We start from the raw sequence: 114,442 nt of genomic DNA, 5'->3' as shown, positions 1-114,442 counted from the left end.
AGGAACAATACAAACATTACAGAGTTATGGACAGATTAGTAGGAAAATATCGATGGCTGCTGTAATACATGGTGGTATCTTCAAAGTATTTTCTCAGGAAGACAGAGATATGCAAGAAAGATCTAACAAGTAGTTACAGCCTAAGGGTTGTGAAAAATAGCATATTACCTCCTCACCAGTGAAAAAACCTGTATCTTTAAAGCATGTATTTTTCAGTAGGAGGAATACAGCCCCAATGGGTAAAAAAAAAAATATGTTCCAGTGGGGACAAAAAAAAATCTGAGGTATTGCAATGGTTTGTAGCTCTCCAGAGGATCAAAGTAGCTCAATAGAGGCCCAGTGTGTATTACTGTTTCAGGGGGTTGGGGATTGGGTGGCGCATTGAGCAAAAATATGCCTGAAGAGTCAGTATTTTGTTAGTCTTTAGGGGGAATAGTTAAAGCAAAAAGGACATAAGAAATATCAGAAAGAAAAAGAAAAGTCCAAAATATTAGCAGTTGTAGTCATAGTTAGATTGTGACAACAGAGAAACTTTTTGTTTCCTCTTATATTTTCTAAAATTTATACAATGAAAATGTATGCATTCATAATTAAGAAAAACAGTAGTTCAAATTTTATTTAAATTGAATAAATTAAATAATTGAAATAAGTGAGTTAATTGAAAGTTAGAGATCTTACTGAATGTAATAAAGAGAGAAATGGATGGAGTGTATAATGATGCTTCTCCATGCTGTAGGGATATTACTTTCACACTGAAAACCCCTTCAAGGACTGGCCTGGAGCGTTTGAAGAAGGCTTAAAAAGGCTGAAGGAAGGGGACCTGCCAGTCACCATCCTGTTCATGGAGGCAGCGATCCTTCAGGACCCTGGAGATGCAGAGGTACCATTTCCCCTTCACTTCCTCAGACTCAACATGGCTGCATGTGCTAGTGAGGGACAGGAAACCACAGGGCCCTGCTGGGGCCATTTTCATTGTGTAAATGTTCACAAAGGTATTGACATGGCTTAGTATAACACTTCATTGAAAGCAACAAATCAGTATCTATTTTCTAACCCGGTTTCTGATCTGTAGTATCTCCAGGACCCAAAGAGAAAGGCTTGGGACAGGAAGTAAAAATTTGAATTCATCAACCTAAAACTCAAAGCAGTTTCCAGGAAGCAGTGTGTACTTTTGTCTGGGTCTCAGGTCACACCACACAGTGCCGTTGATTTACTCACTTTATTGAGCACATACTGTGTCCCAAACAATTGTACCAGGTCCTGACTTAAGACACTGAAAAGCTGGAAAAATGTAACAGTTGAAAAGGCATCTTTATGGTCTATCTGGGGAGGCGAGGATCTAAAGCAATGCAGTGCAGTAAATACCACATCAGAGGATGTGTGGACAGGATGCTTGGTGAGCAGAGGGCAGGGATGCTAACCTCGCTTCCCTGTACACGTGTATCAAAGGCTGAGTTCTGATGGAGAAAGAATTAAAAACAATGGCAAAGTGGAGACGTTTTTAAGAAGCAATGCTGTGTGTTAGGCAGAAGGGCTTGAAACATTGAGTGAGGAGCAAAAAGGGGGAAAGAAGTATAGAGGGGAAGCAAAAGGAGGCCAGCAAGAGTTGAACTACACAGAAAACCATAGGAAACCACTGAAGAATTCTAGCGCTCTCTCTGTCTGTCTGTCTCTGTTTCTCTCTCTGTCTCCGTGTGTGTGTATGTGTGTGTTGAAAAGACAATACAGAATCACTAGTGATTAGCCTTCCAAGCCTTGTTATTGTAACTGTATAGGGCCTAACAATACAGACCCTGCTATCCCTGCCCTAGGACGGCTCGTTGAAGCCCTCTAAATTTCAGCTCCCTCTCTACATGATGAAGGTCACAGTGGCAACTCTATCAGTGGGTGCTGGAAGGATTAACTTATCTCACACTGATGAGGTGTTCAGATCGGTACCTGGCACATCAACGGTGAACTTTCATTTCTTATTATTGAATGTACTTAGTTGTGTGCAAAAAATGAGTAAACTGACTATGAGTTTTCTAAAGTTCCTAATGTCTTTTTTGGGTAAAGAGTTCCCAGTGAAGTGAGATTGAACTGAAAGCTGTAATTCTGAATGAAAATATTGTCATTTTTTAAAAATACATGAAGTAATTTCATCTTGCATTTATAAATTGTACATATTTTACAAGATATTTTCTGTACTACATATCATTCAACACAACAACACTGGGAAGTTAAAAAGAAAAGTATATCATTTTCCCGGGATTTGTAAATGAGAAAATTTAGGTCTTTAGTAACTGAACTGATCCCAGGGAAGGCTTTATGTAGACTCCAAGGTGAAGATAATGATATTGTAGATAACGAAAATGGCACCATGGCCAAAGGCTACAAAGAAGCTCTCAAGAAAAGACAGTTTTGCCAGGTGTGGCAGTGCATGCATATAATTCCAGCACTCAGGAGGCTGAGGCAGGAGGATCATTGTGAGTCTGAGGCCAGCCTGGGCTACAAAGTGAGCTCAAGGCCAGCCTGAACTGCGTAGCGAGACCTTGTCTAAAAAAAAAAAAAGAAAAGAAAAGACAGTTTGATTGATCTCTTCTTCAGAAGTATTCTAAGATTCATGAAAGGAGAAAACGAAGTGGAAGCTGTTCTATGTAAAGACTCACGAACACCCTGACATAGAAATAATCAGGATTTTGTATGGTACATCTCATCTTAAAACATTTTAATATAAACTAGACTATTTAGCTACATTTCTGGGTTATTTTCTACCCATTTTCCTCATAATTACATAATTTTACATATTCATCTTTTGACTTTAAGATACCTAATATCATAAAATCTCAGAAATTCAGAGATTTCCATAGCCCTCGGTTAAAAATACTGGAGACAGAGAAAATTATGTCCCAGATATCACAAGACAATTTGAAGAAAGGCATTTGATATTTTTCCCTTTTACGTGGTTGTTAGATCTGACTCAGGTTGCATTGCATAAGAGATCTGTTGCAGGTAAACCAACAGAAGCACGCACGTAATTAGTTGGTTTTCTTTGCAGGCCTGGCAGTTTCTTGGGATAACCCAGGCAGAGAATGAAAATGAACAAGCAGCCATTGTCGCCCTCCAGAGGTAGGTGGAACTAAGTGCAAAATACCGGGCTTGGTGCACTTTTGTCGGTGGATTTTCTGTGTTTCAGATTTATCTTCTGACCCTTGTTGAAGTACAGGGTAAAGAATTTGACCAGGATAAACATTGGGATGCCACATACAACCCACATTTAGCTCTGTAAAACAAGAACTTGTGATAAAGTCACGCTGCTAAATAACAATGTTTTGCTGTCTAGGGGGGTTATAGGTACTGAGCTTGCTCAGGAGGTACGAGCATTGTCAGTGCCTAGTGGCCCGTCAGACCTGCACAGCACTGAGCCCTATCCCACGCTGCTATAATACAATGTGCATCTTACAAGATCCGGGCATGATTCATATGCACTTGGAAGTGAGAGAAGCCCTTGGTAGAGGTCTGTGGAATAGAATGAGGGGGAGCAGTGGTGGCCGGTGTTTCCAGTAAGTCCATGTCAGTAGTGTGGAAGCACAGGAACTTACCTCTTCCTGTACAAAACATGGTACAGTCTTTCATCTCCGGAGGCACCAATTTAGTTCAAATCCAACTAGGTTGTTTGTTTTCTCTTTGAAATAAAAAAGAAATCCAACTAGGGGTGGGAGATAGAGTAATAAAGCATCATTAAATTATACTATCTCTTCTTCCTATTGGTTAATCATTAATACTTTATGTGCATGTATTTCCTGTTATTGTGAGCCCGTTTATTAAAATTATCCAAAACTGGCAGTCATCAGGATGAGTTTTAACTTTTTAGAAAGGTACTCTGGTCTCAGTTTTCATACAAAGAAATGGAGTGTTTTGCAGGAACTTGACATAAACAAATTTAACAATGCTTTTGCAACATTTAACTAATAAAGGCTTCAAATTTTCTAAAATACTGTTAGATGCTGGGTCAAAAAATATCTGAAATTATTTGTTTTACCTTCTTGCAGATGCTTAGAATTGCAGCCCAACAACTTGAAAGCTTTGATGGCTTTGGCTGTGAGTTATACAAACACTGGCCATCAGCAAGATGCCTGTGAAGCCCTGAAGAACTGGATTAGGCAAAACCCAAAATACAAATACCTTGTGAAGAGCAAGAAGAGCTCTCCAGGCCTCACTCGACGGATGTCAAAGACCCCAGTTGACAGGTATCCTTCTTACTAAACCATGGCTGGCAGTAAACACCCATACACACGAGCGGTCACCTTGAGGACAGTTCATCAGATCTCTGCCACCCCTCAGCCTCTCTTTTAGGACATCATTATCCTAGGAGAGCAGCACTGATTAGAAAGATTGATGCTGACATCAGGGCCATTGAATTTTCTATCAGTTTTCCATCAGTGTGACCAACTACTGTACCAGAGATAACTAACTTGTGAGGTTTCAGAGGCTGTATTCCACAGTCAACTGGCCCTGTTGCTTTGGGCCTGTGGTGAAGCAGCGCAGAATGGTGGGAGCAGGTGGCAAGGGAAGCTCCTCCCGTCATGGAAGCCAGAAGGCAAAAACAAAGACAGAAGAAGGGACCAGGATCCTCATATCCTCTTCAATGACACATCCCCCAGTAACCCAACTTCCACCAGGCTCCATCTCCCGAAGGTTCTACCACCTCCCAACGTACCAGAGACTAATGACCAAGTCTTTAGCATATGAATTTTTCTTTGGGGGTGGGGACACTTATCAAACTAAAGCAGCCATCCATGTGCTCACTTCAGCAGCACATATACTAAAGCAGCCATCCTGTGGACTCAGGATCTACAGTATGTGCACTCTGAGACATTTACGAAAGTGTCACACTTTAAAGCCAAGTATTTCAAACATCCAACTGTCCTAAAGCACAATAAGTGCCATGTTTTATACAATTTGAGAATTAGAAATGGGCACATAGAAGTCCTTTCTTCTAGAAATTTCGGCTTTGTGTTTTGTTTTGGTTTGTTTGTTTGTTTTGGTGGTACTGGTGATTGAATGCAAGACCTTGTGCATGCACTCTAACAAACACTGAGGCAAGCACTCTAACACTGAGGCAAGCACTCTAACACTGAGCTGCATCCCAGCCCTTTTATAGAGGGTAGGGGAACCAAGGCTGGCTGCAAATGTGCAATCCTCCTGCCTCAGCCTCCTTAGTAGCTGAATTACAAGCATGCACCACCACATCTGGCAGGAATTTGTTTTCTATCAGTGATAAATTCTGATTGAAATTCTTACTCACTAAGACCCTTGGAAAATTGGCTGTATTTTTAACATTGAGTATTAATAGTCACCTCATTAGAGTAAGATACTTTTAGCAAAGTTTTCCAGTTGGTAATGAAGGGAGACTTGAAATAGACAAGAGAGCTTTGGTTGTTCATCACGTATGCCCAGGCTATTTGGTTTATGCATCTTTTTTCTTTTGTAGCTCTGTCCTGGAAGGAGTGAAAGAATTATATCTGGAAGCTGCTCACCAAAACGGAGATATGATTGACCCAGACCTGCAGACAGGTCTGGGGGTACTGTTCCACCTGAGTGGAGAATTTAACAGAGCAATAGATGCTTTTAACGCTGCCTTAACTGTTCGGCCAGAGGTAAGAAAGCTCAGCCCAGCAAGAGGCCTTAATTTTCCCTGTAGTTTTCACAGGCTACACTCTATTCATGTCTTCCAGGCTTTATCACCCCCATACCCTCAGTGTTTAAAGTGATCGGTATTAATGATGTGCTACAGAGGCTGTCACACTGAGATACTACAGTATAACCATTAGCACACACAAGCACCAAATAGTAACTGCTCTTTGGTCAGCAAGTCATTTCACAAAATTGTCCTAAAGATTTTTGACCAGTTCACTTCAACATGGTCTCTGTCCATGAGCACTGGGTAAACTTCAGCTATCTTCCTTCTTCTGCAAAGAAAAATGGGAGCGTTGGCTCACTGTGGCTTCTTCTGGTTGTCAGAGGGCTCTGATTTTTGTCCTCAGGACTATTCATTATGGAACCGTCTCGGGGCGACCTTGGCAAATGGCGACCGCAGTGAGGAAGCCGTGGAGGCCTACACACGAGCACTGGAGATCCAGCCAGGCTTCATCCGGTCCCGATACAACCTGGGGATCAGCTGTATCAACCTGGGCGCCTACAGGTAAAAGCATCAACAGGCAGACTGGTAGCCGCGCTCAGGACTGAGGCTCAGCAGCCTGAAACAGCATTCCCGAATGACTAGATCCAACTTTGTAACCGTATTCCTCTTCCTGCCATTAAGGGGAAGTGGAACCTTGCGGCCCTGCAGCCTGCTTACGCAAGGACATATGCTTCCCTGGGTTTCGGTCTGACATCTGTAATCATCCAGGCATCTTGGGAAACATAGATTCCCATGTCCCTCAGCCCACATTCTCAGTCTGCCTCGGTTAGGATGAGGGATCTGGGTTTTTAATCCTCCAAGGGCAACAATTTATGAAGCATGAACTGTCCAACCTTTCCTTTTCCCCTGAAAGGAAAACAGGGCCTCAGGGGTATGGACAAGGGGAAATGGCAAAATGACTGCAGAAGGTCCCAGAACTGGCGCTTAGCAAAACCAAAGCAAGAGCCCAGGTTTCTAAACCTAATGTCCCAGTAAAAAGATTCTGGAAACAAAAGGAAAAAAAAAGTCCGTTATGCTTTGAAATGCTTTGCTCATTTTCTTCCAGGTCCATCATCATCATTCAGGTCTGTATCTTCTCTGTCTTTTCCAGTCCACAGGGATCACAAATGACCATTATTTCTTTTGGATAATGAATGTATGGGTGGATGTTTTCTTTAGTTTTCTGTTTGCCGAATGAAAAAGTATTACTTCCACAATTGGAAGAAGAGAACCAAATGTTGGTTTTAATCCCATAAAAGTGTGAACCGTGTCTCCTTTTCAGAAAAAGCCAAACTATTATAATTAGACAAGCCTGGGCTCAAAGGACAGCTCCATCCTTACTTAGAGCTTCAATTTCTCCACTTGTAAAAGCAGGAGCGGGCATGGGGAGAGGGAAATATAGCCATCTTGCAGGATCACTGCGCAAGGTAAAGCAGCTGCCTAGCCGGCAGCAGACAGCCACTGCCTCGTAAGCATTTATGATGATGATGATGGTTGCCATCATCAATACCCATATTGCTATTATTTATTTCGATAAATTTTCAGAGAATTATATAACTAGGTTGCACTCTTTTGACATCTGAAGAAATGCTATTTCCAAACTACATTTGTGCATTTTGCCACTGGCTAATACTGAAGGAGGCCTCAGAAAACAGTTGTTGCATTTATACTGAAAGGATCTTACAAAGAACAGGAGCCCCTGGATTTTACTGTGTCTTCCAAACAATTTTCCTCAGGTTAAAGCCAGGAAAAGCTGAGTGACTCCTGGGCAGCTGGTGTTTTATTTGATGGACACAGAAAGTGCTGCTGCAGAGACCCTCTCTGCATCATCTGTGAGGCCCCGAGCTGGCCCTGGCCACCTCGCTCCTAACCAGCTATCTGAAGCCCGGTGGTGTCCTTTTGTCCTTTTTATGCTAACTTCATTTCTAGCTCCACCTGACTTTCCCAACCTGATTTCCTGCTTACCCTTTACATTCGTATTTTTTGTCAGTATGTTGTGTGTATGCATTTATGAGATAGCTTAAATCCTTTTTTTGGAACAAGGGAAGATGTAGACACATACATATATACATATACATATAGCACATTCAGTTAAAGGCTTTTTATAAAGCTGTCAGGATGGGGTTTTTTCTTAATTGTAACTTCTTAGTACAGAAAATAATACTTGAGGGGGCAATTCAGCGGGACAGCTATTCACTGGAGACTATGTCAGGCAAACATTAGCATCTCTGTTGAGTTGTGAAATATAAATCCTCAAGCATAAAGTCTTCTGGATAGGAGCAAATCAATTCACAGTTGCCAGTTAAATTTGAATTTCAGATAAACAACAAGTAAATTTTTATTACAAGTAATTCCCAGATATTATATGGGATAAACGTATATTAAAATAGAATAATAAAACTATTCATTGTTCATCTGAAATGCAAATTTCACTGTGCGTCCTGTGTTTTTATTTGCTAAATATAAAACCCTGATCAATTAGCTACTCTGGAACATCTCCGATAAGCTTTGCACATCTTTTATTGTTGTGCCAACTATGGGAAATCTTAAAAAGCGATACATATTTTGTGGCTTTTCCTGAGTAACAAAGACCATCGAGAAAAGCATACACCTTAAATGAATTCTGAAAAGGAGTTTAACTTGGGTTGTGTGTATATGCCTAGGAAATAATCCTCAATAGAGATATGGCCCAGGAGAAGGCCAGGAGCTGAAAAAATACTTCCATCCTCACAAAACACCTCTCCCCCAAGAACTCCCAGGTGTCTGTGTGTGTAGCTGTAATGCTTGCTGTTTTTCATCCCACATTTTCTGTGGAATCAAAGGCAAGCCCTAGCCTAGTGCTGTATACAGTGGAAATAAGGAAAGGAGATTGTTGGTGTGAAATTTGGGTAGAGTTTAAAATGTCACACCTTTATCAATAGGAGCTCCAGAGTAAAGCTTAGTACCTTTTCAAAAGTAAGGACCCTTTTCAACGAAACAAGAAGCCCTCCCCTTTGGTAGTAATGCTTTTAGTATTCATATAATGAGGGAAAGCTACTAAAGTGAAGAATACTTTTAAATAAATGAGCTTTTCATTAAACATGATAATATGCACAAACTGTTTGCAATTATCTGCACATATATGTGTGAAACATTTAAAACCAATCATACAAACACATGTACAATATTCTGAGTCCCTCAGAAGGCCTCTGGGCTCACAAGTTGAAGAACAGGTCTGCACTATCTTCATGCAAAGACCTGGAGTGGCTTGCTGAGGTCAGTAAATCAGACTGTTCTGTGACTCTCCCAAGCAGCTGGTGAGTGAGAGGATTCTAAGGTTTACCTTTACCAGAGTTCTTACTAGCCTAGCATTACGAGTAGAATCCAGGAGACGTTTTCACTGGAGCTGCCACCCTGTGAGGAGGGCCAGGAAGTGGCTCTAAGGCAGACTTCCTATGCCCATCGGTCTTTAAGGCATCCTCTCCCAGAAGAGGTATGCTGAGGACACCCACTCCATTTTCTTACCTAGCTTGCCTCGTTCAGCATCACCATTTCCCCACTTCCTTTTATTTGCAGGCAGATCTAACAAAATAGATGAACACATGCCAGATCGTATGCACTGGAATTAGAAATCCAATCTTCCTTTCATGGTTACTTCTCAATGCGTAGTAACTACCTTCCAAGATTAAGTAAGTTCAAGTGTGGGCAAGTTTTTGAGAAGAATAAAGCAGGAGTAAATGAATGTGGCATTACTATTCCTAGTGAGGGTCAGCCTGTGAGACATATAATACAAGGTCAGGGTGACACTGCACTGCCGAAGAGGGCAGAGCCAGCAGGAGCAGCTGGCAACAGTGCAGATATGGACTGCAAGGCCTTCAGACATCATCTAACTCAGCAGTTCTCAAACCTCCTACTCTCATGTTTAGTGATTACTGAGAACCCCAGAAAGTTTTGTTCATGTGGATTTTATCTGTCAGTACTTACTGCTTTAGAAATAAAACTTAGAACACCCTAAAAGATTAATTCAAAACTAGTAAAACCCATTACATATTAACATAAATATCATTTAGCAAGAAAATAATTATTTCCTCAAACAAAACTATGTCTAGAGAGGAGTGACATTGCTTTACATTTTTGCAAATTTCTTTTATACCTTGCTCGCTAAAAGATAGACTTTCCTGTTAACTTCTGCATTCAATCTGTCAAGATATTTCACATCATATAATCTCTGGAAAACCCTACTTTATAGACATGAGAAAATGGAAGTGAAAACTCAAATAGTAACTCAGTTTTATTGTGAAAATGGTTTTGACCTCATTGAACTCCAAAGTTCCCTAAGACAACACTTTAAGAACGATTGATCTTAATGATAAGAGCTTTTACAAAAATTGATTCAAATGCCCCTCACAACAAAGTTTTAAAATGATTTCTGTTATCCCCATGACACACTCAGGGAAACTAAGCCTTTGGAGACCATAAGAAATTTGTTTCTGGCTCAGGGTACAAGTCCAGATATCTGATAGTAAATTCAACTCCTTCCTACCTAAATTCCATATCTCTACCACTAAGAGGAAATCGTAGACAGCTATGTTCCTGAGTAGGGCCATATTTTTCTTCTTAAAGGAATTATAGAAGTCATACCTGAAAGTAGACTAAGCATTCAAATCATTCCTAGAATAGGGAAAAATCAAATGCATCAGTGGGTTAGCAATGGATATGGTATTCCTCCTCTCCCATGTGGCATTCATAAAATATAATATTCTCTCTGATTTCATTCTATTTAATAATGATTGTTGACAAAAGAATAAGAGAATCAGAAAGTTGTTCATCTGGTCACCTAAAACACCGTGGAGCAGTGAAACAGGATTTCACACTGTAATAACTCACTCTGTCTCTTTTTAAAGTTTTCTATCTCTTAAATTTGTTGCATCTTAAAATGTGTGTTTTTCTCCCCTCTTAGAGAAGCGGTCAGCAATTTTCTCACTGCCCTCAGTCTGCAGAGAAAGAGCAGGAATCAACAGCAAGTTCCTCATCCTGCAATCTCGGGGAACATCTGGGCTGCCCTCAGAATCGCACTGTCACTGATGGACCAGCCGGAACTCTTCCAGGCAGCCAATCTTGGTGACCTGGATGTCCTCCTAAGAGCTTTCAACTTGGATCCTTGAAGGAAAAGAAAACAATAAAGAATAATAACCCCCCTTCTGTGTTATTGTACTGAGAAGCGAAAAACTGTTTTATTATGAATTTCCAAAAGGATAAACAAATATTGAAAAGGCCATGGTCACATAACCCAAGGGAATTAATTTCTACAAACAATGCCCAGTCTCTGTTCAGATCCAAAAGCACAAATAGAGTCAAGGTGAGGTTCAAAGGAAGAATTGAGAGATGCAAGACAAACCGAGATAAAGTAACTGCGTGTATTCCTCCTAAGTTGCCAGTGTATTGCAAAACATAGTCTTTGGGTTTTTTGTCCCCAGTTGCAGTTAGTGGCACCTCTGATGAATTTGTTTTTAGGACACATGAAGAAAGCACTGCTTCTGATCAGGGAATCCTGACCGCATCTCTTCTGTCCCCCGAAGTCCTCCCTTTTGCAAGACTGAACATAGTTTGGGCCGTCGGTGCATGCACATGTATTAACGCAACTAAAGACAGGCATTGCTTAACCTGTTCCTGTTTTAACTTTCTCTGTAGCCCTTGTTTCCAGAGAGGAAGCTTTGCTGGCAAAAGCAGTTTTTGCACTAGAAATTTTTGCTGTTCCCAAACAAAACTTTTCTGGGATTGTATATATGCACTTTAATATTTATGCCTTGCAGTTTTGTTGCTCCAATTTTTAACTTGGGGTAAAAGATTTGAGAACTCAGACTTGTTAGATTAATGGACCAAATAAAGAAATTCTTGACAATAGTTTTTCATAGTGTAGGGTTTTGAATGAGTGTTTTTCTTAAAGCAGACATGATGCAGGGCGTAAATATGTCAATCACAGATCTTATTCCCATGCTTTCTGGGACTGCATGAACATAGGAGGCAAAATTCCTTCTATTCATGCATTCTCTGCAGGGAGAAAGCCTGATGATACTGTGCTTTCTCTTGAGTTTGCTTACTTGTCATATTTCACTGGCTTTCTAACTGCCCTGCACAATAATGTTCCTTTTAAATTGTTACTATTTCAATGTGATTTCTTAAGAGTGATAGTTTTTCCTAAAAATGATGTGTTTCCTTAGTTCCATAATAATCTGCAGAGTTAACCTTCTTGTGGATAATAGAAGATCAACATTTTTTAACTGGAACTCACTAAGTGTCAGTGGATTCAAAAATGCATGCCCCTTTGGCTCTTATTTTAAACATTTAGCAGTAACAGGAATTTTCTATTGGCATTAGTGTTCTATTTAGCTTTCCACTTAGTTCTTCAGTATTTTGTGCATATTTGGGGCTTGGTGAGTATTTTGAAAGTACATTTTTCAAAGAATTAGAAAAAAATGTTTTCCAAAGTCTAACCAAAATATCATTTTACCCGGGTCTGTTTCTAGTACGTTGTCCTAGTCTTCACCTCATCCCTTTCCTTGCTGTAATACCTTCCCCTAAGGTAGTCTGGTCCCAATTTTTTGTTCATGCTCTTTGGTTAGTGATAATAGCTCATTCTACTCATGATTATAGTTACCAAAAGAGACAGAATTCGGATCCAAACAGTTTAATTGACTGGGGAATGCACTTCCACTGAGGGAGAAATGTGCACACAGCTGAGAGACAAGACTCCAGGTGCAGGTATGAACCCTCTCCTGTGTGACCTTGCAGTTCCTGAGCTGTGAGGAGTCCTCAAGCTAATTCGGAATCACAGATCTGAACCTTAGGTACATGACACCCTATTCCCGTTTGTAAAGATGAAGAGGTGCGGACACTGTGGTGAGCAATCAGGTTTTAGTATTCACTGTCAAAGCTCTTGCTGACAGGATGACAGCCCCAGCAGCAAGAGGCAGAGGCTTTAAGGCATTCATTTTTGTCAGGAGTAACAATCCAGTCCTGGCCTTCTTTTAGCCTGAGCTGCAATGTGAAGATCAGCAATATTTTCAAGAATGACATTGGTTAAAATTTTAGAAATCAGAAACAGCCTGGCAAGGAGTCTTGGGGCTAGCCTCCAGCCAGTGACCCCTGCTTTCTGGAATATTCCCAGTAGGCCAGCATCTATTCTGTGCCAGCTCATGATCTCTACATGCTCAATGACTGGCTAGTCGACTTGGGTCCATCAAAGTCCATTAAGATCCTCTGAACAAAGGACTGAAAGCAACTTTGCAGGTGTTTCGGTCATAATGGCCTTCTATACTCAGGTCCAGCTGAATTTGCAATGATAGTGAGATGCTGTGTTCTCACCTTGCGAGTGATGTTTGCAAGAGATCAGCAACAATTGAAAGTCTGAAACTAGTGGGGTAGTTTCAGAAAATGTGGGGTAGTTTGGTTTAATTTGATTGTTGCTCAAGAGTAGCAATTTTTGTGGCCCAAGTTTTATTTTGATATTGGAATTCAAAATAACCTCAAAGTCCACAGAGTTTGTTCTAGAGGAGAGCTGACAATTTTCCACTCCCACCACTATTCAGCAATTTATAGTGTTTCATGGGACTTTCTTCAAAATATCTACTACTGTCCATTGGAACTAGGATTTTAAGCCGGGTGTGGTGGCACACGCCTGTAATTTGAGCTACTCAGGATTCTGAGGCAGAGGGCTCAGATGTTTGAGGTAAACCTTAGTAACTTAGTGAGACTGTCTCAAAGTAAAATTTTTTAACGAGCTGAGAAGTAACTCAGTGGTAGGATGCCTGTTAGCAATTCTAAGCCCTAGGTTCAAACTCCAGTACCAAACAAAATTCTAGTAATAACTAAGATTTTTGTAGGCTATCATCTACCAAGAAGTCCCAAATTACTGCCCAAGAAGAGCTGCAATTTTCTAAGTGAAAATCATTAGTAAAAATTGAGCAAAAGTTTATAAATATAGAGCAGCACCAAAAATTAATAGCAAAATTTTAGAACATTCTTTACTGTACATACTTTTCTTAGTGTATTCACTTTTGTTTGAAATACATTTGAAACCTTCATGGCAGGAAATTGTCATTTAAATTACTCTTTCCACTTAATGGAACAGTGTCCTTGGTTCTCTTCTGAGACTATCCAGGAAGACTTTGAGTCTATCCCTTTTTTTTTTCTTGTCTCAATGAGTAACAGCCTACCAGTTCTCATAGGATGCTACTCATTTACTAGAATGGCTGGTCAAGTACACACAGGTGATCTTTAGGAACTGACATTGCCAGCAAATGTAATGAAAATGCACACAAAGCCACTGCTGAGTTTCAAAATATATTTGTAGTCAGTATCCTTATGCACTCCTGTACGTCAACAATGAGAGGAGACAGAGATGGCGAAGAGGGGTAGGAAGAGCAAAGGGTCTCTTGCTGGGCCAGGCTTAGTGATTCTTCATTCTCCTCACCTTCTCCCAAGATCACTACCCATGACTCCTAAAAGAAAGGCAGACCTTGTCTACCAGGAAACTTTAATAAGAGAACTATGAGGTGCAATTTCTTAGCTAATCTGGATTTCTACCAAAGTGGCAAATAAATGATACAGAATGGCATGTGAGTGATGGCTAAGGATGTCCAGGACAGGCACACTTTTAGTTAATGACACTTTCTTTTATATTAAGACACTTTTGATGTTGAATCTTGGGCCCAGGTCTAAATTCTCACAGAGATTAAACCTTGCTGGTATATTCTTGCCATACAAGCAAGATTTGAACACAGGCATACGTAGTCCCACTCAGGCATCCCAAGCTGCTTACCATGAACATTATCTGTGAGCTCCTCAGGAATACAGAGAAAGCAAGATGGTCGTTTTATATCTCTTCCTCATTTATCCTTGAATCGGTTCCACAAGGCTAAATTGTACTTTCAGTCCTTAGAGTAACAGTATTTTTATACTTTGAAAACTCCCAGAAGCATTCTAGAAACAGGGTGTTCTAAAGGCTTAATTCATGTCCTATTTTTTTGAACCCTCTTCTTTTAGAAATTATTACATAGCTACAACACATATTAGTTCAACTTTGTAGAACAATTTCAAATTCATTCCCTGTCTACATTTTACCACACTATTTCCCTCTCATCTCAGTATTTATAGAACTGGTTAAAATTAAACTGTTTTGAAATAAGAAGTAGATACAAATATATTTTTAAAGAGTGTTCATAGATGAACTCTGGAATAAAGTTTGTAAGCAGGTAATTTTTTAAAAGGAAAACATATAACCTCAGGTACAAAAATACTGCATGCGTTAGTACTTACAAATCTGCCTATTCAAATATTAACCAAAGCATGCAAGATAACTTTACTGAATGTAAACTTACACAGTGCATGATTGAGTCTCACAGGTTAGTTTATTTTTCCTTGCTTCTGAACAAGGGAGAATTTTCATGAACTCTGTGTTTCAGTTTTGCTACTTGCTGTTATTATCCTATCCTTGAGATTGTTTTCATGCTATCACACTGAATTTGACAGATGTTCACACTTCTGATTTGTGCAGTGTTGCAGACGGTGCCAAACTAAGCCTCTACAGACTCTAGGTATAGACATCTGAATGCTTCTCTTAAAAACCAACTGAGTCACAACAGATCCAGGCTGAAAGAGACCTGCATATCTGAATGCTACTGAACTAAGTCATGTTCATTATGTCAGCTCATAAAAATACGGGCTCTAAAAATCTCTATAATACATTTTATAAGTTTTCTAAAAGTCTAGGAATGACTTTTAAAAAGCTGGTTTCTACATAATGTCAGACACACAAAAGTCATCATAAGGCAAAGTGGACATGGGCCTTAATTTTCATAAATGTTACCTAGGGATGACATAATGTCACATGGGCTGTGTAGAATATCATAGCATTGCTCTGATACAACCTTGTTTGTATGGCTTCTGAGCTACTTGGGTCTCTGTCCCTTGAGAAACTAGATTTGATAAATATGTGTACTGACTGAAATTTAGGAGTGATGAGATTCTTTTATGGTCACTTGAAATCTACACTGAAATTGTTATAGTGATTTTTCTGTCACCCCTATTATATGAGACCAGAAATGGACAGAGCAAAGCTCAGTAAAACAGGGGGGTGTTATGTAGGTAATGGTTTCATTATCCACTTCATAGGCCCCTACCTATCACACACACACACACACACACACAATGTAAACTCAAATATCAGACTCACTCAACACTTAAAAGAATCTTGTGTGCAGCCATTAAACAGTTAAGTTGAGGAAAAAAATAGAAATATGAGCTTAACAACCTCTACTGCAGTGTTTTACTTTGCACACTTTCTGCTACCTGCAGCCTCTGCAGAAATACCAAAATAACACACTCTGTAAGCAAGTGCGCCAATCTATGGACAGCTTTCTCAGGAACTTCTCAAGAGAAAACTAACTTGCAGTGTTGCAGATTGATTCAGTGGGATGCTTTTAGAAAAACTGCAATGAAAACAACATGAAGATGAAAACAGAATAATGAAACCACCCTGCTCAACAGTCAAACGTGTGCAGTTTGCTTTTGGTGTTGGTTTTTCTTTGAATCTGTTGACGACAGACACAATATGACACAAAAAAGACTAAGGGATCTACACACTCTACAAGGTAATCTGAGCATCTGACATTTTCACTGAGGCCTGTAATATTCTTGCATGGATAGCATGACAGGATTGCACTCATAATGACTATGTTATCAGTAGTGAAAGGAAATACAACAAACCAAAACTTTTTAACGACTTCCTTTCGTTTCTCCCATACATCATCAGATCGAAACCCTTTTCAATGTTCATTTCTCAAATTCATTTACATCTGTTGACAATAACCTGATTAATTTAGTAAACTTTTTTACAAAAGGAACATTTATTAACTGTTTAGAAAAGACATTTCTATATATTTTGTATATCTATGAATATTGCATATCTAGTCTAACCTAAAAATTTTGTTTTAACACAAATTCTATGATGCTTCCTCATCATGCTCAATAATGTTTCAAATCTTGAGATTTCATTTTTAGGCTGAAATATGTAACACAGAAAAAAATTAAATGTTTTATTGAGTTTCTAAATATCAACTGAAATTAAGTGATCTATAGTAAATTAATGGCAAGGGGGGATTTAAAAGTTATTGGCATACTATATGATATTGTATCCATGATTTAGTGAAATAATATGTATCATAGCACAAGTCTGTTGGTTATTATGGCTTCATCTTAGTCTTTCCTTGCATTGCTTTTTGAAATAAAATTACTACTATAAAAATAACCTCTTATCATACTGGATGTGTTTAATTTACTCAGATGGCTTAAAATTTGCAAAGTACCAAGATTAAGGTAGTATTTTTATACTATTATTGGAAGCATGCCTTCCCTTTTACACATTATTGAACTGTATTTATATTTGTGCAGTTTTAAACTATGTTTTCAAATAAACTTTGTCTGTGGCTTCAAGGTCTTTTCAGGTATCTTTCAAAATGGGATTTGAGGATCTCAACGGCTTCAAATCAAATAGAATCCAATTTATACTACTGGTTAAAAGGTCCTTTTGCTGAATATCACTGTATATGATTTTGCATGAGTTATCTGGAAATCAGGAATGCACTTTTAGATACATAAAAGACTTTAAACCTTCCTTTGTGAATTTTCTAATACTAAAACATTATTTAACCTGAAACTGAAATTTGTCATCTTTTTAGAATAAAGCTATTAAAATATATTTCACTTCAGGGTCTTTCTTGGGGGGAAATCAGTCATTCAATAAATATGTGAGCATTGACTACTTGAGCAGGCGATATTCTAGGTGTGTGACACAGTGATAAATAAAATCAAACTTATGCTTGAAAAATACAGATTTCTGTGGGAAGAGACCAAGAGTCCCTTAAGAAGAATGTGCTATGATGCAAAACTGTAGAACAGGGCGAGTAAACAATTATGAGAAGGAGCAAGGGCTCCTTTATGAGTGATCAGAAAAGGTTTCTCTTAGGTGCCATTTGGGCTGAGATTTGACCGAGAGTCCAGGCAAATGGAGTTGGAGAAAACACGCCAGGCAGAGCGGAGAGCTACTGCAAGATGCTGAGGCAGAATGAGCTTGAGGGGTGGTGAAGAGGCTACACTGCAATGGCCGTGAGCAGGGCAACCTGGGCAGGTGTACGGCGGGTAGCGGAGGTACGGCGGGTGGGGGAGGTACGGGGCCTTCCCAGGGCAAGGTAACGGGCACAATCAGTCGCCTTCCAGCAGACAGCGTTCGGGCTGAGGTTTCTGCTTCCCAATGTTTAAGGCAGGTGAGCGACGGAGGGGAGCACTAGTCTGATGAGAACCGCTAGAGGGAGGAGCGACTGGAGCATCCCCGGCTTACTCTTTACCATTTCTTCTCTTGATCTCGGACAGCACTTAACCTCGGTGGCATTTCATTTTCCTCTGCACGTTTTTCCTTCCTGTTTCAGTGCTGTGCTATGTAGGTATAAACCCATCTATCTAGCAGTGGACTGGGGCCTTTCCTCAAGATAATTCAAACCCCAAAATAACTCAAACCTCATGTGTCTTTCCTCTATTTTTTAAATATGAATTATATTAATTTTCTGAAATTGCTGCATCTCACCATGTGTATATACAAAAGCAGCCCAAGGTTGGAAGGGTTCTTTATCATTTTTTTATAAGACTCCTTAAAGTAATAGACACTTTAAGTTCAAAAAAATGCTTACTTTTTAACTTATATTCCGTAGTAGGCAATGTTGCATGTTGCATGCTAATCTCCACGCCCCCCCATGCTGGAGATTGAATCCAGGACCTCACACGTTAAGCAAGTGCTCTACCACTGAGGTACACCCCCCAGCCAACCTGGTGATCATTAATGCACCAGAATGTTGAGAATTGATGGCTAATTTTAGTATTTTTCCTGTAGAACAAACCTTTGGGTAGGTGGATACCAGCCTTCTCAGCACAAGTTCTTATCATTTATACTTTGGGCTTCTCAAAGGAGAAACCACTGATATTTAAGTTTGTGTGTTGATTTATTTCACTTAACATTATGATCTCAAGGCACAAGTTCTCTGAAAGAGAAATAGAAAGAAAGCTACCATGAACTGAAACCTATCCTGTGCCAGATTCCTGGGCTAAATGTCTCTACTGTGCCATTTAACCCGAGTGGGTACCCACATCCCACTCTTTTGCTTTATAGTTAGTTTTACCTGGTCCATAGTTAACGTTACTGCTAATAATGAACGTAATAGGAACAACTGTTAAAGAAAAAGCATCTCCTACATTAAGAGCTCACTAAACAGCACATCTAATACTAAAAGCTGCCAAAACTGACCCAAGAAAAAGCAGGCTTGAGAGGAAATTGCCAAAATAACAAAAGCTAAAAAAAAAAAAAAAAAAAAAAAATGTTCTTGGCAAAATTTAGATTTGCAAAACTTGACCTAGTAAAGCTAGGTCCCATGAAAATTATGGCTGCAAAAGAAAATACACAACAGTAAAAGTTACAATACGGGAAAATCAACAAGGGCACCACATTGAAAAATCTGACTATCCTCATTTAATTTTGTGAACTGATACCTGTTAATTTCATTAAAATTGAAAGGAAACTATAAAAGCTTAAAAATAGTTCAGCTGAATAGCTATTTCACACCTTCTCCTCTCTTCAAATTTCCAACCTTTGCCATGCTCTTTCAGCTGACAATCTTGCTTCCTTTTTCACTGAGAAAACTACAGCAGGCAGGTGAGGCCTCCCAGATGACCAGCTGTCTTGGTCTCTGGCTTCCTCTCATTTCCATCCCCTGATGAAATCAGTTCCCCACTTTGGCACCAAAGACCGTCCGTTTGCCTGTTCAAGGACATCAGACCAGTAACCCTTTCATCTTGCCTCCACCGTCTGCAGCATTTTGTTAACTGACCTTTTTTTGGCAGCCAAAGACAGCTGTGGAGGGTTGCCTATGTCCACTACCTGCAACTCCTCTTCTCCCATTCTCTCTTCAACCCTGTCCTTTCATTCTTCCTCCAGAATTTTTCACGTGACCTCCAAGTTGACTAATCTCATGCTTAATTCTTAGTCCTCATCTTACTTAACCTATCAGTTGCTAGACAGCTGTCACTCTCCCTCCTCTTGACATCTCCTTTCCTGGTTTTCACCCCAGGTACCATTCTCTTGCTTTTCCTCCACCTCAGCATTTACTCCTCTTGGTCTCCTTTACTGAGTAGTTTCCTCCCTGGCTCCTTCTACTAAAGTGATCTGGGACTCAGTATCTCACCCTCTGCAATTTCCCATCTCCCTCTACTGGTGTTCGCACCCAGGCCTATTGCTTCAACTGTCATCTAAATGCCAACGCTTAAATTTCTATCTTGTCTTCCAAAATCCAGTGTTGTGTAACCATCTTCCTAGGCAAAGTCAACTAGGGAGGTCTGGCTGGCATTCAAACTCAACACATCCCAAATTAAATTCCCAGTTGCCTTTTTCCACCACCTGCATCCCAACCCCGCCAAGCCTTCCCTGTGTTCATTGATTGCAACAGCATTCAATTGCTCAGGACAAAAACTTCAGGGCCAGCCTCAGCGCCTCTCATTCACTCATACCCCGAGTCCCACGCACCTGGAGGACACGCTGCCCTCACCTGTGAATGTATCTACTGCTCCACTGCTCCACTGCTCCCACCCCACCTCAGCCATCATCCTCTTCCCTCACGTACCACAGTAACCGCGACTTCCTTCCTTGCCCTCCTGTCACCTGATTTAAACAAAGAACAGTTCTAAACTTCAATCAAAACCTTATAATGTTCTCCACGCACTCAACAGTCAAACCCTCCTAATGGCTTCCTAAGCCAGGTGAGCTGGTCCCTTTGGACCTCCTGTTGCACCACTCTCTCCCCCCACCCTTCTCTCGATCATGCTGCTCCCTTTGCTGCTTGTCTGACAAACCAGATATCCTGCCACTGTGGGGCTCTGAAACAGCCCGTCCTGTGCCAACCCCATTCTTTCCCAAACATCTACCCGGTGACACCATGTCCCTCAAGTCTTGGTTCAAACTGCACCTCCAAATGAGGCCTTTCCCAGGTACCTTTGTTATGGCTCCCAGCCCTTCCTCTGCGCTTCCTTTGCCCCTCAGCACTTAATCTCTTCTAACATGTTACATAATCTACTTGTTTTGTACGCTTTGTATCTGTCTCTCCCTGCTAGAAAATAAACCCAGCAGGGGCTGACTTTGTTAAGAGATACATTCTAAGAAAACAATGCATAGCACACAGTAGATGCTATTTATTGAATGGTAAACCATATAATGTAGACTAACAAGGCAACAGAATAATCTGCAGAAAAAAAGTTCCTAATGTTGGAAAAAGCTGGAATAGATTATTCCCATAATTTTCCTCCGGCCACCTTGATTTTAGCCCCTCAAGACTGGTTTTCAGACTTCTAACCTAATAAACGTATTGTTGAAGTCACTGTGTTTGTGTTAATTTGTCACATCCACAACAGGAAACTCCTACAGCTAGAAATGTGGTGTCCTGGAAACGCCGAGGTCTCTCAGTACAGTGGGTGTCGCTTCTTCATTCACTGACATTAAGGAGGCCACCACCCAATTGAGAACCAGAGAACCACAGAGGGGTCTCAGAATACTCCCCTGTGTGACCTGAAACTCAGCAGGGATAGCCTAAATCACACTCCTCCCACCACCTCTCTCCTTCACAGCGATAACAAGCAGCCATCCTTGAGTCCCCTGCAATGGGGACCAAGCAGCCACCCCAAGAAATCCTAAAATCAGATAAAAGCCCCTCATTGTGTCCGGGTATATTTGTTCCCCTGATGGATGAGAACTATCTGCGGCAGAGTCAGCTTATGTGCCTTTTCTCCAAAAGAGGGGTGTTATGGTTGATACATTGTGTCAATTGGGGAGTCTAGAGGTTTGACTAAGTGACTCAGCAGGGAGCCAGGGTGCTTACTTTGTATACATCCTGATCCTGTGCAAGAGGAGGGCAAGGAGGTTGTGAGTGCTGCACGCCCCCTGGGTGGGGGTAGCCCGCTTACAACATAAGGGAGGGAAAGAGGCTTGCTCGCTCTGCCATTTCCCCGTTGCTCTTGTTGCTTTGCTATCTTTCGCTGCCGTGAACGTTTGCCCTCTGACATGTGCCACTGTGCCTTGGAGCCAGCCGAGCATGGACTGAAACCTCCACAAACTGTGAGCTAAATAAACCTTTCTTTCCCTAATTTTGGGTGTTGGGTATTTTGTCTCAGCAATGAGAGAACAGTAACTAAGACAAGGGGAAAAAAAGAGCCATCATGGGACTTCCGATTGTGAGAATAGCTTTTAATTTAAAACAATCAAAGCAAGAAATCATCCATCTCTCTTTCCATCACAGGCAAATACTCTCTCAAAACATTTGAAAGAATTTAAACAACAACTGTGACTAGTGCAAAATAAAATAAATACAAACTCTTTCAGGAACCAACACCAAAACCGGCTGGGCAGGGGGCACAGGCCACAGGCTCAGCCTCTGCCAAGGCAGAGAACATGGGGAACAGCAAGATTTGCACAGCAGTTAACACACTCGGCTTTGAAGAGAGGAAACAGTACCTGGGGGAGGGGGGACCTCAAGAGAATGTTGCCCGCCACGAGGCCAACGTGCCCATCACCCTCGTGTGGCTAATGCACCTGGAAAATGCTAGAAAGTGAAGCACAAAGGCAGGGACTCCTAGGCAAAGCTGAAGCGAGGCAGTTTGGGCCCACTTGCTTTTGTTTGTTCATTGGGGAGATACATATAATATATATGACTTTAGGCAGAAAAATCTTCTGTTTTATGGGAGGTGTTCTGTGTCTCACAGGGCATCTGACTCCAGCAAAAATATCTGCGATGCTTCCATCTATTCGGATGCTTTGCAGAAATCATCTTCCCACATATGGAATTTCACTGCCTCTTACTGAAGCTAGCGCAGCCCTGTCTCATACAAGTACGACAATGGCCATGCATCTGATTTTAAATTTTTCAGTAGGACATTCAAAAGAGATTAAAAGTGTAAGATGTCTTTTAATATTTATGAAGTTATTATTCTATTTAGTCAGTATAGCCAACATACTCTTTGTAATCAATCGAAATTATTGATGAAATATGCATACCCTTTTTTTCCGATATGCATTTCCTGGTATGTATATTCAAGATCCGGTGTGCATTTTATGTGTACAGCACCCTCTGTCTGGAAAGGCCACATCCCAAGTGGTCATTGTGCAACACGTGGTTACTAATGATCACGCTGAGGTGTAGAGGTCTACAGAATCTAACACAAACTCTTTTAGGACAATTTGCGGAATAAGAAATCTCCATGACACTGTGTAGGCAATCGTACACACCAAGATTACACAGAATCCTTTTCTGTCACCTAGGATTTTTCTGTCTAAAGGGCAGAATCACATTTTCATCTAATCCCATCCTCCGGCCTGCGCCCACCCCCAGCAATCTCTCCGCACACCACTTGGACTGACGGTGAGATTTAGCAGCAGTGATGTCTCCATGGTGGCAGAGATATCCTTGCTGAGAGAGACAGGCTGTCAGCACTTACTAGGGGATCCCAGCTATCTGTGAGTAAGTCAGAATTTTCAAACAGTCAACAAATTTTACAGATTTAGCTGAAGCTTTCCAAGAAAGTATCTGAAGTGGATTTTTATCTATGACGGAAACAGCAGCAAACTACTTCATGGACTGGGAAATGGTAAGTTTGAAGAGTGGAGAAGTATGGCATGATGACTGAAGCAAAGATAAATGGAGCAGGGAATAAAAATGAGATGGGGACATGAAAAATGACAGTTCCTATGCTGAGGTGTATAAGCTGTAACAATCTAAAAACCTGGCATCTAAGCCTTAAAATGATCCCCATATTTCATATGTCTGATTCTAGTAGTAAACACAGGAAAATAAAAATAGAACAAGATGCTAGGGCAGGAAGGGACTTCTGAGCTCATCTGATCCATTCATTTTAAAGAAAAGAGCTCAGAGAGGTAAAGTAATTCAGCCCTACCGCACTTGAGGCAGAATCAGGCTACAAATCCGGGGGCTCTTGCTTGGGGCTGCAGGAACAGGGAATAAAAGCTGCAGAGAGCCCAAAATGAGCGGCAGGGAAATGGCAGGCACATTCTCTTGTAGGTTCAAGAGGCTATTCAACTCCAAAATACTGATGTCAGGGTCACTCAAACATGAGTTTTTCCAATCAGCTTTTCTATGTACTTGTTTTTCTTTTAAAAGAAAAATACAAATCTGAACCCAACAGGATTTTTGATTAGTTACTTGGGCATTTAGATCAATTGACAAAATTAAAACTTTCATACATTACATTTTCCAAAGACACATTCATTGGGGTTGTACACAAACGGATATCAAAAGGTATTTACAGGAAGAAAGTGCCACACAGACACCTACAGACAGTGAGGATTTCACAATTATACCACCACGGCTCACAGACGAGTCCTAACAGGCTGATTAGCTGACACAATGCACACATCATTCCAGTTCTCCATCACAAATAGTCTCATCGACACATGTGTGTAAAACCAAGCAATACATTTCACTTTTATTCCAGGGAAACCTGCTTTGTGTATACTAAGAGATACATATAAATACATCTTCACCCAAGAAACTCATTGCTTGCTCCAGTTTTCCTGTCTGTCTGAAATAAAGAGTAACATAAATACAAAACTTGGCCTTGTAGAAATAGCCCTTTGTTTTCTGAGGCAGAAAAAAGGCAGCCATAGTACTCTTTCTTACAATATGTTTAGGCATCAAAAGGGCTAAATTCCTTTTTTTCTACACAGGGAAATTAAATAGTGTATAGCCTTTAATCTTAAATGTGGATTTTACTTTATTGATTTTGCAAAGTTTTATTATAAAATCTTCTTTTTGTTCAAAATACACATGCTATCTTTGTTCAGATTTCAACACAAACACCCAATTATCCTCCCACCCACCCACGCCCCAAGAATAGGCCTTGGCTTTGCAACGTCACTGAAAACAAGCCGTTTTTGATGCATGTTTGGAATCAGTACTCTCCGATCGATACTCAGCCCTAAGAGGACTGGATTTGTAAGGCTGCTTAGCGTGGGGATTTCCATGGGAGCTGGGACTTGGACAACAGAGTAGGACTGTTCTGGGATTTAAGTCAACACTAGAAGGCGACACGAGTGGGCATAGCATAGTAGAGTTTCTGCACCATGAGCTCCCTCCTTCTGCCAATGTCACCTGTTCCCAGATTGAAGAAAACTTCAGATGAGAAAAGGCAGGGAGCAGACTCTACTGGGACCCACCCTGGCACCCACCTTCTGCTCTGTAAGGGCTCATGCTGTCAGACCTCGCCACGGCCTCAGAGCACGGCGGGAAAGAAAGGGCAGGTGTTATCACACCATTGTGCGGATGAGGGCATGAGGGACTTGCCCAAGGTCCACAGCCAGCGAGTGGCAGCACCCAGGTCTCCAGGCCACCGGCCTTGGGCTCTGCTCCTTGTCCCTCGCTTACATGGCATACGTGATTTCCTGTGAGACAGGGGCCATCACAACAGAATCCTGATGGTCCTGAACTTACTACATCCTAATTCTTTTCATTCAATCAGTTCTGCTCTACTTCCTCACAGTTTTTTGTTAGGCAGACAGCAATAAAGTCTTTTTCATTTGACTGAATTATCTGAAGCAGAAAGTCCAGGGACTGGAATCTGGTGTAAATGCTGCCATTCCACTTTGTATCACATCTGAAACTGATCTAATTCCACCTTACAACTCAAACACTGAAACAACCAAAAGGAAAAGGATGGCCTTTCAAGACACCCCATGAAGTTTCTTTGCATCAGAAACCCTTAAAGTGCCCAATTTATTTTTTTTGCAACAATTTTATTAATCAGGTTAAGAAGATAAAACTAAAGATAAAAGACCACGGTGTTGGTGATAGAAAATAAGCACCAAGGGCAAGTCAGGAGGTGATAAAACAAAAAAGGCAAGAGATGCAACTGGGTCCAGAAAAACATGGACACAGAGACTGGCGAAGAGCTCAGAGATGAGAAAATGAGAAACAAATGTGGGGCATTTAATGGGACTCCAGGGAGCTATCCCATGTCATAATACGAGGTTGCTGTTCTAACTAAACATAACCACCGAGTCTTTTAAGGATGGGCTGTTGAGAGAGTCCATCTACCTCTGGGAAAGTACAATACTACACTGCAGTGGGCATCTGGTGTTCGACCACCAAATGTCCAAACCCAGGTACATTTTTGACAGCACTTACACAGGACAACTCGGCCCTTTCCACTCCTTAAAATCCAAGTGGGGAACTAATTTTTTTAAAACTGTTCCTGAGTTATAGTTTTGTTAAAATACTTACTTGCCTTTTCCAGGTCTGCTTAATACCAACTATTTAGCCTTTAAAAACCAACCCATCACAGATTTTCTAGTGGACTATCAAGGTCACACACTCTCACTCACTCTCACACACATTCACACAGCTGTATTATGAATTTTGATATGATTTAAATTAAAAATAGCTTTCATTACAGATGTTCTATTATACATGAATAGGCCCGAAATTATTGTGCATAATGAAAAAAAAAACTATGCCACAAATAAAGCCCAGCTTGGCTGCTGATTTTCCATATGAAACAGAAGTGGGCTTTTGTTTACTGTAGTTGAGGCCACACTACTGGCCACATTGATTGAGTTCTCTGGAGGCCACTACTACTGACCCCCAAAGTACAACAGAGGGCTGGGGGGCATGTCTCCATTTTTGATATGCTGGTGGCAGATGCCACACCAGCAATACGGATAGCTTCATTTATATCACCCTCTCCTTGGACATTTATAAAACTATCTACAATAGAGTATCATCACCAATAGAAATTTCTTCCCAGTTCTTTTTCAGGTGTCCAATGATCGTGCTCTTTAAATAAACTATAAATACCCAATGTACTTCTTCATATCTGGCTGTCCCAACATTTTTCTTTTTCATTTTCATTTTTTTCTTTTTTTTTTTGGCAAATTAAAAAGGCATATGGCTTCTTCTTGCCAACTTGTATGTCTGAGGTTTAGCTTGGTATCCTGCGGTAAAAGTACATGTATCCCAGGTCTTTAGGAGGCCGTTCTGAGGCACAGACTTTGTGGTCGTTGTAGATCACCCATCTGAAAATAAGAGACAGAAGCATTTGATGGACTTACATCAGTTCCAGGATACACTGCAGAACTGCCTCATATGAAGCACAATACTTAAAATAACCAAAATGCTTTAAGATAACCAAACCCAAACTTGTTGTATAAAAAAGCACAGAATCCCTGTGGGGAATCACCATGCTTTGCCATTCTTGAGCTTAATCAAAAAGTAGTTACTAAAAATCTATCAGAGGGCTGGGGATTTAGCTCAGCGGCAAAAGCGCCTGCCTGGCAAGTGCAAGGTCGTGAGTTCGGTTCCCGGTACCGGAGAAAACCAAAAAAAAAAAAATCTATCAGAATCTTACACATGTTTTAACCCCTTCAGCCCATAACTCCCACAGATGGCCTCAGAAACCAAGTCAAAGAATTGTGTACAACAATATTTATTTCAGCGTTATGTATAAACCTAACTAAAAAAGAAAATCAGAAATAAACATTCATGCAGTCAACCAGTATATAACTATTAAAATTTCTTCAAAGAATGTCTGGTAAAGTGAGAAAATAATCCCAATGTAATATGATGGTATAATATGAATCATAGTATAATATGAAAAACGGATATAAAAATTGTGTATACTCTGTACATACTTTAAAATTCTAGGAAAGCTGCAAATATATATCGAATATGTGTATATAGAGAGATATATATACCTCTTCCAATGAAACCAATAAAACAAAGAAAAATATATCAAAATATAGACAATGGTTATCTTTAGACTTTCACTATACAAATTCTTCATTTTTTTGTATATGTTTTGCAAATTTTCTACCAGACATTTTATTGTTTTGTATAACTAAGCTACTTTTCATTTTTAAAGAACTGTTGTACTTTATAATAAAAATGCATTTTAAATACAAGTCCCCATGCTTAACAATTTTATTAATCAAGTTAAAAAGATAACACTAAAAGACACCAAACATGGAACCAAACATGAAACAGACCAGTCCTACGGTGAAAAGTGTGGGTGAGAGGCCAGCACCCCTACCACATGAGGCCATGGTTTAACACTGCACCAGTGTCCACAGGCCTAACCACTACCCTCCTCCAAGCGCACCTGCCCACAGGCCACAGGAAGGAGCTGTAGGAAGGATACTGCTGGGGAAGGTTCTAGAGAAAGTAGCCTTCCATTCTGTAACCATCTCATACCCGCCTTCACCACACATCTAAGAATTCTGCCAAGAAGCCAAGAAACCAACTGCAGGGCCATATTAAGCACTGAGCATGTAAGGTTGCCAGAAAGAAAAAGAAAAAATACTGGCTGTACAACTAAATTTAAATATCAGGTAAATAACAATTAACTTGTTAATATGTCTTATATAACATTGGGATAGGCCATTTTTGAAATATGTGTATACTAACAAATAATTCATTGTTTATCTAAAATTTAAATTAAAGCACCCTAGTTTTCTTGCTTTGTTGGCTAAATATGGTGATCCTATGGAGATTCCAAATAGGATACACATCTTTATGTTAGAAAGTCACCTTGATATGATGCCTGAAAGTGCCACTGAAACCAGCTCTGATACAATTCCTTACTAGCCAAGGCCAATCTATTCAGTCTCCTTGAACCTCAGTGTCTAGATGTATAAAATCGTTTTAAATGTAAATTCCTATAAGACCAACATGAGAACTAAATGAAATAACATACAAAACATCCAGTAGAGTATCTGGAACACAGTAATGGCTCAATAAAGCATACTATCATTTACCTTCTAAAAAAGACTCACCTTCCTTCTTTTTTGATATGGCATACATAATGGCCACTCATTGTAGATGTTCCCATGTGACTGATAAATGCAAACAGTTCATATGCTGTGAAAGAAGAAACATCTCGGTTACAAGGCAGCATTTCTAGAATCAAGAACACTTCTGATGAGATTATAATACCAATACCAATACAATCCAGCAACTGTTTAGGTTTGAAAGGCGAAGGCTATCTGTCTTACTATGTGGACAACACACACACACACACACACACCTCTGCATATTCTACCTGCAAACTCATCATAACAAAAACAGGACATAAACTATCAAATTAAAGTTGATATTAAATTCAAATCGGGAAAGGATTAAACATTCCACAGCCCAACCTGGTAGCAAACTCATAGGTCTAAAAAGGTTGTTCTGACTGCAACACTTTCAAACAACATGAGGGTAGACAAGTTGTCTCATCTCTCTGAGCCTGTTTCTTCACAGAAAAAATCCACTTTGCAGGGGTATATGAGACTTTTTAAAAATCCACTTTGCAGGGGTATATGAGACTTACATGAGCAATTCAGACTAAAATGTCATACAAATGTCAAGATTATGAGGACAGTGGCAAATAGCTGTTATCACTTACAGAAGAGGTAAATGTTTCACAAAAATTGTCTGATTTGTCACTTTAATAACCTATGTGGGACCAAACTTCAGGCTGCATGCTTTCTGAACAAAGAGATATATAACCTCCTAGAGAAGGAGGCTGATGTTTATCCTATAGCAAGTACCTCCTGCCAACAAGCAGGGTATGCTCACTGAATTAATTCCGTTCATGTGTTTTCTGCTAATCTTAGGCCCACACAATGTAAGGTAGCCTCCGTGGACTAGTACCAATCCACTCAGCAGACTGGTAGGACTCGGATGAGACAGTACAGAAGTTGTTTTACAATAATTTATGAGTAACATTCAGATCTGAATGCAATAAGTAAAAAGTCTGCACATTCATTTTTCTAGTCCTCAATTTTTATTAATTACACTCTCCAGGAAAAAGTATCGGTTTTGCAAAGGCCCTTTGTCTGACCCTGTCTCTTCCACTCTTTCTCTCTCTTGCTTTTCACTCACAGTTATTCACTCTCAGCTGTCAATCCCGGTCCTCATCTTACTCACACTGCAGCAGTGCCACACCAACTCTTCCTTCCTCAAACATGTGCCTCAGGGCAGGAGTCTCTCAGCTGTCCAGCTGCCTCAGCGGCTGTTCCGTACCTGTCTCCTTCGCTGGCACCTCCGGATCTCCTGGCTTTTGAATACTGTTGACTTGTAGTTTACACCTCAGACCGATTTTACCCTACGCTATCCAGGGCCTCTCTCTAGATGTTCTCACTTACTATCATGGCAGTAACGCGTACTGTGCTCATAATTTCATTTCCAGAATGTTCACTGCTCATATTATATAGAGATTTGTTTCCCGATGCCTTCCTGAACCCATTTATCAATTCTAAGTTCTTTAGTGGATTCCTTCAGATCTCCCGTATACAGATCAGGTCATCTGCAAACAGAGATAATACTACTCTTCCTTGGTAATGTGAGGGCCTTTTACTCCCTTCTCCGGTGTAACTGTATTGGTGAGGACCTCCTGGACAATGTTACATGGAAGCAGTGAGAGGGAACATCCTTGCCTTTTAGGAAGGAAGTCTTAATCTTTCATCTGAGTATCATATGAACTACAGGGTTTTTGCTTGTCTTGCAGGTACCGCTTATCAGGCCAAGGATGTTCCCTGCCATTCCTAGTTTATTCAGCAGTCTCCCCTCAGCACTGTCTGTCTCAGTCAATGACACTTACATTCTTTCATTCTGTCTTAATTCTCTCTCAAACTCTTTACATCTATCTAATCAATACATCCTATAAGTACTTCCTTTAAAAGATGTCCAGAAACCAATCACTTCTTACCATCTCCGCTTGTAACTCCTAACGCAAGTCACCATCATTTATTGACTTTACTGTTGCAAAAATGTCTTATCTGACTTCTTGTGTCCTCCCTTCTCCCTAGTGATGACTCTCAGTATGGTTTACAAGGTGGTCTTTTTTGCCAGGCATGGTGGCGCACGCCTGTAATCCCAGAACTCAGGAGGTTGAGGCAGGCAGATTATTGAGAGTTCAAGGACAGCCTGGGCTACAAAGTGAGCTCAAGGCCAGCTTGAACTGCATAGTGAGACCCTATCTCAAAAAGACAAAAAAAAAAAAAAAAGGTGGTCCTCCTAATGGAAGTCATATTACAGTCACTACTCTGCCAAAAATCCTTCCAGTGGTTTCCTACATCTCACAATAATATCTTACCCTTGTCTATGAAGTACCCTCATCCCTGCGTATGAAGAACTCTCATTCCTGCCTATGCAGTACCCACACCCTGCCTATGCAGGACCCCATCTCTTCTCATTCCTCCGGTTTCTCCACTCCAGCTACCCTGAACTCCTGGCTGCTCCGAGCACACCTAACACATTGTGGCCTTCAGGCCTTTACAGCTACCATTCCTTCTATCTAAAATTCTCTTTTTAGGTATCTTGTGACTCATGCCTCTCTTCAGTGAGGTCTCAGGTCAAATGCTACCTCACCAGAAAAGCCTCCCTGAGCCACCCCATTCTCACTCCGACTGCTCCCTGCCCCGTTATCCTGCTCTACTATCTCTATGGCAGGAAGTACCACCTAGTATGTCACATGCTTCCTTGTGCATTCATTTATCATCTGTCTCCTTTTACACCAGGATAGAATCTTTTTTTTTTTTTTTTTTTTTTTTGGTTTTTCTCCGGTACCAGGAACCGAACTCATGACCTTGCGCTTGCCAGCCAGGCGCTTTGCCACTGAGCTAAATCCCCAGCCCCCAGGATAGAATCTTAAAGGGTGTATAAATTGCTCCCCTCCACCCCAACCAGATCAAAATTACTAATTTCTTATACTGCTTAACACTTCTCTATATCACTTCACTATATCAAACACTTCTCTCTAAACTTAATGGTTCTCAGTCACTCACACTTTACTATAAATTAATGTACTCCATAGAGTGGCTTTCTCTTAACTTTCAATAGCATAAATAAATCAGAAGGTTTATTTGAAAGGAAGTTTACACGGCTTTCAAGGAAGCCACGGGCCCTTAACTTCCTTGGGAAGCCATACTTCCTGCCCCCTTGGTTCTCTTCTGGGCGGCATTCCTCAGAGAAGCCAGCAAGCAAGGAGTCCCACCTTTGAGAAAAGGAACTGTCTCTGCTCCCTAGCTGGAAAATCTCGGCTGCTGCTGAAGATGTCTGAGCAGTATGACTGAGGAGCCAGAGCAGGTTTAGAGTAATCACAGCCTAACTGCATGTTAATTATATTGCCAATCAGTAAGCTGTTTTTCTAAAGAAATTAAATACTCAGTAAGTGCAATATGGAAACAGAAATGATTTTGCAAATAACAGAAGCCCAGATAGGTCAGAGTGAAGCTTTGAACATTCCCACTCTTTTGAAAAGTTTTAAAATTTAACAGAAAGTTAGATGCTCGCTCTCAAAACTATGTAGTCCATGGCAGTAAACAGCCTTGCGAAAAATACACCTTCATCTCCACTTGAATACAAAAACTCATGTGAAATAGGAAGGTAAAGGAGAAAGCATACAGGCTTCTAATCAGATAGACCTAAATTCTGAACTGGTTCTACCACTACCAAATCACTTAACTTGTCACCATTTCCTCATCTGAATAGTTCCTGTCAGCAGGGAAAGAAAAGTGGGAGAGGAAGTGCCTGGCACATCATAGGTGCTCAATAAACGACAGCTAGTACTTCACCGTGTTCACAGTGTTAATGACCCTTTTAACCAATTTGTACATAGCATTTCAGTTTTGGAATGCCCATAACAATGGAATGGAATAAACATTTTTCTCTTCAAATTCTTATCCCTTGAATTTTTCTAGATAACATATATGAATTCTGTGCAAAAATTCAAAAAAAATGCAATCTTCTGCACAAAAAGGTTAAACTAACACTTAAATAGTCTCATGCAAAGACATTTCATCCTCCATCAGAAAGACGCACAATGTTGGTTGAATATTCCTTATCTAAAATGCTTGGGACCAGAAGTGTTTTGGATTTCAGGAGTGGTTTTTTTCTTCCAGACTTTGGAATAGGTGCATATACATATTGAAATATCTTTAGGATGGGACTTAAGTCAACCCGTAAAATTTATTTAAGTGTCATATACACCCTACAGTCATAGCTGGAATACAACGCATATGACATTTTCAGCATGTCTTCATTGCAACTGCAACCCATCACATGTGGAAATTTGCCCTTGTGGCATCTGGGTAATGCACAAAAAGTTTTGGATTTAAAGCTGAGAAATCTGGGACAAGCACCGTTCTACTGGATTTGACCTGAAGAGATACAACTGTATGGGGCCCTGGTAGACATCTTGCGGCCACTAGGGTCAACCTGAGAGTGGAACCAGCAGGCCCAGAGGAAGCTAGGTCGAGGAGTCCATTGGATGAAAGGGTTTGTGTCCTGAATCAAAGACGCCTGAATCCAGTCCAATTCCACCCACACTCCATCCCCGCCCCAGGCAACCTGCCTGCTTTTACAAGATGATACTTCTCTTTCGCTTAGACAACTTAGGCTCGGATCTCCCACTTAGGCAGAACTCTCAAAGCTGAACTTGCTTTTGTTTAGTTTGTTTTGGCTCCTCAAATAGTAATTATTACCCCCAAAACAATCAATCTAAACAGAACACACATATCCTCCAGTTTAACCTATAAATCTAACATAATTCCAATCAAACCCCTATGGAATGGCCTTGTTTTAGTTCAGTACCTGTAGAAAATTCAGCAGTAACAATTTTAAAAATACAATGGGAAAGAAGTTGATACATACATAACACAGAAAGTATAATTCTGAGACGTAAGTAAACCAGAAACACAAAGCATGTCACAGTTTTCCAGGGCAGAAATAGGTGTAGGAATGAATTAAAGGACAGGTAGAGCATGTTTCTGTATAGAAAAATTCAACACTGCAAAGCTGGGATGTATTCCCAAGTTAATCTACAATATATGAAACTCATACAAATCAATTTTTTAAAAAATACCTAAAAACCTCAATAAAAATGGCCCAAAGAAATGAGGAAGCCATGAACATAAGAAGAAAACAAACCGGGTAATAAAAAAAGAAAAAATATGCAAAGTGCTTGATCCCCACAACACTGCTAGGGAGGGCTGGGGGCAGGTGTCACCCATGTGGCCATCATGTGCCCAGTACTATGTTTCTGAGGGTCATGTGATAGTTAGCTGCATTAAAATTCTGCATTTCTCAGACACTTCACTTCCAGAGACTTATCCAAAAGCAATACTCACATGAAGGCCTAGCACTGTTCATTACAATGTAATTTTTAACAAAGGGAGAAAGTTAAAAACCGAACAAGGGTCTGCTACCTAAATAGTGATTAAAGCAGGTATCTGTTATAGTTCTATGAACTGAATTCATCCTTTAAAAAACTTGCTGGCAAGGCTGTGGGAAAAAAAGGAACCATTCTACATTGTTGGTTTGGAAGGTAAACTAGTGCAACTACTACGGAATTCAGTAGAGAGACTCCCCAAAAAAACTAAAGTTAGAAATTCCATGTGACTCAACTATTCCTTTCTAGGTATCTTCCCAAAACAGTTAAAGACATCATATTGAGTGATACATGCACACCCATGTTTAAGCAACACAAGTTGTAATAGCTAAATCTTGGAAGCAGCTGGTAAATCCATCAACAAATGAATGGATAAAGAAAATGTGGTGTTTATACACAATGGATTATTGCTCTGCCATACACAATAAACTGAAGTCATTTATAGGAAAATGGATGTACCTTCAGCCCATAATGTTAAGTGAAATAAATCAGACATATAAGCCTATTACATGGTTTCTCTTATATGAGAAGCCAAAAATATACATAAAGAGCAAAATAAAAGACAGGGAATAGGAAGTAGGGAGATAAATCTTTTTGAAATGGGAAGGTAATCAAGAGATGAAAAGAGGTGAGGGCAAAGGAATGAAAAACAAAAAAGAACTGAGACGTGGTATGCACACGTATCAGCTCCCCAAAGGGAATGCAATCATTGTGCAATGCAAACACGTACTAATAAAAAATAAAAATTGGGGAAAAAAATCATTGCGGTCAGTCAGGTGTGGTGGCATATGCCTATAATCCTAGCACTAGGGAGGCCATGGCAGGAGGATCACTGAGTTTGAAGCCAGTCTGAACTACATAGAAAAATGTTGCCTCAAAAAATAAAAAATAAAACAAAAAAAATCATTACTGTCACTTCAATATGGGAACACCTTCATTATTTGAAACTGTCCTGAAATAGTCCTTTATTTAAATACCTAAATGCATAAAATTAGATATATAAATTATGGTATACATATATAATGGAATATTTTAATATGTTTAATGATATTAATTTATGCATATATATTCCCATAATTGGGGAAATCTGGTGATGAAATAGAATGTCTTGAATGGAATGGTATACTTTTATAAATTTATGTATTTATAATCATTTTTATGTATCTGCATGGAAAGATCTGAAGAATATACACAAAACATTATTTCTGGGTAGTAGTATTGTAATTGTTCAGTTTCCTTTTTTTACATACATATATTTTCTCAAACTGCGAAAACAAACATCCTTTTCACTTAAGAAAAATAATATAGATGTTCATTTGTTACTTAAAAAAATGAAAAAGAAAGCAACGAGTGGCACGTGAGTTCAGGTGCCCGTGCAGCCAGGTGCAGGAAGTCACATTTTCCATTTCCTTTGATCCGTGCAACGTAACAGTGTTCCCCAAGTTCCTCCACACAGCTCCGACGGGTGGCAACAAAAACTCTCCCCAAGAGAGTTCCCACCACCTCCTGGCATTTATTTAATTCTGTATTCAACCAGTTATGTACTGATCACTTACCATAGGTCAGGCACAGTGCCAGAGAAGCCACTTTAAAAACATTTATTCTTTCATAAAGTCAAACTAAATATGTATTTGGCAAGTTAGTGTGGTCTCTGCTTTTTCCCCATAATTAAAACTTTCACCGACCACTGCCTTTATGTCCTGCATATCCTGCATATAGTTTCTCACAGCACATGTCACAGTGCTCCTTCCCCCGCCCTCGCCTCCGCCCCTGGAGATGGGCCCATGGTACCTCAAACGGTGCTTGGGGGCAGCACCGTGGCAGCCTACTGGACCAGGAGTCTCTGCAGATGGCCCTGAGGGACAGTAAGTAATGAGGGGATGATGTGGTTGTTGTTATTACTGACCATCCCCATCCAAGAGGGAGTGCTGAGTGCTGCCAAGCTCCACCAAAGAAGGGAACCCTCTGGAGCCAGATACCTTGGCATCGTTACAACAGCCCCATCCCGTGGTTTATTCCCTCTGTGAGGACTCATGGGCTCCAAAGTCCATTACGGAAAATCGATGAAACAGTGAGGACCAATGGACATGGAACACGTCATAAACCCTGCTCATAAATTATTAACTGGCCCATTACAGCTGCTAATGTTTCTGGGAACACAGTGATTTCTGAAAGTAATAGAAGACCTCTTAGATGAATAGGGAAATTTAGAGGACTACAGCCTATCATTTTCTTACCCAGTTAAGATTAAAACAGATGAAGAGGAAAGCTTCCATCCCCCTTTCTTTAGTTATAAATCTGTAAATACAAGTTATATCTCATAAGACCATTAATGTGTAGAACTTCACCTCTACGATTAGAGAAACAAATGTTGGTAATATAAATTTAATTAAAACCAATTGTTACTTATTCAGTACTTTCTATGCGTTAGACATCAAGAGTTTCATAAAATGGCCTCTACCCTCACAATCCTCCTCTGAATAGGAGGCACGGAAAGCTATATAAATAATTTTACTACAAGATCAACTTGATATTCAACACCTTACAGTGGCTGTGCACAGGCCCAGGCTCTGGAGGCAGACAGACTGCCTAGGAAGGAATTCTGGTTCTACCCATCACTACAGATGTGACCTTAAAGAGTTATACCCTTCTCTGTTTCTATTCCTTCACCTACAAAATAGGGATAACAAGGTATCCACCTCACAGGGCTATGAGAACTAAATATGCACAGATGGAAGCATTCTCAGTACTGGTATAATTATTACCAGTACATATGATAACCATGGGCTACTTATGACTGTAACAGGGATCTGGGAAATTAGACCAGAGAAGGGAATATGTGGCCAAGCTCTGAGGAACAGTGAGGGTTTCTGTATACACTGATGGGAGAGAAGGTTATTTCACAAACAGAGATTAATTTGAGCAAAGGCCTAAAGGTAGGTCACACAAAAGTTGGTGGCACTTGAGGACACTGGCACTACCAGGCATGTGAGCTGCAGGGACAGGAGGTGCAGAGGAAGTGACCCAGAGATGAGACGGGCTGGAATCCGACAGGAGGACATGGTGAATGCCACACTAAAGAGCTAGCCACCATCCTATAAGCAACAGCAATTCAAGAAGCAGAATATCAAAAGGGTTTGGGACACAGATTCTAGCATCTTGCCTCTGCACCTGGAGAGCTACGTGATGCTGGGCAAAGTACCTAACCTCTGTGCCTCTAGTTTTCTCTCCTATAAAATCAGTCGGGGTGATGACTAAATGAGTGTTCACTACAAAAAGGCAGAACTTTGCCCTGTGGCACCTTTTCCTGCCATCTTGAGGCAGCCCTTCCGAAAGCCACCAGCAGATAGCATTGGTACTAACACAGTCAAGGACAGGAGACTGCTTTTGTCCTGCTCAAAACCACCACCATGGCAACAAATGCTCTATTTTTGACAAAAGCTCACATGATCTACAAAGAAATTTTACCTCAAAGAGACAAAGTGAAAATGGTACTAAACTTACACACACACACACACACACACATACAACTATTACTACTAGTAGGTACTAATACCACTACCACTACTACTAGGTACTATTACTAGGTAGTAGATATGTTCTAGGTACCTAGATTTTATCAGATCACTGTGGCTTATGCAAAGTGACAATAGGCACCATTTATGAGAAGACAAATTCTGTGCTAACTTTTGAATGACAGCGAAGGTTCAGATACATAGTGATGAGGGAAAAGGCATGAACTGAACACACAGTCATGAATTCTGAGACAACTTCTAGGGCAGGAACTTACTTCCAGATCCATCCTTGACTCTAGGTCCTTCAGGCTTGGCCTCCGAAATAATGTTGGCATTGGCATTATTCTCCATCTCAATCACGAAGTCGCTGTCCTCTTCAAACTCAGGGTGGCTAAAGATCCAATCCAGTGCTCTTTCCAAGTTATGGTTCTAATAAAGTGAAACAAATTTATAATGCATGAGGTCCCCGGGCCTCACTATATCCTGACCATTTGAATTACACATCAAGCAGCTAGGAGAGGAGGGCTGAACTCATTAGTCCTAAGTGGCTCTGAGTAAGATGTTCTGACTGCACGGCATGCACACTGGCCTGGCACTCTGCAAGTCTCCCAACCAAGGTCTGTAATTGGATTCACCGGAAAACAGTTTGGACCAGCGGAGTAGCATTTCCAAAGCTATCAGTCTCAGCTCAGCACTTCTGCAGGCTGGTGCTGATAATGATGGGTACAGAGTGCCAAAGGGGCACTCATGTAAGTGCAGCCTCCTCTACAGCCAAGATAAATGGACAAACTACTTTCTCTAGCAACTTTATTTTCTGTAAGTAACTCTACAAGACATGGGGCACTAACAAGAGTATTGTGTTAGTGCCTCCTCTCCCCAAATGTTGGTAGAATGGCTGAACTGCACTAGAGACAAGACCAAGGGTTTAGTTAATGATTAATTGTTTAAAATGAACTCTCTACAGTTCGAATGAATTCACCATGAAAGATTTTTTTCCAGCCTCCCTTATTTGTGAGGTCACTGGGAGATTAAAAACTTTGTGTAAATACTGTCAGAAACTCCAATGAAACAGTCAGACAAGTAAAATAAGTGAGGTATAACAAAGTACCCTGTTGAGATATCGTAAGCACTTTAAAGGGAGACAGGTCATTCTAGCCACACCTCCATGAGCCACACGAGAGCCTCTGTGATCTTAACCACAGAGCCTAGCAGGCAACCTCGGGACAGGCAGGAAGGAACTGGTAGGAGATGTCCACTCAAAAGTGGGTTACAACATGGCAAAGAAAGGATTTAAAAAAGGAAAGCACCTTCTCTAATTATCAAACACATTTCCATACATAAACTCCTTTAGTTTCATGGTCCTTCCTCTCCTAATAATATCAGGATATTCCTAACAACCAGCAGGACCTTCTCTCTCTGCAGACAGCAACAGCAGCAGAGAATTCCGAGGAGCCATTTTCAGGCCTTCTATGAGGACTTTAAAGACACATTTCTCCAAGGTCTTCATATCCAAAAAGCATTATTTTACCCAAAGAAATTTCTTTTTTTTTTCAAGACAAAATGATAGAAATTTACAGTGGTTGCTACATTACATACTGTTATCTTCAACAAAATTGCTCAGTCCATTAGACATAAGAATGTAAGATTGATCAAAGACAGTAACAAATTAAAAAAAAATTTAAAAAAAACTGGAAATGATGCAGAGCTTCACCATACAAAATAGTAGGAGTTCAACAATAGTTCTTATACTGCATATTGTTTTTGGATCAGTCATTCTAATTACCAAAGTCAAGCGTGTGAAATTGGTCAAGAAAAAAGAAAATTTTAAGCATTGACTGTTCCTCTCAATAAACTACAGACATCAGCAATACACCTATTCCAGCTATCCTTATATAGACATATAGATTTTGCTTTCCATTTAAAAAAACCAACATAACAAAAACAAATACATAAACAAAACAGTATAGAGAGCAATAAAAATGATACAGAATTTCAAAACAAGGTAATAGGATATTAACAATGGTTGTTATACTACACAATGTCATCTTCAAAATGGTTACACATATAACCAGATACAGGCATGCAAGACTGATCAATTACACATTAACAGTTCCTGTCAATAAACCCACAGATATGAGTAGCACAATTATCCTAGCTATCCTGTGTATACATATACATATTTTTCCCCCCTTCTTTCTTTTTCCTCTCCCCTCCTTCATCCCAGTTGCTCCTTCCTATTTGAGCAGTTTCTTTTCCCTTTCACAATATCTATTGTACCTTTCAGATTTTATTTACTCTTTCAGGTTCTTATACTAGGGAGGAAATATGATGTTTACACATGTGAATCTGATTTATGACACTAATGAGTATGGTCTCAAAGAAATTTCTTACTAAACACATAATTTCACGTATTCCTCTTTGCTTTAGGCCACAGCATACTTGAGCTCAAATCTGTGAGACCCACTGTACTGGTTAATCTTAACTGTCAACTTGCTAGATTAAGAGACACCTGGAGAGGTGACTGTATTTGAAGGCTCTACTCCTGAGTACATTAACCCACTAATATTCCCAGCGCAATGCGCTGTGAGGACGCAGGGCCCCTCTGGAGGTGGGGATGGCCTTTGGAGGGTCTATCTCTCTCTCTGGCCCTTCCCCTTACTCTGCTTCCCAGCCACCAGCAAGTGAGCAGCTTTGTTCCACCACAGCCTTCTGCCAGGATGTTTCTGCTTTGGAGCCAGCAGATCATGGACCAAAATCTCCAAAAACATGAGCCAAAAATAAACCTCTCCTCATTTAAATAGCAAGTTTCAGGTAGTTTATTACAGTGATGGGAAAACTTACCAATACACCCACTAACAAACATTCACAATGATATGGCCTTTCCTGCAGTTGGGTCATCTTGTCCTAGTTTTATCATCTCATTATGCTTAAATTTGCTGTACGAGTCCTTCAAGCATTTAATTTAGCTTTATATACTATATGCAAATAAATCTTAATGGGCCAAGGTGAGGTACACAGTCCCACACACATGATTCAAAATGATCAAGGGTATTGAGAAGTTATACTTCTACTGAAAGAAATGCAGACCACCTCCAGTATGAGGAGAGTATTCACACGCACACGCGCGCACACACACACACACACACACACACACACACAATTTCTCATGCTCACCGTTGCTCGCAGTGCCTGCACAGCCTGATTTCTCTGGAATCCCATGGAAGTAATGATAGCTACAATCTCCTCTGGAGGCTGGTTATCCAATCCAGTAGCACCAAATACAGAGGCTCCAGCAGATGCTGCTCCTCCATAGCCAGGCATGGTCAATGGTTCAGCAAAGTCTGAGGAAAATAAGCATGCTCAAACCTTTTAATTGTTTTTTGGTTTTTTTGGCCTGGAAATGGACAACATTTGAGGGTTAAGACAGAAAAATGCCTACAACATGACAATAATCAAGACAATCTGGGGCTTGCATAAAAGAGATAAAAATCAACTGAATCAAACTGAAAGTTTAGCATAAGGCCATATATCTATGGTCAATTGATTTTCAACAAGACTGCTGAGTAAAGAAAGGATACTTTTTTCAACAAATGGTGCTGGAACAAGTAGCTGTCCACATCAAAATAATGAAGTCAGACCCCCCGATCCCTCACCATAAACAAAATTAACAAAATGGATCATGTACCTACATGTAGGTGCCAAAACTATAAACCATTTAGAAGAAAACACAGAAGCAAACCTTTGCGGCATTGGGCTAAGTGATGGCTTTGTAAAGGCAACACAAAAAGTGCAAGTCATTAAAAAGTACATTAGTCTTTATTAAAAATTTAAAGTGTATGCTTCAAAGGACACCATCAAGAAATTAAAAAGACAGCAGAATAAAAAATACATATAAATCATATATTTGATAAGATACATGAGCTAAAAATAAACCTCTCCTCATTTAAGTTGCAAGATTCAGGTAGTTTATTACAGTGATGGGAATGCTTACCAATACACCCACTAACAACATTCATGATGATATGAAGTTTCCTGCAGTTGGGTCACCTTGTCTCAGCCTTATCATATCATTATACTTAATAAAAGTGATATATTCTAGATACAAGAATATATCTAGATTATAAAAAGTATCCAAAAATATAAAAAGAACTCTTAGAACTGAACAATAAAATGACAAATAACTTCATTAAAGATAGGCAGGAGCTGGGGATTTAGCTCAGCCGCAAAAGCGCCTGCCTGGCAAGCGCAAGGTCGTGAGTTCGGTTCCCGGTACCGGAGAAAAACCCAAAAAACAAAAAAACAAAAAAACAAAAAAACATTAAAGATAGGCAAAGGATTTCTATTCTGAGGGTACAAGTTCCAGGAGCAGCAGAAATTACAATTATCCAGCTACAAACTGTCTTAGCCATTATTAAATAACATTATTAAATAACATTATCCAGTTACAAACTGTCTCAGCCATTATTAAATAACATTATTAAATAACAGTTGCCCAGTTTCTGATCCATTTTCAGCATTTCTCCAAGGATTCTTTGAAAAAATAACCATCAGGTATCACTGTCAGTCACATTGGAAACATTCTGCTTTGTTTTTTGCTGGTTCTACTTGGATTTTATTCAGAAAAAAATATACTTTAAATGACAGTTCTGGGATAGGCTGACTCTAGAAGATCTCTGGAAAGCAAAGTGACAAACAGTTCACTAAGAAATGCTTTGTCAAGGAAATAATATGAGCATGAGTCTGAATCCCTTCAGCTCAGACCACTTGATGACTTTTCTTGTGATGCCTATTTGTTGCCTCCAAGCTTGTTGGTAAAGATGGTACCAGTACTGCATTGGATTGTTCTGCCCAAGATTCACTCATATTGTATTCAGATCTTTCAACATTTCAACCATGGCTACAACTCACCATGGATTCATCTATTTCACCCACGCTGTGAAGAGTGGGCTGATCTATCATTTCATGAAAGTATTACTTCTGTTAAGCCTTTGGTGGAGATAAGGGTCAGGAACCTGCTTTACCATTCTTAAAATAACTTCAAAGTGATTATTTTATTTGGTTATTACAATGTGCTTTGTGTAAATAAGGCAGGAATGGGAAAAAGGTGAACCTGAGGCCCAGATGTTTAAGCAAAGCAGATCTGTAATTATGGATTCTGTAAGTTGAGTCACTCTTTAAAATAAAGAAAAGAAAAATTTAAGACAAAACTGTCATTCAATGTATTGGTACTGTAGTGATGCCTCAGATTACTGAAGAGATGTCACAGTAACAGAGGTGATTTCCTAAGTTCTCTATTGCAACTCATTTTAAACGTTATTGCATATCTCCATTATCATGGAAATTATAGAATATAGCTCAAATATATTGCAGATTTCTTACAAACTATTAGTTCCTTGATATTAACTCACTCAGGCAATTGTTGCTTTTGTCCACTGGTGATGTAAGATGTGAATACAAGCTCAGTGGAAGCCAAAAGATTTGATGACAGTGAAGTTGCCAAGATGAGCTCATCAGTCATTAGTTCCCCAAGTCTGTTTTTCATTGACCTATAACAGAACTAGTATAGCAGTTGTCCAGGAACTGTTGCTGACAGTCCTTGAATGACACAGGCTTGATGAAAATGATCTTCCAGTCTTAGGATGCTCAATACTGTATAATTCTAGAATTGCATGGACTAGTATTTATCCCACTCAGGGTCATCCTCTTAACATTGTGCTACAGTACATAACAGAGGATCAGGTAGATGTTCTCTGAGTGAGAATAACATGGAACAAATTATAGGATGCAGATATGTTTTCCTTAGAAGCAGTCCCTATGTTCACGAAAGTTTCTAGTGGGTATCACATCACACAACACTTACTATAATTTCTTCCTAGATTACAAATAATTATTGATCTAGGGTCAGTGAATTGTTGCTTCCTGAGTGTTATGGCTTGTATTAAGAAGTCTGTCCAAAACCTCAAGTGCTCATAGGTGGTGCTTTGCAGAGGTGACTGGATCTAGGGTGTGTGAATATGGATTAACGGTGTGTGATAACTAAATAGTCCATTGATTGGTGCAGCATTGTTCTGGGTATGGATAACGGGAAGGCCCACCCTGGGTGTGGGTAGCATTGTCCAATAGGTTTATAGTCTGGATGGGATAAAAGAGAAAAGAAGGCTCACTGCTGCTGCCTCCTGCCTACCCTGCCGTGGACTGTTTCTCCTCTGCCACACCTCTCTGCGACGCTGCCCTGCCTTGGAGCCAGCTATGGACTGAAACCGCTACAAACTGTGAGCTGAAATAAATCTCTCCTCCTTTAACTAGTGGTTGTTGGATATTCTGACACAGAGTTTCCCCAGGGTTCTCCTGTTATGCTTATGAGATTCCAGTCCCTTTCCTCAGCATACGTAACAGGTTCTTTTTATGTTCCACTTTCCTGCCCACTGGTGAATGTTATTTAAAATGACAGTATAGCGGATAGTTTTACCTGAATACTTATTTCATATTCACCCCCCCCAAGACCATTTATAGTTATTACACAACATGGATGTAAGATGTGAAACCCAGCACAGTATCATCCATGTAAGGAAAACGAAGGAGTTCTATTATGAAGGCCAGGCAATAATTTCCCAAGTTATTCATGTGTATTGACTGCGTTCAGTTTCTGCTAAACTTGAGCATAATTGGCCTTGAGTTCCTTTTTTAAAAAAAACTCATGGAAGAAAAGCAGGTTTATAGGGTCAGATTATATCTCCTACATGGATTGGATTCTGGACTGAAAATGGTATGTCCATGAGATTAAATGACCTCGTTTACAAAAAAAAAAATTAAATAAATAAATAAGTATTGTTTTAAAAACTGGGCAAAGAATGGAACTGGGGGTGTAGCTCCTTTACTTATCGTGCATAAGACCTGAGGTTCGACCCCTAGCACCACCAAAGAGCTGGAGGTCAAAAGACTGAATGGACAATTCCCCAGCAAAGACATATAAATACATGAAAAGATGTTCAACATCACTGGACTCTCCAAAAATGCAAATCAAACTCAGGTAACATTCCGCATCCACTGGAACAGGTATAATAAAAGAGATAATAACAAGGGTTAGTGAGGTTGTGGAGAAAATGGAACTCTTATTTATCATTGACAGTAATGTAAAATGGTATGGTCACTCTGTACAATAGTTTGGCAGTTCCTCAAAAACTTAAACATGAAGTTACCATATGACACAGCAATTCTACTCAAGTGAAATGAAAACATCTATCCACATAAAATATGCATGCAACTGTTTACAGCAGAATTATGAATAAAATCTCAAAGGTGGAAACAATCCAAATGCCCATTAACTGATGAGAGGATAAATAAAATGCAGTACGTCCATACCATGGAGTATTATTTGGTCATAAAAAGGAATGAAGTACTAGCATATGCTACAAAACACGAACCTTGAAGACATTATGTCAAGCCATAGAAAGTAGACACAAAAGGTTTCATGTTGTACTATTTATGTGAAATATCCAAAATAGACAAATTCACAGATCCAGAAAGTGACTACCAGGAGTTAGGAACAGGAGGAGAATAGGAAATGACTGCTCATGTATGCAGGATTTCTTTTAGGTAGACAACAACATTCTAAAATGGTAATGTTTGTATAATCACAAGTTTACGGGCCAGGGATATAGCTCAATGGCACAGCACCTGCCTGGCAAGCACAAGGTCCTGAGTTCGATTCCCAGTACCAAAAAAAAGTCATAAATTTACTAAAAACATTGGAATGCACATTGTAAGTGAGTGGACACAGGAATTATATCTTAACAAAGCAGACAGAAGCAGCTAACTGAAGGCCTCCATTTCGTCACCATCTCAACATCTTTCCAATGACCTTTCTGCCACTGAACTATATATACATTTTAGAACAGAGAGCTATGTCTCATTAAAGTTGTATTTGGAAGAGGAAAACGAAGAAGAAGAAAGACAGGTTGTGACTTCGTTCAACTACTGCAGAATATTATACACTGAGAAGTCATTTTTCTAGGGACACAGTCCCAGGGACAAGGAGAGACCACAGCTTAGTATTACTGAGGACCTACCAATCTCGAAAACCCTTCCATAGTCCCACGACCTACCAGGCTCTTCCATGTGGACGATGATCCAGTTGAAAGCCACCTCGGCCCCCATGTTGCCAGTGAAGTACACAGCCTTCCGACACGCTTCTAGAGGGAAGCCCATCTCGGCCAGCTGCATCACCGATGACTCATCAATGTCCGAGGCTGCAGGCACAAGAAGATACTCAGATGTGAAAAAGTAAACTCTGCATTTCCTCTGGTCCTAGTGGCCCTTCACCCCCTTGCCCACCTGTTACCCAAAGAAGCTGCTATTTTGGGGGGTGTTAGAGGGTGGTTTTACTTGTCTGAACCCACTTAAGTACTAAACTATTTGATGGGAGAAATAGCACCACTAGGTGAACATCAGTAGCCAAGTCAAGATTTCCATTCAGGCCTGGGTGGCTTTCACACTAATGGTCACGCTCCAGAGCTGCTCGGGCACTCAGGGCAAGTCTCATTACATCACACTCCTTACGCCACTCTCCTTACACTGGCTCACATTTGCTCCTTACCCAACTTGCAGACAAAGAATTGTTCCCACCCGGGAAGGGCTTCACATACACACAAACAGAACAGTGCCTCCGGACGACAGTGTAACAGACAGCGCTGTCACAGAAAAACACGTCAGACTAAAAACAACTGCATGACACCCAAACACATTTTAAAAGGTACATACGGTCTATCAGTTGGTTCATCAGACGATCTGAAAATTAAGGGAGAAGGGAGAAAATGAGACCAAGCCAATCCATGTCAATGAGTTGAACTGAAAGTAAAACCATAGATCCAAAGCATTCCCCAACTCCCTCAACCCTGAGGACCCCACATAGACCATCTCAGCCTGCACAACACAAGGTCTTTAAAACAGTGAGGGAAAAGAACAGGTTTTAGGCATTTAGAACTGATAAACCATAATGTTTAGATTGGCATCTTAACAAACTAAGTAATTTCTCTGGCTATATTTCTAACTCTGCATAATTACAACCAAGGATTCTGTTTTTGAACATTACAAAAAGGGGTACTAATAAAGCAGCTTGTGTGTCTCTGGTGCTTGTGCACCTCCTTTCTCTAACCCCCGTAAGGAGGTCACTTAGGTCCCTAACTCCTGCTCACAGGACCCAGAGGGTCTCATGCACAGTTCCTGTTTCTGGTCTGTCTCTGCACGTTAGCATCTGACCTCCGGCTGGAGAACAGTACAACAGACAGGCCATCGTTCTCACATCCCATCTGGCTCCTGTGGACTTCCTTACTCTTCTTTGGCACCAAATATCACCAATAACACTGGGCCACTGATGGGAAGCCTTCGGCACAGAGGCCCCGGAGTCCCCTCTCATTATTAGCTAATTTACCTGACAACTCATTAGGAAGACAAAAAGTAAACAGTTGAGCAAACAAAGCCAGAATGAAGCTGATTTCAATCGAATAACTACCTGAGCTAATAATTAAACCAAGGATTTCCTGACATTATTTTTAAACCTGCAAAGACGAAAGTTTTTTCATGAGCTTTTCCTGTTTAAAGTTATGTATTCTTAACAATGACCGACTTGAACAGTCACAGAGTAAACAAGAAACTCAAACCAGTCCCCTGCTGTGAAGCAATAACAAAACGGGGCGGCGGGGAGGGGATGGATGATCAAGCCTTTTAAAATCACCACGCCCTATTGAATTTCTTTTTTCTGGTTGTCCAAGAATAACACAGCCTACTGTTATTTAGTAGACCTAAACTAAAAGCTTACTGAAAAAAATACTCTTATTCTTCTCAGTAGGGGGGTAAACATTTTTCTTCATTTCCCATTTGAAGGAAGCAGAAACGGGAAGAAGCCAAAGCCAGAGGCCACATCATCTAAAAACTGTCCATTCCAACTATTCATGCCGGGTCTGTGCCTCTTACAACGTGAAGTCTAAGTTTACAGCTGCAGCCACACCTCAGAGCTGTGCGTCTATGCAGGGTCACAGCACAGGAATCCATCCAAGGAACCAGTAAGAGGCGGAGTAAAGTGACTGCTCTGTGCAGGAGGGTGGAAGGAGAGAACATCCTCCCGGCGGAGGGACACAGTACCTTTTGAGTCATCAGGAATGACTATGGGGGGGCTGATGTCCGGAAGTTCCTCCTCTCCCGGCTGTAACCCTCTGGCTCGGAGATGGTTGATATCAAGGAGATCTGGCATATCAATAGAAACATCTGCAAAATGAGAGAGATTATATGGACCAGACTCTCCATAAGCTTACAACCATTTTAAAACCAGCACTACAAACTCTACATGCGTGTATCGAAGCAGAGCTAAAGGAGGCTTTTCCGCATATACATCCCAGGACCAGGAGCGTCACTAGACTAACGAAAGATTAATGGAGAGTCTGGCGAAATACAGAGGGCGGCAGGATTTCACACCAAACAAGAACAAATCAGTTCAGCCTCAGGCCACAGACTGCAGCCCGTAGATCATTTGTGGCCCCGACACATTCTGCCTGATCTTTTTAAAGGTTAGCAATATGTTCCAAGTTTTAAATAAGTAGGTTTAATTTACAAATTCAGTTTCCAGCTTATTTCAAAAACCATAAAGCTGGAACACATTCTTCCCTGGGAACAGCTGTCTAGAGCTGATCTTCAACGTGCGGCCTGTAAGTCTGCAACAGTCTGGCACAGACCCTCTGCTCCCCGTCACCCTACAGTGCTGAGCATCATACTTGTGCTATTCTGAGGCTTAGGGCAGAGAAGTGTTTTTCGATGTATTTAACCAGAGTGGGACTATCCAAGCAAGATCAAGATGGCTATGTACTTCTCATACCCAGTTTACTTCTTACATATACTATGACCACTCTAAGGTGATAAATGAAGTTAAAAAAAATTCACTGGATTTCAAGTGTATTAGTCCTTGGAATACATTTTTAAAACCTACTGACTCAGTTATCCTTATGTTGACTCTCTCAAATTCAAATTTATCAGCCTAGCAGCATGTCAGAATTTAGTACCAGGCATATTCAGATAAGATAATAACTAAAAATAGATTCAGATGCTGGTGCAGGATATGTCTTTCGGACTATCAAAGAAAACCTGAAAAATATTGTCCCCCAAATCTTGTATAATGCCAGGTATATAAAATCATATTTTAAAACATCAAACCAAAGAACAAAGCTAAGCTTTAAAACATTTTCAATTTCAGGGGGTTAGCAAAACCAAACATAAGGTCTGACCAACAAAATTGATATAAATGTTCCTCAAGGGAAAGATTCAGGTTCAATAAAAAGTTTAGGTTGAGCTTTGGGACTCTTCTCAATTCAATAAGTCAATGAAATCTGATTCAAATTTTTGTTCTTTTATAGAAATCTCAAGGACAAAGAAAAATAAGAGAACTCTTTTTCAAAGCTGCTCAAAGCCATCAGAACAAGTCAGGTACTTCAAGATTCTCTCGGGGACCTGCAGAGTGCTTGGGGGGATCAGCATCCTGCCCTCAGGGCCCTCTGTCCCCAAGTCTATCACCGCAGCAAAGCGGGGCCTCCTGCAGCACCAGGACAGACCAGGACAACTTCCACAGCAAAGCCCTGTGTACCCAGAGCGCCAGGGTCTCCTGGGAGGTCTCTCCAGCTGATTCTACGTCCTTCTTACCCCTCCCCTTCAGTGAGTGCTCTGTGAACCGTAAGACTTGCCTTGTCTGGCTTTATTTTGTTTCCCTGAGGGTTCAAAAACAAAGACTGTGAGACTGACAGTCTGAAGTATTTTCTCAAGAAAATACTTCCGCTGCACTGAGGACAGCCCAGGAGCTCTGTGCTCAATCACAGTGGTGGAAAACACGGCCGGTTGTGTATTGTCTGAAAGGTGCGCCTTTAAAATTAGCAAGAAGCAAGCGCAGTGAAGCCAAAATCACATTCCTTTTTGACTGCTTAGTGCCACTGTTTTTATCTTAGTATGGGTAAAATCTGTATGATTTATGTGAATCTCCTTAGCTGCACCTGCCTGCCTCAGAGGCAGAGTTCATCTTCAACTACTTGCCACTCCAAGTGTGGTCTTTGGGCCAACATTCCCTCAGAGCCTGTCAGAGATAGAATCTCAGGGCCCGCCCCCGCAGACTGCCAAATCAGCATCTGCATTTTACCAAAATCCCAGGCCATTTGCATGCACAGTGCCACTGGGCAGGTGCCGTTTATTTGCCAATGTGGGATCGGGCTTTCGCTCTTAGAATTCAGTCATTCTTGGAGAGGAGGCTAAGCAGGTGGTAATGTGTACTGTCAGCGCTCACCATACACTCTGATTTGAAACAGAAAGGTGGGACTGACGGAGAGAATGAATGAAATGGAACTGTTTGTGGCAGAGCTACCCGGGCTCCTTCACAGTCAGGGCTTTCAAATGGTTAGCTTGATGTTTTAAGCAAAAACATGCAAAAGGTACCTACCAAATTTTTTGGGAACCCAGTCAAGACCAAAAGTGAACTTCTTTATCTGCACTACCAAGTATTCGGGGAATGAGGCAAAGCGAGATGTTCTGAGAAACACAAGGGGAGTATATCAATCAAACACGGCAAAAAGAATGGCGAATACAGTTCACAAAGTACAACAAGCGCTGTGGGAAGCCCACCTTGTAACCCTGAGGGTCAGCCCAAGAAGAGGGACACACGCAGTCGCACAAGCACGCACACACGCGTTCATTCCTACTCGCTTGTCCCGGCCGCTCCACAAGCAGAAAATGTTTTACTGTGGGAGAATGCTGTCCCTTCAGAGTGATTTGGGGCCAATTTCAAAACTACTACTTTTACTTTGCTGTGACATTTTATACTTCCATTTGCTTTGCTAAAATCCTTGTTGGAATTTAGAGTGTATATTTATAGATCTTTATAGGCAGCGTCCGTAAAACTCTGCAAGTGGCCCTGAAACACCACCTCCCTCCTCTCCCCTACCCAGAAGCACTCTGGCAGCACAGAGGTGGAAGAGGTACAGTTGGGTTTTTTTTTGGTTTTTTATTTTTGTTTTTTTTGGTACCAGAAACCGAACTCAGGACTTGTGCTTGCCAGGCAGGCACTTGTGCCGCTGAGCTAGATCCCTGGCCCAAGAAGTACAGTTTGACTTTGGTTGAGGCTGGCTACTGGAAATGCCAGGACCTTATGAAATACTAAATACACAGTCACATGATCTTCAGAGTAGCTATGTTATGGCAATCTCTGGTAAAATATCTAAATCTGATTCTTAAATTTTAAAGTTAATACATATGTACAATATCTTGAGTTTGATTCAAACCTTTAGGAAGGCCAAATACCAGGAGCTGGGTTTGACAATTTTACACAACAATTACTTCATTTGTAAATGAAATTTATACTTGTTCTGACCTAATTCATGACGTATTAATCATCTTAGTTTAACACTACTTCTATTTGACTATTAATGAGTGGTGGGTATACGTAAAGAAGAAAATGACCTGTAGACAGGTACTACACACACCTTTTATATGAAAGATTCTGGAACTCCCTCGGCCAAAGTCCACTTTTCAAATCTGAGCTACTGCCTTCTATTTGGAATGCAGAGGGCGGGAAATTCACAAAGCAAATGCAAATGCACTGCTGCCCCCTAGTGTAAAGGAGACGCTATAGCGGGCAAAGCATGGACAAAAAAGTAGAAACATGTGAATACACTCTTTTAATTCACTCAAATCTGGGTAAATCACTGACCTCCTGAGGCTCCGCTTTTACATCTAAAAATCGGACTTACTAATGACATCTACTTCCAGAGCTATACAATGTTCGTGAAATAATGTAAAACCTTTCGGCACACTAGAAAGAACGGCGTACACCTAAGGAATCAGAATGAATTCTGTCAACCCATGAGATTTTGGACACTGAATTGGTCTGTTATTCACCTGCATTACATCCCAGAAAAGCTAAATAACTTCTCTACAATGCAAATTCTCCATCCACAAGGATGGAAGAAGGGTCTAGGCAATAGCGTAAGGGAGCTTTGTCATCCTAAGAAATTATTATCCTGGCTCTCTCTCTCCAGAAATTTATGTTATCTCTAACTGGGTTTTCCAACCTTTGGGAAGTGGTAACTAGCATCACCCTTATTTAAATGTAGCCAAGTCCTCAATTTCACCATCTGGTATTATGAGACTTTCAACTAATGTAAAAACTACCTTTCTAACCTTCTCTTCTTAGTTAACTTAAAATCTGGAAATATATGTAACAGTGAAATCAACCAAAGTCATCAGGACACCAGTGAGTTGTAAAATGTGATGCAGGAGCCCAGGAGTCCTGCTGCTGGTCCGTGGTGGTCAGTATCCAGGGGAAGGTCCAGTACCAGGGGAGGGAGAGGGGACAAATGTGTGCTCGGAGCAAGGATGGACAGTAATTTACTCCATCATGCTGTGATGGGCAGCCACCAGCCAAAAAGCACGAGAAAGCAGACTCGATGGTTCCCACGCTGTGCTTCCCCTATTAGGTAAACATTCTTTATTCACCTCTGAAACCTCCATGGGGGCTTAAATTGAATCATACATGTAGTAACTGCTCAAAACATATATGTTCAAATTAATCTAGAAAGTGGTATTTTGCACTTATTAATAACAGTTTGGAAATATCGTTTGTTCATCAAATCCAGGCAAAATCAGAAATTATGTTCTGCAGGTTCTTTTATTCTTAAAATTCCTGGAGTTACAATTTTTCTTACAAAGCTATGCATTTTTAGGAAAGGCTATCAGACTGTAAATCATTCAACAAGGGATTCAGGCACATCCAACCCATGGCCCATAGGGTGCTCACCTCTGTTTGGAATGTTATAACAAAAAATTTTTTTTTAAAAAAGGAAATTTTGTTATTTATATATATTAACTATGTCACATATTTTACGTGCAACCTAAGTCAATTCTTTTTCACTCAATGTGGGCCAGGCAAGTCAAAAGGCTGGCTACCCCTAGATGGATAACCAATGTATTTCAAAAAGTTGTTATGGTAATTAAATGAATTAAGACATCTAGAGTGTCTAGAATAATCCCAACAACACTACTGTGTTTTCTATTGACAATCTATTAACATTGTTTAAAATATGACAATTGGGGGCTGAGGATTTAGCTCAGAGGTACAGTGCTTGCCTAGCAAGCACAAGGTCATGAGTTCGACTCCCGGTACCCGAAAAAATATATAAACAAAATAAAATAAAATATGACAATTGCTCACTAATTATAATTAAGGCAAAAATACCATGCAGACTTTATTAAGAAAAATAAAATACCACCCATCCCTTTCTCTGAAATTATTAAGACTGTCTCTGTATTGAAAACCTGGCCACCATAAACAAATATGAACAAAAAATATGGTTCTACACTTTCTACTAAATATGCTGAAAATATGATAATCCAGCACACTCAAATCATACACTCTCAAGAAAAACAAGAAGAAACCGAACGATAATAGTAGTAGCAATTGCATCCCGCAGTTACTCCGTGCCAGGCACTGTGTGAGGCACTTAACGTGGCTTAGTTCCTTTAATCTCCACCTCAACTGTAAAGAAAGCACTTCCTTTGTCCCCCACTTAGAGATAAGGAATGTGAGGTCACTTGGGCAAGGTCACGCGCCAGTAAGTTCTGGAATGGAAACTCAGAGGCCGCCGACCTAACCCACGGAGCATGTGCTCCGAACCCACGCCGTGCTCTTCTCCCCATGAACACTAAAAGGGAAGTGAAAATCTCTCCCTCTGAACCCTTTAGCTGGGAGCTTCTCAGGGCAGGCAGCAACCAGGTCTTGTCTAGTTCACTGCCTAGAATACACTAGGTGGGCTACCATTCGCTGAGTGAATGAATGTTCCAAACACTAATGTTCTTCCCAGATGCCATCTGTTCAGAATCATTTTAGGAAAAGATAATTAAATCTGGTCTGTAATTACCAATTTACATTGGTCTCTCTCATGAGAGCCAAGATTTTTAAGACATTGTTTGCCCTTTCCTGGCCTTTCAGGCTTCAGATCTAACAAAAAGAAAACTTCAAGATCCCAAATTATCAAATGTAGACTGAGTTATAGCCTACAATGCTGAAAATAAACAGTTTTTAGGAATCCACTGGGTTGTTTTTCCCCAAAACCAGTACATGGAAAATGATAAAGCAAAATAAAGAATAAGCAAGGCTACCACAGGATATAAGATAAGCGTAAGAAATGTGGGGGTCCTATATACCACAAAAATTAAGAGTTTAACCCTCAAACTCAATCAGAACTGAATGAATCCCAGATCTGTGACTTAGTGGCCAACTACTTCTCCTCTGATTCCTTCATCAGTAAAATGGGAGAATAATGGCACCACCTCACATTCTAAGAAGATTAAATGCAATACTTCATGGAAAATGCTTAAGGACTGCTTCATGACCTGGCAGTAAGTATAATAAACGATAGCTGTTTTACTTCACAAGGACTATTTTCTCAATTATTAACAATCATGGTACACGTCATACTAATGTTTTCATGTATATATAAAACGTATATGGAGCTGGGCATGGTGGTACCCACCTATAATCCCAGCACTCTGGGTGGCTGAGGAAGGAGGATTTCAAGTTCAAGCCAAGTCTGGGTAACTTAGCGAAACCCTGTCTCAAAATTTTAAAAAGGGGGCGAGAGGGTGGCTGGGCATGCAGCTCAGTGCTAAGGCCCTGGGTTCATGTTCAATCCCACCCCCAGTACCACAGAGGAGGAGGAGGAAGATGAAGAGGAGGAAGAGGAAGCATGTGGAAGGATATGTATGCATTCAGACAAAACAGGGAAATCGTGCTTAATATCGCCTTTAAAGACTGTAAATAGCAGAAGCTCCTCTTGCTCACGAATACTAGGTAGTTAGGTCAGCACTCAAGTGCTGTGTAGTGCTGCAGAGAAGTTCAGGGCAGCAAGCGCATCCCTCCATGACAGACAGAAGGACACTGGGCAGTGAATTTGTCCAGGACACAAGATAAGAGGGAAAGTGGACAGAAGAGAAGAATCAGGATTTCCCTGACCACTAGCCCACTGCTCAGGGAATCTGCCTGTGGAAAGCTAACTCTTCCCAGCCTCATTTTAAAGATGGGCCTTTCCCACATGTTGACCAGGCTCCGTCCTGGCAAGGCACATGCAGAGGTGGTTAGGCAGACCCGGAGAGGGTGCCGCACACAGGACTGTGACGCAGGCCACTGTTGTACAGAGCAGAGAGGGGTGGCCTGCGGTCAAGGAAAGGAGAACATTTCCACTCCCCACTAGGGGCTTTCTGGGCTCTCAGATCTTATGATCACTTCCCACCTCCCACAGGGAATCAGAATAAAATCACAAAGAGAAAACAACAATGTTTGAAGCAATATTGAACCCATTGTTAATGACTGAATAAATTATTCCCATCACTAAGAAGGTGGGTGGATTCTAACTGTTCAAAGGTCTCTCCTCTTGCAATGACATGTATCTCTCACATTCAGCCCACCAACTCACCAACTGTTACCTGCAAGGACACAAACACACACCCAGGCACACGCACAACACACACAACACACACAGACGCCCACACACCCCAGCTGGGCAGTCTGCCAGTAAAAACTTTCCCCAGGATGAACAACCAATCACTGAATGAATTCTACTCATCCTCCCTGAAATATGGTTTTTTAAATTACTCTTTCAAATATGGCTTTTTTAATGTTTAAACTAAACTGTTTCGTTCCCCATTTATAATATATGAACCCTCTAGTCCGAAACAAAACAGAATCCAGACGGACGAGCGCTGCAGAGAATAACCTGGCTTTGGCTTGAGTGCTGCTTGAGGTTATGGTGACAGCAGCAAGCAGCAGCCTCCTCCCTTCCTTCCCGTCTCCGCCAACTGAGAACTCAATCTTTGCCTCGTAGAAGCAGCGCCAAAGAAGATCTCAAAGTAATGCAGTCGCTAGAGCCAAACTCAGACCTCCTCTCCTTTTATGCCACCTTAAAGATTCTTTTTTCCAGTAAGGTGCGGCAGTGCAAAGTGTGCTGGCCCAGACTGCATCAAATCAGTTAGAGCACTAAGTAGGGGAGAAAAAAACACCAGCCTCATGATGTAAACACAAGGCATCTCCTAAATCCTCAGCGGCTCGTGGGAACAGGGCTCACATGGTTTTGCTTCCACTTTGAGATGTCCCAAAACTCCTGGTCTTCAAGGAGGAACACAATCAACGGTGTGCTGTACCACATCTTGGTTACACAGTTAAAAGATGCCACGGTGGAATCTGAATAGTAAAGCCTGCCATAAGTAGTTTTATTGTGTCTTCATGAACAATCATTCTTACCCATTGGGGATAGAAATGTTGGCTGCACCCTCCAAAATAAAATAAAATAAAATTTCCTAATAGAGGCTAAAACACAATTTGGCATTCTTAAAAGTGGGCTGGGGGGGGAGCATCTCCTCTCTAGCACATAAGATAAAAGTATAAGAGCTTGTCCCATTGGATGGGCCTCACAAAAGTGAAGTCTATGGCAAAGAGTGTGTGCAAATCATAATCCCACGCTACCACACATGAACAACCAAGCACAGGACACCCCAGCCCTCTCCACACCTTGCAAAGCCTCCCCACCCCGCTACCTCCACACACTCACTTCACACCCGCGGACTTTGCCTGTAGGGCGCTGCTCCAGAAATCGTCGACATTTTCTGGTTCCGAAAAGGCCTGAAGGCAGGCACTGAATGGTATCTTGGCGCGCACCAGTTCAGGGAGGGGTCTTCTGTTTGCTTCTGCCTCCCTTCTCGTTAGTTCATAGGCAATCAGTTCATCTGAGGAAAAAAGTACCTGAATGAGCCGGCACCTGCCAGTTGCTCTTATTTACCTGAAATAAAAAACACTCTCTTTGGACGATCTTCTCTGGAGGCTTCTGGCTGGGCCAGGGTGGCTCTCTCCTTCCCAGCCCCGATCTGGATGTGCCTGCAGAGATGCTGTTCTTGGGGTGATCTTTGGAGCCAAAACAATTTGCATGTGAAACCATGGCCAGGACCCTCCACTGTCTCCACCGTGTGACGCAGAAAGGGGTGTAAACTGTCAGCAGATCAAATCTTGCCAATGATCAGACATAACACACAAACACAAAAAAAACTAATAAAAACATTTGTTAATTTAATCTGTCCTAAAATAAAATGATAAATAGAAGTGGGGAAACAGCTAAAAATAAAAAGAACTACCGCTGAGCCCTTGGCAATGCCCAAAGCCAGTGTTACACATTTTCTGATTTAGTACCACCAGCTACGATCACCGGTCATGGGTTCCAAGTGCTGTGGGACTAAGATGATATATAGATATGAGGACTGCAGTTATCCACCATCTCACATCCCATAATATAGCCAACACTGCAAGACAGCTTCTTGTGGAGGCTACCAGCAGCTAAGGTATCAGAGGGGCCACTCTGTAAGGTCGTTCTACCCAATCCCTACTTAAATGATCAAATGTTAAGGAAAAAAGAAATGAATATGCCATGAACCTCCCAAGAGGGAGGAAACTAGCTGTAGTTAAATTTTTATATATATTTTGAATAACCTCTCCAGCCAATTATTTTTATTACCAAACAACAAACATACAGAAAAAATCACTCCTGATGTTATCAGTTTTTAAGCACTTCTATGCACTTAGGTATTTTTCCACAATGCCTCTCAACAGCTTTTAAAATTAATTCCCTAACCTACAGTTTACGATTTACTGATCTGAAGATGCTAATATTAGCTGTTCCTACCAAATTCCAGAGACTAAATTATAAATATCTTTTCTAAACAAAAAAGTCGCTATTCATAATAAAAAGTTAGAAAGCACAGAACTGTAAAAGTGGTCAGAATAAGAATGGATTCACTTTTGGCAAAACCTAACAATAAAGGCAAATAAATAATGCCAGGAAGCTATGAAGAGGGGATCTTACACTTATGTCTAATGATACGACTATGACAAAGGACCGTCAGAACTACAACCTTGCACAAAGGTCACTGCAATCTTGTGAAGAAAATACTTCCGTAAGGAGGACTGTCCAGCAAGTGTCTGTTCATCTTTGAATCAGTGCCAGTCCTGTTATTGATCCATGACACTTTTATGCCACCTAATCTTGAATGTTAATTTGACTGCATTAAAGAGACTCCTGGAGAGATAAATGGACAATGGGGGCGCTGTATTCATCATTGGATTATCCAAAGAATGTCATAATTGAATCTGCCCTTAGCAAGCAGGGCTCAGTTGGAGGTGGGTCACCAAGGTTGTACCTTTGGTTTATCCCCTGCTGGGTGCTCTTCATCTATGCTCTGCTTCATCATCACCATAAAATGAGCAGCTTCACTTTACCATGCCCTTCTATCATGACGTTCCCGCACTGGTGCCAGCAAAACAACATGGACTGAAACCTCTGGAACCATGAGTCAAATTAAACCTCTCCTCCTTTACACTGTAGGTATTGGGAATTTTGGAAAAATACCAATACCAATACAGAAAACTGGTACCAGGAATGAGGTTGTTCCTGTGACCTGACTATGTGGTTCAGACATCTTTGGAACTGGTTTGTGAGGGAAGTTTAGAAAGGCATGGGATGTGTGATAGAGATATCATAGGATGCTGCAAATAGAGTTTGATGGACAAATCTGGTAAGATCTCAGAAGACTAGAATACCTTTAGGAATCTGGACAGTAAAGGCAGGCTTATGAGGTTCCACATGGAAATGAGGATTCTATTGTGAACTGGACTAGAGGCCATGCATGTTACACTCTGGAAGAAAAAAACAAAACAAGAAACAAAAGAAGAAAAACTATGTTTCTCCCACGTCCCAAGACTTTGTGGGAGGCTGGAATAATTGATGTAGTAGAGGAATCTTCAAGGCAATCCAGTGTTCAGGTTGTGGCATAAGTGCTGCTGGCTGCTTTGAGCCAATGTACAGTGGGAATCAGGAGCAAAAGCAGGTCAGAAAGATTTGGGCAGGCGGGGAGTGGGGGAAAGGAAACATAAAGACGTGGCCAAAAGAGGTGGAGTTACCAAAGAGATTGGTTCCTTTAAAAAGAAACTGAACACTTGTACACAATCAAGAACAAAAACACTCTGAGGGCATCTCAGGAATCAGGAAGATACTACCCATTGCAGGCTCAAGGGTACAAAAGTATAAACCTTTCATTTGAGAAGAAAGCCCCTGGGCTCACTTCTCCAGAAGGATTTGACTTCTCAGGATTTATTTCATCACACTCAGTCATTCAAGCCCTCAGAAGCTACTGCCATTGAGGTTCAAGGGGCCTGGTTACAGCTCAAGCTGGCAGCAGATCTGGGCACCATTCACATGATTATGGTTCTACAGGCATGCAGAGTGCAGGAACGATGGGGTCATGCAGGTTTCTACCCAGATTTCAAATGGAGGCCTGTAGACCCAGGAAATTTAGGGCAGGGTCATCAGCATCCCTGCCAGGGGTCCCTGAGATGACAATGCATGAAGCTATGGGAGTAACGCGGAAGCTGAGCTGGAGACCTTAGGAAGTCGGAAGTGCCAGGGATGTGGAAACTCCACCAAGAAAAGTTGCAGACAATGAGCAAAGCCAGCCTGAGAGAGAGACTCTGTGGGCTGCAATTGGCAAGGCCATAGGATGAGGCTGCCCATGTCTTCTGTGACTTACATATTACCACTCTGTGCTCAGATGCTGGACATGAAACTACAGAACTTAATGTTTGCCTTGCTGGGTTTCAATCTTGCTTTCCTCCCTTTCCTCCCTTTGGGAATGGTAATGCTTAACCTGTACCATTGTATAATGGAGAAATATAATTTTCTTTTCTAAAATTTTACCAGGGTTCACTACCTTGAGTTTGCCTTCAGTCTCAGAGACTTTGGACTTGGACTTCTGAGTAGTGCTGCAACTGCGGAGACTTTAGGGAAAGGGTCATTGCATTTTAGTTGTACCCAGGATAGTTACAGCATGATAGGCAAAATAAGGACCTTGTCATTGTGTTTTTTTGAAAATGAAGTATGGCTGAAGGAGATGTAATTGGGTGTCAAGTTGATAAGGTGTGGAATTCGGCCAGTCAATCTCAGTTGGCAACTCGACTGGACTAAGAGATGAGAGAGGTGACTGAGTGATGGGAGAGCTATATTTATCACTGGGTCCACCCACTAATCTCATAGCTGAATGTGCTGTTTCGAGGTGGGGCCCACTTACAAGGGGGTCACGGATGGCTTCCTGTGGAGGGTATGTCTCTCACTGGCACTTTTCCTTGTGTTGTCCTTCCCAGCTTCCATGAAGTGAGTAGCTTCACTCTGCCATGCTCTTCCACCATGTCGTTTCTGCCATGGAACCAGTTGACCATGGACTGAAACCTCTGAAACCATCAGCCTAATTAAAGCTCTCTTCTTTAAGTCATTGGTGCTGGTTTTGTTCCAGCAATGGGAAAGTTGGCCAGTGAACACCTGTGATCAATCCTTGTGGCCATCAATTATTTATCAAAACAAGTAATTCTCGTTTTCCTTTAAAACTTCTCCTTGCAAAGCAGGAAGGAATATATATATATACACACACACAGAGAGAAGATAGCTAAGATAATTGTACTACTCGTTTCTATTAGTTTATTGAAAAGAACAGTTAGTTTATGTTGTTTGATCCATCTTACGTGCCTATATCTGGTAATCTGTGCAATTACTTAGAAGATAACAATATGCAATATAGCAACCATTGTTAATTTCCTATCATCTTGTTTTGAAATTCTATATAGTTTTTATTGTTCTTTTATTATCTTTAAAATTAAAAAAGGAAAAATAGAAGTATTTACAAATACAAAAAAACCTTCTCCTTGCTTTAACATCTTTGAATACTGTTATGATTTATTTCTAGATGCCCCCCCCAAAAAACCCTCGCGTGGTCACCAGTGGAGCTTTTGAAGGGTGACTGGATTAGGGAGGTCATAGCTGACTTGCTGTTGAGAGGGAGGGTCTGGCTGGAAAGGGTGGGTCACTGGGGACACTGCTTGGAAGGGTTTATCTCCTTTCCCAGCTTCTCCCTCGACTCTCTGTACTGCTCCACCTCCACGTCATGAACAGCTCTCTGCGATGCCCCGGGTCATCCTGCCTTGGAGGCAGCCAATTATGGACTGAAATGTGAGCCAAAGTAACACTCCTTCCTGAAAGTGAGGGTGTAAGGTATTTTGTTCTGCCAAGAAAAGTTTACAAACGCATATGTAGTTTACTTACAATGCCCTTTGCAAAGCTACTCTCAAATAAATTTATCAGTCTCCAGAGACTCTCTCTCTCTGATTTAGAGGAGACACATAAATCAGTAACCCTGAGGCAATTAACCTTAGGAAGTGAAACAAACCACAAACTCAGCCTCCTTATTTCTACCTTTATAATGGGTAAGAATTTGAAAACTGGTCAAAAGCAGTATAAGCTTATAGAAGATGGGAATAATTTCATCATAAAATCATCATAACCACGGCTTTCCAATTAGCATTATAAATCAAGTTCCCACCAGAGGAAAAGAAGATAGCCAAAGAAGCTCTGAACTTTACAAAAGTGACCAGTTTCCAAGAGATGAGCAATCCAGCATCTACTTTTTCCTTTTTCTTATTCTGAGATAACATATTAATTCTTAAAAATACCACTTGTCTGTCCCACCTGGGAAGGACTAGATCAAACAACAGACCGAGAAGGAACCGTTCCCTGAGAACCCAACATAGCTGCCTCATCTCTCTCGGGCTTCTTCTCCCTTCCAAGGTCCAGAGGCCCCTCTAGTGGGCTTCATTCCTACAGAGTGTCTTGCCACGACCTATCTCCCATGAGTGGCACCTTAAACACCTGGATGCTAGAGCTGAATTATTTCAAAAGACATCTGCTTGAATGTCTAACATCAAAAAATGCAGTTGTGATTATTTCCCTCCAACTTTATAGTGCAACTTATGAGCGATGCTGAAGAATCTTCTGCATGTATCATTATCAACAATTTCCGCCCAAACTACACTGACTCCAATCCAACTAGCTGGCCAAATTTATAAGCATTAAAGTAGGTTCTACCCATAAAACTTGCAAGGTAGTTAATTCTTCTCAGAAGTCGCATGGGGACTAAGGAAAAGATGAAAAGAGATGTACAAACCAGGTATTTTTTCATTTCAGCTAGGTCCACTCCTGATTCCACCCTTGATCTCCAATGAGGGGTTTCCCATAGGAAGACACACATGACTACTTTTCTGCTCTGGAACCATTACCTTTGTTGGTTGCTGCCTCCATGGCCACAGGTAACTGCATCAGGTAATCCACCCTCTCTGTGTAGCGCACTTTTCGGGTCTGGCAACACTGAATCCGTTCTTCCACCAAAAACCGGAAAACATCACTTGGGTTTTCGGAGCCGATGCGATTTCTCTGAAGGTTGGATTACATTTAGTTAACATAGGGATATTGTGTCATGAATAACAGCTAGCATAACATCAGCTACAAATGTAGTTTAAAGATCTGGCTTTACTAAACACTTCCTTTGGACATGACAGTTCACCAGAGCACTTCCATAGCAAAACACTGAAATCTATCTGAAGTCCAGAACTGGGGGTTTGGGTTAAATAATTGTGGTTCATCTGTGAAGCAATATTATGCCGCCATTAAAAATCACAGGGAAGGGGCTGGGGATTTAGCTCAGCGGCAAAAGCGCCTGCCTGGCAAGCGCAAGGTCGTGAGTTCGGTTCCCGGTACCGGAGAAAAACCAAAAACCAAAAAACAAAACAAACAAACAAAAAAAAAATCACAGGGAAGGGGCTGGGAATATAGCTCAGTGGAATCGCGCCTGCCTGGCAAGCATGAGGCCCCAAGTTCGATTCCCAGTACCACCAAAAAAAAAAAAAAAAAAGTCATGGGGAGAAGGACTGACATATATGGAGTTAGAAGAAAGAAGAGACAAGAGCCAAATGCAAGATAGAGGGGAAAAATAAAGGATTGTCGTGGGAAAATTAAGGCGTGGATGATATAACCATATAAATGCAGGTAAATTATATTCAAGTAAAAAAATCACCCTGTATTAGAAGATGCAATGATGTGGCAACATGCTCACAACAGATTAGGAGAAATCACTGTTTTAAAAACAACATACAGAAAAGTCACATATAGCCTGGGAAAGGACTGGAAGGGTCAAACACCACAATGTTAACCAGTAGTTTAAAGGAGTTGCTATTAACGGAGGGGGAGGGGCAAGGGGGCGTTGCCAGTGAGTTTCTCTTTTACTTTTTCCACAAAGAATACTCTTATAATGAAAGGGGGGTGGTGGTTAAAGGAGTAAAAAGGTTTTGCTGAGGAATTTTTGGTGAATTTTTAAAAATATAGTGTTTAATGTGATCCAACTTCATTGTGAGCCAAGTGTGATCATCTCCGAGGGGTGGCAGGAGGACATCATGTTCCCCATGGTGCTCTCACAGTGCTTTATCCATAGATCCAAAATCTTAGCCAGTGAGTTCACTGACAAGCATTCCTGCCATGTGCACAGATTAAAAGAAGTACAGGAGACCCACCAGCACCTAGAACCCAGGGCGTTAGAAGCCATACTATCAAGCGCACTGAGCAGAAAGAGTTGCTAGCAGCCCGGTGAGAGACCAGGGCCTGGAACGGGGGGCCTGTTGGGATCTGCTCAAGCCAGAGAGGAGGAGGTCGGTGCCGAGCACGCCTCACAGTGCTCTGAGCTTTTCCGAAGACTTACCTCTACAAGATTCACCAAATGCAAGAAAAATTCCTGGGCATCTTGCTGTCTGTTGGAGGAGAACTCCGGGTGGCTCTTGCTGACGAAGGCCTTAAACATGCGTGGAGAGATCCCATTCTGTTGAGGCTAAAGTATAAAGATAAAATAGACTTACTACACACTCATCTCAATAACAGCCCCAAGGGGCTAGCAGAGCAGACCTTACCATAAACCCCATTTCTCAGAGGAAACTACTGAAGCCAAAAATCAGGTAGCTCCTGACCAGGAAGGGCCAACATTCCCTGGAGGCTTATCATGTCCCAGGCACTACACCACGACCAGGATGGGACTCCTCCTGCGCACTCCAAGCTAAGTAGAGTCGGGGAGAAATACTCCACTTTCTAAAAAAAGGCACAAAACCCATCCTCTCAGAAACGCTACTCAGGAGCCAAACTGCCCTATCCCAGCCCATGTAAGGGCCCACGAGAGACAGGTTATGAAGGAGGAGCCGTGGGACGGAAGCTAAAGGAGAGGAGCACTCTGTAGCACCCACTCGAGCTTCCCTGAGGTAGAGGATAATACCCCTGGGAAAGGTGAGAATGCTCCCAAGACAGAGAAATAGCATGGCGTGGCCCAGGGAGCTGCCGCAGGGCTGCTCAAGCTCCCAATGTACAAGCAGCTGTGGGCAGCTTGCAGGGCTTTTGCCCCTCACCTGGAGAAGCAGGAAATGGGCTGTAGCTGCAAGGATGGCAGCGCCAAGAGCAGACGGCAGGGGCAACTCTGGCCAAACAGGTTGCTAAATTTCCCTCGGGGCCAAAGGGTAGCTCAGAATGCAGCCAGGTTCCCCTAAAAAGGAGTCCACACAAGCTGGCGGGCTGTCGCCAGACAAGGAAGCCCAGAACAAGACCCAGAGGGTCAGCAGGACAGGGCACCAGGGGAAGATCCTTGTCAGGTCACTGAGGTGGCAAGTGAGGTGGTGAGTCGAGGAGCATCTCTAAAGGGCCACAAATGGTTCCCCTCAAAAGACCAGCCATGACATGGCCTGCCACATGGCAGCCAAGGGGGAGCCAAACAATGCTACCTATGCGAAACAGCTCTGCCTACTTCTCCATGCTCCCCTCTTGACCTCAACTCTGGAGAAGTCAGGAGGAGCAAGAAGGAGGCAGAGAAGTGAAGCAACGACAAAAAAATACACACACACACACACACACACACACATATACACATAGATATAGAAAATATAGACACTAGCTCTTCTGCACTGTTGTTCTGACTCCAGAGCAGGTAAAAGGGAAACACTTTCAAATGTCTTTCATGTAAGGCAGACTTTTTAATGCCAGCAACCTACAGGAAATCTAGCAAATTTCCCTGAGAGGCATGGAAGCCGCAGGGTGGGAAGATTCTGCACCACTGTTGGTGATAAAGGTACACAGGTGAGCACCAGACATAGCCGTTTTCTAAGTGTCCTTCCCCACCCATGTTCAGCCCACCTGATAATGGTGATACCTGTTACCTCATTAATACAATAAACCTAGGAGACGGGCACCATGTTCATCTGCATTTAGGGCAATCAAGACAGGCAGAGAAGCAGCAGATCGGTCTTTCAAGTCTAAGTTGTCTTGATGGCCTCTGTCACGCTGCTAGCAAGGCAGAAGCAGAGGGGACTCCAGGTGCAGCTCAGACTCCAACTGCAGGCGGTTTGTAATAAAAGGAGAGAGCCGGGCCTGAGAGCCCATATTTGATCTCGGGGGAAACAAACCGAGAATGGACAAGCCGAAGAGGCAATTCCTGTCCTTCCTGCGCATGCTGCAGCTGCGGCTGCCGCCTGAGTACTTTCGATAAAACCTCCACTAGCTCCCTTGCAGGCTACCTCCCCCCTTCTGATATCCATATGAGCCACCATTAGGCTCACAGGACCACTGCTTTCTACTTTCTTGGATTTTTCAGCTTGCTCCTGACTCAGCTTCACAGCGTGGCTGTGGTGCTTTGCCGGTAGAGACTCGTCTCTTGCCTCTCTGAGTCATCATGGGGATCAGGTCAATGCCTATGGTCTGGAGTCCACCACAGGCTTGCAGAACTGCAGTCAGACACCACAGGCGGGTAGAAGGTTCCTTCATCTATCTCCTGGTGGCCAAGAACAGACCTACGCATAACATCTCTCCCACACACACCCTAAGCAAGTACTTCGCATTCTGATCCAAGGGCTCTTCCTGACTTGTGAAAGCATATCTGGCTTAGCCATTTAAATTTAGTAACCATGTACTTTATACATGGCGCTGCTGCCCTCCAGGAGTTTATACGTGTGTATGAGTAATGTATACCCATACCTACAATAAATGTTAGGGAACGCTACAGACAATCAAAACAGTGCTAGCAGCCCTTAGATAATGCTCCACAGTGGCATCCCTCAGGCACCTGAGGTTTTGGAATCTATCCATACCAGACCATGACACCCACACACACAGCTTTCTGTGTACTTCCAGGGCTACATGAAGCCCGATGCAGAGCTTATCTAATTAATTTTACTACTTGTATAGACACTGCCCAAAAACTAAAAGCTGAAACTTTCTTTACTAGCCATGCTGGGGTCTATCTACATGGTATCAGCTGACATCGCATGTAATAATGACACCTTGTTTCTGCATGATGGCTGACATGTATGCGTTCTTTCAACAGATATTTACTGAATTCTGTAAAGTGTCAGGTACTGTTCTAGATGCTTTGACAAACAGTAGGTTCCAGGCATAGGTTTTTTCAAAACTTTTATGTGTATTTGGCTTAAATCATCCAAATCCTTTAGGAGATGGTGATTACTATTATCTCTACTTGACAAAGGAAGCAAAGGCACAGGTGTATTAAGCGGTTGGTCCAGAGTTGTATAACTAGCAAAGTCTCTCTGCTCCCTCTCTTCAGGGTCCTGGTGTTGTTTGTGACACATGTCATCCTAGCTCTCATCACTGAGTCCATCCTACTAGTTGCTAAAAGGAGAAGACAGTATGGCTTAGACTCTGCATAAGCCTTCCTCAAACCCTAGAGCCAGCATTACAGGTCATTCCAGCCATTCTTTCTCCCTTCTCAACAGTACAGAAGCACCACTGGGCATAAATCTTTCCAACTTTTGCACTTTCTGTCCAAGCATTCGTATAGGAGTGCATTCACTTCCATCAGCACTGGTATTATTTCTTGCAAGCTGTGATTCAGGTTTGGTGTGGCTGCCAGTCCCTAACACATAAAAAACTCCAGCAAGTCAGTAAATTCTAAAGAGTTCGCTGCTGCTCTGCACCACTATGTGGCTGTACAATTGGGAGATGTTTCAATAGAGACCATGGAGACGAAGACCACAACCAGCACCATGTTTGGACCGTGGCCCAGACTCACTCATTCCCTCCCACACACTTCTTCCCTTTTGGGCCCGCTTCATTTCTCTGTCTTCCCTTAACTGACCTCTCTTAATCCTTTGTTCACCCATCAAGCTGGTGCTTGCACAAGGTTGATCACTTGGCAGTATTTGCAAGAGCTTCCTAACCAGAGAGCTGCCACCTCTTCCTCTGTGCTATGTTGCAGACCAGCGTGAGCTGAGCGTTTCAGCTCAAACTCAGGTACTCTATGCTTAATGCCCTGACCATCAGTTGGCTCCATTGTCCATACCACTGTATCGCTGGTTCCAGAGGAGGAGGTCTTCCTAATTCCCATGCTTAGTTATTATTATGTTCAATGAACACCTCGATGTTAGAAAGGCAGGCTCTGAAAAAGTTGAGCCTGAATCTAACAAAGCTTCCAGATCTAACTAGCTTATAAAAACACAAATAAGCAATACCTCCAAGAAGCAATCTTTAGAGCAATCTTAGGGCCAATGATCCAACTCCTTCAACAAATCAAGAGCTTGCAAAAAGAAAAGGAGAGGGACTTTAGAAAAGTACCTTTGATGCTGCAGGAAAAAAATCTGAATTTGGACGAGATATTAGATGATACTGAAGAATGGTTGCTCATATTGTTGGTATGCTTTTAACGCTTCAAATGGTTTTCAGCTAACTCGGTATGAACAAGCGTATACTTGCTTTTGACTCTTGCCCCTGGTCTACAGACATTGGTTAAGGACAGTGGCACTTATAGTAAGTGAAAAAAAGAAGATATTATAGTTACAGAGATACTAAATATTTCCAGATTAAAAGAAAGATGTTTATATTTTTGTTAAAACACTGCAGGAAAAGGAAGGGAGAAGAAGGGAAGAAAAGGGAGAAACTAAAAGTGAGAAGGGAAGGAGAGAATTTACTTTAGGGAGACTGATGGAACCAGTCTGGCAGAATGGCGATTATTGAAATTGCGCTGCAGGTACCTGGGAGTTCATTACACTTACTCTCTGCTTTTGTGTATGTATGCAAATTTCAGTAATTTTGTAAAGGTCAAGCTCAGAATAAGACATTTCCTTATAAGCCAAAATAAAAACCAAAAAGTTGATTTAAAGAAAGCACATTTCCTTCTTGATAGTGGGTCAGTGACATCACCTGAGTGTCCTTATGGCTCTAACCCACACGATGGAAGAGAGGCCAACAGGGACCAGGAGTCGTCAGATCCGCCATGGGCACCCCAAGCAAGAGTTCTAACCACTCACTTCAGAATAAGGAAGCCCGAAGCATCTTCAAAACAGCAACCACCTAGGGAACCTGTCATATTAATAGGATACTGTACTTACCTTCTCCATCAGCAATTGCAAAACAGATTAGCTAAAATTAGAGAGAGGGCTACGGGTTCAGAATCTCTCCCCAACGCTTACACAGCACTTTCTGTTTCACACAGTGCCCCAGGCAGACAGCCACAGTCCACTCATGTTCCCCTGAGTCTAGTACTTCAATTAATGAGCAAGTAGTAAGAGAGAGGCTTTCAGCACAGAGACACTTGGAAGACTCACAAGAAAGAAAGGATATATACATCTCAGTCTGTCCCTGAAACACCGATTATGCAGTCCCTGGATTTAAACTCTAAACCTTGGACCTGGGACCACTAGTTCCTATCCCAACTCCAAACCCCAAATCTCTCGAACTATTGTTCATATTCTAACCTAGGAAAACAGGTTAATGAAAACAAAGTGCTTATATTTAGAGCTATAAAGTTTTATCACCCCACATAGGACACTGGTTACCTTATATTAGTAAGTTGAGGCCAGCAATTATGTGCCAAGGATTATTCAGATGGCAAATCAAATAAACTATCTACAAACACAGTTTATTCAGAGTACAGCAATTATCTAACACATGCTGTCCTCAGAAAGAAACAACTTACTGAGTATTCAAGTTCAAAATGTTGGAAAACACTGCCTTAATATGGTTACAGAAATCAGGAATACTTTTTTTCTTCTTCTTTTGGTGTCTCATTGTACTACCCAGGTTGACCTTGAGTTTCTGTGTTTAAGCAATCCTCCAACCTCAGAATAAAAATGTACTTTTAGAATGTGAAAATTTAACTACTATAAATGCAATTTAATCTTATAGATTAATTAATCAGGGCAAGGTGTGTAGCCCAAAGGTGCCCAGCACCTGCTTAGCCAGAACGAGGCCTTGAGTTTGATCCCAGCAACAAAATAAATAAATTCAACAAACAGAAATGATACAGCCCAAAATAAATACTGCAGGTCTTCTTTTTTTTTTTACAGATGAATGTAAAAGGGAGGGAGGGAGGGAGGGAGGGAGGAAGGAAAAGAGAAAGAAAGAAAGAAAGAAAGAAAGAAAGAAAGAAAGAAAGAAAGAAAGAAAGAAAGAAAAGAAAAGAAAAGAAAAGAAAAGAAAAGAAAAGAAAAGAAAAGAAAAGAAAGAAAAGAAAAGAAAAAGAAAAGATATGCTATTGAGCTATTTGCAAACTCACAACACCCCTTTTTGTCACCCACCCATGAGCACCTGAGATCCTGAAGTGAGCCATGGTAAAGCTCAGAAGCAGGAGAGTACAGTGGTCAAAGCACAGACACCGGAGCCAGACGGTCTGGTGTGGTTCCCGCCTCTGGCACGCAACAGCTCTGTAACTTCAGGCAAATGTCCCGTCTTCTGCATCAGTTAATATACAGGAAGAGCCTGACCCTTTTTACAGTCACAACATGAAGCTAGTTATTAGTGTTGCTGATGGCAGTGGCCCTGTATAAAAGTCTCTCTGCCAGATGGTTCTGGCCCATCTCTCATGATATTGAGGAATTTGCAAATTTAAAACTCCTCCAGCAAACATTACTCTCATAATCTACCCCTTTTCTGCTTTAATGCATCTTTCTTTCTAGGGCATTTAAGGTTCATGTACAAGTCACAAATACCAGAGGCATAGGACAGAACCTCCTGACCAGAGAGCTCCTGATAACTGAGAGAAGAAGCATTCTCACAAAACAGTTCCTTTGACACCAACTGCAAGGGGAAAATTACGATGCCCCAGGTGGTAATTTCTCCCACTGTCCAAGGGAGTAGAGGTTTTTGCTAAGAATTACCTGTCTGCTTGAGTAACAGGTTAAAATTCATACACTCAGGACCACAAAGGAAACCATACAGTCAGTTCAAGATCTGTTTTGAATGTTAAACACACTCAGCTGGTGCTTGGGCTAAAGACAGGTCTACTTCTCCCTCCACTGGGTCTTCGTGAAACCTCAAAGATGTATACTGTATAGTGATCACATTCAAGCCTCTTTATTTTCAGTGGGGATTGAATTCAGGATTGAATTCACACTGAGCTACACGTCCAACCCTTTCTTTATTTTTTATCTTTGAGACTAGGTCTCACTAAGTCATTAAGTTGTCAAGGCTGGGTTCCAACTTGCAACCCTCCTGCCTCAGCCTCACAGAGACAGGACTCTTTCTTTTAAGATCATGAAGCCTCAAAGCTGGGAAGGGTTTTATAAGTCATCTAGACCAAAGGTCACAAATACCCAGAATACCAACCAGGTCACAAGTCACAAAGGCACTGGCCAGCAGAGATTGTCACTGGGCTCCAGCTGCCACTGCAGGGCTGGGACTGCCGGAGGTTCTCAGTAGTTAAGAGAAGCTGGAAACTCAGATTTTATGTGTGAGCCAAGAAAAACACACTTGTGGGCCAGATATGGCCCAAGGGATACCAGGTTACACCTCAACCCTGAATGAGCGGTGCTTCCGGCCTGGGAGCCCACCCTCTGGAGGTCCGCAGAGCTACCGCACGGCAGCCACTGGAGGCAAAGGGGAAGAGAGACAGAGGCTCCAACATGGCGTTATTTGTAAAGAGAATAAACAATATGCCTGGCTCATATAAGAATTACTTTTTCTCCACTATAAAAGGACATTAAAACACTAGCAAAAACAAACTTTAGGTCCAAATACCGCTCCATTGATGATTTTGCATTTTCGTATTTTCTAAAATGAGGAGATTCCAAACTATGGCAATAATCACGTAACATACACAGATTTTATCATTAGAGAGCACACCCCACAGAAATATTCACCATCACCACCTCAACCCATCCTGCCCAGCAAACGCTGAGATGGGCTGTTCCATGCCTTCTCCTTCCCACAGCTCCCTGCAGAGCCAGGGAGGGAGCCAGGCTCCTGATGGACACCCAGCATAAGCACAATCCAAACAAAAATCTGGACCAGCTTTTCTACCATCATCTCAGCCAAGTTTCATAGAAGCTCAGAGGTAGAAGCAGCCTAGAAATCCCACACACCCCAACCCTCACCTGAACCATCTCCAACACTGTACCCCAGGTGAGGGGCTCCAAACTCTGGGGTATAAGGAACCCTTTATTTTGTGAGGTGATTTGAGAGTGTAAGTTCTTCCTGTCCCACATCCCTGATCACCTGTCCACTCACCATTTATAATCTGTTTCCCCTTCCTCCTTCTTTACATCCTACTTTCTTCTCAGAACACTGCCTCAACAGTTCCCCTGAAAACCTTCCTTCTCTCATTCACTTCTGTGTCCATCTACAACCAGCTAACTCTGCATGAACAAGAGCACACTTGCTTTTGACTCCTGCTCCTGGTCTACAGACACTGGTTAAGGGTAAACTGCCTCGGAATGGAAAGTCACGTACTTCAGAGTAGTGCTGAACTAGCTTGCACCCTAAGTCGGGAAGTATTTAGTGTGTTCCGAGGAAAAGGTGCTCCAAAGAAACAGTGGGTAGTGCTGAGGTGGACACGTTGCTATGATTTAGATATAAAATGTCTCCCCAGAGTCACCTGTGTTTAGGGTGGAGCTCAGGAGTGACTGGGTCATTGGAGCACTTTACTCATCAGTGGATTAATTCATTAATGAGTTCATTGCTAAACGTGCAGTTGGGAAGTGGGGGCTGCTAGAGGAGCTGGGTCGCTGGCGGCATGCCTTTGGAGGGCTTATCTCTCCCCCTGGCTTTTCCCTATCTTTCTCCCTCTGCTTCTTGGCCACGGTAGGTGGAATAGCTTTCCTCTGTCAGGCCTTCCACCACGCCCATTCTGCCTTGGAGCCAGCCTCCCAAGGACTGAAGCCTCTTAAACCATTAGCCAAAATAAACTCCTTTAAGTTGTGGGTTTTCAGTCTTTTCTCCTGGCAATAGGAACAGACGCGTGTTCCACTCAAGACATTTGCAGCAACAGGAGCCAAGGGTACCAGATACAGCCACATGACAGTGCACTGCACAATTCCAAGAGCACCATTCAAAAAGAGCAGGCTATGAGCACCACCCTCTGCAGTTGTGCTGCAGAGCAGCCTAGGAAGGAGCCAGGAAATCAGACCGGACAGGCAATGAGCATATCTTTCAGTCATTCTATCCACTCATAGTGATTCGCCAACTGAGCTTGTCCTCCATGAGTGTGTTTAAAAGTCATGGCGCAACTTATCAAAATCAGGCCTCCCCAGAAACTGTGAATCCTCAGTTCCAGGGAGGAAAATGGATGTTGTTTACTAACCAGCCTTTTGAGAAACCACAGCAAACAACACCTGAAATTTAAGAGAAAAGGACCAAGATTATGTTACCAAGGGGAAATGTTTATATTCTTATAAGGTTCTTTCCTGCTGCCTCATTCCTTCTGCCTTATAACTGTTTCCAAGGATCAATTATAACAGTGCATACACCTATCTTCCTCATGGGGCAACTGTCCCTGGAAACCCTAGCCCTGGTATTCCCTATCATGATTTTTAGCAACACAAAGACAGACACCACTCACTCTGAAATTAAATAGCTATTCTGACAGCTTGCTAAATTTATAGGCACCCTTTATAAGGCATAGAACACCCACCTGCGTGTCAACACGGCAGCCCTTGGACACATACCTTGTTCTCCTCCTTCATCACCTGCTCGATGATCTCAGATTTCACCGGAGGCTTTGAATACTGGCCTGAGAGAAGGCCGTGTCCTAACTTAGTCCTGGTCAGGAGGGAAACACAAGAAACAAAGAGGTTATTTGTGTCTTCCTGTATAGATATTAAAATCATCAATGAATTCCAACAAGTACAGCCACTTCGAAGTGGAACATTTTATCTTGATTATTTACAAATTATTTATGTACTTGACTGTTTACTCTGATTCCATTTTCAAATTTTCCTCAATACTCTATAAATAATTTTATTGTTGTTTTTAGAGCACTTACAAACACAGAAAATAAAGATTTAAAAAAGCATTGCCTTTAATTCTGCAGCCCAGCAATAAGCACTGTGAACACTCCATTGCATAATGTTATTTTGAACACTATAACCTGGCACTTACATCTGTGTGTTGAAATCTTGTGTTGGATCTAAAGGCGAATAGTCAAATATCCTTGGAAGATTTCCAACATACCTAGGAAATGAGAAGCAACAGTCAAAAAGAGTGTGATGGTGAAGCAACTGTCAACTTGATTGTCTTGGGGTCCCCCCAGAAGATTAAGAAGCACAGTTCTGTGTGGGTCATGGAGTTGTGGCTTTTAAGTCTATATCTGGCGCTTTCTCTCTGGCACTGTTCCCTCACTCTGTTTCCCAGCCACCATGAACTACATAGCTCTGTTCCAGCTTACCCTTCTGCCATGACATTTCTGCTTTGCAGCCTCACAATTATGGACTGGATCCTCTCAAGTCATAAGGCAAATAAACATCCCCTCTTTTAAATTATGGATGTCAGAATTTTTTTTCTCCAACAATGAGGAAGATAATACACAGAGGAACTGAGAGAAAAACAGCGCTGAAATAATCATTCTCATGAAGATGTTCTTGCCTGTCAAAATCATGGGCCATCCTGAAATGTTAATCCTTCTATCACTGGGTCTCAACATAAGTTGCAAGTTAGAATCACCTAAAGAGCTTCTTTTAAAATTAACAAAGCCAGAGCCACTTGCAGATATTCTAGTTTCCTAATTTATTATGTTTTGGGACTTAGGATTCTTTTAAAGTTCCCCACAAGATTCTAACAGGTCACCAGAAATAAAAAACACCAGTGTATGCTCTCGTAATCACCACTGCAAGTACAGAAGGTGAGGTGAGTAACAACTCTCTCCTTCGAGAGAAACAAGTTGCTCCAAAACTTTGGTCAGGCTCCTCTGAGCACTCTGGCCAGTCCCAACACAGGCTTCCCTTTCCGCTCTTGTAGCATCTATTTCGAGTGAGAATCCTGCTGAGTCAGTTGAATGAATATCCCCATCTTCGCATCTGACTTACATTCAGCAATACGCTTTTGTTTTTTTTAATTGGTACCGGGAATTGAACTCGGGACCTTGCACTTGCCAGGCAGGCACTTGTGCCGCTGAGCTATATCCCCGGCCCCTAGCAATACTCTTATAAAGACAGTTTAGCCCGATGCCCCTCATTCTTGATGTTTCCTCTTTAGTAATGCTCCATCCAGTGACCTTCACCCTGCTCCTCAGTTATAAATCTCTACTTGTCTTCCCTGGAGTTAGAGCTGCGCCCATTCTCCCTAATTCACTACAAGACCTCGGTCATGTGGTCCCTACACTTATTATGGCGGCCTTTGTTGTATATATCTGTCTTACCATCTCAGCAAGTGTGTGGATAATTTTTTTCTTTAAAATCATGAATTTTCCAATTATTTCAAAATAATAATGTTAGAAGCAGTGACAACAACCATTTCTTGAGGGTTTCCTATAGTAGCAAGTAGAGTCTTTATCACAATCATAACCGGAACAGATTGTTAGTATCAATGTGAGAGATGAGAAATTGAGGCACAAATTCATTAAGTAGCTTCCAAAGCTACCCAAGGAACCCAGAAAGGCCCTGAGCCATTGGTGGCTGTACCTGCATCCCTCTCCCTTAAACAGTACCCAACCCCCTCTTCTGCTGGGTTCATAGTGAAAGAACATGCTACCCTAACATCTTAATGCACTATCATTCTTTTCACTGCCTCAGTCACGGACTATTTTACATCCTCTACTGTTTGCTCCTCTTTCCCCCTTCAATTCTGATTCTCTGAGCCTGAGAGCTCTGGAAAGAATGATTCAGAAACAGATCCCTTTCTCTGGTCCTTCCTGTACCCTAATCTGCTTACTTCTCTGACCTCCTCTGCAACCACTCTTTCCCTGCCCACAATGCTCTGGCAATCTGCCCCTCCTGCTGCCTCAGGGCATGCCAAGCTCACTCTGCTTCAAGGCCATGCCATCTGCTGTCTCCTCACAGATACTTGCTTGGCAACTCCTTTTCAGGTCTGCTGGAAGTCACCCCACTAGACTCAGCCAAAACAAGGGTAGTCACCTCCACCCTTCCTAACTCCTTATCTCCTGTCCCTGGCTGACCTTCTTAGTTTGTTCACATGCATCACTATTTACAATTAAGCAATTCATTTCTCTTTTTATTTATTATCTATTTAGAGATTTCATACTAGAATGCAATCTCCATGACAACAGAGACTTTGTTTATTTAAATCACTGTATCTCCAGCACTAGACTAGTACCTGAAATGGATATATTTTGGTTCCTAGACAATGGCACTTTCAGGAAATAGTGGAAACTTTAGGAGATAAAGCCTAGTGGGAGGAAGTCAGAAATTAGATCACTGGCAAATTCCCTCCCTCTCTCTCTCTGTCTCTCCCTCTCTCTCTACTACCTGTGAGGTGCATTGTCCTTTTCTGTCACAAGTTATCACCATGACGAATTATGCAACCACAAGTCTAAAACAATAGGGCCAACTAGACTGAAACAAAACTGAACTAAAACAAACTAAACCTTTCCCCTTTCTTAATTTGATTGCTTTTGGGTATTTTGTCACAGTGATAGAAAGCTGACCAACACAGGAATTATTGTAAGAAAAGCCTAGCAAAAAACCATGACATACCAGTAGGTAATAATGACCTCCAATTGGATCCCTGAACTACTATAAATTTCTGGGTACCTGTGTCCACAAACTCAAGATTTGTGTCTCAAATTGTATATGAATAGCAAAGTTAATAGATCACAAGTCTCTGAGCCAGTCCTATTTGTATGTTTTTTAAATTTTCAAAAGACAGAGAGCCAAACAACAGATAAATCAAACTACACAGCTAAACTACCTAGATGCAGCAGTCGTAGGTGAATTTTTTATAATATACAGCATGATGAATGAGCTCATTAGCTGTCCTATGATCCAATTTTCATTATATTTCAAAACCAGACAAAACACGCACTGGAAAGATATACAATAGTGAAAAGACTTGTGCTTAAGGCAAGCCTGGCAGAGAAGGACAGAGTTACAGGGGTAAATCTCTGATGTCAGAAAGTCCATTTGACCAACAATGTAGCGTAACAAACTGAAAGAGTAAATAAGATCCAAAAGGTACAATAGATATAGTGAAAGAAACTGCTCAAAAGGAAAGAACAACTGGGATAAGGGAAAAGGGTAAAGAAGGAAGGGGAAAATAAAGAAAAGATATGTACATATACACAAGATAGCTAAGATAATTGCACAACTAATTTCTATTAGTTCATGGAAAGGAACAGTTAGTGCTTATATTGTTTGATCAATTCTGCATGCCTGTATCTGGTAATCTGAACAATGACTTTGCAGATAACAATATGCAATATAGTAATCACTGTTATTGGTTTTGCAATTCTGTTATCATTTTTATTGTTTTTTCTCTCTTTAAAATAAAAATAAATAAATAAAATGAATTGTAAAAAAAAAAAAATCCCCATTACAAGAAAATTAAATTAAAATACAGAAGTATTCCTAAATAATTTTTAAATTTATATTATACCATCAGTTTGTAACCTAGTGGCCCTCAAAGAATATCATGTAATTTGGCTACCTGACAATCCAGCCTACTTATTCAATTTGCACACAAGCCTATCCAGATTTGATCCTCAGTGAGAATTTACACTGTGGTGTGCATACATCATCTCCTTCTGTGGGTCAGTCTTCCTAGTTACAAAACAGACACTGTCCCTGGACCTAACTCCTTGAAGCTAGCCTGGAGAAAAGAGAGTTTGAAGAGCATAGATTTTAATCTAGGGATATCTGCTCAAAGAATGAAGGTGAATGTGAAAAGCACATTGCTCACAGTGTAACATATATTGTGAATGTTTACAAAATAGAACATAAAATATTCAGTAATATAATAGCAAATTTCAGAACTCTTGAAACATGACTAGGGGGAGATTCAAATGTTAAATTCAAACCACAGACATGATATACATTTTCCATTAAAGAAAAAATTTAGAAAGTTAATTTTTGGTCTAACTGTAGAATGTAAAATGAAAGAATTTATTTGTAGATTTGTAAAGCATTAAAAATATTGTTGGAATCAAACTCAGAACCTTCTGCTTGCCAGGTAGGCACTGTACCACCGAACTATATCACCAACCACTGATAGGTATCTATATCGATACTGATTAGATAGATAGATAGACAGACAGACAGACACAAGATAGGATAGCTGGGATAATTGTACTACTGATTTCTATTGGTCTGTTGAAAGGAACAGTTAATGCTTAATTGTTTTATTGATCTTACATGCCTATGTCTGGTGATCTGAGCAACTACTTTAAAGATAACAATATGTAATATAACAACTATTGTTAATTTCCTATCACCTTGTTTTGAAATTCTACATCATTTTTATTGTTTTTTGTTGTTTTGTTTTTTACTTTGGGTTGTTTTTTTGTTTTGTTTTGCTTTTCTCTTTAAAAAATATTGTTGGATTTTGTAAGAAAAGAACACAGGTTTCTTCCACCTTAGTTTGAAAGAAATAATAATTATACAACACCTACCAGGACATTTCTTCAACATCTCCAAGCAAGATCTGGGAACATGAGTCATGAGACAGAGCTACATTATTCCCCAGTCAAATGATAATAATACAAGCATGAGATGTGGGTAAGAATCTAAAAATAATATGGCACACCATGCACATCTTTGTAAAGAGTTTCCCATCTCAAGTTTGAAACTTGCTCTTCCAACAAGCTGCCCAACACCTTCTGTCCCTGCTCCTCTCACACAGCTGACAGGGGCTGTGTCCTTCCCAGCGTCCTCTCTGACCACCTCCTTTCCTTTCCTTTTCTTTCCTGGAATGCACAATGTTTATGTGCATGTAGTTGTTCTTACGGATTACTTATGTAGTGTCCATTCCTTGGTGTGTCCCCTGAGGGTGGGTACCATGTTCTTTGTTTACCACTAACCTGCACACACCCAGCACACTGTTCAGCAGAACCCAACACACTCGTCCTTGGTGGATGAGAAAATGAAAAATGGACACGGAACACTAACCATACATTTTCAAAGCCAGAAAACAGCAAAAAGAGGTTAAGTCTTCAAATATGAAGAAGAGGGAAGAAAAAAAGGTTACCTGACATACTTTTAATTATCCACTAGTTAAGATATTAAGATTTCGATTCCACATGAGTATCACATAGGCCTGTGCTATTCCTAGCACGCTCTCTGCTGTCAGTCTCTCTCACACACTTGAATCATGGTGGAAACCTACCTGCTCAGAAACACTGGAGTCTTCTAAACACACGCAGTGGCTGCCCATGAGTGTACCTTAGGAAGCACCCTAAATCTACGCCTCTAAAATGCCTGTGATACAGGACCAGCTTTGTCCAACTCAGACGGATGACACCTTTTTAAATGCCATCCACATAAATTATTAGAAAAGTAAAACGCCACTTGTAAAAACTGGCAATGTCAAATTGCTACAAAAATGTCTAAGTGCTCACTTCCAATTTCCATATTTATATCCTCACATAAAGCGGTTCACAAACTACTCACAGATCAGCACCCATCTGTGAACCACAATCGTGTGTGTGTGAGTGTGCGCGTGTATATTTGGTTTGCTTTGGTCGTAGTGAGAACTGAATCTAGGGCTTTGTGCACAGCAGGGAAGCACTCTACCACTGAGCTATAAGTTCAGCCCTTTTTATTTTAAGACAGGGTCTTGCTAAGTCACTCATTGGCTACGCTAGGCTCAAACTTGCAGTCCTCCAGCCTAGGCCTTCTAGAGTACTGGCATTACTGGCATACCACACCCAACTACCAACACTTTTTAATTTTGAGACAACATCTCTGTAAGTGGCCCAGGCTTGCCTCAAACTGGTGATCTTCTGGCCTCAGCCTCCCAGCAGTGGAGATTACAGGCATGTGCCATCATGCTGGCGGTGAACCACACTTTGAGTAGCAAAAATATGAAAACTCTATGTCCCCTAAAAATACTTTCCTTTCCCAGAGGGGCGACATCAGCTAAAGAATTCACTGACTCCCTAATACCACATCTGTACATGGGATTTGGAAGTATACTGTGAAGATTAATGATGAATATAACATTGGCACATAGAGTGATAGTCTAAAAGCCACAACTAATATAACAAACCCTCCTAGAGTGTTTGCAGCTTCCAAATCTGTCCCCATAAGACTGGTAAGTGTTCCCACCAAGCTTCAGGAAGTCACACCATGGACAAGCGGCAGGAGGAATGAAGGTGAGCCCGTTCCCTGGACACACTGAGCAGAAGGGACACAGGGACAGGAGACCAAAGTTCTGGGCCCATCAGCCGCGCGAGGCACTTACGCTCTCTGGAACTCTGGGATACTGAAGATGGCCTGCATGACTGAGCTGAGGTAGCAGCTGTTGCCCAAGTTCTTTAGGCCCGTGTACCCGGGGCCATACATGGGCTTTAGCTTTGTCCCCGACTCCTGGATCACTTCCCACTCGCTGACCCTCGGCTTGATGTCATTGTCCCGGAGCCCGTTCTCTGTCTGGGGCAAAGTCATTAATGAAAAACAACTTTAAATATGATTTCTATTCCAAGATTATGTCTCATGAATTATTTCTAATGTCAGTGGATATTTCTAGTAATCGCCCCTCCCCCAATTACATGGAGAAATAGACAATCTAATTAATAGACTGTGGGAGATGATGATAATTGCACAAAAATGTCAATGTGCTTAATGCCACAGAACTATACACTTAAAATAGGCTAGGTGGCAGATTTTGTTATATATATCTTACCACATTAAAAAAATGGAAAAATATTTACATGAGAAAAGAGAGAACGACTGAGAAGGAAGAAGACGGAAGGAAGATGAAAAACAGGAATCAAAAAAAAGAAACAGAAAGACCAAGGGAAGATGCAATACAACAAAAACGCAAGGCGTGTGGAACAAAAACGTGCGGACCACCTTCCAAGAGGAAGGAGGCTTAAAGAAACACAGAGAAAAATAAAGGAAAAGCTAGGTATAAATGAGAAAGAGGAGACAGGGAAACATGAGGAGAGATGGGAAGCGTGGGAGGAAAGTGCTAAAACAAAACACATACACTTAAGTAGCACCTTACAGGGAAAAACACTACATAGGCATGATATCGACCTGAAAACAGTACTAAATGAACCAAAGCTCTTCCACCAACAACAATGTACCAGCTAATTCTTTCTGTCACCCCAGGAGCTCTGCTTCCCTTCCTGAAACTAATTAAAAAAGATGTTGAGCACAGATTATTTTAAAGGTCATTTCGCTGTACCTTCTCCCTTTAGTGAACACAGAGTAATTTGCACAATGGACCATCAAAAAAGACAGAAACTGTGCAAATAAACTCCAATACAACAAAACTGTACCCAATGAGATGCCATTTTTGTTACATTTTTTTTAAAAATCTAAGCTGGTAACCGAAAGAAAATGCTAATTAATTAAATTTAAGAAGTACACGCAAAATTAAAACACAAAATCTAAGAAATAAAGATTCATGTTAGAGGAATTACATATTAAGTGAACTGCAGTACCCTCACCCACTCCCCCCACCTTCTCCCCACCCCAAGTGGGATTAGAGAAAAAAGACCTTCTTACCCCATGCATGTGAAGCATATCAATTCCAAAATGTGCTAAGTGCTTGGCCAAGTGAGGATCCAACACAGGTTCCTCTTCTTGGAAAGAATAAACATCTAGAGGAAGAAAAGAAATCAACACTGAGTTCTGTAATGGAGTCATTCAATATTTCACCGCACTGACTGAGTTCTTACCGTGCACCACGCTTGGGATATATCATTGAACAAAACAAAAAAATTCCTAACATTCAACTAGGAAAAAGACAGGAAACAAACAACATCACAAATAGGTATATTTTGTAAATATACACACATATCAATTCTTTTGACATTTCAGAAAGTTAACAAAAAAGTTTTCTGAAACAAGGAGGAAAAAAAAAAGTACAGTACCTCGAGTTAAAATAATTGAGATGAACGTAAGTTCCTAATACTTGATGTTTCTCACCCAAGCCACAGTGGCGTAAGTCCAAGGTCAGAAGGGGGAAGGTGAAGAAGGAGGATGCGATGGCCCCATCTGCCAGGGTGGGAGATGGGGGCGGGGGCGGACACGGTGAACACAGTGCCCTTGAATGGCTGATCGCACCAAACAAACTCTGCCAGTGGAACCCTCCATTCTTAGACCTCCTCTTCCCCATTCACAGTCCTTTCTCACACCCCTTCTTTTCTATTTTGGTGTCTGCAACTCACAGAACTAATAAGAGACTTGTTCAAACTCCCTCCTACCTCCCTAACATGCTCACCTCAGGCACACACAGAACCAGCAGAGGTGCCTGGAGCTGCAGGGCAACTCAGGAGACCCCACACATCCCAGGCCCTGCTCTACGGCACGCTGGTGTTGGGAAGCTCTGTTGCGGCAGGGGGGCACAGCCTCGCTCCTTGGGATAATAATATCCCACCAGATAACGTGACGCTTGATGCTGACCCTGGCTTCTGAAGTGAGGTGCACGGGCCTGAGTCTGCAGCGGCACCTGGGCTCCTTGGAAATGCACACTCTATTGCCCCATCCTAGATCTGCCAAATCGAAGTCTATACTTTACCAAGACCACCCAAGGCACAATTAAGTTTTAGAAATTTTACAGTTTTCAAAGCTGAGATCCCCTGCCTCCTCTATCTTCACACATCAATGCCATGCAGGAAAGGAATAGGTATTTTCAGGTCCATCCTGAAGAGAGGAAAAGGTGCTCACAAAGGTTAAACAATATCGCCTTAAATCCCACCAGGGTCCAAGAACCCTCCCTGACTCCCTCGACATCAGAATAGTCCTTAAGCTATCTGAGGACACCAATGACAGAGCGCAACTGGACCTAGTGCTACACATAGGGATGGGGACTCAAAAACCCCAATTTCTTCACTCCTAAATTTGAAAAACAAATCTATGACAAGAAAAATAGATAAAAAGGTATCATTATTTAGCACCATAAAAGATGGGCTGTCAAGGAGTTTCTTACTGGGAGATCATCACTGGAAAAGCACACTGTAGCACATGGTGACCTATGTCATACTATGGTGACCCTATGCCCTTTACCAGGTGTGTGGAGATGCACTGCCCCCAAAGGAAGTCAGTCCTTTTTTTCACTAGAGTAAACACTGTACAACTTCCTTTCCTACTCGCCTTCCCCTAGCACCCATTCTAACCTGTGGATAACAGCCTTCGTTTCTATTTGTCTTACTATAATTCAATATTCTCAAAAGCAAAAATGAAAGACAAATTCCCCAGCCTAATCAAGAAACATATTTCCAGAAAGTTTAAATACCAAAAAAAAAGACACTCTGAACTAGCAACTTAGTAAGATACATCATTGGAGGCCAGCCTGGGCTCTGTAAAGTAAGTTCAAGGCCAGCCTAAACTGTAGAATGAAACTCTGTCTCAAAAAGCGCATCCCCCAAAAAAAGAGAGAAAGAGAGACAGAAATCCACATACATCAACAATATTTTAATCTATGAAAAGGAACAGAAAAAGGTCACTCAAATTCCAGCTGCAGGGTGAAAATGGTGTTCTGTAAGCTCTTTGACTTTGGTTATTATCAACTAGTAAGATAGTTTCAAAGACTTAAGACTTTAAGCTGCTAATTATCAAAGATCTATTACAAAATAATAAAATTGCTGGAACTGTACCATTGGCATTGGAGTAGGATTTTGAAATAAGTGAAAACTCACACAGCCGTCTATGTTTCTTAACCTACTAGGGTCCCGTAACACTGGGAAAATAACACTTCCTACCTTCGGCTGTTAAATGTCCAAAGACACAGCTTGACTTGGTAAGACACTAGTGATATTCCTTACCTCAATGAAAAAAAACAGTTTAGTGGATAAAAGACAAGAACCTAAAAATAAACGATGATCCTTAATCTTGGCCAGCATAAAGAATTTATAAATGATATGTAGTTATAGAAAAAACTGTGATGGCTGAAAATACTGCCTTGTATGTTTTTCATTGGCAAATCTGTTTTATTTCCACCTTCATCTTAGCACAGTTAGGGCTTAGTTCAGAAACTATCATAGCAATAAGCATTGTCTAACAAGTATTGCCTTCCACGCTCTCCAGCTTGGCTTAAGACTGGGGGCCAAGAATGACAGTCCATGGTAGGATCTTCCCAGGAATAGACCAAGCACCATTTCATGAGTAACTATGTTCATTTTAGAAATAAACTCCGTCATTATTTTCTTTCAAGTTGTGACAAACTAAACCACAGAGAGCATGAGCCAGCACTCCAGAGAGAAAAGATAAAAGGAAATTTTTAGAACAGGAATACCCAACTCATGGGATAAGCATGTTAGAAAAGCGTCTGAGTGGTAAGTGCAAAAACCAACGAAGGCAAAAGTTAGGAGCAGGGATGGAAACTGAAGCTGAGATTGGAAACAAGATTGGACTGCAAGAAATGGGGCCAAGTGGTAATAATTTGTTACCTCTGAATTGGAAGATTCCTTTTATTTTTCCTTTTCTACTTTTCCCAAACATATGATAATACTAATTTTAAAAATGTTCTACAAGTAATTCCCGCAGATTATAATGATTCTCTTGATGCTACACTGGTAAGACCATTGGTCTTACTGGTCTCACTGGCACCAGTGGGCCACTGGTCAACCTTGCTCAAGCCACTTAAATTAATCATTCACTCATTCATTTATTCATTATATTCAACAAGTATTTACTAAACACAAAATACACATGGTTACTGAGGATGTAATGCTAAATAAAATGAGCAGTAAACATTACTACTTCAAATAGTGTTAGAAGGAATGCTGGTTTGGTGTGAAGGACCTCAACTAAAGTCTTCTTGACTAAGGCTCAGGCATGTGACTTACAGCTCTTTTTCCAAGCCCCAGCAAATGGCAGAGGTAAAGATGTATCTCACCAAGTTCTGTGTTTATAAAGAGCTCAAGTAGGGAGAAGACCAGAGCTCTTGATCAAACACCAAGTAGAAACTCAGAGAACAGAGGCCGAGAGAAGGTTCTCTTCAGAGTAAGTGTGGATCTGTCTACTCAAACCATAGTTCACCATGAGCTCATATTTGTGTACCTACAGGCCATCTGCCACCAGCAGAAAAAGAAGAGAAGGAGCAATTGCTCCAGCAATTATACTAGAAAAATAATCCCAAAATGAATATTATAGACAGTAGGACATGCAATCTCAGAGCTGCCTTGGGCATATCTAGACAACTCTCCTACCATCACCCATGGCACGGAAGCATCTTCTCAGATAAATAAGTAGTTTCCATGAGGGAATAAAATATATCCTGCCCTGCCTCCATGTCCCCTTACTCCCCTCCCATCGATAACCTCCTCCTCGTTCGGCCGAAACAATGTCTTCCTCCTCCCTCTACTGGAAAGCTTTTGTTTGTTTGTATGGTGAGCTGCTTCTTATTTTGTTTGTTGTACCCATGGGGACCAGAGTGGAACTGGATATGAGGCCCATTTTTATGATATATGTTGCCACCTGGCTTCGCCTGGCATTCCTGGGCAAAATAAAATCTCTGTGGAGATTTCAAGGGTAGGCCTTGAGGAGTTTCTCACTAAGCAGACGCATCCTCCTTTAGGGATAGGAAGCCAGGGTGAGTGGGTCATGCTGCCATTAAATATCTGAATCTACAACCTTCTTGGATTCCATAATCACTAAGCAATCTTCTAAATATAATTCAGCTTCCCACAGGGAAGGAATGTACTGGTTGAGCTGACGTAAACATCCCACTTACTGGCAGTTGTGGTTCTCATTATGACCTAAAAAACAAATGCCATGACTTTGGGATTTGTGTCCCTGGTGCACTGAATTAGCCTGAGGGGCCGCAGAGTGTGGAAGACCAAGCCCTAGGCAGAGGTCCTTCACAGGATGTGACCCCCACCTTCACCAGACAGAGGGACCCACCTTCCTGAGCCTCCAAGTCCACAGGTTCATCAATAGAGAGTTAATGAAAGTTAATACATGTTTTTACTAATTCATTTGGCTTTTAAATAAACAGTAGGTTATAGCCAACAATCTATTAAACAGATTTAAAGGAACCAAAACAGAATTATGCAAACCATGAATTAACATGAAATGAATTCAATCAGCACTACACAACACACACAGAAAGCAAACCTTATTTTTTTTTCAAGTCATCATTATTTCAGTTAGATGAATTCAAGAACCCTTATCACAGGATGTACAATTACATTGCTGCTGCCTATGACTGAATGAGTGTACGGCCAAATAGTGTCAATTATATAAGACACACTTTATTTTTTAATTTAAAAATTTATTAGAATAAAAGATACATTGTCAGTAACCCTCAAAATACTGCCTCTCGCTTCAAACACACGTACCCCATCATTCTTGCCACTTTCTGTAGTTCTGGAAAGTTCTCAGTGTCTTTAATTGTGTTGTGGCACCCTTGATATACAGGAGTGATTCAAAACATCTACCTTTTATAGTAATTTTGACTTTGGGAAAAAGAAATCACACAGTGCCAGACCCAGTGAGCAAGGTGGATGAGGACAGACCATAATGTTTCTATTTGACAGAAATTGCTATAAATGTTTAACCAATGAGGGGTAATCAAAAGATATGGTGAATATTTAAGTTTAAAAAATGTGTTACAGTAAAAGACACATGACCATTAATTCCTCTCAAAATACTCTCCTTCACTTCAAAAATATTTATCCTATCATTCTTGGCACTATCTTTTACAACAAATGAGACAAACTTTCTCTCTTGTTGCTTTTACTGTCTTCCACTGCCATGAACCACTGCCCCTCTGCCATGGGCCACTCTGCCTTGGAGCTAGCTGATTATGGACTGAAACTTCTACAAACTATGAGCTAAATACACATTTCCTCCTTAAAGAAAAAAAGACAGACAAACTTTAAAAGCTCTCCCTCCTTGACAACCACTACACACACACATAAACATGCACATACACACATACAAATAAACACACATGCATGACACTTAACAACTATGGCAGATAATAGGTTAATATGTTTAATAAAAAAATACTAAAAACTACTGTGAAAAACATCTATATATGTACACCTACTGAAGTATCACCTAAGAAATTTACAAAAAGCACTATAAAAGGCCAAGAATACAATGAAAAATGTTTAGTATCCCTAGAAAACCAAAATGAAACAAGCTACCAGATTAGAAAAATGTTATTTAAAAGTTTTAACACTCAAAGTAGTCAAGGATTTGTTGAAATAGGTACTCTCATATGCTGCTAATGGGACTGTAAATAATAATTGTTTAGAAGAGTAACACAGCAATTAAAAATTTTAAAGATTCAACCCTTTTTACTTAGAAATCTATCATAAAGAAATAATTAGACACACATCCAAAGATTTGCATATATACAAAATGTTCATCAGAATAGCGAGAAACTGCAACAACTCAGAAAAAAAAAAAAAAAAATAGATTGTAAATAACAGCAATACATTCACTACACAAGACAGCACAGAAAGTAAGAAAATCTGGCTTACAGCATTCTCCCCTTGCACTTTTACCTAAAGGCATTCCTACCTTGTAAACCTTTTTCTGTAATCTCACAGAAGGACAGGGAGGTTGATACAACAATCGCCCAATGCTCACTACTGCAGAACAATGATCCGTACCAGGTGCTGCAAACCTGGAGCCATATGTGTGTCTGAATTTCCTCTCTAAGCTCTGGAAGATCTAAGATGAGATCTGATTCATGTGTAGGTTCACTTACTGTGGAGGAAAATGCTTGGTACCAGTACCTGGGACCCTTACAATCACTTTTCTTTAATGAATAAAAATAATTCCATGAAATTGGGAAGCAGGGAAATTCTCCAAATGTGAAACAAACAAAAAAAAACCTTGACATGACTTAACTGCCAGGCCTCAGTTATATAATGAGTGAGAACCTAAAGCAGCTCCCTGGAATAGCAATGGTTGGCGAGAACTGTCCTACAAGTGAGTGAAGGGAATGGCCAATTAACTCAGAGGCAAGCTAATTCAGATACAGAAAGATAACCAAGAAGGAGGGAGAAGATGGCAAACACATGTCTTTTCTCCTAGAAGCACCAACTTACCTTAAAGCAAGGAAAAAACAGAGAAATAAAGCTGGGAAGAGGAAAAAGACTGGGCTGGGTGTTGGTCAGATGATCTTTAATAAATGTTGTCCAGGATGATTCAGTGATGGATCTTACAGCCATTGCTCAGTAATGAAGTTTCTCATTCTTGACAAGTTATTATTTTTTATTTTCCATCACAAAATGGCAGAGGAAATTAACTGTATGAACATGGCCAAATGCTGTGCTTTAGAACAGACTGTGTGAGAGCAAAAGACACAGAGCGGGTTCTGGAGCTAGCAGCTCTAGTAAGAAACCCCTCTCGTCCTTCAAACCACATGTATTCTATCACTGCCAGGCCGTTTTGTGGCCTGAAATGAATGCTAGGCCTTCTGCCTACTGTAGTGGATTCAATTATGCACAGTGACTTCAAAGATCCTGTTGCCTGCTTCTGCCCTCTTAGCCACGACAGAAACACAAGGATACTAACAACAGCAGCTAGCTTTTATAAAGCTTCACTGTGTGCACTGGCTAAATGCTTCTCTATGCTCATATTTATGAGAAGGTACCATTGCCATCCTCAGAATGAAACTAAAGTCTTAAAGAATTAGAAAACTCGTCCAAGACCTCACAGCTAATAAAAGGCAAAAGCAGGATTCAAACTGGGGCTGAGTTGAGAGCCTATACCCGCCATCCGTAAGGACTAAGGGTAAATCTAAGAGGCCACTGGCAGTCCCAAATCTGGTAATGGCACACTCACCTGCCCCATCCGGAGTGATGGTTCCCAGCTTCACAGCCAAAGGGTAGCCCATGTCTCTGTAATGCTCCAGCGCATGCCCATTGCCCCCAGAACTGTCAAAGAACCACTTCCCACACAGGATGGAGCCGTCCGTCAAATTCAACCAGAGGTTCTCCCGCAGGTCACACCTGGCACACTTCCAACCACTGGAAAGGCATTGGAGAGCAGTCAGAACACCCCAAATAACTAACTAACATCTGGGAAAACAAAGTCTCACATTGGTCAGTCACAGGAAATGCTCCATGAAATAACAGACACTGGTGCCTCCCTACACTGCCCCTGCAGACAGTACTTTAAGGGCTTGGGGTATAGCTCGGGGGTAGAGTGTGTGCTTAGCATGCCTAAGACTTTGGGTTTAAGTCCAGCACCCACACAAAAATACCCATTCTCATTACCCTTCCCAGAGCAGCTGGGCCACTCAGCACCCTGCTGGTGTACCTGCACTCAAATGTGGATTGGCCCTCCAGGCATCTCCAGGTGGCTCCTGTATGTCAGAAAACTGACACCTGACATGGGGACAGGAGGGGCGCTCATTTCTTCAAAGGTCACAAGTGAGGGACAGTGAAGTTTAAACAAGCTTAAAATATGAAAGATCCTGCATATACAAACATCTAAGAAAATATGTAACTGACAATTCAGAGTAAAAGTAGGGGGCTGGGGATTTAGCTCAGCGGCAAAGCGCCTACCTGGCAAGTGCAAGGTCGTGAGTTGGTTCCCGGTACCGGAGAAAAACCAAAAAAAAACCAAAAAAAAGAACACCAGAGTAAAAGTAGGACAGCAAAGCTCCTTTGGCCAGTTACAGGAGCTAAAGTCCCATTTCGCTATTAGACCCTCACCTTGGAGGAATCCTGACTCCATTGTCCAGCTGGGTGAGGTTACTGGCGTATTTAGATACTGGCAATTCATTTTCCCACGTGTCTGGGTCCTGCTTCCTGTACGGAGATTTTGAACTGAGAACGGCATCACAAGCAATGGTTACCTGTAAGACAAACCCAGATGTGACGTATAAAAACAGTGTGAGAGATGAATACATTCTAGAAGATGAATTTAAAAACCTGTTAATAAGTACAGCTTAACTGAAGAAAATTCAAATATCACAGTTACCGTAAGAGCAATGCTCTGATTTCCCGCACACACCCCTAGCTCTAGCTAGGATTTCTCCCTGAGCTGGAGTGTGCAGTATAGACAATGGCACAAAATAACAAGGACCCAAAATGAGTTTGTAGGCTCCAGCTCAGGCATCAGATTGAACCATTCCTACCACTTAGCAAGCAAGGTGAAAAGTAGGAGATGAATTATTTACTAGAGTGAAATTAGGTACAGGAATGCCCAGGATTTACCCGAGTGATGTATTTTCCCCCTAACAAATGTGCACCCAGATATCTAATATCCTCACCTCATCACACAATGGCATGTGGTCAAGGGCACTTCAATGGAATGTAAGCAGCAGGGCTCCATTTCTTAATTTGGTGCAAATGTGACCTTGGATGGGGACTTGCCTAGGTCTCTCTGTGCCAGATCAGTCCTCGTCGTGAGCAAATATGTGATGTCCTGCTTGGCACCAACTGACCAGGAAAGGGGAAAGACAGATTCTATCTCCTTCCAAACCTAATGGATCCTAGCCATATGCTTCTATCAAATTTGCTACTTGCCTGAAACTATCAACTATCTATAGCTGTTTTTAGGAATTTATATTCTGTGGAAAGGTAAAATGTACAGCCACTTTGGAAAACAGTTTGGCAGTTCCCTAAATGATTAAAGAGAGTTACCATAAAACCCAGCAGCTCTATAAGCAGGGATATACCCAAAATATATGAAAATATGCAACCACAGAAACTTATAAATGAATGTTCACTGTAGTGTTTTATAAGCAGATGGAAACAACCTAACGCCTAGCAGTGATAAATAGAATGTACGATAAAATGTAGTACGTTCACACAATGAAGTATTATTCAGCAAGAAGAGAAAATGAAATACTGATATATGCCCCATAGATAAATTTTGAAAATATACGCTAAATAAAAAAAGCCAAGCACAAAGTAACACATTTTATGATTCCATTTCTATGAAATGGCCAGGACCAATAAATCTACAGAGTCAGAGAACAGATTAGTGAGTACTAGAAGCTAACGGGAAAGAGGAGGGGCTTGCAGACTGACAGCTTTAGGGATATGGGGTCATTTGTTAGGGTAATAAAAATATTCTAAAATTAGATAGTGCTGATGGATGCCCAACTCTGAATATAATAAAACCTACTGGATTGTTTTTTAAAATGCCTAAGACAAAAAAAAAAAAAAAACATGTAGTCTATATCCCTAACATCCTGCACAATTAACTGATCATTTTTTCTTGAGGATTACTGACAATTAACCCTATGCACAAGCAACACACAATGGAAAAGGTTGCCTTAGCTTCCATCCTACCCCCCGTGAAGCCCATGGGCAATTTCTACAAATCCTCCATCAAAACTATATTTGGAACCTGCCTGTTCTCCATTTCAGCCAGAGTCTCAGCTACCATCATGCCTCACCCAGATGACAAACAACAGGCTTCGTCTTCTTTTGCTCTTGTCTTCCCTTCCGTGCCCAGCAGGTAGTGATTTGCTGTGAAAGTGAGGTCCTATCCTTCTGGGTCATAAACTCTCTGTTACACTTAATGCTGACAATGGATGAGACTTGACCAGGCACAGTGAAGAAGAGGTCCCTACCTTCAAAAAGCTTAGAATCCATCACACAGCACCCCTCACAAGGGGTAAATGTATAACTAGACTTTCAGTTATCAAAATTCACCTCCCACTACCTTTCAGAGACGCCTGTAAAATAGGGCTGAGAGCTCCACAAGTCCCCTCTGGATTTTCTCCACCCGCTTCAGATCAGTTTTAGGCATTCTTGGGTGTGGTACACAATGGTTTTGAATGAGATTCAGATGAACTCTTGTGTCTTTTCTTTGAATTTCCTTCCTGATGACATCCAACAAAATTTCCTCATACTTTTGGACCTCTATAAAATATTGACCTACTATTTTCAGAATATCATTGAGAATCACTTGAAGGCCCTTCTTATGGGTCCCAGCTAAAGGTCAGGGTCAACCTCTTATAATTATGCTTTGCATTATTCTCTCTTGGTTTTGTTATCTGGAGTGAAGGGAGGACAGCATGGTTCCATGCAAAGTCTCCACAGGCCTCAGGTTGAGCAGTGCTCTGGTACTGGCTGAAATTGGCCCCTAAGAGTTGAATGTGAAATTGTAATAAGTTTTGCACCCCTGTGTTGTGGCATGGTTGCCTATAGATGCTCACAATAGCCAAAGAATGGGAGCAGCTAAAGTGTCTGTCAACTGCTGAGTGGATAAAGAAAACGTAACATACACACAATGGAATACTGTTCTGCCACAAAAAGGAACAAAACCCTGCATTTTCAACAACATGGATAGAACTGAAGATCGTTATGTTAAATGAAATAAGTCAGGCATAGAAAGACAAGTGTGGTACTGCATGATCTCACTCATGTAAAAACGAACTCATAGAAGTTGAAAGTAGAATGGTCCTTACCAGAGGCTAGGGAGAACATGGGGGCAGGAGGGATGGGGTAAAGTTATCTACCCTTTTCACATAAAGACTCCATCGAGCCTGAATGAGAGAAAAATAACTTCTCATGACATTTATGCATAATATGTTTCTCCTTTTCTGACAGCAAAAGTAAGAGTTATATCAGACAAGGGCAGTGAGAACTCCACTGCAGAGACATAAGCTTTGGTATATAATTTCTGGGAATGGGATGAGGCAAGACCATTTTGTCCACTAATACATTTTATCCTTGGTAACTAACAGCCACATGAGTCAACACGGGGAATCTGAGAAAGCAGAGGTAATTTAATTCTGCATGCTTTCCTGAACACTATCACTGACGATGGGAGAGGATCGTTACTTCTAAGAAGTGGAAGGTCAACCATAGATAAGTACAGAAAGTTCTCGTTTCTGCGCGCGAATATGTAGATATAAAGTAGATCAGGAGAAAAGAACTGAAATGGTAGAAACCTTGTTCCTAGGAACATGGAAACCTTAGGCACAAATGTCCCGAGCTGGCAGCAGCAAGCAAGCAGATGGCTGTGGAAAGTCACGTAACGTCCAGAAGACCGGGGGACCTAACGACCTGGCTCTGGTTCTGGCACAGTGTGAAGAAGGAAAATCTGAACTGGCATGTCTAACCTCAACCCACCTGACCCCACGTCCCCTGTGACCTGGCTCTGGGAAGCTGAGATATACACAGAGTGGAAAAGAAGAAAAGAGAAGAAAGAGGAAAAAGGAAAGAAGATAGGGCATTGGAAGCAATACAGGAAAGGAGGAGAGCAGGAAACACACTGAGGGGCCCCACAGGGATTCTGTGCCCACTTACAAGGGTTTGAGAATCAAAGAAAAACAACCCTCCCTCCCTCATCACCACCATCCCCAGCTCCAAGGAGTTCAGGAAAATTACAATTGCTCCACAAAACTGGATTGGAAAAAAAGAAATGAGCAGGGAAGGGGAGGGGGAGGGAAGCTCACTACTAAAAATATAAAACCTAGACAGCAGTCTTAGTTCTCACAGGGAACAAAACTGAAAAGAACCGGTTTACGTTTCCCAGAGCTCCCACAGACCTGGGAGTTGTAAATGTCTCTTTCTTTTTATAACTGTGTTCCTGTTGTTTTCGCATCGGCACATTTTCGGCTTTTCCAAACAAAATCTCATGTGGAAGGACAATATGAGAAAACTGATAAAAATATTGCCATCCCTCTGATCAGAAGTCTGTCTCTCTCCAGCCGTCCCTCCATAAGTTGGCTGCATTCTTGGAAAATCTAAGCAACCAACTGCAACCTGGGGACAAGAAACAAGCCCACCCGGAAGAGACCGGCGTCAGGGGCAAAGACGTTCAAGCAGCACAGGAAGGAGTGGGCAGTGAGGTGGGTATACGGCCCCACGGTGCTGAAACGCAAGCCTAGGAGGCCCCTGTCACAGAAGAGAAGCAATGTGCTCGTGTTCATGCCCACTCTTACCCTCTTCTCTCATTCCCCCACCTCCCCCCCATGCACACACATCACACGCGCACACACACCTGACACAGAGTCACGCGCATCTAGCTAGCAGCCGTGCACACTCACTGACCAGGGCCGGTAACTCCTCAATATTTGGTAGTGCTATTTCATAGTGGTCTGGGAATATAACAAGTTTGGCTTCATCTTCATATTCGTAATCGTCGCTATTTAAATCATCATCAGTATCTAGATCTGAGGAGAAAACAAAAACAAAGAACAAGAAGTGAGGACAGAAACATCCCACGCTAAGGCAGCTCCCGTGGGGAAAGCTGGAAATCCACGAAGATGAGACCAAGGGTGTGCCATTTGCAATTTCCAACTGACATGACTGTCCATCTGCCCCAACCAGGAACAACAGTCCCTGCCATCTTTCCTACGTCGTGGATATTTATTTATCTGCAACAAATGTACGGAGACGACTGAGTCATATCATAAAGCCCTACAGTTAGAACAGGCAAATATGAAAGACTGAATTCTTAAAGATATTTAAAAGAACAGATTGTTACTTAAGATTTTGGGGGGTACCTGGCTTCTGATTTCAAAAGAACTGGCCATTTTATAGAAGGTGCATGCATTTGAGAGTACATAAACCAGGTTTAATGCTGGCTCCAGAATTTAATGTTACTTTGGATAAATCACAAACTCGCTAAAACCTATAGTTTCCTCGCTGGCAATGTACAGATAATAATATTTATCTCATATAGTTTACATAGAAGATAAATAAAAATTATAGACAAGAGACTTGGCCCACAATAGTTAATAAATAGTAATTATTATTTATTAACTATTATCTTCATAATAATAGTTAACTCTTGACAGTCATTGAGAGCTTGCACAATGAACCAGAGGAGGAACCCTATCATAGGAGTAGTCCTGCTATCCTCAGGCTGTGGAGAACTCTCAGTAAGATGAGCTCCCCTAGCCCATTGTCGATCAAGTCATCACCTCTTTGCTAGGTTAATCTCTGGTAAAGGTTAGGTGACGGATCAAGGAAACCTCCTGTCACAATATTTACATGGACATTTCAGCCTCATATTCACAGTAATGCCAGCGTAACAGGTCATGTTTGTATGTTTATATGTTTGGAACTATGGTGACAAACGACAGCAATTGAGCTATATTCCAATCACATGCACAAACCACACACAAGCAGATACATGAACACATGTGGCAACATAGGGTCTGTGGACAGGGGAGAAAAAAGTTATTTTACTATAATCTGAAGCAGTCACCTGCGAACCAAAGGATCTAGCTTCTATCGCCTTGTATGCCTTCAACACAAACAAGTATTTTTGTATACAGCTCTGTTCTTGAATTGTCAAAGGGAAGACAGGTTAAAGATAAAATATAGCAAAAATACAGTTCGAACATTTTAATAAGAGATTCTAAATAATAAGAATCAGAAATATCAAAATAAGGAACCAAACAACATACTAAGATAGCCTTAAGAGGTTAACTAGATAAAAGGCAAATTTAAAGATTAATAGAATCTTAATAGAGTTTAAGAAATGACCACAGGCATTTATTTAAAGGAAATAACAAAAAGACATTCTGTGTTATAAAAATTTGAATTCCCCAACTTGTATAATTTTTAAAAACTGGAACCTAAAGAACAAAACAGAACAAAAAACTGGAACATAAAATATTTAATGAGAATAATATTCAACTCAATAGAATATTGTTTAAAGGTAGTTATTTCAACTATGCAGCAACGTGAAAATGTTTATGCTATGTTAATGTTAAAAATCAAAAATGCATCTTCAGTGTAAAGACAATTTTGTTTTATTCATAGTCAAAAATTGGAAGGAAGCCTGCAGAAATGAAAATAACAAACATAGATGGAGATATAGCCCAACAGCACAGCACCTGCCTGGAAAGCGCAAGGCCCTGAGCTCGATTCCTGGTACCAAAATAAAAAAGAAAAAGGAAAAGGAAATAACAAATGGGTGAACTTTTCTCTAATCTTAAAGTTTTATTATTGTTATAATATTGTGAACGTAACAATCTCAAGTAACCAAAGTACGAATCTTTTGTTTCTGCATAGAGCCTCAGGTCATATAAGATAATACTTTCTCTTTTCCACAGAAAACACTCATGTTATGCGAATTCAGTGAGTTTAGACAGACCTAAACAAAGTCCAAAAAAAATTCTGCTTCAACATTTACTAGCTATATAACTTAGGTAAGTTCCTTCCAAGTTCAGCTTCCTCATGAACTAATGTTCATGTTGATAATATTACTTGCTGCACCAAAGTGTTAAGAAGAATAAACAAGATGAGGTTTTGAGGCACCTGGTGTAGAATCTGGTCGGTACTAGGGTCTCCACAGATAACAACAAATACCATTGTCATCTCCTCACAATCTCTACATTCCTGGCAACTAATACAATCAAAAGTGCCTTCCCCTTCTCTGGATGCCCCAGCCCCAAGCAATCCTGAAATATGTTTCAGGAAGACTATAGTACCATGTGGGCGGGCCAGGGATGCAGCTCAGCAGCACAGCACCTGCCTGGCAAGTCCAAGGTCATGAGTTCAATTCCCAGTACCCCAAAAAAAAAACCAGAACATAGTATCATGTGGGCATCCTCCATGTGATCTGAGTATAAAGAAGATATGACTTTCACGTGCTGCTAGACTTAAGCTCAGAGGGGGAAATTGGTCCTAATCACCTCTCATATCCCTGGTCCCTGCACGACACCCACCACATGCCTCCCAGCAACAAAGGAGATGTGTATTCCACATTGCCTTGGCAACTGTTACGGTTTGGACTTTTTTGCAAGGGAAACAATATAATACAGGACACATATTTTATAAGATTATTTATAATAATCACCCAAAGAATCATATACAAGAAAGTGCAGGAAATCTGTCCACACACTAGAGACCATAGTACACATTTGCAGTACCTAGAGACTGCATTTATCATGGGGCGTTTGTACGTGAACATAACACACCTTAATTCTTTATCGCCACTTTCCCCTCCCACCTCTCCTTGCTCCCTCCAACTCCTGTTCTCCTTGCTAATTTCAGTTTTCACAATAAAGCTTCAAGCGGATACATATGTATAATAACTGCTAGTGCATTTAGTTAAAAATATACCATATTTGGTATATCACTTTAAAAAACTGTTAAATAGTCACACTGAAGGTAACTGAGGAGCCTGAAATCCCTTAACTCCCCATCTCCCCTTCTTTCTCATAAAACACTAAGTTTTGCATTAGTTTTTTTCCCTCAAGGTCACAAACTCTCTTAGTGTTGCAAGTTGGCTTCCTGAAGACAATGTAATAGTGTCTTTGCCCATCTTAGAAACATTAATGAAGTCACCCAAGGTTCAAGGTTCATAGCATCACTAAGAATTCCAGCAGCTTTTTCACCCAGAGCCACAGAAATGCCTAAGCATTGTGTTTAGTTAGCAGCTAGGCCCAAACAACTGAGTATCTATGTTTTAACAACTCAGTAACCACTTGAGAAATTAATACATACATGTTAATTTTATTTCATAAGTACAGTTTATGGGATGTGTACACACACTGGGCGCCGTACAAATTCTCTGAATCAGACTGAACAGTGCCACTTTTGTTTCTTCCATCACATGGATTTTTACATGGTTCTTGCCTTTTACCATGGAAACCAGAAGTTAAAAAAAAAAAAATACGCTTTACGAACAGATGAAGTCATTTGATGGGATACAGGAAAACCTAACAGTAGAACTACATCAAGCTTGGTTCACACAGTATTCAACCATCACTCTTCCCTTGAAGATTTAAAATATCCCCCAGTGCTCCTGTGAGTTCACTGCAGCCCTCCAGATGGCTCAGAACACAGTTTGGGAACCAAACTCCCTACTGCCCTCATGAAATCAATAGTGAAGGTCACAACCAAATGACCCAGTGGTCTCAATGTTGCTATTAAGCCACTGGGAAAGGAGTTATTCATAAAATCATCAGGTGACCGAAAGGCAAAAAGAGACTCAATCTAACATCAAGCAATGGCCATCTACACCTGATAGATGTTTCGGGAAGGGGAACAGGAAGGGGAAGGAAGGCATCATAACACCCACACTTCAGTACTAGTGAAATAGCACTTTCTAATCAAAGAAATGAAGAGAAACTGCCAGAGCATTCTGAGTTCTCTCCTCTGTGAAGAGACAGCTCCATCCCTTTAAGAAAAGGAAATGTCAACTGCAGAAGCTACTAGCAGCCTCCCAGTAGTGTCCCTCTCCCCTTCAGTAAGGGACTTCCAACTTTATTCAGTGTTAACAGGGTTTATTTTCCAGTCACTGGTCACTGTGGACATGTGTCCAAGTTCTGACCTGAAATGTGAAAACTGCCTGAAGAACTGTGAGAAGTGGACAAAAGGAAGGTACTCTATTGGGAAATGAGATGTTTCGTCATTTCCTCTTCCTCTTTCCTGCCTTCCAGATTGGATGTGATGGTTGGAGCTCCACCAGCCATTTTGGACCAAGAAGTGACCATGAGCTTGAAAGTCACAGGCCAGGACAGGGAGTCAAGCAGAAATATGGGAAGAGTCTAGATCCCAGATGAACATGAGGCCGCCCCAGCAGCCTGGACTTACTGCTTCCCAGCATCCTCCGCATGAGGGAAATAAGTCTCTGTGTCACTTAAATATATCTTAAAATTAGCAAAAATGTTAAGGCTTTCTGTTACCTAAACCAGAAACAATCCGAATACAACCCACCCCTGAAATTAACTTACAAGCCCTATTTAAACGAAGGAATTCCATTTACTTCACCACAAAGCTGTTTGGTGTGGCAAGAGGAGAGAGCTTACTTCTGGGAGCTAAGAAGCACCGCTGCTAAGGACTAAGAATCGGGCTTGAAAACCAAGTTCTCAATGGGGTAAAGAAGCCGATGTAAAAGTATCTGGGTGTAAAATAACTGGCACAAATGGGGCCTGGAGCAAGCTCCAGAATGTTCATGGAATTCCAGGTTAAGTTTTTTAGGAATAAGCGCTTTTCTAGTTTGAGAGTTTTAGATGCAGCCTGTGGTTTACCAAGACATGGGATGTGAGTTAACTCAAAAGGAAGGTACTCTATTGGGAAATGAGATATGTTTTGTCATTTTCTCTTCCTCTTTCCTGCCTTCCAGATTGGATGTGATGGTTGGAGCTCCATCAGCCATTTTGGACCAAGAAGTGACCATGAGTTTGAAAGTCACAGGCCAGGACGGGGAGTAAGGTGAAAGGGAGCCCACTGGAAGGAAACAGTGGGTAGCAACAGAGGCAGCCATGAGTACTTAGTACAAAACCTCAGTGCTTTCTCTTAATTTTTTAAACTGTATCTTGACAATATTCTTTACCTTCAAGATAACCAAAGAGCTAGGAATGTAACTACTGGTAGATCACTTGCCTACATGTACAAGAAAGACCCTGTGTTCAATTCCTAGCACTTCAAATAACAATACTAATCATCATCAGTGATGTAAAATCAAGCGTCAAAATCTTTTCAGTAAGACACCCAAGTTAAAGACTAAAAGATCACCTAATTACTTCAACCAAAAAAAAAAAAAAAGATGAAAAATAACTACATTAAGTCAAAATGTTCAATTATTTCTACCTTCAAGAAGGCCATGCTGATGTCATTTAATTAAGAAGTCACATTATCTACATTGTGAAAGGGAAGCGGAAGGCTAATAACCAAGCATCATCAGGCACTCAACCATTTCAGCTTCGGGACTCATCCTGGGCTGCCCTGGGTCTGGCTGGTTGATTAAGGTCGGGTCACAAAGTCATGTGGTGAGTGGGAAAGACTGGCCACGGTGGAAAAGCCAACTGCAGACATGCCACAGGAAGCAAACAAGGACTTAGGAAGCAGGAGAGAGGTCAGCACCATCAGTCAGGTCCAGCACGGAGTAAATGAGAATCAAAGCAGGATGGAGACTGAGATCCATGACTGTTTCAATGATTTCACTTTTTAAATAATTTGCCTTTTCATGAGAATAATAACACATGTTATTTTTAAAAGCTTAAATACAAATAAGCAAAAAGAAAAATCAAAATCATTTCCATCCTATTATCAGGAAAGAGCTACTATTAACAATCTAGACTACAGCATATTCTTCCAGACTCTTCCAGTCTCCCAGTTATACTTGTATGTGTGGTGCATGGATAAACCTGTGGGGCACACAGGTAATTATGTGTACATGTGTGCACACATATATGCATGTATATGTATACTGTGTATATAAACCTGCATACATATAGACATATATACCCATATTCATATAAATTTTTTACCAAAACAAAATCATACTATGCAAACAAATCTGATATTTCTTTCAAATAATATCCCAGGCATTATAATAATAGAAAACTGTTTGGTCAAAAATTATCAAACAGTACTCACTTTGGCAGCATATAAACCAAAACTTATCAAACAATCTTATCCCAAGAAAATTATATCGGAATTTTAATGTGATATATGAGCATAATCACATGATATAGAAATCAACTGTCACTTCCCTAAGTAAAACTGAAGGGCGAAATCAAAACATCACCATTAAGGCAAACACCACAGTTACAATTGTTCCAAGGCAAAATCCACTGTTGGATACTAACATTAACAGGCTGAGAAGAAACAAGACATCAGCATAATCTCAAAGCAGCACCCCAGATGTTCATCAACTGCATTATAACTTTACAGTGAGAAGCCCAGCAGACGCTACCTTAAGATGTGACCCAGTTCAACATTACTGGTGTGAAGACATAGCAAGCTCAGGTACCTCCTGATACCTTGCGCTGAGAGGGACACATGACCTCTGTAGTAGTCTGGCCAGAAACTCCTAACTTCAGAGTTTTCATGAGAAAACATCAGACCAACCCAACCTAAGGAGCATTCTACAAAATACCTGAGCAATACTCTTCAAAAGAGTCACCACTGCTAAAGACAAAGACACCCTGAGGAACCTCCAGACTGGAAAGGGAGAAGGGAACAGGACAAGTGGATGCAGTGTGGGAAATCCAGACTGGAACCTACCACCAAACATTTGTGGAAAAACTCATGAAATTTTAATAGTGTCTTAAGTTTGGCTAATGAAAACACAGAAAAGAAAAAGTGACTCTTCTTTAAAGTAAAATGAAAAAAGAGATCAAACAGGATAATAATTACTCTCTATTTACTATAATTGCTTTAAAGTACTAGCCCCTACTAAGTATGCTAAAACCATCCTCCACAACAAGGTAAATGCAAAATATTTTCAGAGATTCTCAATTAAAACTGGCCTGGCGTGAGGGCGCACACCTAATTCTAGCACTCGGAAGGCGAGACTGGGAGGATCATTGCGAGTTCAAAAGCTGCTTGGGCTACATAGTGAGTTCAGGGCCAGCCTGAACTACATAGTGAGACCCTGCCTCAAAAAACAAAAATAAATAAATAAAAATAAAAATAAAATTGAGTCTCTCGTCCTTAAATTGTAGAGCAATAAAAAAAAAACCTAGTGTTACTTTAAATCAGACATGCAAATGCACGTACACGTACACACACACACATATGCACACACACAACCTGATGACACAATTGATAGCTATTATTTACATTACCTAAAAAAATCTTGGAATTCCTCCTTTTTGGTAAAGCTCCACCAGATGCCCCTCTTACCTTCTGAAAAGAAAATAAGAGATCATTAAAATGTTGCATATGAAATAAAGTTTTAGAAGAAAATGCACCCAATTTTTATTAAAAGTTGCATGAAAAGTTCCCACCTTTTAAAAAAGGCCAGCAAGAAATATTCAAGAGGGCTAGAGATTCTAGAATAACCAGAATGTAGGTGGAGCACAGGACTGCTGGTGCACCTGATTCCTCTCACCACTTTCTACAGAAAGCACTTCTGGAAAGGGAAGAGGTAATCAAAGGCCCAGGTAAAGGAGATGCTTAAACTTCAATCAGCAGGGGCTCCCAGGGGGTGCTGGAGTCCATGCGAGCTGAGGAGAGTGGGGGAAAATGATTGCGGCTCCAGGAAGTGAAAGTCCTGTCCCCGGTTACCCAGGGGATCCCCAGCTTGGTCCTATGCATGATCAATAACTACTGTTAAAGGATTTAATAAATATTTATATAGTCTCTGATACCCTGATCAGATTAAACCTCCTAAACATTGTGGAGCACATTAGATGGCCATGTTTGCCATCCTAACCCTGATGGGTGGAAGTCTCCACAGCAATAAACAAATGCCCAGCAATAGAGGCCATGTGTCTGACGCTCACGCAAGTAATTTTACTCTCAGATAGGATTAGGATTATGATAATAATTTCAAGTGGCCGAGACCATTTCCACACTGTATTTTTTTCAGTTATTAGACAAGAACAAGCTTCCAACCACCACAGCACGTGTGGGTCCAACCTCAGCACCTTTCCAAGCAGCCAGAAGCCTCAAGGCTTTGCCGTGCATTTGCTTCTTCTTTGTCTTAGGAGTCCTAAGTCTCCTTTCCCACATTTGATTATTTAAAATCAAAAGCCAACTCTCTGTGCTTCTTAGAGTAAGTTTTTATAGCTTCTTATATAGTTTATCTTTAACCATTTTCTCTAAGCTGAAGACTTCCAGGTTAGTATCTCTCCAGCGCCAAAGATCTGACCAGTCAACTTTGACTTGGATTTTATTTTTTCTTCAACATCTCACAGGTACCCTCAAGTTCAGTGAGTCCAAACTGCACTCTCCTCTTTCTCAAAATAATTCCTCCCCCAGAATTCCAGAGACTTAGACATCCTTTGGGTTCTACCTTCCTCTGTGTCGTGTTGATGATTAAGTCTTGTTATCCAGGCTTCCCAAATAGCTCTGAAATCCTTTCCATCCCTACTGTTCTTGTCTGAGAACTCGAGATCAGACTAGTGCTATAGCTTCCAAATGAATGAACTGGTTAAAGAAGGATACGATGGCACTGATGCGAAGATGAGCATCTTTTGGAGAAAGAAGACAGGCTGGTCAAATGGCATCTTAGGAAATGCCAATAGGTAAGGAGTAAACAAAGGAAGGCATGCTACTTTTCAAAAATGCAAAGGGCAGTCAGAAAAGAGGAGAGCTGAGAAAGGATAATGCCAAGAAAGCAGGGGAGGAACAGTTCCAATGCAAAATAAGGCCAAGTATTCAAATTACTTAAAACATCAGGTAACATCAGAGACAAAACACATCCACCAAATAGTACAGTGAGTAAGCGCTCATGGACACTCCTGGCAATTTCATAGATGAACAAAATCAATCAGACTTCAATGCTGAGTCCTAACGGAGATGTAGTAGTGACTATGAAAAGAAAAAAGGTGTTAAGGAAGCGTCGATCAATGGCTACTACAACCTCAGAAGAATACAAATTAGAGGGATGGTTTTGTGGAGGATTCTAAGATGGGAGACAATAAGCCAGGAGAAGGAAAGGCTGGGCTCTAACACATAGTACAATGCACAGATGAGCCAGTTTGTGAGCTGGGAGGAACCAGGACCATGAGGACAGATACACCACAGCCTTCTGCTGAGATGGGAGTGAAACAAAAGTGGGAACAGATGCAGACAGGCCTCCAGGATGCAAGCAGGAAGTTATACGAGTTCCTGTCCCTGGGTCCCAATTTTCTCTGTAACATGCAAGTCAAAACAGTTTTCCGAGAATGATAAATACTAACAAAGGCTTGAGGAAAACATCCAACGTTCAGAGTGGTCACTCAGGGCAGTGAGGAGGCCACAGGCAGTGAGGGCCCACGGAAGGGGAAACCCAGAAATCTGACAAAGTACTTACTACCATTTGGATGCTGTTTACCACCTGCTCCCAAAGGTTCACGTGCTGGAAGTTTGATCCTCAGTGTGGTTTGGGGAGGTGGCGGGACAGTTAAAGGTGAGGCTCCACGGGCACTCTTTAGGCCGAAGGGACATGCCCTCAGAAGAGACTGTGGGATTCTATCTCTTTGGCTTGCTGTTTCATGTGATTTCTTCCACCATTGGCCATTTTTCAGGGGAAACCAGAGCCTTAACACTGCTTTTTGGAATTTCATCCTCCTCCAGCAACTGAGATAAGTAAATCTCCTTCCATTACAAAGTTAGCCTTCCTGATGTATTTCATTATAGTAATGCAAAACAAACGTAGTCCCAGATGCCACGGTGGTATAGGCTTTCCACGCCAGTGTGCATGGGAACGGAGAGACCTATTAAGGGATCACCTGGTTGGACTTCTGCAGGACATTAAGGGGGCAAGACAAGGGGACAAGGGTTGGTTACAGGAACTGCTGATGACAGAATGTTTAGAACCATGGGTCCTAAGAACCAAGGTAGACAAGTCACAGGCCAAGACTTAAGGCGGTAGAGCAATGGTTCCAAACAGGAATGACCGAGTGAAAGAGCAAAAATGAGCGGAGACTGCACTTAAAGAGTGAAATGCTTCACTTACAATTTCAGAGATAGAGCTGACCGGACAAGACTGTCAGCATTCCACAATGTTGCCACTGGCTTCGTGACCCTGAGCAAGTTGTTAAGGTTCTGAGTTTCTCTTATCACTTGACAGATATACGGGCCAAAGTGAATTCCCTAAGAATATCCATGCAGCACCCAAGAGGACTAGTGAATATAAATCTTAACATCAGACCAAAATTAAACTATTTTAAAGGTAACCTTTGCATTTACGACTTAGACGACCTCCGGCCTTTCTCTTAAACAGAGTACATATTAGGTAAACTAAAGAGAGACATTAAGTAAGATTCAAATCAGAACTGATAAGAAGATTCAAAACAATCCACAAACATTTAGGACTGTCCAAAATGGACATTTGAAAATTAATAACATCCCCAACGAACATCAATAAACAATTAAATATGGAAACAATAAGACAACAGTAACATGAGTAACAAAAAGTATAGGGTACCTTAAAAGTCTAGCAAGATATAAATTCCTTCACGGAAAATTTCAAAATACTATTGAACTTCAAAAAAGAGACTGGAGTAAATAAAGAAGTATCTCAGGTTGAGTGGTCATTCAACAAATATTTATGAAGCACCTACTATAAGCTAGGCATTGTTAGAGGCTTAAGGACACAGGAGTGATTACAGCAGATGAAAGTCCATGCCTGCTAGAACTTACGCGATGGTGTAAATTATAGACTAAACTATAAATTCAACGTGATGGTAACCAAAATCTTAACAGTATATTTTTAACTAGATGAACTGATTTTTAACTGATTCCAAAGTCCATTTTAGAAAAAACAAATGTCAGGGTAGGGATAAAGCTCAGCAGCACAAGAGCCTGCCTGCCAAACACAAGGTCCTGAGTTTGATTCCTGCTACCAAAAAAAAAAGGAAAACAAATGTCTAAAAATGCCCAAGAAAGTCCTAGAGGGAAGAAATGAACATACAGAGAGTGTTGGTGCTACAGTACTAGATAGTAAGGCCTGCCACAGGCTTTCTTCACAGAGAGAAACGAGATCAACAGAACACAAGTGAAACCCACATGTGAATATCAACTTGAAATATTAAACAATGGTGCTATAAGTCATTGTGAAAGTTGTTAGTTATCAATATGCAAAAAGTTTTCTATTCTTCAAATACAAAAATAAATTACAAATGGATTAAAAACTTAAAATGCAACAACATATATACTTACTTTTTTTTTTTTTTTTTTGTCTTTTTGAGACAAGGTCTCACTACGCAGTTCAGGCTGGCCTTGAGCTCACTTTGTAGCCGAGGCTGGCCTCAAACTTGCAACAATCCTCCTGCCTCAGCCTCCCTAGTGCTCGAATTATAGGCATGCACCACCACGCCCAGCCACATTTACTTTTTTAAAAAGTTGCTAGAAGAAATATTTTATGACCTTGATTTGAGAAGCAATCTTTTAGATGAGACACAAATAGCATAACTTATATGAGAAAAACTTATTAAATCTAAGAATAGAATTTAAAACTTCATTTCTAAAAAATTTTTCATAGAAAAAGTACAAAGACTAGTCACAGAGCAGTAGAAAATTCTGTACATAATCAACAAATATATGATAACCAGAATGTAAAAACAATGTATCAAATATATAAAGAAAAAGATGAATTCACAAAGAGAAGCCAAAAATATAAATAGGACGATTAGAGAAAAGAAAACCAAAATGGACAATAAATATAAGAAAAGTTGTTCAGTCCTCACAGAAAGAAACATTAAGTTTTTCTCCGTCACTTTATAACAAAAGGCAAGAGTATGGCCAAGGGTTTGTGAAGCTGGGGACAAATAGGAACTCATTGCTACAATGAGGAACTACATTGCTACAATCATTCTGGAGAGAGACTGAACTTTCTCTAATAAAAATGAGGAAAAACAAACTTATAAACTAGCAGTGCCACTTCCAGATCTATTTCCTAAAGAAATTTTGTACATGTCCCCTGGAGAAATGTATAGAAATGTTGGTTTCTGCATTGTTTTTAGTAGGAAAAAACAGAAACAATGGAAGGATTCACAACAGAAGAGTAGAATAAATTATGCGGTACTCATAGGCTAGAATACCAAATAACTATTAAAATTGGTTAAGGACCCACAGAGGCATCTCAACGTGCACAGATTCCAAAAACAACACTGAGCGGGGAAGCTCTACACAGAATTGTAAGTGACAGGGTGACGGCGTGTCTCTACATCTTTAAAACATACAGTCCAAGTACACGTTGCTCATGGGCACACAATGTAAATCAGATATAACGACATGCATGGGAATGAAATGCAACGACTCACAGCAGTGGTCACTTTGAAAAGGAAGGGAACCAAAAGGACCTGAATTTTCAAAAAATCTGTATTTCTCTCATTAAAAATCAATAAGTCAACAAGTAAGTAGCACAAACACCCACATGTTTTTCCACTGCGGACTTTTGGACCCATGAGTATGTCTAGCATTATCTTCTGTACTTTTTCTGTGTTCTTAAACTTATATTATCTTCTTCCCCATCATTCAACCCACATCCTTTTCACAACTCCAGTGAGGAGTCCAGAGGAAGAAGCATAAAAATGGTTAAGGCAAGGTTAGGGGAGAATCTGCGACTTTCCACGCACCGCGCTGCTTTTGTTTTCTAACATCAAAGGGAATGAGCGGAAGTGACGTGGACACAGCCAAAACGCCATGGTCAAGCACACTGGAGCAGTGTTACAGGGGAAGCATCCAGGTCAGTTCTCCACAGTGTGTATCTCACCTCTCGCACGTGTCTTTTCAGGTGCATGTATACACTCTGTCCGGTTTTTCGAAAATGTCTTTCAACATGTTCCCTTCCAAAGGCCAAAAACGTATTCATGCACACATAGAGTCCACCTTCAGAGTTCTAGAAGAAAGAGACAGGGTAAAACATTAACCAAGGACACCTAGCCAAGTGTAGTCTAGATACAGAAAAGGAGAGGAGGAAGAAAGGTAGAGCATGAAGACCAAACCTAGCTAAAGCCCACCATCACTCGTGTATGCATTTGTGATGACCCCTCCACGGCCCCAGAGCCGCTCACAATGACAGCTCCCCGCCAGCTCCAGTTGCAGGAGCTCCCAGGGAGCCGTGCTCTCAGTTTACTGAATACAGGCTACATTCACAGTCAGATGAAATGCTCAGAGTCCTCGCAAAATAAACAGCTGCTGGGCCTGGGGATTTAGCTCAGCAGCACAGCGCCTGCCTGGCAAGCGCAAGGTTGTGAGTTCGATTCCCGGTACCGGAAATAAATAAATAAATAAATAAACAGCTGCTAACTTTTAAAAAGGGGTAAAGGAACTTAAGAAATGAAAAAAGCTGGTAAAGGATCCAGTACTATCATTCCTGTCATATTTTATCATTTCTTCCTCATTCATCCATGCGAGAATCTCCAAGAACATAAAGTTTTAGATCCTTTTAGGTTTCTTCAAAGAGATTAGTTCCAACATTTAGTGACACGAGTAAAATATGACACTTTAATAAGTACATAACTTGAAAAGTAAATAATAAAGGGGGTGTTTCCTATAATAATCATAGCTATATACTACTGCATGCCAGATATGTCTCAGGTGCTTTTTGTGGCATATTATTTCTAATGTGAATCTCTGCAAGCTGCTTATTAGTATTTTTATTTTACAGTTTTGAAAAAACAAGTTCACTAGCTTGGAAGAATCAGAGTTAGATTTTATCTACTTTTTCTCTTCCTATGCCACATTTCAAAGCACATGACATTAGCTCATTACAGAGATAAAACTAACATAGTCAAAGATACTGCTCACATTTTAAATACCTAGTGTTCCCTTAATTTCACCTCTCTTTTTCGCTTACTTTGCATAACCTGCTTCTCTATAGACTACAAAAGTAGCCACCTTTCCTCTAGGGATGGGGATTTTATGAGGTTCCTGTTGGTCTCACCTCTCCAAATAATGAAAAACAGACTTCTGAAACTCCTGTCAAAATTGTTAACCAACACCCATCAAAATTCCTTTAGTGAAGTACAAGTTACAATATCAAAACCAACACTGATAGTGACTATCAAATATGTAAAAAATAATTCTTTAAGTTCCAATAACTCAAGAATAATTTAGGGCCAGGCATATAGCTTGGTGACACAAGTGCCTGCCTAGCAAGCACAAGGTCCTGAGTTCGATTCCTGGTACCGAAAAAAAAAAGAGTAATTTGAAAGTGAAAATGTCTAACAATGTATCTATTGCGGCTGGGGATTTAGCTTAGCGGCACAGCGCCTGCCTGGCAAGCGCAAGGTCATGAGTTCGATTCCCCATACCGGAAAAAAACCAAACCCAAAAAATAAATAAATAAATAAAGCTTATACTGTAACAATGTATCTATGATTTATAAGCCAGGATACAAAGAAGTCCACCACAACAATATTACAACAGCATTACCTCAAATATGTGCCCCTTACTATAGCACGTACATGATAATAAGGCAAAAAATAAAAAGGGAAGGAACGAGGAGGAAGGGAGGGAGGTTTACATAGAAAGAACTAAGATGGTCTCCTTGTGTTGATGGCTATATACTTCATGTGGACAAAATCTACAAACTAGTGCATTTAGCAAGATCATAGGATACGGGTTACTAGACAAAAGTACGCTGCGATGTTATATTTTAGCATCAAACACTTGCAAATGAAATTCTCAAAACTCAACTACAAAATAACATCCCAAAACATGAGTATAGGGTAAGGCAATTTGTCACACAGGTGTCTGGGCTCCAGGGATCTGTAGAAACACGGCCGTGGCAACAATTCCACCTCACAAGGGAACCCGAAAGATGAAGTTTAAGGGGGATGAAATGTATGAAAATGCTTTCTGTTCTTACAGCAGCACATAAGCCCTGATTATTGAGTTTTATGGGTAATTATAATTATCCTAAGTATTTTTCAATTGGGGAAAACTAGCCAAGAGAATAAGTGATTCTGACAGCCGCACAGGCTGGAGAAAACAAATATAAATTTAGACGACTACTGGAAGAACCAAAAACTTAGCAAGCAAAAGGAAAGAAATGCTCAAGGGCAGTATTTTCTAAAGAAAAATACACACTTGCATTACAGTGCAAGAGTTCATAAAGTAATATGTGAGATAATCATAAAGCCTTCGACAATTTCACTGTCAAGATTTGTTGACTTGTTAGGGAATTTGACAGAGATTTAATATAGCCAGCATTCCTTCTCAGTTCTGGCAGTTGCCTGATGTTGTCAGAAAGCCCATAATCAAATAGGAAAATTCTTAACACCCAGACAGGAATAGCCACATAGGGAAAGGTTCTTTATAAACACCCACAGGCATCTTCTCTGAAGCAGGCCATGCTTTGAAGGCGTGCCCAATGGGCCTGACAGCAGTTCTAAAACTTCAGGAAACACGGAGACAGAAGACCTTTCCAATGCTGCTCCACATGGAACAACACCTCAACCTAACGACGTATGTTTTCTTCCCTCTTCCCTTACTAATATTTAAATATGAGTCCTATAATATCCATTCTTTCAGATTCAACATTGGCACTCCATGGCGTGTGCTCTGAAGAGCTTCTTTCAATAATTATGAAAAGACTAGCTGGTGAATCCCTCCCAAACCCCCTGTGAACAAAGCACAGAGGATGGTGGGCAGCCCAGGCTCAGAGCTCAGCTAAAGGACCTTAGGGTTTCAAACTTTCAACTTTGTCTTCTCATTAACCAGCCACCCTTCCATTAAGAGCATCCCCCCACCCCCAAAATAGCAGTTCAGCACTCACCTCTGTATGATCAAAAATGCACCCAAGAAGTCAGGCAGGTTACAGAACTGGACCAGTTGAGAGTGAAATGGAAACGGAAGGAGAGTAGAATACAAAACAATACTTGTTTCAAGTAATGGTAGTAGAGATGCTCTGTTAAATCAGAACAGATTACAAATGAAATCCATAGAATACTGAGTTTTCAAAAAAAAAAATGGTAGCATAAGAATGGAGATTCCAGAAATATATTCATGCTATGATAATTAATTAATATATCTCAAACCATAAGAAACAAAAACAGAGAAAAGAATTGTCTAATAAAAGTTACTGAAGTGGACTGTGTATGTAATTCGTGATAGAACACTTGCCTGGCACGCATGGGGCTCTGGGTGTGAACCCAGTCACCAAAGGGCGGGAGGTGTAACTCAGCAGCGGAGCACAGGGTCAGCGTGTGTGAGGCTCCGGATTTAATTCCCCGAACAAAAAATGACAGAAAAGAAAAGAAGAAAATGCAAATTACAGAGACAGCTGGACATCAACGTAGAAGAAAAGTAAACTAGACGGACATCTTCAATTCTGTGATGAGGTCCAAAACCTAGGCAATTTAAAAAGTAGAAAAAGGGGCTGAGGCGTAGCTCAGCTGGACCGGGTAATGCAAGGCCAGGGACCTAATCCCTAGCACCAAAACAAGAACAACAACAACCAGACAAGAACAGAATAGCAGGCTGGGGATATAGTTCAGCGGCACAAGCGCCTGCCTGGCAAGTGCAAGATCCTGAGTTCGATTCCTGATACAAACCAAACAAACAAACAGAATAGCATCTTCACATCTGATCCACTTACAAAGTGGAACATAGATTCTGGCCAAGAAAATAAAGAGTATCATTGGAAGTGATGGAACTAAGTATAGAAATGTAAACACGAGTTTTATAACAAAAACTATAATGGAACAAATAGAAAGGCAACAACGAAAGAGGAAAGACGTAAACCAAAATGAGCAAAAGCCTATATCCAAACTTGTAAGGAACTGATAAAATTACAGATGTCAATACCCCAACTGGCTAAAGAGGTTTTTTTAAGACCATTTGGTTTCAAATGTGTAGAATCATTAAAATCAAATCATCACATCTTTACATCCTCCTAAAATAAGCACATTAGAATAATCTCAAGACATAAGTATATGCTAACTAAACCACCAAAAATTATTAAAACCACGGAAGCAAAAGCCACCTAGAAAACCCATATAGTTATCCCCACAGTACAAAGTAGTTCAGACTTTCCAGACAGCAATAAAACTGACCCTTTGACACAGTATTTCCCCTTTGGACATAGACTTCAAGAACACAAAAGAAAGAGAAAATAAACCCTAATTTGTAAAGAAATATTCACGAATGCACTATTTATAATAAGAAAAAGCAGCAATAGTCATGAATAGATAAACTAAGAAAGCACACAAACTTAACAAAAAAATTACTTAAAATGACAAGTTTATGAAGTATTTGTAATATGTATAGGAAATGTGTGCAGAGTTAAGTATAAAATGTACAGAAAATAATTTTAATGAATAACAAACACAGCCGGGCATGGGGGCGCACGCCCGTAATCCCAGCACTTAGGAGGCTGAGGCAGGAGGATCATTGTGAGTTCGAGACCAGCCTGGGTCACAAAGTGAGCAAGACCAGCCTGAACTGCATAACGAGACCCTGCCTCAAAAAGACACACACACCAAAAAAAAAAGGAATAAAGAACACATCATACTGATGGCAGGCAGTTGGGGCTGAGGGAGGGAGGGCTGCGCAATGGATAGGGTCTGAAGTGAATGTGGAATGCAACAACCAGTTTTATATTTACTTAAGCTCTTGCTGTTTGGATCCAGAGCCTCAAATCCACTACATTCTTGTTGGTCTAGAGTGGTGCTTCTCCAGCTACTGCCATGAAGGACAGGCTGGTTTTTTATTTGTTTTGTCTCACTTCTATTCCTTAAGAAGAGCTACATGACCAGTTCGTTCACAGCTCATGCCACATATGCACATTTTTGCATGTGTGGTTTCACAAAACCCAAGAAGGTCTCTCTCCTGTTCAAACAAATCTAAGGAGCTAGCCGTGGCTGCAAGGTCAGGTTGCTGTAGAAATCTCTAACACTCACTCTCGGTGTTGTCCCCCGCCTCTTGGCAACAATCAGCCCGCGTACTTTGAGTGGCACTGGTCCAGCGAAGCCTGCCCCATGCTAAGACAGCTGAGTTCCCATCAGGAGAGCCAACGCAGCAAGCTTCTCCAGGAGACCAGCAGTGCACCATCTTCCCCACCACAGCCAGGAAGTGATGCTCAAAGTGAGGACCAGAGCTCCCCCAAAGTGAACTGAAGCTATTCTCAGTGCCAACAAGGTCCCGAGCTCCTTGGAGGACAAAAGCAGCCAAGACCATAAGGAAAGCCAGCATGATGAGCTCCTCCAAAACAACCAACAGCTCCTTACAGCTTCCACCAGCTCCCAACAGCCTCTCTCAGCTCCCAACAGCCTCCTCTGTTTCTGCAGTTCTGCCTCTTACACTGCTGGCAACAGTTCCCAGGTGGGCCTCCCACACCAGCACCACGCTTACTCAGTTCAGCTGGGGGTTACAAGTTGACCACCAGTTATCAACCCACCCCACCTAGGGAACTTTGGACATGAGGTCAGGCTGCCAGCAGCCCTCATCAATACCAGTCACACATGTCAACATGTGCCCATGTTCCCCAGATGCCACACACTGCCAGTCTCTGCCCCGACCCCTACTCCATCTCCTGGAGTAGACCTCGTTCTGACTGTCCTCAACCCTAAATCCACCTCCACTCCACCACTGTTGGCACCCTGCGCATTGAACTCCATGGCTGTGGGGAACTTCTTCCATGTGCAGCCACCACATTCAGAATCTGAGCCACACATCTGCTCCTCTCAGGCAGGAAAACCATGTCATATTCATAAGTGAATTCCCCAAAACAGCACCTCATGCAGAGCAGGATCGAACAAGCATTTGTGGAATGAATGACAACTTTTGCGTCATTATTTGGCACTCAGTTACATGACTTAGTCTCTCCCAAACTGTTCCTCGGTACCCTTCTGATCTTAACTTCAAATGTGTGAAGTCACTGGTGTACTAAGCACTGGGGATCATCATAATAAAACAAACAGCCGTGTGGTAGAAAAGCAACCTGAGACACCAGCAGAAATGCCAGCTTTTCAGGTTACCTGGCTAAAGTCATTCTTAGCAGCTTAGACATTTGAACCTAGCTGTTGCAGTCCTCCTACCCGCTGTGACTCAGCCAATTTTGAGCAGTTCAAGATAGTGGCTGGCGTCTCCGTACCCGTTTCCTACCTGTCCCTATCCAGCTGGGCTCTGAAGCGCACCCACCCTAGAAGGACCTATGTCCCCATCTCTGCCCTAAGCTAAACAGGATTCTAACAATCACTGTCATAACACACTAACCAGAAACTGGACGAAGATCCAAGACTTTACTTTGACATCTAAAATCAAAAAGAAATCAAGAAACACTGGTGGAGGTTTTATGATTCCCTTGGCCAATTCCTCCCACTCCATGATCAAATCGTAAGACAGGAACGGCATCAAAGACCCACATATTGTTAAAACCCATCAATAGATAGATACATACACACATACATACACAGACAGACAGACACATATATGTATATGGTGTGTGCGCAGCTATTTATTTATTATTGACATTGTGTTACCTACAAACGGTTTAGAAGTAACACCAAGGATGAAGTCACTCTTTTGTATTGCCTGTCATATAAGAATGTTGAAATATTCCCAAATATAAAGGTCAAGGTTACACATTTCAAAGCAGCAAGTGAGCCGTCATTTCAAATAAAAATACACCACAATGTCAATCAGTAGATGTTCAGAGAACTCTGTTTACCGCGGTGTTTTCTTGGAAACCAGCCTCTCGTTGGAAGGCAGGAAGGGGAGCAAGCAAGTGTGAGCGACGTGCTCAGGAAACAGCACCTCCGAGCAGCGCTTGTTTTCCTAGCTACAGAACAGTGTCTCCCATGGAAAACAAGCAGTCACTGCCACGAAGAGAAACATGAGGTGGGAGACATAGTCGCAGCAAATCCACATTCAGGACAAATTGCACGCAAACACCACGGGGAGACTGTGACGCACACATCCCGCAAAAGGGACTAGGGTGAGGTATTTTCTAGATCATCAACAGTGTTTTAAAAAGACAAAGAAATTAACTAAATTAGCTACCTGAAATCATGAAAGTAACCTGAATGCTTAGTAATTTATGGTTCTCCAATGAAATGTCACGCTCACTGGACATTTACAATTGACTTGCAGAAGAGCACGTCCTGATAGGAAATACGGACACAGTATTTTTGAGTGAAGAAAGTATGGAACAAAATAGCATTGTGATTTTTACAACATACTCTACCGGTACACTCTGCCTGGTCTCTATTATCTCAGGATGCGGAGAAATGTGGGATTCTTTGACTTCATGTTCTCTTCGGCATTTTGTAGCTGTTCTTCCAGAACATGAATTTGTCTTTTCTTTTAGAACCCAAGTTTACATACATAGACCATGACAGTCTTTCAGGGTTTCCTTTCCTTGAATCTGGTTTCCCTGGCATTAACAACCCAGCTCTATGGCTTTATGGGTCTGCATATTCTCCTTATGCAAAGCAAAATATGGTTGAAAAAATTAGTATTATCTTGCACCTGAGGAAATTTGGGAACACAAGTAAAACAGAAGCGATAAAGAGAGTCATCTCAGGGAGGCAGAAGGAACCATGATTATGATGGAGAAAAATAAATCTAACAAGGACGCTGTTCCCCAGTTGGACGCCATCCTTGTTTGCAGAAGCAGGAGGACAATGTAGCGCCTAGAAAAGAAGCTGTGAAAGTGAGGAGGCTGTGATGTCTCCTCCAGGGGCGAGGGAAGGTGATGGGGTGGGGGACAACAAGAGAGGATCCAGAGGCCAAAGGAGACCCAAGCAAGGATGGAGACACTGATGTCCTAGTAAGGAGGGACAGAGGACAAGCAAGGAAGACGTAGAAGGCAATTCTAGTACTGGTAAGAGTAGTAAGTGAGCCTGAGGGCTAGGGTCTTTCCACAGATGGCAACCTGGACACAGGGAGGACTTCCGGGCAGCTGAGAGGGCAAAAGAAGAGCATCCTAGGTAGCTGAGAAAGCACAAGCAAAGGCCACAAGTCCAGAAAAGCTCTGCCTTTCTTCATGGGGCAGAAAGGTAGCCAGGGTGCTGCAAGAGCATCAGAGCAGAGGTGACAGCAAAACCAGTTCCAGGGGCCGCCGGCAAGGGAAGAGCTGAGTTGCTGTTTTTGATGCTGGAGATTGAACCCAAGACCATACCCATGCTAGCCAAGCGCTCTAGCACTGAGCTACAGCCCCGACCCTTTTTAAGACAGTGTCTCCCTAAGCTGCCCAGGCAGCCTTAACTTGTAAGCCTGCTGCCTCAGACTTCAAATTAGCAAGGATTACAGGGGTGTGCCACACTGCCCAGCCAAACAAGACTTTTTAATTGCAAAAACTAGGGGGCTGGGGATTTAGCTCAGCGGCAAAAGCGCCTGCCTGGCAAGCGCAAGGTCGTGAGTTCGGTTCCCGGTACCGGAGAAAAACCAAAAA

At 41.3% G+C, this 114,442-nt stretch overlaps 2 protein-coding genes across 11 annotated transcripts in view; one reads left to right on the top strand and one right to left on the bottom strand.

The window, feature by feature from the left end:
• The window catches only part of Pex5l (peroxisomal biogenesis factor 5-like), a 221,911-nt gene extending 204,512 nt beyond the window's left edge, over positions 1-17,399 (top strand). For all 10 annotated transcript variants that reach the window (XM_005383055.2, XM_005383058.2, XM_005383056.1 and 7 more), the window contains 6 exons: positions 737-880; positions 3,038-3,108; positions 4,032-4,229; positions 5,474-5,639; positions 6,027-6,184; positions 10,602-17,399. In XM_005383055.2, the coding sequence (XP_005383112.1) occupies positions 737-880; positions 3,038-3,108; positions 4,032-4,229; positions 5,474-5,639; positions 6,027-6,184; positions 10,602-10,806 (942 nt within the window). In that variant the 3' untranslated portion in view covers positions 10,807-17,399. The remainder of the gene's footprint in view (positions 1-736; positions 881-3,037; positions 3,109-4,031; positions 4,230-5,473; positions 5,640-6,026; positions 6,185-10,601) is intronic.
• Positions 17,400-21,960: 4,561 nt separating this feature from the next.
• On the bottom strand, positions 21,961-105,940 carry Usp13 (ubiquitin specific peptidase 13 (isopeptidase T-3); the record flags this gene model as incomplete). Its single annotated transcript, XM_005383048.2, is given in 20 exon segments — positions 21,961-26,813; positions 28,569-28,653; positions 37,740-37,893; positions 40,639-40,805; positions 45,570-45,713; positions 46,225-46,251; positions 47,605-47,727; positions 49,934-50,022; positions 56,091-56,265; positions 61,685-61,838; positions 63,157-63,282; positions 72,380-72,473; positions 72,813-72,884; positions 79,062-79,249; positions 80,333-80,427; positions 87,575-87,759; positions 88,450-88,592; positions 92,752-92,873; positions 100,236-100,296; positions 105,815-105,940. Coding segments are annotated over 20 exon segments (2,424 nt in total), but the record flags the coding sequence as incomplete, so codon positions are not given.
• Between the last annotated feature and the right edge of the window lie 8,502 nt (positions 105,941-114,442).

The sequence above is a fragment of the Chinchilla lanigera genome, unplaced genomic scaffold (assembly GCF_000276665.1).
Source record: "Chinchilla lanigera isolate Chin_1 unplaced genomic scaffold, ChiLan1.0 scaffold00019, whole genome shotgun sequence".
In the NCBI taxonomy this organism is placed as follows: domain Eukaryota; kingdom Metazoa; phylum Chordata; class Mammalia; order Rodentia; family Chinchillidae; genus Chinchilla; species Chinchilla lanigera.
Note: the sequence above shows the minus strand (reverse complement) of the source record. Positions and strands in the feature narration are given on the sequence as shown.